The following is a 144,179-nucleotide window of genomic DNA, read 5'->3' as shown; positions in this document are numbered from 1 at the left end:
TTAGGTAAAGTCCCTCTTGCAATCATGTCTTGCCCCCATAAAGTATGACACACACCAAGGCCCCCCCCCACTTCCCTCCGTCCCTCTTTCTGCTTCCCCCCCCATAACCTTAACTGTCATTAATTGTCCTCATATCAAAATTGAGTACATAGGATTCATCCTTCTCCATTCTTGTGATGCTTTACTAAGAATAATGTCTTCCACTTCCATCCAGGTTAATACAAAGGATGTAAAGTCTCCATTTTTTTAATGGCTGAATAGTATTCCATGGTGTACATATACCACAGCTTGTAAATCCATTACTGGGTTGGTGGGCATTTAGGCTCTTTCCACATTTTGGCGATTGTAAATTGAGCTGCAATAAACAGTCTAGTACAAGTGTCCTTATGATAAAAGGATTTCTTTCCTTCTGGGTAGATGCCCAGTAATGGGATTGCAGGATCAAATGGGAGGTCTAGCTTGAGTGCTTTGAGGTTTCTCCATACTTCCTTCCAGAAAGGTTGTACTAGTTTGCAGTCCCACCAGCAGTGTAAAAGTGTTCCCTTCTCTCCACATCCACGCCAGCATCTGCAGTTTTGAGATTTTGTGATGTGGGCCATTCTCACTGGGGTTAGATGATATCTCAGGGTTGTTTTGATTTGCATTTCTCTAATATATAGAGATGATGAACATTTTTTCATGTGCTTGTTAGCCATTTGTCTGTCGTCTTTAGAGAAAGTTCTTTTCATGTCTCTTGCCCATTGATATATGTGATTGTTGGCTTTTTTCATGTGGATTAATTTGAGTTCTCTATAGATCCTAGTTATCAAGCTTTTGTCTGATTGAAAATATGCAAATATCCTTTCCCATTGTGTAGGTTGTCTCTTTGGTTATTGTCTCCTTAGCTGTACAGAAGCTTTTCAGTTTAATGAAGTCCCATTTGTTTATTTTTGTTGTTGTTGTAATTGCCATGGCAGTCTTCTTCATGAAGTCTTCCCCCAGGCCAATATCTTCCAGTGTTTTTCCTATGGTTTCTTTGAGGATTTTTATTGTTTCATGCCTTAAATGTAAGTCCTTTATCCATCTTGAATCAATTTTTGTGAGTGGGGAAAGGTGTGGGTCCAGTTTCAGTCTTCATCCAGTTCTCCCAACACCATTTATTGAATAGGGAGTCTTTCCCCCAAGGTAAGTTCTTGTTTGGTTTATCAAAGATTAGGTGGTTGTAAGATGTTAGTTTCATTTCTTGGTTTTCAATTTGATTCCAAGTGTCTATGTCTCTGTTTTTGTGCCAGTACCATGCTGTCTTGAGCACTATGGCTTTGTAGTACAGACTAAAATCTGGTATGCTGATGCCCCCAGCTTTATTTTTGTTACAAAGAACTGCCTTAGCTATATGGGGTTTTTTCCGGTTACATACAAAACGCAGAATCATTTTTTCCAAATCTTGAAAGTACGATGTTGGTATTTTGATAGGAATGGCATTGAATAGGTAGATTGCTTTGGGAAGTATAGACATTTTAACAATGTTGATTCTTCCCATCCATGAGCTTGGTATGTTCTTCCATTTGTTAATATCGTCTGCTATTTCCTTTCTGAGGATTTCATAGTTTTCTTTATAGAGGTCCTTCACCTCCTTCGTTAGATATATTCCTAGGTATTTCATTTTCTTTTAGACTATGGTGAAGGGAGTTGTGTCCTTAATTAGCTTCTCATCTTGACTGTTATTGGTGTGTACAAAGGCTACTGACTTGTGGACATTGATTTTATATCCTGAAACATTACTGTATTTTTTGATGACTTCTAGGAGTCTTGTGGTTGAGTCTTTGCGGTTCTCTAAATATAAGATCATATCATCAGCAAAGAGGGAGAGTTTGACCTCCTCTGCTCCCATTTGGATTCCCTTTATTTCCTTGTCTTGCCTAATTGTATTGGCTAGAACTTCCAGCACTACGTTGAATAGTAAAAGTGACAGAGGACAACCTTGTCTGGTTCCAGTTCTAAGAGGAAAAGCTTTGAGTTTTACTCCATTCAGTAAAATATTGGCTGTGGGTTTGTCATAGATAGCTTCAATCAGTTTTAGAAATGTGCCACCTATGCCTATACTCTTCAGTGTTCTAGTTAGAAAAGGATGCTGGATTTTATCAAATGCTTTTTCTGCATCTATTGAGAGGATCATGTGATCTTTATTTTTGCCTCTGTTAATATGGTGGAAAATGTTTATGGACTTGCGTATGTTAAACCAGCCTTGCATCCCTGGGATGAAGCCTACCTGATCATGATGAATGACTTTTTTGATGATAAGCTGTAATCTATTGGCTAGGATTTTGTTGAGGATTTTTCCATCTATATTCATGAGTGAGATTGGTCTGAAATTCTCCTTTTTTTTTTATTAAATAATAACTGTATACATTGATATGATCATGGGGTATCATACACTCGCTTCATAAACCATTTGACACATTTTTATCACAGTGGTTAACATAGCCTTTCTGGCGTTATCTCAGTTACTGTGCCAAAACATTTACATTCTACCTGTGGTGCATATTACAGGGGTATTTGCGAAACTTGGTAAAGGTAGAAATTCTCCTTTTTGTTTGGGTCTTTTCCTGGTTTTGGTATCAGGGTGATGTTTGCTTCATAGAATGTGTTGGGGAAGATTCCTTCTTCCTCAATTTTTTGGAATAATTTCTGCAGTACAGGAATAAGCTCTTCCTTGAAGGTTTGATAGAATTCTGGAGTGAAGCCATCTGGACCAGGGCATTTTTTGATTGGAAGCTTTTTTATTGTTTCTTTGATTTCAGTGCTTGCAATTGGTCTGTTCAGGAGCTCTATTTCTTCCTGGCTGAGTCTAGGGAGAGGGTGTGATTCCAAATATTGATCCATTTCTTTCACATTGTCAAATTTCTGGGCATAGAGTTTCTGGTAGTATTCAGAGATGATCTCTTGTATCTCTGTGGGATCAGTTGTTATTTCCCCTTTATCATTTCTGATTGAGGTTACTAGAGATTTTACTTTTCTATTCCTGGTTAGTCTGGCCAATGGTTTATCTATTTTATTTATTTTTTCAAAAAAACAACTCCTTGTTTCATTAATTTTCTGAATGATTCTTTTGTTTTCAATTTCATTGATCTCTGATTTGATTTTGGATATTTCTTTTCTTCTACTGAGTTTAGGCTTAGATTGTTCTTCTTTTTCCAATTCCATAAGATCTCTTGTGAGATTGTTGATGTGCTCTCTTTCTGTTTTTCGAATGTAGGCATCTAAAGCGATGAATTTTCCTCTCAAAACTGCTTTTGCAGTATCCCACAGATTTTGGTAGCTTGTGTCTTCATTGTTGTTATGCTCAAGGAAGTTAATGATTTCCTGTTTTATTTCTTCCTGCACCCATCTGTTATTCAACAGAAGATTGTTTAATTTCCATGCCTTTGGGTGGGGTCGAGCATTTTTGTTAGATTTGTGTTCCACCTTTAGTGCCTTATGGTCTGAGAACATACAAGGTAAAATTTCAATTCTTTTGATTCTGTTGATATTTGTTTTGTGTCCCAGGATATGATCAATTTTGGAGAATGTTCCATGGGGTGATGAGAAGAATGTATATTCTTTGTCTTTGGGATGGAGAGTTCTATATGCTTCTATCAAGCACAGTTGTTCTAGGGTCTCATTTAAATCTCTTATATCCTTGTTTAATTTCTGTTTAGAGGATCTGTCCAGCTCTGTAAGAGGTGTGTTAAAGTCCCCTGTTATGATGGTATTATCAGATATCATATTGCTCAGACTGAGTAAGGTCTGTTTCAAGAATCTGGGAGCATTTAAATTGGGTGTATAAATATTTAGAATTGAAATGTCTTCTTGTTGTATTTTTCCCTTGACCAATATAAAGTGACCATCTTTGTCTTTTTTGACTTCAGTTGCTTTAAATCCACGTGTATCTGAAAATAAGATTGCAACTCCTCTTTTCTTCTGAATTCCATTTGCCTGAAAAATTGTCTTCCAACCCTTGAGTCGGAGCTTTAATTTGTCTTTTGAAGCCAGGTGTGTTTCTTGCAGACAGCAAATGGATGGCTTGTGTTTTTTAATCCAGTCAACCAATCTATGTCTCTTCAGTGGGGAATTCAAGCCATTAACATTTATTGAGATAATTGATAAGTGTGGTAGTATTCTATTCCTCTCATTTTGTGAGAGTCCATTGCCTAGTTTTATCTTTTGCATCAGTGTGGAGGTTAGGTTCTGTCCTTTGATTTCTGAGGTCTTATTTTGCTGCTGATCCATTCTGCTGGTCAGTGTGCAGAACAGGTTGAAATATTTCCTGTAGAGCTGGTCTTGTTGTGGTGAATTTCCTCAATGTTTGTATACCCATAAATGATTTGATTTCTCCGTCAATTTTGAAGCTTAGCTTAGCAGGGTACAGAATTCTGGGCTGGAAATTGTTCTTTTTAAGTAGATTAAAGGTAGATGACCATTGTCTTCTTGCTTGGAAAGTTTCACTAGAGAAGTCCGTGGTCACTCTGATGGATTTGTCCCTGTAGGTCAATTGGCGCTTACTCCTGGCAGCTTGCAGAATCTTTTCTTTTGTCTTGACTTTGGACAGGTTCATCGCAATGTGTCTTGGAGAAGCTCGGTTAGAGTTAAGGTGACCTGGGGTCCGGTAGCCCTCTGAAAGCAGTGTGTCAGAATCTTTGTTGATATTTGGGAAATTTTTTTATAATATTCTCTAGTATGGCTTCCATTCCTCTGGGGCATTCTTCTTCCCCTTCTGGAATTCCTATAACTCGTATGTTGGAACGCTTCATAAAGTCCCATAATTCTGACAGTGAACGTTCTGCTTTCTCTCTCTTCTTTTCTCCCTCTTTTACTATCTGAGTTATCTCAAAAACTTTGTCTTCTGCCTCTGAAATTCTTTCTTCTGCATGGTCTAACCTGTTGCTGATACTTTCCATGGCATCTTTAAGTTCCCTAATTGACTGTTTCAGTTCCTTCAGCTCTGCTATATCCTTTTTATATTCTTCATATCGTTCATCTCTTATTTGATTCTGTTTTTGGATTTACTTTTGGTTATTTTCCACTTTATTAGCAGTTCCCAGTCATTGTTTTCAACATGTGTATTCTAAATTCCCTTTCTGTCATTCCTAACATTTCTTTATAGGTGGAATCCTCTGCAGTTGCTACCTCATGGTCCCTTGGTGGGGTTGTTCTGGACTGGTTCTTCATGTTGCCTGGAGGTTTCTGCTGATTCTTCCTCATGAGTGATTTCTTTTATCTGTTTCCTTGCCCTAATTTTCCTTTCACCTCCTCTTGCTCTTTAAGTTCTCGTGCCTGTGGAAGTTGCTGGCGGGTTTAGACGGATTGAACACACTTGCCAGTTTTCCACTGTTTTAGTCCTCCTCTTGGGGTCCAGAAGTCTCTCGCTGACTCCCTGTATCCTCTCAGGGGTGATGATAGGCAGTTCCCACCAGCCAGAGATGCCTGGAGTCCTATCTCCCCAGACTCACGGTGCCCAGATGCAGGGAAGCTGTTACTCGGCTGCCATCTTGCTCTGCCTCCCTATTGTTAAATTTTCAAAGATCTTTTTATTCATTGTGTCTTATGCCAAAACTTGTAGATGTCATTGCGTTAGTCAGGATTCTCCAGAGAAACAGAGCCAACAGTGGTGTGTGTGTTTCTGTGAGTCTGTGTATGTGTGTGTGTGTGTGTGTGTATGTGTGTGTGGAGAGAGAAGGAGAAAGATTTATTTTAAGGAATTGGTTCTCAGAACTGTGGGGGCTTGCAATCAGAAAATTTAGGATGTGTTGGCAGCTTAGAACCTCAGGGAGGAGTGGATGTTGTAGTATTGAGCCCCAAATCTGCAGGGCAGGCCAGGCAGACAGAAAAATCAGGTAGGGTTGGTATGTTGCAATCTTGAAACAGAATTTCTTCTATGGGAAACTTGACTTTGCTCTTAGACCTTCAGCTGGGTGGCTGAGGCTCACCCACACTGGGAAACCTGCTTAAAGTCTACTGTTTGTAAATGGTAATCACATCTAAACAATGCCTTCACAGGAACAGCCACACTAAGGTCTGACCAAACAACTGGGCACTATAGTATACTAAATTGTCACATAAAATTAACCATCACACTCATTATGGAAATTTTAGAAATAAAAGGAAACTAAAAGTGGATATTAAAAAAGCGCATGTAATCAAGCCCCTTCAAATAAACTCTTTTAATGTTTCAATGTATATTCCTGGAATATTCCTCTTATGTTTATAGTTTTTCTTTTTACAAAGTTGAAAATAAATGTATGAAAATAAAGATCTTCATAATATACACAGCTTCTCACTTCATTAAAGTTAATTCCTTTATAACTCATATTTCACAGCTGCAATGTAGCAGATTGAAAGGATTATTGTATTCTTATGCTTTTCATCTTATATGGACATTATATCTTTTCACGCTTATCTTTTGAATATATTACTACACATGCATTTGTTATTTAAAAATATATGTATTCATTTTAAAACTTTTACATGAATTATTTACTTGCTTTCCAGAATATACCAGTTTACATTCTCAATAGCAATATTCTAGACTGCTATTTTCTTTCCTTCCTCTAATATTAGGTGTTAAAAAAAAAATCCAATCTAACCTGGAGATTAAAAAAACCTTTTATTACTGTTTTAATTTGAACTTCTTTGATTTCTCTAATGAAATTGAATAAGTTTAAGTTTATTTATATAAGTAGTTCTTTGAGAATTGTCTAACTTTCACAATTTCTAAGTTGCTTGCTATTTTCTTACAAAAATGTATGCAATATACATGAATATGTGCAAAATTACTTTGTTTATATTATATTTTGCAACTATTTCTCCTAGTTCATTATTTGCCTTTCATTGAATTGATAAAAATACTAAAGTTTTTATCTTTATTTTTTATTACCAAACCCATCCATTTTTTAATAGTTATGTTATGCCTTGGGGGTTGTGCATTCCGACCTTTTCTATTCTAGAATTGAACACCTTATAATGCCATTATAGTTTATTTTCCTTTTTTAAACTCCAGGACTAATTTGATGTGTGGTGTGAGGTAGGGATTTTTTTTTCTTTTAATTTGCACTTTTGTTTGAAATGCAACTTTTCTATCTTTTCTATCTGAAGGAAATAGCATGCAAAAGACTAAAAAGGCTAGAGAGGAGCAACTGAGAAACTTCACATCTCATAGACCCAATGAAGATCACAGTGGTGCTATAGCATCATTTTTCTGTCTAAAAGTTGGATGAAATGTAGCAACAATCACCTGATGCTTCCATATGTATGAATGCGTATGTATGTACATAGGCTTGAAAGAGAGAATGACTGTAGAATGACAGTTAGAATTTTGGGAACCATATTCAACCTGGATCTATGATCTTATTAGCTACAATATTTTCAAAATTTGGGAATATTTCTTCATCAAAAATACCTGCATCTTTAATCAGTGATTGTTCTAGATAAAACAGTACTAGATTACAGTGTTTTAACTGCAGGGATATATGTTTATGTAACAGGACAGAATGTGTCCAGAGATAAGTGACTTCCTCTTGTCCATCGACATATTCTGCCGATGACCAAATCTTGTCATCAGTGACTAAGTTGAGTCTAAAGGTTGCGACACCACTTTGAGCATAGAGCTGTCTGTGGCCCTGTTGTAATTGTCATTGTATTTTTTATACCCCCATAGGAAATGTCTTCCATTTATTTTTTACAAAATGGCAAGTTGTTGGTTAAGCTGTACACAAGAAAGTGCAATAACTGAGAGAAATCTTACCCTATCTATTCTTCCTCTTTTTTTTGGAAGCTCTCATCACACTCATTATTGATTTTTCACCAGAAGATGTGGGGCAAGAAATGGTGACAAAAAATTTCAAGCAAGGCATATTAAGAGTTACAATTTTCGGTGGAGCAAGATGGCAGCCGAGTAACAGCTTCCTTGCATCTGGGCACCGTGAGTCTGGGGATATAGGACTCCAGGCATCTCTGGCTGGTGGGATCTGCCTATCATCACCCCTGAGAGGATACAGGGAGTCAGCGAGAGACTTCTGGACCCCAAGAGGAGGACTAAAACAGTGGAAAACCGGCAAGTGGTCGCGTGTGTTCAATCCGCCTAAACCCGCCCGCAACTGTAAGTTCAGTAGCAGCGAAACTGCAAACCAGAAAGGCCTTACCTGTGAACTGTTTTGGTGTCTTTGGACTTGGCACTCAGCTGAATTGCCTTGGGGAGAGCCTGAGCGGGAGTGCGGAGAACTTTGGCCTTTGTCTAGGGCCCCAGTCTGAGCCGCTGAGCCAGACGGAGCTAATAGAGTTTGGCTCTGGGTCACAGGCAGACATTGTGAGCGATCTGCCCTGGCAAGCTCCGCCCTCAGGGTCGCAGAGCTGGAATTGGGTGGGAGCTGGTAACCCAGCGACCAAGTAGCCTAAGGGCGGGGTCTGAGCCGCCTTGCAGCCCTAACCCTCGGGGGCAGAGGGAGACCAGTTTTGACACACAGAGTAAGTGGATGGCCACTTCAGCAGTGATTCCAGCAACAAGCACTTCCTGAGAAAGCTTCTGCTCAGTAAGTGAACAAGTTCAAAGTGCCTTTTAAGTGGGCTGAAGAGAGATTTAGGGTGTCTACCTGCTGGGGTTCGAGAAACTAGCAGCCTCCAGTCGTATCAGAACTGTGATTAACATCTCATACCCCAGAAGACCACGTGTTGCCCAGACAATATTCAATTCCATATACATACTGCTTTGTTTTTGGTTGCGTGTGTGTTTTTTTTTGTTTGTTTGTTTGGTTTTTTTTTTGGTTTGGTTGTTTTTTTTGTTTATTTTGACGTTCTAGATTGTTGTTTTGTTTTTTAAGTTCAACCTTTTCCATACACATCCTTTTTCTTTCTCAATTTTTCTAGTTTAATTATAATTTCCCATTGCTGCCTATTTCAATAATCAGAACTTCATTTTTGTTAGTGTTTCTACCACTATTATTTGGTTTTTCCAGCCAATTTTATCCCGTAAAGTTTTCTGTTTGCTTGTTTTGATTTGATTTATAGCATTTTTGTCTTTCCTCTCTACTTGGTGGAGGTGGGGTACTGTGTCTGATCAGGTTAGCAAAGAGCTGCTGACCTCAAGGGAACCACCCCACTGGGCACCCCCAGAAGGTGTTTTTTTTTTTAAGGTTGTATGAAAGTACCCTACTGTACACCTATATTGCTCTGTCTCCCTCTTTCTGTGCCTCTCTTCTTTTTGTCAATATTCCTTTCACCCAACCACTCTCCTTTTCTCTATTTTTCTTTTTTTTCATTTTTTTTTTCTTATCACTTGGTCCTCATTTCTTTCATCGCTTTTTTGCTCTTAAACCTTCTCACCCTTCTGGTCCTGTAACCCTTAGTCCACAGGCACAAGAACTTAAAGAGCAAGAGGAATTGAAAGGAAAATTAGGGCAAGTAAACAGATAAAAGAAATCACCCATGAGGAAGAATCAGCAGAAAACTCCAGGCAACATGAAGAAGCAGTCCAGAACTACCCCGCCAAGGGACCATGAGGTAGCTACTGCAGAGGATTCCACCTATACAGAAATGTTAGGAATGACAGGGAATTTAGAATACACATGTTGAAAACAATGAAGGAAATGATGGAAACAATGAAGGAAACTGTTAATAAAGTGGAAAATAACCAAAAGGAAATTCAAAAACAGAATCAAATAAGAGATGAACGATATGAAGAATATAAAAAGGATATAGCAGAGCTGAAGGAAATGAAACAGTCAATCAGGGAACTTAAAGATGCAATGGAAAGTATCAGCAACAGGTTAGACCATGCAGAAGAAAGAATTTCAGAGGTAGAAGACAAAGTTTTTGAGATAACTCAGATAGTAAAAGAGGCAGAAAAGAAGAGAGAGAAAGCAGAACGTTCACTGTCAGAATTATGGGACTTTATGAAGCGTTCCAACATACGAGTTATAGGAATTCCAGAAGGGGAAGAAGAATGCCCCAGAGGAATGGAAGCCATACTAGAGAATATTATAAAAGAAAATTTCCCAAATACCACCAAAGATTCTGACACACTGCTTTCAGAGGGATATCGGACCCCAGGTCACCTCAACTCTAACCGAGCTTCTCCAAGACACATTGTGATGAACCTGTCCAAAGTCAAGACCAAAGAAAAGATTCTGCAAGCTGCCAGGAGTAAGCGCCAGTTGACCTACAGGGGCAAATCCATCAGATTGACCGCAGACTTCTCTAATGAAACTTTCCAAGCAAGAAGACAATGGTCATCTACCTTTAATCTACTTAAACAGAACAATTTTCAGCCCAGAATTCTGTACCCTGCTAAGCTAAGCTTCAAAATTGATGGAGAAATCAAATCATTTACCGATATACAAACATTGAGGAAATTTGCCACAACAAGACCAGCTCTACAGGAAATACTTCAACCTGTTCTGCACACTGACCACCACAATGGATCAGCAGCAAAGTAAGAACTCAGAAATTAAAGGACAGAACCTAACCTCCACACTGATGCAAAAGATAAAACTAAGCAATGGACTCTCACAAAATAAGACGAATAGAATACTACCACACTTGTCAATTATCTCAATAAATGTTAATGGCTTGAATTCCCCACTGAAGAGACATAGATTGGTTGACTGGATTAAAAAACACAAACCATCCATTTGCTGTCTGCAAGAAACACACCTGGCTTCAAAAGACAAATTAAAGCTCCGAGTCAAGGGTTGGAAGACAATTTTTCAGGCAAATGGAATTCAGAAGAAAAGAGGAGTTGCAATCTTATTTTCAGATACATGTGGATTTAAAGCAACTAAAGTCAAAAAAGACAAAGATGGTCACTTTATATTGGTCAAGGGAAAAATACAACAAGAAGACATTTCAATTCTAAATATTTATGCACCCAATTTAAATGCTCCCAGATTCTTGAAGCAGACCTTACTCAGTCTGAGCAATATGATATCTGATAATACCATCATAACAGGGGACTTTAACACTCCTCTTACAGAGCTGGACAGATCCTCTAAACAGAAATTAAACAAGGATATAAGAGACTTAAATGAGACTCTAGAACAAATGTGCTTGATAGACGCATATAGAACACTCCATCCCAAAGATAAAGAATATACATTCTTCTCATCACCCCATGGAACATTCTCCAAAATTGATCATATCCTGGGACACAAACAAATATCAACAGAATCAAAAGAATTGAAATTTTACCTTTTATCTTCTCAGACCATAAGGCACTAAAGGTGGAACTCAACTCTAACAAAAATGCTCGAAAATTCATTGCTTTAGATGCCTACATTCGAAAAACTGAAAGAGAGCACATCAACAATCTCACAAGAGATCTTATGGAATTGGAAAAAGAAGAACAATCTAAGCCTAAACTCAGTAGAAGAAAAGAAATATCCAAAATCAAATCAGAGATCAATGAAATTGAAAACAAAAGAATCATTCAGAAAATTAATGAAACAAGGAGTTGGTTTTTTGAAAAAATAAATAAAATAGATAAACCATTGGCCAGACTAACCAGGAATAGAAAAGTAAAATCTCTAGTAACCTCAATCAGAAATGATAAAGGGGAAATAACAACTGATCCCACAGAGATACAAGAGATCATCTCTGAATACTACCAGAAACTCTATGCCCAGAAATTTGACAATGTGAAGGAAATGGATAAATATTTGGAATCACACCCTCTCGCTAGACTCAGCCAGGAAGAAATAGAGCTCCTGAACAGACCAATTTCAAGCACTGAGATCAAAGAAACAATAAAAAAGCTTCCAACCAAAAAATGCCCTGGTCCAGATGGCTTCACTCCAGAATTCTATCAAACCTTCAAGGAAGAGCTTATTCCTGTATTGCAGAAATTATTCCAAAAAATTGAGGAAGAAGGAATCTTCCCCAACACATTCTATGAAGCAAACATCACCCTGATACCAAAACCAGGAAAAGACCCAAACAAAAAGGAGAATTTCAGACCAATCTCACTCATGAACATAGACGCAAAAATTCTCAACAAAATCCTAGCCAATAGATTACAGCTTATCATCAAAAAAGTCATTCATCATGATCAAGTTGGCTTCATGCCAGGGATGCAAGGCTGGTTTAACATACGCAAGTCTATAAACGTTACCCACCATATTAACAGAGGCAAAAATAAAGATCACATGATCCTCTCAATAGATGCAGAAAAAGCATTTGATAAAATCCAGCATCCTTTTCTAATTAGAACTCTGAAGAGTATAGGCATAGGTGGCACATTTCTAAAACTGATTGAAGCTACCTATGACAAACCCACAGCCAATATTTTACTGAATGGAGTAAAACTGAAAGCTTTTCCTCTTAGAACTGGAACCAGACAAGGTTGTCCTCTGTCACCTTTACCATTCAACGTAGTGCTGGAAGTTCTAGACAATACAATTAGGCAAGACAAGGAAACTCTCCCTCTTTGCTGATGACATGATCTTATACTTAGAGAACCCCAAAGACTCAACCACAAGACTCCTAGAAGTCATCAAAAAATACAGTAATGTTTCAGCATATAAAATCAATGTCCACAAGTCAGTAGCCTTTGTGTACACCAATAACAGTCAAGATGAGAAGCTAATTAAGGACACAACTCCCTTCACCATAGTCTCAAAGAAAATGAAATACCTAGGAATATACCTAACGAAGGAGGTGAAGGACCTGTATAAAGAAAACTATGAAATCCTCAGAAAGGAAATAGCAGAGGATATTAACAAATGGAAGAACATACCATGCTCATGGATGGGAAGAATCAACATTGTTAAAATGTCCATACTTCCCAAAGCAATCTACATATTCAATGCCATTCCTATCAAAATACCAACATCATACTTTCAAGATTTAGAAAAAATGATTCTGCGTTTTGTATGGAACTGGAAAAAACCCCGTATAGCTAAGGCAGTTCTCTGTAATAAAAATAAAGCTGGGGGCATCAGCATACCAGATTTTAGTCTGTACTACAAAGCCATAGTGCTCAAGACAGCATGGTATTGGCACAAAAACAGAGACATAGACACTTGGAATCGAATGGAAAACCAAGAAATGAAACTAACATGTTACAACCACCTAATCTTTGATAAACCTAACAAGAACATACCTTGGGGGAAAGACTCCCTATTCAATAAATGGTGTTGGGAGAACTGGATGTCTACATGTAAAAGACTGAAACTGGACCCACACCTTTCCCCACTCACAAAAATTGATTCAAGATGGATAAAGGACTTAAATTTAATGCATGATACAATAAAAATCCTCTAAGAAAGCATAGGAAAAACACTGGAAGATATTGGCCTGGGGAAAGGCTTCATGAAGATGACTTCCATGGCAATTGCGACAACAACAAACATAAACAAATGGGACTTCATTAAACTGAAAAGCTTCTGTACAGCTAAGGAGACAATAACCAAAGCAAAGAGACAACCTACACAATGGGAAAGGATATTTGCATATTTTCAATCAGACAAAAGCTTGATAACTAGGATCTATAGAGAACTCAAATTAATCCACATGAAAAAAGCCAACAATCCCTTATATCAATGGGCAAGAGACATGAATAGAACTTTCTCTAAAGACGACAGACGAATGGCTAACAAACACATGAAAAAATGTTCATCATCTCTATATATTAGAGAAATGCAAATCAAAACAACCCTGAGATATCATCTATCCCCAGTGAGAATGGCCCACATCACAAAATCTCAAAACTGCAGATGCTGGCGTGGATGTGGAGAGAAGGGAACACTTTTACACTGCTGGTGGGACTGCAAACTAGTACAACCTTTCTGGAAGGAAGTATGGAGAATCCTCAAAGCACTCAAGCTAGACCTCCCATTTGATCCTGCAATCCCATTACTGGGCATCTACCCAGAAGGAAAGAAATCCTTTTATCATAAGGACACTTGTACTAGACTGTTTATTGCAGCTCAATTTACAGTCGCCAAAATGTGGAAACAGCCTAAATGCCCACCAACCCAGGAATGGATTAACAAGCTGTGGTATATGTACACCATGGAATACTATTCAGCCATTAAAAAAAATGGAGACTTTACATCCTTCATATTAACCTGGATGGACGTGGAAGATATTATTCTTAGTAAAGCATCACAAGAATGGAGAAGCATGAATCCTATGTACTCAATTTTGATATGAGGACAATTAATGACAATTATGGTTATGGGGGGGGAAACAAAGAGGGAAAGAGGGAGGTGGGTGGGGCCTTGGTGTGTCTCACACTTTATGGGGGCAAGACATGATTGCAAGAGGGACTTTACCTAACAATTGCAATCAGTGTAACCTGGCTTATTGTACCCTCAATGAATCCCCAACAATAAAAAAATAAAAAAAAAAAAAGAGTTACAATTTTCATAACTGCCAGAAGTAAGCAGGCTTAGTGATTTGTCAGTATGTTTTATGTATTCGCCAATTTATTTCAGATTAGTAGTTCTTTTTTTAAGATTACTTTTCCAAGGTTATTGTAAAGTTTATTTTTAATGTGTCAGAATTCCTTGTTAACATTTATTGATGTTTATGTGTAATATGTTGTTTTGAGGTTACAATTTCTAAGGGCTGGCAATCGGAATTTTGTATTTTATCAAGCTCCCCAGATGATTTACATAGCTACTATGTTTCAGAAAAATTAGACCACTGCATTTGGCTTTAGAGTTGATATATTTAGAAACATTTTCTTAGGAAATGTTGTGAAAATATAGGTAAGATTGCCTCACGTAGTTTTCTGGCCTAGGGTAGCCATAGAATAAATGTGCATTTGTTATTTTGTCTAGCTGTGATGAACAATTAATTAAATGATGGAGACTCGGTCTGTTTCACACTGTGGCTGTGTTAAAGGAAGTTTCCATTTAAATACATTTATTTTACACTGTATACTTTGTATTACTAATCTTTATGAGCTTAACATTTAGAGGACAGTGTTTATTGAGTTTTTAGTGTTAACAGCTCATCATTATATTAAAGATTTAATATTCTGAATGTACCAGGAGCCTAAATATCCACAAGTATTACTTGTATTAGCCAACAGAATTGCCATATATTTGCACAGCTGTTAAATGGTTGTCTTAAAATTAAAAAAAAAAATAGTTCAGGTGTATGGAATTATTCAAATTATGTAAATATTCAGAGGTTTATATTTATATCAAAATAAGAAGATGCCACCTTGTGGTACCAAAAAAAGATTCTTTAGTATATGTGTAATATATGGTTGTCAAATCTTTTAAATAATATGTGGTTGCCATATTAGAAATAAATAGTAAATAGAAAAAGCAACTAACATGCTCATGCTGATGGCCTAGTGTTTTAATTCAGTAACTATGTCACAAATGGAAAGATCACATGGGGAAACTTCTGTGGCAGTTGTTGTTTCATGAAAGCAGGGGTCTATTTAGCCTTACACAATAGCCATAGATATTAAACTGGACCATTTCAATGATGTTTAATAGAATATAATAAACTTGAATCATATATTGGAAAATATTAATAAGATTATGGTACATTTGCAAGAATGATGATTGAGTAAAATGTTATAATTTAATTTTAATGAGCTTAATTTTAAGATAATCTTTTATCTAAATAGCACTGATATGTATTAAAATGATGTTTTGTTAAAAAGATAAAGATTACTTGAAGTGAATAATGAACTACGTCATTTACCCAGATGATGAGTAGGCTCTTTACGTCAAATGATCCTGGAATTTCTGAGGATGAGTCTTGGAAATCAAGTATTTAATATTCTCTGCTTTATAGGTGTGTAAAGTGAGGCATAGTGTAGATGACTTTTCCAGAGACCCCACTTCCTCAGCAGTGGACTTGTGTTATCCTGTGTTCCTTCTACTTTATTGTATTTGAATTGGTCTCTTGTATTTAGAAGCTTGTATTCGGAAAACGAATAGACGAGAATACATTTCTCTCCTCTGAACCTTTCATTAAATGTTTATTCTGTTGCATTTCTCCACAAGCATTTTTATATTGCTATTTTCTCCTCTTATTAGAATACTTAATATAGTTCCAAATAGTACACAATTGAAAACAGTTTATCATATCCATTTTTATTTATTAGTATAATAGTATCTCTGGGATCTGGTGGCTGGCAGGAAAGTAGTGCACTATTTTATTATAATTTATCCCATTTTAAATGTTCGTTTGGGTCTATGAAATTGCATAATACTTTTTAGAAATACACTTTCAGAGTATGTGTTCGGAGAAAACCTTCCAATATCAGAATTAGCTTAGAAATTTGCAGAAATAATATTGTGGGATATTCTAAACACAAACTTACATGACTTAAACAGCCAATCATTTCAAAGAAATAAAAAAAGTGTTCATAGACATTTGTTCATGACAAATAACAAAGGAAGGTACTGACAATTTGTGTCATTGAAATTTTTGCACATCCTGAGTGGAAATATATCACAGATAAAATTATATTTAATTCTATCATATTCTGAGAAATAAGAATAATTTAGATAATTAGATGGTGCTGGGGGAAGGGTATTCTAGGCAGAATAAGTATGGCCCAAGTCTATTTTTCTCTGAGACGTGGTGATTAGAAATTTGTTTCAAAATACAAGGACTTACATCATATAAGATCATTGAGGACGTTGAACGATGAACTAAAAATGTTTAGCTTTTTTGCATATATAATGCTATGCCATGAGTGACTTTTGAGTAAGAAAGTGATATGAATGAACTGCCATTATAATTGAAGTTGTACAGAAAAGTATGTTTTGTTTTTGAAAATAACATAAAATGAAATGTATGTGTGCTGATTTCCCATCATCGAACAAATAATCTCTGTAGAATTAGGTTTATAGATGAAATTAAGGTTGTGAATCAGCTGACTTCAAAACAGAGAGATTATAGGCAGACCCCAGGTTGTGAAGGAGCGAGGCTCTGTAGGTTTGTTGTTAAATTGAACTCGTGTGTGAGTTGGATAAAGTACATTCATCTATTACCTATAATAACCCCTGTTTGTAAGTGTAAGTTGTACTAAGTCAGATGTTTGTATCTCAGGGACTGCCTGCATAGTAGAGCCTTGGGGCTAAACATGTTAGCTCTGGATTATCTGGGTGAGTTCAAGGTAATCACAAGGGACCTTAAAAGCAGAAGAGGAGGTTGGAATTTAAAAATGTGAGAACACAACTCACCATTGCTGGCTTTAAAGATGGAAAGGTAGTGTTTTGGGGGCATGAAACAAGGAATGTGGACAGCCTTTAAGAAGCTGAAAAAAATCAAGGACACAGATTCTCTCCTAGAATCTTCAGATTTTAACCTTGACTTAAACCCAGCGAGACCTGCATCGTAAGATAATGCATTTTTAATTATTGGAAACCACTAAGTTTCAAATGTGGTAATTTGTCATAGCAGCAATACAAAACAAATGCAGCCCTGACCCCAAAACAAACCAATAATCGTAATGATGAGAAATAGGATGACCCACCTCCTCTTCTTCCTCACTGTGGGGTTACTGTTTGTGGAGAGCTTACTATCTATCAGGTACAAAGCGAGCGCTGCATGTCATCTCATTAGTTCTTGACCATGCTGGTAGGTATTATTTCTAGTATTATTTCTGGTATTATTTCTAGTTTGGAGATGATAAACAATTTGAGGGCTTTCAGTAAAAATTCCCCAGAGCTTTGCAGTTTGCATGTGACAAAGATCATGTTTCAGTCATTTTATCTGAGGACCGTCTCATCCTCTTTACTGTAGGAATGGTTGGAAGGCTGTAGGCTAAGCCTTGCAATTAAGTATGTTGGCTCTGCAGTCAGGTTACCAGGTTTGAGTTCTGATTCCTTACCTTACTGGTTAGACTAGTAAAGTATGTCTGGGACATAATAAATCCTCAATCCATCTTGTTTATTATTATGATTAATTGTATTGTCATTATTACACCACATAGATGGCACCATAAGAGTAGTCACTATCGTAGGAAGGCATACATTTCTCAAACTTCATTTCATCCCTGAATTTTAGCTCTTGGAATTTGTTGAAATGCTTCTCTACCTCATTAAATGTGAACTTGAAACTCATTAATTCATACCCTTAGCTGGCATGGTCCTTATTTCTAAATGCTGAGAATAGCCTCTTTCAGTCTATCAACCCCTGCCCATTGCCAGAGAATATAATGAAATAATATTCTGTAACTCTTACTTTTTTGACTGGTCTTTTGTCAAGGAGTCATCAGCACAGGAATAACTAGCTGTTATCATGAAAGTCTGTAAAAGCATCCAAGAAGAAGAAGAGTAGACTACCCCAGAGAAAGGTACTTGGATTTAGGAAAGTCAGCATCCGACTGCGCAGACTACAGTCCCTTGGTATAAGTGATGATCCCTCTACCCTGACATTAGATGGCATTCTGATTTCATTGGACACTTCCCAGCTTTTAGCACGTTGTATCATTGCCTTACAGATGAGCCCCAAGCTCTGCCCAATCTTCAACCAGATCAGAAGTTTTTTTCAGAGCAGTATGAAGCCACTGGGTCTCCAGAGTACACTGTTGGTAATCAAAAAGGACAGACTTCCTGTTTACCCCAAGATTCTGATTCTAGTGGCTGGTACAAGACTGTCACTCATTTTCGGCTCCAGACCAGGGCTGAAGAAACTATATGCGGGAAAGCCAATTCCAGGATATATTGGAATCTGAGGTTAAGCAAAGCCCCAATACCTGGGACCATCAGATGTTAATCTCTTCCGAGGCAGCTTCCTGATCTTCTGTTTGTTCTTCAACTCTCTTGGCTTCTCCGATAATATTTTCTTCTTTCTTAACGTTCCTCTTTCAATTCTCATTCTTGATTCACTTCTTTAGTTCTGACTTTAAAAGATCATTTTATCCAGTTTTAAAACTTCCATCTTCTACTCTTCTTGTTCTGTTCTCTCCTCTTGGATGCTTTTACAGACTTTCATGCTAACAGCTAGTTCCTCCTGTGCTGATGACTCCTTGTCCTACCTCACTAACTCCAATGCTTCTCCCTGAGATTCAGACTTACAAATTTCATTCTTCATGAGGTGGAGAGGCATGTCAACAGATTCTAAAAACAAACAAACAACACATGAAAAAATTCTAAAAGCTAAAATTCAGGGATGAAATGAAGTTTGGGAAGTTTATAGTTAAGCTCAATAACATGGATGTGGGTAGTAGTCACTTTACCAAACACCTTCCTATGACAGTGATCACCCTTCGTTGTGGCACCATTATCCTCCCTCATTCAAATTACGATAAACTGTTTTTCCTATTTTCATGTCTTTTAAAGTGTTTGTTGAATCTGCTTTTTTCTCCATCTTTATTATCATTGTTCTGATTCAAGCCCTCATGTTTGTCATCTGAATATTAATTTTGTTTTGATCATTTCCATGTATTGTTATAAATTTTATCATTAAACATATCCATCAAGCTTTTTATTTTTTAATTTCCTCCAATTGCTTTAATGCTTAAGCAGTACTAATCTGCCGTGAAATAAGTTAAATGTTCAGATAGATTTCCCTCTAGATTATTATGGTTTCTTTGTCTTTATTAATTAATTAATAATGCTTTTATAATTTCGTTTCTTTTCAATGTTAAATGTTTTTTTCCATTATCGTGTTGCTTGTTTAAATTTTGGCTATTTGCATCTTCTTTCTTAATTGGGTTTCTTGAATATTTACCCTAATAATGTCTGCAAAAATCAGCTCTTGTAATTATTTTTTAATTTTAGTGGACATATATATTTTAAACATTTTTACTCATTTCTATTTTCATTGTTAACATTTTCTTCTCTCTGATGTTCCTAAGTTTGTTTTGCTAATAGCATTTAGGATTATGAAGCTGCCTCCAGGTTACAGCTTTTTAAGCAACACATGGGTTATAATATGGCGCACTTTAAGAAATATTTCTGTTTTATATATTCAGAATTTGGCACGTATGCATAGAAAGAGAATAGTTTAATTACCCCTAGGTACTTATCATCAACCTTCAACATTTATCAATCCTGATTTTCCCTGTGCGGCACCCCTACTCCATTTTTCTGTGGTACTTTAATGTAAATCCTAGGCCTTATGAAATATAGCAATATTTAAGTACATTTTAAATTTTGAGTATCTCATTATTCCAAAAAGTGTTTAGGATGTATGTGTGCAGGTATTTGTGTGTATGTGTTTATTTGTGTTTATGTGAGTGTGTGTATATATAAACAGTCTCATACACATGCACACGCATTTTCACGTAATTGGGTAATCTTTTAGCCTGGATTAAAATATTTGCAGTTGCAGGGTATATAGTAAGATTATTTGATCTGTATTACTTCTGCTTCTTATCATAAATTGAGCTTCTTCTCGTAGATTAATATCTTACCAGTTTTTAAAAATATCATACATGATTCTTCAAATGCAAAGAAAATGTGCTTTTAGAGTAGACAGCTTAATATATATTATTAACTATACTAGTTAAATTCTCATTTTACTGTTATTTTAATTATAATAACTCAACTCTCCATATATTCAAATTCTTCATAATCTAAGGCTGAGAAAGTTGTATTAAAATCTCTTATGACAACTTTGTTTCTATCCATTCTTCATTTTTATCTGCTTGCCAGTTTGAGCTTAATATATTTGAATGTTACATTTTTTAATTCATAAAGGTTCATGGCTGCTGTGTCTTCTTTATAACTTGTATCAATATCAAGCAACTTTCTTTTATTCCATTGTATGCTTTTTCTCTTAAAGCTACATTGTCCAAAGTTAACACTGCCACCTCTAATTTGTATTTGCTTGAGAAATCTCTATTCATTCTCTTATTTTTAACATTTACTTGCACCTGTAAATTAGAGATATCACAGTAGCAGCGCGTAGTTAGAATGCATCTTTTGACTCAATCTGATGGTCTGCCAGCTATTTGAATTATTAAAAACCAAATAAGTTGGTCTTTCTCTCTCTCTGTTATCTTCCTTGCAGTGTTTTCTTTCATTCCCTTTAATTTTTATATTTCTTTCCTTTTAATCTTTGTTTTGGTGGTAGTTGTTTTCATGGACTGTGCTTTCATCTTCTTTAGTGATTAGAAAAAAGCGGACATCTTGATATTTATTCTACTCACTTTCCAAAATATCCAACTTCTATTTTTTCTGCTATTACGGTCAAGAAGGAAACAGTAACTTTTAGTTATCCGCAAGGAATGTGTTCGCATTTCCTCCTCCCAACCCTCCCAACCTCACTGACTCATGTTGAAAGAGGTACTCGACTCAGACTCAGATTGATATTTCATAAATTATTGTTGCTTCAGATGAATCTTTTACAAAAATTATTTTTAACACTTGCATTTAGATTTTAAAATATATTTACAGTTGCTATTTAATTCTGCTGCTTCCATTTAATTAGTTCAGGGCTCATCACTAGGTTTTATATTTTAATTTTCCCATTTGTGATGTTTTTCTTTTTATTCGAGTTTTAGTAGTCTTTTCATCCGAACCCATTTTCCTTACACCTCAGATTGTTCTTTCTTTATAACATATTGAGGATGCCAAACAGTTTTATAAAAGATTTACTCGTTTCTATGAGAACAAGAAATATATAAACCTCTAAGTGATATTCCCTTTGCTTGTTTTACAATATTTAACCACAGATCTTTTATTTACATTTTCTCCAAGGAGAACTTTTTCCAGATTCATTGTTTCCCACTTTTCCTCTTTGCACCCTCCTCCATGTACCCTCTGGGAGGTTGATGTGTTCATTTTCCGTCCTAATTTCCAGTCACCAGGGGACGTTCATGTCGTATCATCTTGCTCTACTGAGGTGAAGTCTTCTGTCACTTCCACTATCCACCAGAAAGGATGGGACTGGTTGAAACTACAGCCATCCAAATGCCTTGAGAGCGAAACTCGTCCAGTTTTTTTCTTCCACACTGCATTTGTGGGTACAGCATCTCCCAGGATGATATGTGCTATAATTATTCTCCCACTGTTCTTTTCCTCAATTATTATTTTTTTGTCTGAATAGCATAGAAATATTAGTGGATTGGAAAGGGAATATAATATTCTGTCTGAAAATCAGCACCCACTTTGAACAGAAAATCTGCTCAGTTTCTTATTTACTAGAGCCTTCGAATCTCTGATCTGTGCAGCAGTTAATAGGAGAAGAAAAAATACCCACTGCTTTAGGGGGGTGGGGCCTTGGTGTGTGTCACACTTTTGGGGGGCAAGACATGATTGCAAGAGGGACTTTACATAACAATTGCAATCAGTGTAACCTGGCTTATTGTACCCTCAATGAATCCCCAACAATAAAATTAATAAATAAATAAATAAAAAGGAAAAAAAATACCCACTGCTTTTTCAAGGAGGTGGACTTTCGTGCTTTATGAGGTGATGCTTGGATAGGCTACTGGATGTTTTCTCACTCTTGACTCATCAGCCTTTTAATCAGTCTAAATGTTTCTCAGATTTCTGGCTCTGGGCTTCCTGTCACTTTTACTTTTCTGTATTAAAGTTTTCCATTTTCATATGTATGTTATTGGCAACTGGGAGAGGCGGTGCCAGGGGATGGTGGCCAGATGCCATTTTATATCAGAAGTCTTCCGTTATGTACATTCAATGGTTATAAATAATGAATGCATTTGTCGGGAATACTTCCACTTACTCTTTCCAACAAACTCGAAGATCAGTTTTCCTAGGGATCAATTAAATACAACCCCTACTATGTTCCAGAGACTTTTAAAAAATATTCTCAATACTTCTTAGAATAACAAATGGATTTGGCTCCTGAGTATTATAATTAGGACTATGGCAGAGTTAGGTTGAAAGGTCTGTGGTACTTGGAGTTGACTGCTTTTCTAATTGGGAAATTAGGAAGGGTATACAGAACATAAGAAACTTCAGTGAATCTTGGGGTATGAATAGGCGTTCCGTGGCTGGGTTGAGAGGTGGAGGTATCTTTGGCAGAAGGAAAAGCATAGTGATGTAAGAGAGTATAGCATGAGATCAGGAAGTGGTGGAGGGAGTAGGCAATTCAGCTGAAGAGGTTTCTGAGGCCCCCATTTGCATGCATGGTGAATGGACGGGGGAAAGATGGATGGAAGAAAGATTAGATACTAAAACAGTTAAAGTCATCTAGGTAGGAGAAGATGGGAGAATGAAGTAAAACAGCAGCAGCAGGGGTTTATAACTCTGAAGGATGAGGGAGAATAAACGCGTAGTTGGAAGACCGCTTTGTTCTTCTGATCTGCCAGTCATGTTCAGTTATCTGTGCAGTACAGTGGACAAAGTAATTGATATTTAAAAATAAACCATTTCTCTTTTCAGCATCTACAGTTACGCTTCTGCTTGTATTTGGTTACATTCACGTCTTGGTACCACACTCTATTTGCAGTGGTACTAGTATCTCTCTATCATGCCAAATAGTCTCATTTCTAGGGATAGGAAAACTGAAGCCCATCATATCATTGTATACAGTTATGATTTAATAATAAAAAAAAATAAAAAAAAAATCCTACACCTTGTTTTAAAATGGAATAAGGGAATTATCCCAGATTAGTAACAGCTAGGAGTGATTTTCTTCACTACATATTCCTGTATTTCTAAATGTTCTTTAGTGAGTAAATGTAACTTTTATATTAAAAGAGAGAAACATTAATAAAAAAAAAACTGAAGCGTAAATGGATTTAGCATAAATCTTGAGGAATCGTTGGTAGACCTAGTTGGATGACGACCCCACCTTTCCATTCACAGTGAAGCACTCTTTCCACTAGAATTATCTACTTTCTTGCTCAAGAGAAGTTATCTATCTGTATGAAAATGTGTGATCATTTACAAGTTAAAATGGAAACTATGTTTTACCTTTCTTACCTTGGTAGTAATTCTTAGCTCCAAATAATATTCTTTCTTTTATATATTTCATATAGATGTGATTAAAATAAATCATAGGAGAAACAAGAAGTATTTCCCTAAAGTTTTGGGGAAAGTAATATTCTATTCAGACAACCAAATGGTGTTATCCAAGTATAAGTATTATTTATCCCCCAAAGGAAATTCTACTTATTAGTTACAATTCAGTTAGATTTGCTTCTCATGTTTGAGTTTCTTCTCCAAAATCATTTATCTTTTATTCAACTGAAAAAATATATTCTTAAGCTGTATTATTGAGTTGTTGTTTTTTTTGTAGAGACAGAGTCTCACTTTATGGCCCTTGGTAGAGTGCCATGGCATCACACAGCTCACAGCAACCTCCAACTCCTGGGCTTAAGCGATTCTCTTGCCTCAGCCTCCCAAGTAGCTAGGACTACAGGTGCCCGCCACAACGCCCAGCTATTTTTTTTTTGGTTGCAGTTCAGCCGGGGCCGGGTTTGAACCCGCCACCCTCGGTATATGGGGCCGGTGCCCCACCAACTGAGCCACAGGCGCCGGTAAAACAAACAAACAAAAATCTAATACACACTAGAATTACTCCAAAAACTTAAAGTACACATCTTATAAATTCAAGACAAATTCAAAGGTTTTTAAAACTGGGGGAAAAATTATTTGCTCTAGTCAAATAATTTTTGGAGAGGTACTGGAAATTTAAACATACACACACACACACACACACACTGCACCACCACCACCACCCCCCCAGGCTTAATAGCTTGGTGGTGTGCATTATAAGAGATGACATTCTTTAGCCATACAGATTTTCCTAGCAATTCTCAGTACCAGCAGTAGAGATTTTTTTAGAAAATACTTAAGAGTGAATTGAGCTATTCACTTCAAAAATGAATGCTAAAATGTTTAGCGATGTACTTGTATTAATTTAAAAATATAACTGGGTAACCATTATATACTATTTGTTTCCAAACATTTAACAAACTTTAATAAAGATCCTAACACAATTGTAATCAGCTACAATCAATATGCAGAGGCTGGTTTTCATTTTCCACTTTGCATGGAGAGGCAGTTCTTCAAAGTACTGAAGACCAAGCTGCACTTGAAAATGGCTGAGATTTACTTGTGCTTAGATCTCTTCTATTCCTCCTTAACTTTCAAGACATGCTTTCCTTTGATAAGGGTGCTTTGGAATCTGAATTTTCACATGTAGCCGTGTGCATTTGGGCATGCAAATATACACACTGTATATTATTTTGCTTTTACTGTAATTATTTTCATTTATGAAATTCTAAATTCGATGTTAAATATTGAATATTTTGGTTAAGTGACAGCTTGTGCTAGCTTTAGGATATTCCTGATTGATAATTATTCATGAGAAGAACAGCTGAAAGCCAACTAGTTATACACCTTGGCAAATTACTGTGATTGTAATTCTGTGAAATTTCCCCATGGCCATGTGACTTTATTATAAGTACTCTAACAGTACAGATGTCCAGAATGTTGTCATTGTCACAAATATTATTCCTCTATTCAAAGTTTCTGAATTACTCTTTCCTGCTTCAGAGAAAATGTGACAAAGGGGATGAGACATGCAATATGTATGATAGAACATATGTAGCCCCCTCAGAGCCGGCCCTGCCTGGGATTGGGGTGGGCATGGTACTCACATCCTGCTTCCCTGTACAATTGTGAAATCTAGATATGATGAAAACATTTCCTATTAAATGTTAAGAAAAAAAGAAAAATAGCTCCAATTTATCATCCTTCAAAAAAAAAAAATCCGCTGAAAATCAAATGTTATTTCCCTACTCTCCTTCTCCCTTTCAATCCCTTCCCCATATGGTTCTTAAAATGTTCCTCCATTTAAATGGATTTTAAAGCTCATTCCTTATAGTTCCTAGAGCATTCACTGCTTTTGAGAAAAAAAAAAAAAAACATTTTAGCATGTGCTATTTTTGTTATTCTAATTAGCAAAAATAGCTGGTCCTGTGCGGCTCAGACTGTAGTCTTTTTCAACACATTGTTCAGAATTTTTTTTTTCTCTTCTTCTGTCAAGCGACAGGCTACCACCTCTCCTCTTCCCACACAAATCAACCCCCAAAACACCTGCACACACAACCTTAAATATCACCTACATCTTCCGTGAAAGGAAAAAGGAAAGAGCCTCTCCTTCCTGGTGGCTGGGAAGGGCACAGGCAGCGAATGATACGGAAGGTGGACAGAAGTCATCTTCAAGGTTTCCCATTCATCACGCACATTACTTTGTTGTCTCAAAATGTGCATCTATGTTACAGGGGATTTTTTTGTTTTGTTTTGTTTCTTTTATTTCCCCTCAACCCTATCTGGTAAATAGGAGTACCTCTTGTAGAATCAGGATAATCAAACCTTACTCACAATTTGGTATCTATCAAAGGCATATGACTGCCAATGATCATTGGAGCTGATCAAAGTCACACTCTGTTGCCATGGCAATGGATCCCCATCTTGTTTATATGGAGGGGTACACCACAGGAGAATAATGTTGAGATGAATTACATTTGTGTTGTTGGGAAATTAACATGTGGGATGTTTAGGAGTGAGTTGAATGGGTGTTTATCAGTGTAATTTTTTTTTTTAAAGGGAGGTGGTGGGGACAAAATATGATGTAAAGAGGGTAAAGAGTCCAGTAACACACTGAAATGTTTCAAAAGTGCATTACTCATATGGGGTCCAGATTTGAGGTAATAATCTTCATTTGGTTTGTGACATATTTTATGACTTACATCTTTCCAAGCTCTTCAGTTCTTATTCCCTTTTCAAAATTTTAAAGGGATTATAAAAGGGTGTGTCTTTCAAGTTTTATATTTGTTTGTGCATTAAGCTGGAAACAATTCTTAATCCAGTACCATTAATCTGCTGGGGAAAATGTAGTATGATTAATATATTTTAGTTTTCAGTGACTTGAAACCTCCCCTGGCCAAATTTTGGGGTTGTATGAAGCTCTTTACGTTTTTAGTTTATAGGATATTGTTTGGTCAGGAAAGTGATAAGTTACTAAATTTTTTCCACAGATTTTTAGACACTTCTTACTATTTTAAATTTTTCATAACAAATTCAAGTCTCTTCTGTGAAATAATCACACTAGAGATGGGGTATTTTAACTTTTTGTCACATTCAGGCACTAGCTTTCCTTGCTACCTCACTCATTCTTTCTCCAAGCATGGTTCTTCCACCATTTCCCTCGCTCAACCTTATACTCCAATCTGCCTCATTTTCAAATGTTTGCACTATAATCTCCATCTGCTGTAGCTTGGTTGCTTTGACTTCTCCAAAATTCTCCGTGGAATTTGATCCCCAATGTTGGAGGTGGGTCTTAGTGGGAGGTGTTTAGATCATAGAGTTAATCCCTCATGAAGGGTTTGATGCCATGGTTGTGGTAAGGAGTGAGTCCTTGCTCTGTCAGTTCCTGAGAGAGCTGATTGATTAAGAGAGCCTGGCACCACCCCCGTTCTCTCTCTTGCTTCTTCTCTGGCCTTGTGATCTCTGCACATGCTGGCTCCTCTTTGCTATTCACCATGATAATCTCACCAGAAGCAAATGTTGGGAGCATGCTTCTTGTAACCTAAAGAATGTTGAGCCAAAGAAGTCTCTTTTCTTTATAAATTATCCAGCCTCAGGTATTCCTTTATGGCAACACTCAGTGAACTAAGACACCACCCAGTGTGGAACCCTCACTTCTCTCTTCTCCAGCAGCTGCCAGGAATCCTTGACCCATAGTTTTCGAAATAGACAAGACTATCATATATCCAAATATTAGTTTGCATTGCACTTGTTATTTTGGCCTACTACCTTTTTATCCTTCTCTTTTTTTTTTTTTTTTTTTAATGGGGAAGAAACTGCTTTTTATTTTTGAGTGTGTTTTTTTTTTGTTGTTTTTTTTTAATTTTTTTATTAAATCATAACTGTATACAATGATATGATTATGGGGCATCATACACTCACTTCATAAACCATTTGACACATTTTTATCACAGTGGTTAACATAGCCTTTCCGGCGTTATCTCAGTTACTGTGCCAAAACATTTACATTCTACATTTACCAAGTTTCGCAAATACCCCTGTAATATGCACCACAGGTGTGATCCCACCGATTCCCCTCCCTCTACCCACCCCCCCCTTTCCCACTTCCCCCTATTGTTAAGTTGTAGCTGGGTTATAGCTTTCATGTGAGAGTCCCAAATTAGTTTCATAGTAGGGCTGTGTACATTGGGTATTTTTTCTTCCATTCTTGGGATACTTTACTAAGAAGAATATGTTCCAGCTCCATCCATGTAAACATGAAAGAGGTAAAGTCTCCATCTTTCTTTAAGGCTGCATAGTATTCGCGCACGGCCTTCAGACATATGAAAAAATGCTCATCATCTTTAATCATCAGAGAAATGCAAATCAAAACTACTTTGAGATATCATCTAACTCCAATGAGACTAGCCTATATCACAAAATCTCAAGACCGGAGATGTTGGCGTGGATGCGGAGAAAAGGGAACACTTCTGCACTGCTGGTGGGAATGCAAATTAATACATTCCTTTTGGAAAGATATATGGAGAACACTCAGAGATCTAAAAATAGATGTGCCATTCAATCCTGTAATTCCTCTGCTGGGCATATACCCAGAAGACCAAAAATCACAACATAACAAAGATATTTGTACCAGAATGTTTATTGCAGCCCAATTCATAATAGCTAAGACATGGAAAAAGCCCAAGTGCCCATCGATCCACGAATGGATTATCCTTCTCTTATTATTATTCAAAATACGAATCCCACAAATATTTGAAGTGAATGCCTCTTTCAAGACTGTGCTGGCATGTAAGATGTGATCCCAGTCTGGGAGTTTATAATCTTGTTATGAAACAGGGAGAGAAACCAACACTCCCTGACAGTCTTCTATGTGTCAGTGTCCCTGCTCAGCACACGATATATTTATACCTTGTTGAATCTTCGCACACACTAGAAGAGATTAGAAATACCTTCATAATTCAAGTGGGGAAGTCACAACATGGAGAGGCTAGGCAGCTTACTTAAAGACATGCACAGGCAGACCATCCCTAAGGTTTGGAGTGCTTTTTTTCCAAGAGCCATGTTTGTTTTTGTTTTTACCCTAGGTCACATTAGGTGATTAAAACAGATGCATGTACCTATATAAATACCATATAAGATGCAGTGAAGTGAGTGTCATGTATGTGGTATTGGCCATACCTACTCACAAGGGAAAGATATTCTAACCAGAATTGTCAGGAATAAGTCCAAGGAGAAGATAGTATTTGACAAGGGCCCTGTGAATTGCAGCCCTTATTAGGTGATGATGAACATAGAGCAGAAGCTGAACGACTTGACTTTTGTCACCTACGTGGACCACAGATGTTTACTGGTGCTTGTGGTGTTTAGGGAGCGTGCTCAAAACAGGGAAGAAATCTTCGTGGTTTTTTGTTTTTGTATTTCTCTCGGTTTTCACATGCAAATGTTCATTTGTATTTTTCAGGAGAGGGGTTACTGCTTTTATTTTCTAATACCTGAATTGCTTATGAATAATAGCTGGAAAAGGATATAGAAGATGATATTTTCTTGTTTTATTGGTCTGTAAGGCCCTTGGGACCCCCAACCTTTGTTAGTCAAATTAAATCAATGAAGAACTGGTGTGAGTAGCCTTATACAATTCCCTATTGTAAGTGCCAATCAAGGACACGGATAAATTCAGACAGAGCCCACTAGCCCCTGCCTTCCTCTGTACTTTAGCCCTTTTTCCTACCAACTGATGATGACCTGCTAACATGACAATGGACCATTTTTTTGATTGCTGGAGGTGTCATTAAAAATAAAGAAAGAGACAAGTCGGGAAATAGAAAATATCACAAATTATTTATCAAAGAGGATGGAGTCAAGGGATAATAGGTTTCTATACCAGCGGCTTAATTGTGTGTCTCTTACCCAGTAAGGACCTTGTACTGCCTTGGTTCCTCATCTCTATCCTGAGAGTGATAATACTGCTCTCATCACGAGGGCAAGCAGTGTTGAGTACTTTCTATGTTATTTTTAAATGAGTTTGTTGATGCCAATTCACTACAATAGCTTTATGAAGAAGGATATTTTCATAATAAAACTGTCTTGTCACCCCAAAGAGGTTTTCTCTGTGTTCTCATCCAGAGGGGAGCAGAAGGCTGCACACTGCCTGCTGCCCTCTCCACTCGGCAGTAAGACAGGTCCTTGGAGAGCTTTGTGATTGTGGCACCTCCCTGTCATCGTGGCGAGAACCTGTGAGCAGGGGAGTGCCTCCACACTGACCCTTTCTCCCATAGGAAGATTCTTTGATGCCCAAGATTTCAGGGAAAATACATTCAGAACATTTTTTTTCTTAAAATACATCCTTGGAGGCTGCTTTCACCCCTAAAGCCATTCCTCTGAGAATATAAGCCAAATGGCTAAATCTAGGGGATGGAATTTTTTAACAAAAAAATATTAAATATATTTGCCAGCTAAATATATTAAAACCACTTAACTCATTTCTTTGGTTAAGGGGAAGAGAAAATCTGGCCAATGCCTTGCAGGAAGTGACTTAATCAGCTGGCAAACAATGCCTGTGTTGTTATTATGGCTGACAGGTTATCGGACTGGTAAGAAAAGGTTTTCACACCACTTTCCAAACCACCATCTGAGTATTTTTAGGCTGTTTTGACCTTGTCTAAAGAAGCTGGAAGAATGTCTCCTGCTGTTTCAGTTTACAACTTGATGCACGCATTGGGGAATTTTGAAAACATTCCTATGAAAATCTACAAAAGGCTGCTGCCAGGGCAAGCTCTGCAGAGATGACAGCTGTCTGGTACCTGTTTAGCTCCTCCCCCACTCAATGTCTCATCCACTGCCCCGAAAGAAGTTTTGGATGGTCCTTTAGGCTGGAAAGCAGGTGAGGGGAATTCAGGGACAGACAGCACTAGATCTGCCTCCCTGAGTATTATTTGGGCCTATGGAGTATGCAGGGGGTTAACAGTAAAGTCGTGAACTTAGCATACGTCTTTGGCACTAAGTTCTTCCTTTCCTCAGTGGGTTGTCTAATTAACAAGGGCATCAGGCCCTCCTCTCGTCACACCAGGAGATCTGCAACACATTTCAGCTTAATCAACTTTCACTCACTTGGTGCTCATCCAAAGAGTATTGGGGCTTCAGTGATTGCTCAATTATTAAGGAATTGTTAAATAGGTTTTGTGTGAAAATGAAGTTTTCTGAAATACATTGGCATCATCAGAATCTAAGCTTCTGTTCTGGGCAATTCTGTCTTCTCTTAAGTTTCACCCAGTGCTATTTTTATCCAGCATAGAGGAACAAATTCATAAAAGAAATCTCAATTTGTTAAAGCCTGATATTATGCACGTAATGACTAGATTCTACAATGAACTGACTTTTGAATTTTAGTGAGTTGTAAATGAACGGATTGGAAACTGCTGCTTTTAGAAATGGGTTCCTTCTGTTGCTCTATTCTAAATTTCATACTAGAAGGAAAGTTATTTTGCAGGTATAGTCCTTTCGCCTGGAGGTTGATTTTAATTTACTTGAAATGGTGGTTTCTTTTCCTTCTTTCCATTAAGGCTTTCTTTCTATTCAAATCTAGAGCATTGAAAAGCTTAGCAAGTATTTAGATCTTTTGTGATTTACAGGTTTTTGTGTATATATTCAACCTGGAGTAAGCCAGCAAGTATTCCCCTTCCCAGGCAGGGAGAAATATTGTCTAAAAGTAAATGAAAATGTCAGTAAGGGCTTAATGACTTTCATAAAGCCCTGGGAAAACAAGAGAGCACAAATGACTTCATTCCTTTCCTTTCTCTCTTCTCTTCATCTTGTTTTGAATGCAAGAAACCAGATAAAATTTTGGACGTATCAGAGCCTAAATAGAAAATTCTGGTTTAATTAATCACAGTAACAAGGCAGACAAGCAAGATTGACACAGATAGACAGATGACATACAACAAAAGAATATTAAAAAAAAAAATACTCCACTCACTTTAATGCTGCTCCACAAACCATCTCGGGATGGCACCTGCTCCAGTGGTGCTGTGGAGGAGCTGGAAGCTGACAGGTGAGTTGACTTCTCCCAGCCTTTTTGTAGAGCTGGAGTGGCTTCCTGCTACAAATTTTTGGAAGTGAAGCAACATTCCATATACCTGGAGGAGAGGAAAAGTTCACATTGACCAATTTTATTTGATTTCTTATTAGAAAGATTAGAAAGTTCACACTCTTGCTTGCACAGAGTTATCACGCAGTCTCCCACCGAGGGGTAGTGTCACTTGCAGAAAGAACTTGCAAAGGCAGAAGGTGTCTTTGGGTTTTAGTCCTCTGCTCCAAGTAGCTGTGTGACCTGGTAAGATAAAGAATGTCTCTATCTTCACTTGTCTCCTGTGTGTAATGGGAAGGATATTGTGCGGACCTTCTAGTAGTCCACAGGAACTGGAAAAAGATAAAGCCTTAAATGTTCTTTCCAGCTGTGTGCAGTTTTCATCCTGGGTGTGCGGCACTAATGTTCTCAAATTTTTATCTAAGTATAATAAAATGATGCTTCATGTTAGGCAATGAAATAAGAAAAAAGTGGGAAGAGTCCTAATAGTTGCTCCAGTTTTTAGAAAAAAAAAAGTTTGAAACTGTCAGAAAGACACAAAATTGACTTTTTTGGATACTTGCTAAATTACTATCAGTAGTAACTCAATTCTGCATGTTGCTAGTTTACTGAGTGGGTTACTATTGTTCATTTGTCTCTTTATGGCTTTCTGTTAAATAGTTTGTACAGTAAGCCTCACTCATTTCTCCAGTCTTTACGGCTAAGGTTTTGACTATCCAAGGATGGAATTGCCACATTTTTTATGTACATATACTATCAATTGGACCAAAGGTTTAAAATAACTTATCAACTCCATTGTTGTTTCCTTTCATTTCCCCCAACTCATAAACAAGGGACCTATTACTGTCCCAGTTACTATGGCTGCGTTAAAAAACCATCCCCAGCTTCATGGGCAGAAAACGGTTGTGTATTAAGCTCATTGATTCTATGAGTCACAGCAGGGTGTGGGACAACGTACCTCAGACTCACTGTGTCTGGGGCCTCTCCTGGAAGACTAGAAACCTGGAGACTGGAGTCATTTGAAGTTTGCTCACTTACATCCTGGCAGCTGATACTGACTATATGCTGAGACTTACCCGGGACTATTGACCAAAACAACATCTGACCTCTCCTTGTGGTCTGGGCTTCCTCATAACCTGGGGAAAGAGAGCTGGGCAGAAGTCATGTCCTTTTGACTTGGCAGTCACATAACACACTTCTACCCACTTTATTGGCCTAAGCAATCATCAGCCTAACCAAGTTCAAGGGAAGGAGAAACAGTAGTAAGAAGATTCTGAAGCGGCATGTAGGATTTCAAATATGGCTGTCATCATTTGTGGAAAGTGCAACCTACTACAGTTATCTGCCACTGAACATTGAGAAGTTGTAAAATATATACAGCTAAGTAAATGCCCAAAGCAAAAAACCCTCCTATTAAGTAGATGCCCTGCTTCTATTTATGAGGGAGGCATATTTCTCTTGGGGAGAACAGGGAGTCATCTGTAACGACTTAACTAGATGGCTGTGAATTCTAAAATCATAAATCATACCCAAATAAAATACAAATACCAAGCTACATTAGAAAACTTAACCTTACATGTTTGCGGAGAGTTCTTCTGGATTATCTTGGATCTCAGCGTTACTTTGTTGGACTGGATATTCTAGTTTCTCTTTTCTCTTCTAGTTCTCTAGAATTAAAAATGGTAGTGCTAATGGTGTTTTTTCAAATGAAAGGATTGTGGTGCCCACGTATTATCTTTTAGTCAGGCTTCTAACCATCTACCAACACTTTAGAGTGTTCAGTGGGATCAGAAATAATCTTTGGGTCATTGACGTACCGTGCATTCTTTCATCTAGCACACATTTGTTCAATACCTACCTAAAAAGCATGATAATAGTTATTTTCTTTGTCAGACACAAAGATTAATAATAAGTAGTATTTACTTTGAATAGTAATATTAGTTACCATTTATTGAGTACTCAGGACGTGTCTGGCATGGTGTGAAGACTTCATATATAGTGTTATTCATCCTTATAGCTTGAATTAAGGCAGGCATTATTGTCATCCATTTTATAATTGCATAAACAATTTATGAAAGCCGATTACTTGTTTAAGTTTGTATAGTCACTTGGTAAAACATCTCAGTATCACACTTTTCTTTATTGAGCTGAAAAGCCTATGCTTTTCCTACAAAGCTATCCTGCTTCTTTTAAGAATTAGTCTTACTAGGGCCAGGGGAGAGATAGGTACATTTACAAATAATTGTCATACTACACAATACAGGTGAAATTTGGTAAGTATTAAAATTATAGGAGTTTAGAGAGCCTACTTTTTTGTGGAATAATTGAGGGAGACTATCATGGAAGCAGTGGCATTCGAATTAGGGTTTGAAGAACTAACAGAATTTTAATATTAATATATGGAGATAAGGATAAAGAAGATAATCTAGAGGTTAACAAAATGTAACTGGTGGAGTAGGAACAGCATGGGGACATTTGGGGAATAGCAAGTCATACACATGAGAGGAATCCATGTGGGGAGATTAATGGGTTAGACATCTGGTTGAGTCCTTATCTTGAAAGATCATATGTGGCAGCTGACGGGAAGTCCAAGTAGGAGTTTAGGATGTACTGGTGAGCAGGTGCAGGTGTTGGAGTAGGGGAGTGACACAGATAAAGTGGGATGACAGGCAGAGAAATCCAGCTGGGCTCCACAGGATGCATTGAAAGGGCTTGGAGGCAGGGAGTGAGGAGGTTTGCAGTAATCCGGAAGACGGTGATGAGGTAGAGATGGGATTGGTGATGAGAGCTATAAAGGGAGAGAGTGAAATGTGTTGACATTTTTATAAAAAGTAAACTGCAAGTCTGGAGCAAAGAGAAGAGCCATTTGTTATATCTATATCTATGTTTCCCACCAACTGACCAGTTGTTCAATTAAAGTACATTCGCCTCTTCCCTAAAATTGTCTTTTTTTTTTCACCCCCTTTATTAAGTCATATTCTCTGGGGGCCCTACTGAGCACCTGCATCTAATTTGGAACTGTGTTGTCATGGCTCCTCTTGGGACTGTTCTGCATTTGGAAGTTTATTTTTTATTCCGTTTATTTCTATTAAATGCTTTGTTATTAGACTTCTTGCAAGTCATATCTCCAGAATATGAAGTTAGAGAATAACATGAGCAGCCCCGAAAGTGCTGAATTGCTGATCAGTGTTGTTAGGAGCAAGAGGCGTAAAAGGGTAACAAGCGATTTTGTAAAAGAGGTTTATTCATTTTTTGCCCCTGAAATAGTGCAGACTTTGTAAAAAAGAAATGATGTGCCTGGTTCATTCTGTTAACATTTTCCTGTCCCTGTGCCCCTCAAGGTAGGTCTGTGCACATGGAGAGGTTAATATCAATAGTGCCTTTTTACAGCTAAATTATCTGGCTCTAGAGCCATTCACAGATTCTATTAAAGACCCCTATGGAGGATTGCTTCTTCAAATAGGCATTTTAAAATTCACCCGGGTACAATAAGGTGTTACCTTCCTTTCATTAATAAAATGGGAACTCATAAAGAAAACCAGATTATCTTGAATTTATGATCAAGTAATTTTGTTTCTCTTAGCCTGGATAATAATTGTGAAACATCGTTTTCCCCCTTCTTTCCTTTTCCCTTCATATACTTCGACATTCTTAGTTTCTCATGTTTATTTGATTGGAACCCCTGGCTAACAACTTTGATAACTAGTTTGGCCAGCTCTCTAATCCTCCTTATGCTGGGTTTGACTCAGACATAAGACCAGTGGGGACTGTAATGTCCTAACTCCATTTTGCTTTTGGTAAGGGCTTTTAACAGTCCCCCCTTTAAGCTCAGCTGAAAGTTGCAGAGTTTAGCAAAAACTGCAAAATCCTATGAAAGCACAGCTGTCCCTTGTAAGCACTCCCCTTACCCTATAGATCTAACCTTGCAGGTGTTGGCTTTTATGAAACTTGGCTTGCGTTAAGGACTCCCCCGCCCCTACTGTAAGCATCTGATAAAGCGTTTGTGCCCCTGCTTCTGGCGGTTGAAAGACTTTGAGGGTGAGCTCACTCTTGATCGCTGGCCAATAGAGGACCCCTGCTTAATTTGGACTCAGTGTGCAGGTGTTTCTCTATTCCACTGGCTTCAGGTATAGCAGGGAGAGCTCTTCTGTGGTTCATGGACAAACCTTGTCCTAAGTACCTTAGGGTTTGTTAGGAAATCATGTATTTTAGGGTTTTTAGTTGGTTGTTGCTGTGAACGGCAGCTCGAATCCCTTATCAAAATCTTTAATAACAAATCTGCCCCCCCCCTTTCTCCCTCTCTCTGCACAAAATTTTCTGGAAATGTTGCATTTCTGCCCTGGTATAGTTATGTGTGTCTATCTCACATTTGTGCTGGATAAATTTTGGCATGTCTGGTGTTGACTGGAATAATTGGGAAGAAGGAAGATGCCTCTGAACCTTATCTCATCTCATAAGTCACTACTCTCTGCTCGAGGCTGTCCCAGACAACCTTTGAGAGGTCCGGGTCAATGTCCACCAAAGCAAGGAGGTGCTTTGGGGTGGTGCTCAGACCAGGGGGAGATTGCAAAATAAGAGCCTTGGTGTGCCGGTAGGCCGCAGTGTTTAGGAGGGAGGGCCCAGGTGTTTTACAAGCACCAAAAATGTCCACCTCCCCCCACCCCCAGACACTTGGATGGAACTGGCATGACATGGCTGGGATTATGACACTTTCTCAACAGTCTTTTTGCAACCCTTCCCCATGGGTGAGACCCTTGGTATCTCTGAGGGTCATGGGATGAAAAGCAGCAGCAAAGGAGGGGTCAACAGAGAAGGCATCTGCCTGTGAGATACTCTAGTGAGGCACCATGATCAGGTTATTGCCTGACCAAAGAGTCTGTCTGCCTATCACTCAAGCCAATCCATGGAGAAGCAGATGGGAGATCAACAGTTTCACTTTTATTTACAGAAAAGCCAGCAATTCTGGAGAACAGCAGGGATATTTCCTCAAAGAACTCCTCTTTCCCTTTGTTACCTTTTCTCTCAGTGCAAGTAAACATCAGCAATGTTTACTTACTCATTATATTATCAGTTAAACAGATTCCTCTTCATAGGTTACGAAGCAACACAATATCTTCTTATCTTAAAGTGGTGATATCTTCAAAGCATTTTTACTCTAAATTTATAGTTAGTCAACACTTCACTGGGTTCACAGAGTACCCTGGGTTCTTGACCAGGACCATGGATTCCAGTTTCCCAACTTATCTATGGCAGTAGGCCTTGGAAGTGAATAAACAATCTCCAGATATCAGCACATATACTCACCCAGCCTTGTTAGGGCATGAGCAGCAGCCCTAACAAGGCTCTGTGAAGTGGATGTTCAGGTTAGCAGTGGCTGGTAATAAGGTAAAGTTACCTACAGCCTGGGTTAGGGTGGGCAATTTGACCCTGACTCTACTTACTGAGCCCAGTGTCACACTGCTTTCTTTGAGTATCGCTGGGAGGAATCACTGCTCCTGTGGAGCCTGCTGGCCTGAGTCTCTATCACTGATAAAATGGAGGTAGAGATCCACCGTCCTGCCCTGCTGACTGGCTGGACATGAGGACTTGGCAATGTATATCCAACAGAAGGAAAGAGAAGGGCTGTGTACTACTAAGACCACATGTCTCTAGAACGGTACCCCTGGATCAAGGAGCATTACACCCTCAAGTAGTGGACTGCTGCTTAAGGACCGATTCCAGGAAAAGCATCTGCTGTTGTACTTTGAATCACCCCCTCCTAATACTGGGACCTGCTCCCTGCAGCTGTAGTGAACTTCTAAGGCTTTGAGCACTCACTATCTATAGCCACCACATTTTCAGGAGCATTCCCAAGGCGACACCCAACGAGAGCAGTGCACACTGACACAAATCTGTATTATCAAATGCTGGCAGGCAGTCCTTCCAGACCACATGGGGCATCTGATACAGAAAGGCCAGGAAGTGTGTCCCCCCCACCCCCCATGAGCAGACATTGGAGTCATGTCCAAGCTGAGGCTATGATTCTGCCAACTACATTGATTACTTTGGACAAATCTCTTTTAATTTATTTATTAAGTGGTAGCTACTGTCACCAGCAGCAGCAGGGGACCTACCTGCATGGGTCCCTGTAAGGCAGCCTCACCATCAGATTGTGGGCACAGCTTCAGTGACACAACCATAATGTGAAACTGAGACTTTTTACTACTTACAGGATCCCAAGCTAGGCAGGGCAGCCAGAGAGGGAAAGGCAGCAGTCCTCTGTCCCAGATCTTATATGGCAGCAGTAACTAACCATGCATATCCAGGAGATGACCTCTCATATCTAAGGGTCACTGGGATGGAGTGTCCTAATTATAAGGAATTACTTTCTATGGGGCATCAAGGGGTGGTTGAGTAGTTGGCTGCAAAGCTGGTGTAGATTCTGGGCTTCAGGAAGAGACTTCTTATCTATCTTGATTAGCCCGGGCCAGGCCTAGGCAGCAATCAACTATTTTTTTCTTCATTATTCCCAAAGCAATAACCTAGAGAACATGGCTAAATTCCTGTGCTCATACAAGTTACTACAATTGAATCAAGAAGAAACACAAACCCTGAATAGACCAGTATGAATAAGAAGATGTAATCACTAATAAAAGTCTACCAAATGATAAAAGCCTGGGACCAGAGGGCCTTACTTGTGAATTCAGCCTAACATTAAAAAAAATAGTTAATGCCAGTTTTTCACAGACTCTTTCAAAAAAAAAAGAACATCAAAGAGGAAAGAAGGAGAGAACACGTCCAAATGAATTTTATGGGGGTGCCATGACCTTGATTGCAAACCCAAAGGTACAATAAGAGAAGAAAACTACAGACCAACATCACTGAATAACATAGATGCAAAAATACTCTACAAAATGTGAGCAAACTGTATTTATAGCACATCCAAAGGATCATACACCATGATCAAATGGAATTTATCTCTGGGATGCAAGGATGGTTCAACACAGGCAAATCGGTAATTCTGATATACCGCATTAACAGAATGAAGGACAAATTAATATAATCATCTTAGTAAATGCAGAAAAATCATTTGACAAAATTCAACATACTTTCATGATATAAACTTTCAACAGACTAGATATAGAAAAGTATGCATCTCAAAACAACAAAGGATTTATATAACACGCCCTCAGTTAACATCAGACTTCATGGTAAAAAACTGAAAATTTTTCCTCTAAGATAAGGAACAAGACAAAAATGCCCACTTCCTTTTCTCCTATTCAACATGGTACTCAAAGTCCTGGATATAACTTCTGTTTGCATATATAGACAACTCTAGAGATTTGACGGGGAAAAACTATTAAAACTGATAAACTGAATGAAGTTACAGAATACAAAATCAACATGCAAAGATCAGTTTCATTTTTTGTACACTAACAATGAACTATGTGAAACAAAAATTTTAAAAATCTCATTTACAATAACATAAAAATGATTAAATAGTAGGAGTCCTGATGAAATTCAGCTAATGAAGTCAAAGACTGTACAAAAAGTTTAAAATATTACTAAAAGAAATTAAGGAAGACACAGATAGATGGAAAAACTTGTTTGTGGGTCGGAAGATGTAATATTGTAAAATACTGTGGAAACATACTATGCAAGGCAGTCTATAAATTCCATGCTAGCTCAATAACTTTTTTTTTTTTACAAAAACTATAGAAAATAACCTTAACAGTGCTAGAACCACAAAAGAACTCACATAACCAAAACAATTCTGAGAAAGAACAATACTGTGGGCATCACATTTCCTGATTTCAAAATACATTACACAGCTACAGTAATAAAATTTGTATGTGCTGACATAAAAATACACGTAACAACCAGTGGAACAGAACAGAGACATCAGATTCATATACAGCAAATATTTCGTTTTACGTTAAAATATTAAGGGGGGGCAGGCATGGTGGCTCACACCTATGATCCTAGCATTATGGGAGGCCAATGTAGGAGGATTCTTTAGCTCAGGAGTTTGAGACTAGCCTGAGTAAAAGTGAAACCCTGTCTCTACTAAAATTAAAAAAGTTACCTGTGTGTGGTTGTCACAGCTTCTCTGGAGTCTGAGGCAGGCGGAGGGCCTAAACCCAGGAGGAGTTTGAGGTTGCTGTGAGCTAGGCTAAGGTCATGGCACTCTAGCTAGAGCACCAGAGTGAGACTCTGTCTCAAAAAACTATATATGTATATTACAGGGGTACGAAGGTTTTAGATTACATGGATTATAAATCCTGTAGAACCTCTGTAAGTTGACCACCCAAGGGACTGTAACAAGCTATTCAACATACAGAGGTGGTCAACATAAGGAGTTAGGCCTATTGTACTGATACATACACACTGTACTTTCTTATACACCTTTTATTAGAGAATATCATATGAAATGATACATAATCAATATGGTATCATGTGAAATCAATACATTTACTGTTTTCTTATGGTTTAATCATTCCTTCTGAAAAAATAGTCTTAGTCTTTTTCTTCTTCATATTACAAACATAAGTGGAGAAACCACTCTCAGTGCTGGCTATCCCACTCAGCATACCTGGGCGTTTTTCCACCGCAAATGGCTTCAATTGCATTGGAGTCTCTGCAATTTCTGTGTCATCCTCACTTGCTTCTTCCACTTCAAAAGCTGCTTCATACGCTCTTATGCTGGTCTGTACTTTTGTCAGTATTGCTTGGAAAATTGCTTCTGGGTCAGGATCATTACAGGTTGCCACCTCTTCATCCATTGCAACAAAATCTTCAGAACCTCCTCCTTTAGACTCTGCCAGAGCAGATGGACTCACTCATTTGGCCAAAACATCGCGCTCTTGGGTTGTGACAAATCCAACTTTCTTGAAAGACTTCTCTATTATATCTGGCTGAACTTTATTCCAAGCAAAGGACAGCATTTAGAGCATTAACTGATAGCAGAAAGTGAAGTTACTTTCACAGGCAGACCACAGGTTTGTGTTTTAGTAATGACCCACTGCAGAAGCTGGGCTCAGTAGTGCATTTTAAATGTTCTGATGATGGCTCGGTCAAGAGGTTGGATTTGTGAGGCAGAAATTTCAGTGTCACGTTTCTGAGATGATTCACTGTGAGTGGCCAGGACAGTTGTCACTGTCAGTAGAATAGACCATTTCTTCTTCGTTTCTAGGTTGATACCCCATACCCACTCCTCAAATAGGGCACCAGCTGACCATGTGAATTTGTTTGATCTCCAAGTGATGAGGAGAACCCACTGAGCCCTCTGAACCGCCCACTGCCTTTTCCTTCATTTGGCAGACAGACCGGAGGCTGGGTGGAGCCCCTCCCTCCCATCATGTTATGCTCTGAGCAAGCGGCTTCACCCCTCTGAGCTTCAGTCTCCTGGTGTGTAAAATGGAAGTGACAATGGTACTTCCACAGTGTTTTCAGAACTTACTGAAAAAACAAGTGCTCAGCACCCAGGAGGCCCTCAGCAATGGGGGGTATTCTTTTAAAGTGCATCTAACTCTGCCCATCCCACCCTGTCAGCCCAGGTGAGACCCCTGCCTGGTTTACACAGAAGCCCAGCCCTGCCAGCTGTTCGGGGGCTTAGCCGACAGAATGGCTAAGGCCACAGCCAAAACCAGCAAGATACAAGCGCTGCTATCTTGGATAAGTCACTGTCCCTTTCTGGGCCTCAGTTTCTCCATCTGGGGAAGATGGGTGCCATTCTGCAACAGCTCCAAGGGGCAGCAATGACCAGTACATTTATGGAGCACTTGCTGTGTGCTCTGTGCTTTGCCTACTTCCCAACCACCCCATGGGGCCACCAGCGTTATCAACAGCCCCATCGTATAGGGAGTAAGGCTCAGAGAGGGGGAGCCATGTCCACAGTCACACAGCTAAAAGCAGTGTTGTCAGGCTGTCCTGTCTGAGCAGCTTGGTTCCCTCGTGGCACTGGGCTAACTTTGGAGGGGCTTCCATTCTCCCAGCCTTCCTCCGCCTTTCCACCATCCATGGGGGGCTCCCCTGGAGGAACAGTTGCTGCTGGCCCCCACCAGGCTCGGTGCAGAAGGCCATGAAAGGGTTGCTTCTCTGCCTGCACCTCATCAGGTGAGATGGACAAGCACAGGGGAGGAGTCAGTCTGCGTGGGCAGGGCATTCCAGGAGCCTGTGCTGGCTCTCCAGGCCTGTGGCCGACAGCCACAGGAAGGGAGACAGCTCTTTCAGCAATCTTTACCCCTACTGTGTGCCTAATTCTGAGGGAGGCCTTAGGATTGGGGTGGAAGAAATGGGGCACATTGCTATGCACAGTGATTATGAATGGCATTTTATACCTCAGAGAGTGCAAGAGGGGTATGTCCAGATTTAGCTTTGCTGAATTCTGCCTTACTGAAGTCCCCCAATGCCTGTCCATTTCACAGACCCTGGTGGCCACCTCAAGCAAGCATGCCTGAATCGCCACTCATTGATTCCAGTCACCTTATGAACTTTCTAATGGCCATTGGCACGTCCCCCACTTTAATGCAATCCTTACATTAGTGAATTCCCCAGGGCCATGTCCTACTTGGGCAACCTGCTAATAAGCCAAATTTCCGGTGCCCTTTTGCCTGACCACACAGCTGGAACATTGGCCACAACTCATGACTCAGTAAAAACTCAACCATAGGGGCAAACGTCATGAAATTGAGCCCACCGAATGGGTTACTTCTGCTTTCTTTGGTCAGAGAGTGGCAGTCTTCCAAACAGGAAACTTCACATTCACCTTGCAACTGATGTGCAAAAGCCAAGCAGCTCTTTTTTGTTTATAAGGCCCTGTCCAAGTGGTAATAAAATCAAGCAGCTTCTAAGGTGGGTTCAGTCAGCTCCAGGGAGAAGAATCTTGCTGCTTATGAACTTGCTGAGAAACTCTTTTCTCGTTTAGTGTGTTCCTGTTCCCATTTTATTGTGAAACTCAATAAAATTATGAGCCTTGCTCTCCATATTAAAGAGTTTATCTGACATTGTCTAAGATGTCATGGGAACCTACTTCAGGCTTCAAGATTATGTCCTTTAGTCATAGGGACAGTTTCAATTGATGTCGATAAAAAGTTAGTAATTGCCCTTCCAAAGGACATTTTCTACTCCATGGTCCCAGAAATTGTCACTGGAAGGGGCCCATAGGATCTGTGCCTGTGTTCCAGGCTACATTCCATGTAGGGCTGTAATGCAGAGAATTTGCTTATACCAACAGCATTCAAGCTTCTATTCTATATCTTGTGGGCTCAGGCATTCTGTCCCCCCGGGAATAGCCTGCTTTGTATTTGCATTATCACTGGGATTGTTCCACAGTGAGATGTGGGTCTTGAATAAGACCAAACATTTTTCTACTTTAAGACATTCAAGCCTACCCGCTCCTCTTTCCCCTTCTTCTTGGACTATAGTTGGATTATAGCTTTCATATGAAAGCTATAAATTGGTTTCATAGTAGGGCTGTGTACATTGGATACTTTTTCTTCCATTCTTGAGATACTGTGTGGGGGAAGGATGGGTGGAGGAAGGGGAATCAGTGGGAACACAACTACGGTGCATTTCACAAGGGTACATGTTAAATTTACTAAGTGTAGAGTATAAATATCTTAACACAATAAGTAAGAAAAAGTGGTGAAGGCTATGTTAATCAGTTTGATGAAAATATTTCAAATAGTATATAAAACCAGCATGTTGTACCCCATAATAGCATTAATGTATACAGCTATGATTCAATAAAAAAAAAAAAAAAAGACATTCAAGCCCAGAGCGACTGGCCCTAAATTAATCTTACCATCCGTTTCCATAAGAACTCTTTAGGAAGATGGCAATTCTGATTCACAACGTGAGACAATTATTTTGCCCTGTACTCCCTCAATAGTCTCTTGGCTTTTCTCCCCCTAACCCCACAAAGACTCCTTTCTTTGTGACCAAGGATCTTAGAGGTACTATCTATTGTCCCAACATAATTTTTCCTTTGGGAAAAATTGAAGCATCTTTGAAGCTAGTGGCCATAGCTCAGGTGGACCAAAATATGAGCTTTGCCTGGCCATCAAGATCTGACCTCACACTCTCTTTTAAAATTATATTTTAGTTATTACAGGTAGCAGTAATGGAAGGATTCTGTGTTTTACTTTTACGTATTATTTTATATCTCCCTATGCATCTAGTGAACAAATTTTCTGGAAGTTAAATCTATCATCTCTAAATTCCATTGGTAACTTTTTTTTTTAAATTAAAACATTTTAAGGATGTATAAATGTTTTAGGTTACATAAATCCCTTTTTTAATATTTGAGTCACAGTTAAAGGTATGCCCATCACTCAGAGGGTTCATAATACCCATTAGGCAGGTTTTTTACCTGCCCTCCTTCCCACTTCCCTCGTTGATTTCCACTGAATTTTACTCTCCTTTATGTGTGTGCCCATTGGTTAGTTCCAATTTAATAGTGAAGACATGTGGTATTTCTTTTTTCATTCTTGAGATGCTTCACTTGGAGAATGGTCTCCAGTTGCACTCAGATTATTGTAAAAGGTATGAATTAATATTTTTTTATTGCTGAGTAGTATTCTATGGTATACATATACCACATTTTATTAATATACTCAGACTGATGGACACTTGAGTTGATTCTACATCTTTGCAATTGTGAATTGTGCTGCAATAAACATTTGAGTGAGATGTCTTTTGGCGAAAAGTCTTCTTTTCCTTTGAGTAAATACCCAATAGCATGATTGCTGGATTGAATGGTAGGTCTATTTCTAGTTGTTTGAGGAATCGCCATACAGTTTTCCATTAGAGGATGTGCTAATTTGCAGTCCCACCTACAATGTGTATGTGTTCCTTTCTCTCTGCATCCACGTCAGCATCTACTGGTTTTGGACTTTTTAATAAAAGCCATTCTCATCAGGATAAGCTGAAATCTCATTGTGATTCTAATTTCATTTCCTTGATGATTAGTGATGTTGAGCATTTTTTTCTTTTTTGTTTTTTGCCATTTGTCTTTCTTCTTTTGAGAAGCTTCTATTCATGTCTTTGCCCTCTTTTTGATAGGGTTGTTTGTTTTTTCTTGCTGACTTGCTTGAGTTCTTTGTAAATTTTTGTTTATGAACACTTTATTGGCTCATGTAGCTTCTTCCATTCTGTAGGTTGTCTATTTGCTCTGTTGATTGTTTCCTTAGCTGTGCAGAAGCATTTTAGTTTAATCAAATTCCATTTATTAATTTTAATTGTTGCCAAGATTGCTATTGGTATATTTTTCATAAATTCTTTGCCTAGGCTGATATTGAAAAGAGTTTTCTCTACCTTGTCCTCTAGAATTCTTACAGTTTCTTTCCTTAAATGATCTGACTCTTTTAGCCATCCTGAATTAATTTTTGTGAGTAGTGAGAGATGGGCTTCCTATTTCATTCTTTTGCATGTGGCTATCCAGTTTTCCTAGCAGCATTTATTGAATAGGCCTTCTTTCCCCCATCGTATGCTGTTGTCTGCTTGGTAAAAGACCAGTTAGTTTATTGTAAGTAGATAACTGGTAACTTTTAGCTTTGGAATTGGTTGCAACATAGCTGCTGTTCTATACCATGCATGACCTTGTGGCCACCCAGGAATCAAAGAATGCTCATTCCACAGCCTTTCATCCTTTCTATTCCTAAACCATGTGTTTCAATGAGTCAAAGTTGTTCCAGAAAATCCCACGTCTGTGACACGAAGTCATTTATCCCCCCTCCCAGCTGGATGCTATTACAGCACATTATGACATTTTTGCTACCAGCCACCCAGAGTTAGCATTAGATACCACAAGATAAGGGCAATGTTATCCACACTGATCTTAAATCAGACACCAGATGCAATTCGGGGTCCCTTAGGCAGCCCAAATGTCAAAAAGAGTGACCCTGTATTTGGGGGTTCCCATACCCCTCAGTTTCAGTAGTTTGCTAGATATAATTCATAGAACCGAGGAAAATTATAATTCATAAAATTACAATTTTACCACAATCTCACACATAGGTGAGATCTGGTAGGGTCCTGAACTCAGAGCTTTCATGCCCTAACCTTGTCGAGTCATAGGATAGATAATTCCTTCACAGCCATCAGTTATTCACAAACCTGGGAGTTCCACTGAGCTTTGGGTTCAGAGTTTTTATTGGAGTTTCATCATGTAGGCATGACTAATTCAAACATTGTCCACATGACTGAAGCCAGTCTCTTGCCCCTCCCTCTTCTTGGAGGTCAGTGTGGCCCAAAGTTACCATCCTCTTTTCATGTGGTTGGTCTTTTATTGTTACCCAGAAAGTATCTAGGGGATCACATTGAATTTCCTTGTTAATATAAAAAGAAATGCTATTATACAGGAAATTAAAGGATTTTTGAATCTCCGTGATAACAGCTGGAGACAGAGACCAAATATACCCTTACTTATGCCACAGTAAGTATATCAAAATAGATCAAATTGTATACTTTAAATATGTGCAGTTTGTTGTATGCCAAGAATTTTTTTTATAAACAAGAAAGAAATAGTTTTGCCATATAGAAAAATGCTCCTGAGGTTCTAAATGGACAAATTGTGTCTTGGGATTCCTTTTACGAGTCAAATAATTTAATAATAAATCTCAATTATGAGGGGCTTTTATGTTCCCGTCTCAGAATTTTGATTGATCAAATAAAAGAATCCTTAATCCTTAAATGAATCCAGATAATCTTTATTTGAATTATGAAAAAAGAGGGCTTGAGAATGTGTATGAATTACACAGAGTTGCACACCCAGTGAGTGGTGAAGCAGGCACCACAGATTAACCTCATCGATTCCTCATTGGCAGGAATCTGGTGTCCCTTTTCATTACATGTACCCAGAGCTTTTTTCATTACATGAAACCTCAGATTTAGTCTTCACCTATCTCAAAAGCAAGGAGTGCTGGGCAGGGATCCTTCCTTCTGAAGTGAGCCCCCAGTGGAGCCATATGCCACACTCAGTTCTAGTCAGTAGATAAGGAAGAAGGAACCTCCTGGCAGAGTTGGGGCAATTTCAGACCAACTGTCCCAATTGATGCCCAATATTCCATTTCAGACAGTGTTGCTGAAAATAGGAAATTACATTTCCACATGGAAAATATGTCTCCCATGCCTTTACCAACTCTGGTTGCTGTGTACTGGGGCCATCACTTTGCAAAGAAATGAGAGGGCTTCTTCTGGGTCTGAGTGTCAGGGTGAACACGTGGCTCCCTTCCTAAAAGGTGGGCATGGTTCATTGTGTACTGCACGTAAAGATAAATTCACCCATGGGTGACAGAAAAGCCCCCAATCAAGTCCCCGTTGAACCTGCCAGTTAATGTAGGTTTTTGGTTCCTCAGAACACCTTTGCAAACTAAAGTATTTGTTCAAGAAAACATACATATAAAGTGAGGAAAATTATGGCTTGAGGACCCCTTTGAACCTTGAATAGCTGTGTGAAATACTTTGTATTTCCATAGAATTTGATTACCCTGGAGTTGTGAATTTTTTCCCTCAACAAAACAAAAAGGACAGCTCTGTTGAAAAGTGTCATCCATCTCTCACCACCATAAACGTGCTTCTCATCAATAGACTGTCCTAGAAGTCCTTAATCACTAGACAGCAGTTTACCAGTGGTACTTGAGGGGGAGCCAGATGTCAGTGACTAAATATTAAAATTGGTGAGATGAAGACAAAGGGCTCTAGGAATCCAGAAACAGCCGCCTAGTGGATTCCATGGGAGGAAGCAGGCTCAGGACCATGAGCTGGACCTTAAAAGGAAAAGACAAAGATGGACAGAAGGAAGTCACAGGAGCACCCAGGCCACGTGAGGATGACATGGACTTGGGAGGAAGACGATTTCAGGGTTGTAAGTTCAAGCGAAGCTGTGTGGCCTCATCACCTGAGTCCAGCCGCAGCCCAGTCCTCCTGGTGTGAGTTTTTTGCTCCTTCCATGTGAGGATGATTAGGTGCCATGGCCAGAATGAGCACCTCACGGACATCTCTGAGATGTCTCAGGGGCTTCTTTCTTGTCTTGTCATCTCCATCTACTATGACACACCAGGCCCTTTCTGTAGTGGAAGGTGTTGAGAGGCAGAGAATAGGAGTCAGGCTCCAGTCCTCTGACCCAAACTGGAAAGACATGGGTCAGCATGGATGGACTGAGGGTCAGGCCAGATGCAGTGAGTTCCCCAGATGCCTGTTGTCCCAGGGGCTGGGACAAAAGAGGCCAATTTGTATTATTTATCTGCTTCTAGAAGCTGCTTTACAACCAGTCCTTGGGTAGACACTATTATCCAAGGATTATCTGGCCCAGAAACGCCTTCCAAATGAAGGCAGAGTGTCACCACCCAGCCACAGCAGCTGCCACAAAGGTGGTATGAGGATGGAAGAGCAGGGCAAGCCCCTTGAGGGCCTGGTGGAGGAGCCTTTATTGACCGGTCAGTAACTGTCACCACACAGGTCAGATGAGGAGGTCCCATCTATTGTGAAGGTAATATCTTCTTTCTTCCAGTAGTAAGTAGTCTTTTTTTTTTTTTTTTGTAAGTAGTCCTTCTTAAAAAGGAATTTTGTATTCGCCAATGAAAATAGACTTCAGAAATCTTTCATGAAAATATCCTGTCTTTACATAAGCATCCTCTATGCTTTATATTTTGGGGCCATTGCCTCCGCCACTATTTTCTAACATCACCGAGGGAAGAAAGACCCCTGATCCCCTAAGTCTTCTTTCTCTAATTTCAGGTGGACCCAAGAACAAAGGAAAACTATGTGTTTTCTGGGATTGCTCCCTCGCTGAGGAAAAATCTAAGTGAGGAGAAAGTGAGACACTCTTGGTTGCTTCTGTCTGGACAGCCACCCTGGTTCCAGCTTCCTGCTGGAGACAAGGACTGGGGGTGTGGTGCAAGAAACAGATGGTCTACTGAATAACTGAATGTCAGGTAAAGTCTCTGGAAGCAACTGTGCCATTTGGATGGCCTGGGTTTGTTTGCATGAGGGTTGGAAGTTATCCAGGAGTAAGTCTATGTGTACTGATTATGGGTGTATCTGTGAGTGTATATATTTCCTCAGGAGAATTGTACTTATTTGCACAGCACAGTCCAAGTGTCACTTTTCTAAAAACTAAATCCCAGTACCACTGTGTGCTTTACATAAAACAACTTCACGCATTCCCCTCTCCCCCAGCACAGATACAAGAGAAGGTTTGAATAATACCTGCACTCTTGAGATAGAGACGGTGTAGAGATGACTGGCCCAAGCTGTCACCCTAAGAAGTGGCAAATAAACGCAAATTCAGGCCTAGATTCCAATGTTGATGCTCTGGGACACTGACTGAATTCATCACAATCATCCACAGGGTACCCTGTCCACATGCCATGGAATTCCATGTGCGAACCTAGAATTACTACAGCCAACAGAGATCCCTAACACCGTCCATCATTATAAGGTGGCCTCAGAAGTCACAGGATAGCTACAGGTACATTTTACAGCAAACTTCACCACAGTCGTTAATGTGAAACACACATAGAAAGGTCTCAGGATTCTAGTCAGCTCACAGATTCTGAGAGGTGGGAGGCTCCACACAGGATGGTGAAGGTCAACATCTGTCAGTGCTGAGGTCAATTCCTCAAGACTTGACCTAAAGCACAGAAGGGGAGGGAGGTATGTGTGATAACCACAAGCCCTAGAGGGCACCGGTCCATTAGTACACATGCCTACAAGGGACAGTGCCAAATAAGAACTCAAAGGCCAACTCACTTGTTAGCGGGGAGTCCTGATATCACCCTAGAGGGAAATGTCCCAGAGAGCTGGGTTAGAGAGAGTCAGCACTCATCACATGCTGAACCCCACACCACACTGTCCTTCTGTCAGAGGCTTGTAGGAGTGTGAGCGGAAGCTGATCCATGGAAGGGAAGACTGGGAGGAGAAATACCACAGGACCGCTATGATATTGATCTGCAAATGGTAGGTAGAAGAAGTCAGCATTTTCAACTATTTTTTTGTTTAATTATCTTTACAACAGAGGTTTGCCAGGTAAATATCATTAAAAATTTTGCCTGGATGTTTACATGGATGGAGTTGGGACATATTCTTCTTAGTAGAGTATCTCAAGAATGGAAGAAAAAGTATCCAATGTACTCAGCCCTACTATGAAAGCTATAACCCAGTTACAACCTAAGAATAGGGGGAAGGGGGAAAGGGAGGGGAGGGAGGGAGGGAGTAGGTGGGCAGAGGGAGGGGGATTGGTGGGATTACACCTGCGGTGCACCTTGCAAGGGCATATGTGAAACTTAGTAGATGTGGAATGTAAATGTCTTAGCACAGTAACGGAGAGGGTGCCTGGAAGGCTATGTTAACCAGTGTGATGAAAATGTGTCGAACGGTCTATGAAACCAGTGTATGGTGCCCCACGATTACATTAATGTGCACAACTATGATTTAGTTGTTTAAAAAAAAAAAAATTTTTTTTGCCTGGAATTGAATTCAGTCTCCCAATACATGTTTCTCGGTTAAAGTAAAAAGTCTTCTTAGAAAGGATGATCAGTGAATATATTGTAGCTGAGAAAGAAATGATCTTGGAAGGTATCAGTAAAGTAGTGGCAATTCACTTTGGCCTCCTGGTGGGCAGGAGGAGTTCCGAGACTCTGCCATTGAATCACAGGATGCATGGTAGTGTTTACTTTCTTTGTGGTTTTCCCATCAGGTAGGTGGTCTGCAGCTAGACAGACAAAGGCTCTGTTTCTCATGTCTTGCTTGTTCCTCCCGTGTGCCTTTCCCCTTATCCCATGTCTACATCAAGCAATGCCTCCGAATAGCTCATGACCAACACCTGCAAGGTACTGACAGTCACTCTGTGCCACCTAGCTCCAACTGGGGACACGTAGGCAAGCTTGCTGATACCAGAGCAGAAGGGGACATGCCATCACATAGCAAAGTGAAACCACCTGTCTGTTGGAACTGGAATTTTGCTGTTTTGACTTTATTTTCACAGGTGAAATTAAATGCAAAAATCTCAACATGGATATTACAGCTGTCTTATACATCTTCCTTGGTGGGGGAAATTTCTACTGAGAGTATATTACCAGCTGAGACCTGATTCCAGACATCATTTGAAAAGAAAAATAATAGCATCAGTTACAGTGCTGCAGGTTTTTTTGTTTTGTTTTGTTTTGTTTTGTTTTTTTCCCCTCAGCAGATTTTTTTTCCTTCTGTTTTAGAAAAAAGTTTTTGTCATTTCCAACCAAAGTGGGACCCAAGATTTACAGCCTCTGGGAGAAACTGCGGCCTTTTGGCCTGAGTAGCTTTGCTTTGTTCTTGCTTTGGGTTTCCTTCCCTTGCCCACTATTTCCCTATTCCCCATCAATATTCTAATGTCACCAAGTGAAAAAAAAAAAAAAAAAAAGCCTCGTGTAAACAGAACAGAGCATGGCCCAATGCCCATGGTAATTTTTTTTTCTGTAATTATGAGTGGTCTCATGAATCAGGGAAAATGGAATGTATTCTGGAATCACTCCCTTGCTGATGAATAATCTAGATGATAAGAAAGCTGGCGCTATCTTGATGGCTTTCCTGTGGAAAGGAATGGGGATTACAGTTTCTTGCTCTGAAGGAGGATTGGGGGTTGGATGATAGAAACTGACTTTGCAGATAAAGGACTGTAGCTGTATTCAGTAGTCCCTGGAGTCAACTCTGTTCTCTATAGGGGATGTGGGGTTGTGTGGATAGGGTGCATGGAGTATGTCTGTGTGTGAATCCACGGGGCATGATTTAGCATGCGTGCTTGTGTGTGTGTGTGTGTGTGTGTGTGTTTTGGTATGTTTATGCGTTTCCTTAGACATATGTTCCCCCAGTTATCAGTGTCTACATTCTCAGTTTAAAATTCCAGTCATCACTCTAGTATCATAGGAGGTTTTACAGAATTGGAAGTTTTTCGTGTCTGTGCTTCACTGCACCCTGCGTGTATCTCAGCTAACCTGTGGGGAAAACAAAACCTAATTTACACCTAGGAAAATGTTCCTGGGGTCCTAAAAACATCAGATTGTGTTTCAGAATCCTTGGTAATGAAGGTGTCAGCCACAGCTTCATTTAGAGATAAATCTCACTTCTTTATACACCTTGCTATTTCCATGATCATGCTATTTGAGCGGCCATGGTGTGTCACTCTGGACACCTCCCTTTTTCATAAGCCTTTTTAGGAGAGGCTTCAGGCTTAGTTTGCTGCATCCTATCTGCAGCCTGGAGAATGGGACAGCTCTATTCTTTGCATTTAGACCCCAGTATAGCCTCTTGCTGTTCCCAGTTCTTTTAGGAAAAATGAAAAGGAGACGCTTAAGGCAGAGTTGGCAGCGGGAAAATCATCCCAACTTTCTCCACTGAGGTCTGATATTTATCTTCAGTTAATGTGGCCCCAAACAGGAAATACCATGCTTTTGTCTCCCAGCATGGAGCCTAGTCTAGTCATGGTATCTCTAGGAGGGTGAAGGGTGGGCCGTACATTCTAGGGTGGGGAAAGGGGAACTTAGTGTGGGGCAGGACAACCTCCAGAATGTTCTTGTTGTACCTACCAATTGAAATAGGTTCAGGTTTGCTTTTGAAGGTTTTTGCAAAAAAGAAAAAAAAAAAAAGTCAAAACTTTTAGTCACTATGAACATACAATGAACCAAATTAAGGCTTGCGTTTCTTTTTGGAGAGTCCATTCTGTAGAAATACATTATATTTTTATAGGATTAGATTGCCCTGAGGATGTCTATCTTTTTTTCCCCACAAAACAGCACGAACAGAGAAAGCTTGATTTTTAAATGTCCAAATCCTAATGTGATTCCTTTTGAGAAGCCTGTTGTCTGGCTGCTCCTCCTCACCCTACATGGCCAGCAGGAATCCCGGAGGACACGTGTGAAGGGGCTGTTGGCAAAGCTGCTCACAGTGGCTCTCACAGTCCCACTTGCCTCATCTCCTGAAATGAATCAGGCCCAGGATAGATCCCCTGAGCAGCAGGGACAGAGGTCACTGCTATTCTCGGACCAGCACTGCTCTGGTCCCCTCCCTCTGAGCAGGCCCTAGGCCGTTCCCTGTACTCAGGCCTGCCAGGTCCCCTGGCCTCCAAGTCCTCTGACTCAGTGCAAACTGACAGGTTCCCTTTATTTGTGTGGCAACAACTGCTTACCTTACTTGCAAACTAAGGGAATTTAGATACCTCACTTTTTGTAAAAGTGGGTTCGTCCTCATTTATTAGAGAAGTTATGGGTTTGTTGTGATGGTCAAATATTTCCTCACTCTGCCTCACCCCAAAGTTCAGGACAGGAAAGCCTCCTTGACATAGCACCTCCTTAAGTTGTAGGTCCCAAAACAAATGTGGGCCCATGACAGGTGCGCCCTGCGTTTTGACTGATAAGTGAATTGATCAATGGATTGATTGGGGTGAGTGGCAGTATATCCTGGCACTTGCAGCCAATGTTCCCACCCTACAGAAAAAACAATGGTGGAGAGACATAGAAAAGGGCGGGCAATGCCAGGCACAGGGGGCCATGAAGACAGTGGCTACCTCTGGAAGGACCAGGGTGACACAAGTGTCCCTTCCTGGCTATAGTTAAAGAATGAAGCTGGATAAGGGGCCCTGGAGATCCACAACCCATTACTCACTGCAGAGGTGAAGTAATGAGGTTCTGAGACAGAACTACAGAGATGAGGAAGACTTGGGTTGTGTCATTGGGGTATAAGATGCCAGGAGTAGTAGGGCCCAAGTTTACTTTCTTTTCCCAAGGCCACCTAGTAACCGTCACTGCTCTGGTACATGCGGAGGCAGGCTTTTTACATGAGGAGTAGGACATCAATCGGTACACAATTTGTTTCCCATTTTCATCTCTTCCTATTCTATTTCCTATGCATCAACTCCTCTTGGAGGCTCTTCGCCATTCCCTCTTTCCCTCTTTTCATGACTCTTCATCCTAAAGGATCTGGTCTCATCAGGCAGTTGATGTACTTGCATCTTTAATACCTATAATATCTTCCTGCATCCTGAGGAGCCCGCTGAGTCCCACACTTTCCACCTCCCCAAAGGCCCCTACCGATCCCCCCTCTCTGGGCCACCCAGGGGTCCCTGGCCCGTCCGTGCTGCACACTCCAGGTGAACCGACACCTGGCAAGGCCGTGATGTGCAGGGCTCAGCCTGGGCCTCAGCGGAGCTGCAGCTGACAAAGGGTTGGGAAGCTTGAATTAGACACACGGCCCCTGGCCAGGGACCAGCCCACCACTTGTCCTCCCCAAGTCACCTAATGCTGCTCCAGCTATTTTGTCTGTGAATTGTATGTATTTGGAATCATTTTTAGAGAAACTCTGCATTTAATCCTGAACTTTGTCCCCTCAAATGATATCTATTCCAGTAGTCCTTAAAAATATTTTTTTAAAATATAAAGTAAAATGCATTTGCAGAATAGCACAAAAACATCTTAATAAGTTATGATGAGATAATCACTCTAGTGACCATCCCCCGGGTCACACCCTCTCATATTTCCCTCAGTTAGTCTTAGTTGTACAAGTGACTACAAATTTAGGACCCATGATATGTCATACATCATTGTCTTTCTAGGTACCTTCTTATCTGAAGTTTATTTCTCTGCAAGAGATTCACACCTCTCCCATGTCCAAAATCTTGGAAATAGGAATAAAACCCTAACTTGATTCCATTTAAGAGCTCCACGTCCAGATGCACCTGGTCACCCTCTAAGGCCAACAGGAACTCCGAGGCTGTGTGTGAAGGGCTGCTGGGCGGGCTGCTGGGCTTGCTGCCCTCATTGGCTCTCACAGTCCCACTGGCCTCATTGCCTGGAATCAACCAGACCCCAGGAATGTTCCCTTGGGCAACAGCAACAGATGACCCGGCTCCTTTCAGAGGCACTGCTCCAGCCAGACAGCGCTGCCCTGCTCCCCCACCCTCTAGTCAGGCCCCAGCCTCTTCCCTGTGCTCAGGCCTCCCAGGCCCCCTGCCTTCCCAACCCTTTGCAGTCCTCTATGGCTCCAGGCAAACTTTGGAAGGTCCCTTTATGTGTGTGCCCCAAATCCACCTGCTGTGGAATCCCCGTTGCCTCACTTGCAGTGAATTTGGACAAGTTGCTTTACCTCTCCTTTTATATCCATCCTCTCTAAGAGGCTAGAAAAATTAATGGGGTTGTTGTGAGGATTAAATATTTCCCGAGTCCCTAAGAACATCCCAGGCACATGACAGTAACTGGACACGTGGATTTGGCTGTCTTTCTCTTCTACAGAACTCAACACAACCCCAGCACCATGCAGGGTGCTTGCCTGTTTGCATGGAGTAGATAATTCATCCATGGACTGATTGGACAGGGTGGCCTTATATCCAGAGTCATTTTTCCAATATCCCCGTGTTGGAGAACAGTAGCATTGGTGACTGACAAGGAGAAAGGAAATGAATAGGAACTAGGAGACAGAAATGAGAAGTCAATAGTGAGAGGAGAAGAAAAGATGGGGCATCCATGTCTTGCACAGGGAGACGAGGGGACGGTGGCTGCCTCTAGGAGGAACAAGACAAGGCAGCCACTCCTGCCTCATCTCAGTTGCAGCATTTGCGGGTGGGAAGGGGCCCGTGCAGATCCCAGATCCATCTGCTCATTGCAGAGGGGAGGCTTTGGAGGCCCTGGGAAAGAAGTGTGCAGATGAGGGCAGAATGGGGCCCAAGGTGAGGTGTTCTCCTGCCAGAAAATGGGGCCCCAAGTTCTCACCCCATCCCTCCATCTCTCCCTTCTCCTTTCCCAAGGCCACCCTGTCACACCTTTGCAATTGTACATGCAGAAGGTTACTTTGCAGATTCTGAGGACACTGACAGAGAAACAGCATTCTGCCTGTAACTTATCACCTCTTTTGTGTCTTTTCCTACTTCCTGATTCTTAATCATAAGCCCCTCTGTGTAGGCCCTCCCCAGTCCCTCTTTCCCTCCTTTCGTGATCGTCATCCTGAAGGTCAGGTCTTATCCAGGCAGTGGATCCTTGGGCCTTCACTCTCTCTAAGTCTCTCTCCAGGCTCCTTCCCTCTTTCTTGGCATCACCCTGGTTTCTACTCCACAGGCTGCAGCTGTGACCCTTGGCCAGCAGCCCTGGATGTTCCAGGCAGGGAGCTGGGCTGGGGAGGGGATCTGGGCCCTCCCTGCTGGAGGGGCCTCTGGCAAGTCTGTGTCTGCTCTGGGCCCTCCCCTGACAGGGCTGTCCCTGCACGGGGGCCCTCTGGGCAGGTGCAATTATTCCTTTTCCTCCAGATGCCAAGATATTCTTTAGTCCTATATCCAGGAGGAGAAATGGAGGACAGAAAATGGAGCAGAAGAGAGCGAGAAACCTGAGTGTGGAGCAGGCACCAGGAGGAGGGGAAGGAAGACAAGTGCACATGTCAGCAATGAGTCTGATTCTGTTGTTGGCCCAGCAGGAAAACCAGCATGTCTGAGGATAGCACTGGAGGGGCTGGTCTGGTGTGACTTTGCATATTTATGAAAGGGAGCTAAGACCCAGGCAGGCAAATGAAGGCTACCCTGAGGACATCCTACAAGAGAATGGACACTCACAGCTTAGAAGTCCCTAAGTCTGCTTGGCTAAGCCCCCAGCAGGCTGCTTTAATCAAGGGAGTGGCTATGGGTGCCGGTAGGAACACCTTGTCTAAGACTTCCTGGGGGGGGGTCTCATCGCCTTCCTGTGGACAGAACCACTGGAGTTCGTCAACGTCTGCCTGTGCAGGATCCAGCCCTGCCTTCCCAACACTCTAAAGGCATTAGAAACCCCCACCCCCCGTTAATTGTGAGGAGACATTGGGGCTGACCCTGACCTCCCCCTGTTTTGAGGCACCCAGGGCCCTTGTCATATAAGCAAGCAGCCCACCCAGCCCAACTGTGCCTGCCTGTGGAGGTTCTGGCACCAAGTGGGGGACACCCCAGTGTCCAAGACCATCTGGGATATGCCCAAGCCCTTAGGGGGTCCCCAGCCTCTGTGGAGCACCATGTTTCAAGATGAGCTTCTATATATTTTTCACATATACATAAAAATCAAAGAAAATATACACATACACACACACAAAATGATTTCATCAATGCTTTCTTGAGATATGTTAAGTTGATAGAATTTCACGTTACTTGTGTTTATTTTAGAACTCAAATTTATCAATAAAGGTAATTGCTTTAAAATAGCAATGTTTTCTGTGTCCTTCCCATAAAATTTACTTTTTATTAGCATTCTTTTAATTGAAAGACATAGGGGAGGTGTGGCAGTGGCGTTAGAGGGAATAACGATAATTAGCAACAGAAGCAAAGAGCTCCGGGAAGCAGTTCTTATTTCCCCTGCAAGTCTCCTAATTGTGCAGGCTGAATCGTGTTGAGGGTCTGGATGTACTCTCGCACCGCTGTGTCATCAGACCTCCTGCTCCTCACAGGGCCAGGTGGAGGGGACTCTGCCTTTTCATCCTGGGATCCTACAGAGCTCCCCTTTCCTTTGCATCTGTTTCACCATCCAGAGGACCTGTCACCTGATGACTTCCCAAGTCACTGCCTGGGCTAATTTTCTCCAATAGGATGTTTATAGACACTCTGTTGACACACAGCACCCTCATCAGAGAGCAGAAAACAGACCTCAGTACCCCATGGACTAGACTCCCTATCACCTCTTCATCCTGCACACCCACCCACCCCAAGGAGCTTCTCCTCCCTCTCTGCCTCCCCAGTGATCCCTGTGCCTGTGTCTGTGTTGTACATTCCCACAACGGGACACAGGAAGGTGACGACATATAGATCCCATCCTGGCCCAGTGGGGACCCAGAGTCACAAATTTGGGGAAGATTAAATCAGAAAGGAGTCTGCTGCCTTCCCCCGGCAGGAGCTAGTTTAGTGACAGGACCTGAGCCCAGTCCAGAAGGCACCCGGCCCTTGCTCTTGGCCACTGTGCTCTGTGTCTTTCTGTATTATGTCCTCTTGAGAGTAATTTCCCCACACAATCAGTCCCTTAAATACATTAAAGTGCACACCATGCCGCAGGGTTCCTCTTTCGACTCCTGTGGCAAGTGATGAACAGAAGAGTGACCTGGGGAAAGATTATTAACACCTTCCCATGGTCTTCTGCCAACAAGATGTCAACAGGCATCTCTATTTTGAATGTATTGGGCAGGATCTTGCCTCAAAGTTATGATTAAAAAAAAAAATCACGAAGGATTTGAATACAGAAAAGTGTTTGTATTCAATGGAATCCACTGTCCTTTCCCAGAAGTGGATCAGCAGCATTGAAATCCCCATCTGGCCACACAACAGGGTAAGATCACAAACATCATCCCCTGCCAACTGGTCCCTGAAAGGTGCTGTGGAAATGAAACCCTTCAATAGATTCCAGAGTCAGGATTATAGTTTATATAACAGGCACTGAGGATGTGAACAGGAAGGTGACTCTCAGAGCTGGTGTAGCCACTGCCCCTCTCACTGAGGCCTGAGTCCAGGCTGCTCAGACAGTTGGTAGAACTTAAGTAAGAGAGACAGACTCTGGGAGCTCGGAGCCTTTGTGCATTGAATGACTTAAGCACTGGCCCAATGGGCCAAAGTAATCTTAACTGCTTATCTTCCCAGTTTGGTCAGTTGAACATACTGCTTAGGTTCTGTGCAACTGTCATGTGGGCAGTTGGTTTGGAATGTCCTGGGTTCTGAGTCAGTTGGGAGTCAAGGAGTTGAGGAGGTCACCTGACCACAGGGAAATCTCACCACAAGGCAGTTGACAGAGTCAAATGTCAAAATTGGCAAAATTGGTCCTGGTCCTTCGGCAGGGCTGCAGTTGAGGTAAAGACACTGCATTTGGGGTCAGGGATTGCAATGTCAATCCAGGAGTTGAGTCAGTATTTGGGCCACTCTCTGGGGCCAGCCACCTTCTGCAGAGCATCACCTATTTCCCAGCATCATCCTTGGGGGGAGGAGGATTTGGGGAAGGGAGTGAGCAGAGTCCTAGGTTTTGTGTCCAGGGAGTGTCCTAGTGGTCTCAGGTGTTCAGGGATCTCCAGGGTACCAAGCATATCCTCTGTCTCAGACCTATTATCAGTGTTGTGACTCTGGGACAGTCAGTCTCTTGTAAATTTCAGTGCTCTGAACCATAAAATGGAAGTCACAGCCCTTATTCTGCTCACCCTACATCATACAAGCTGGATTCTTTTCCATGAGCTGTAAAGTGTCCTAGCCTGTCCACGTGGCAAAGTAAGTCTCCATGCTCCCCCGTCCTGTCACTTTCCATGTCCCACCTCTGGAGTTCACCACTGCTGTGTCTAGCTTATTCATCTATAAATTGAACAATTAGTAAGTAGTACTTATAAAGCAGATGCCATTTTCTTGAAGCTTCATCTGCTCTATTGGAACAGAGATTTTTTTTTTGGAGGTCTTTATCCTGACATGTCTGCTAAAGTCAGTTGTTAAATTATGTTCTCTGGAATATCCTCTTGACAATTTTAGGAATTCTGTAATAGTTGCAATGCAGTGTAAATTGTATCTGAGATGAAAATTTCTCAAGTAGAATGCATATTATTAGGTGAAATAGATAAAATTAAATTTAAATACAGGGTGTCCATAAAGTTCATGTGGAATTTAAAATAGTTGTCTGATGGGAGAGGGGAGGATGGAGAGTTACTCTGCCACATGGAAAGGGCTAGGATGCTTTACACTCACGGAAAAATAGTTTAAAATTGTTGTCTATTTTGAATTGCACATGAACTTTATGGACACCTATAGGAGAGGGTCTCATTTTAAGAGGATTTTCTTAAATGATATTTTAAGGAATACTGAATAAAATGACCTGGTATATGTGGCATTACAGAAGTTTTGAGACACACAAAAATCAAGAAACATGTAATCTGCTCAGACTGAAACAAATGAAGCCCTCCCAGTGATACCAATAAGCCCAGAAAATTGAAACTTGCCCGGGTGAATCAGAAAAGACACTGTTGACTGTGTTTCTTGGCAGTGAAATAATGGACCATAACATGTCTGTCTCAAAACTTTTGTAGTGACCATGTCCTTGTGGTTAATATTGGAAATATCTTAGAGTTAAATTGTTAGCTCATTTTTTTCTCCCCTTCCGATAAAAGAAAATAATTTATTCTACATAAAATTTTACAGCAGTTGGCTTAGATATTTAATTTATATATACTTATATAGAGAGAGTAATACTAATGAAGTTAAATATACACAATGGATTTCTTCTAAAAGCCAAGAGAAAATTTATAAATATTGACCAGAAGCAATGTTCACGAGATTTATAATTATAGCTGATCCTTGAATAATGTGGGAATAGGAGCACCTACCCCATGTGTGGTCAAGCCTGAGTGATAATATGATCAGTCCATTAACACATGTTTTGTATGTTATATGCATTATATACAGTATTCTTACAATAAAGTAATCTGGAGAAGAAAGATGATATTTAAAAATCAAAAGGAATGTTACAGAAAGTCTGGCCCTTGTCCCTAAGACCACATCAGAAGAAAGAGCATAGTTTGAGGAGAAAAGAGAATTTTATTAATTTGCTGGCAAATGAGGAAATTGTCAGACTCCTGACTTCAAAATACCAATGTCTCGCTGCTGGGCAGAAACAGGAGGTTTGACAGGGAATAGTTTGATTAATTCCTTTGTCAGCTAAGATAATCTCATAACCTCCCCTGAGCCATCTCTGAGATTACAAGAACAAGGACACTCTCCTGACCCTCCTGACCACTTGTCTGATGTAGGGATGCAGCTTTTAATTCCCAAAAACAGTGGGGGAGGTTTTAGAGAGACAAAACATTTTTACCCATTTTCAGGCCATTATTCCTGTTGTAGAGAGAGAAAATATATTTACTATTTCTTAAGTGGAAGTGGATCATCATACAAAGTCCTTATCTTTATCATCTTTAAGTTGAGTAGGCTGAGGAGGAGGAATAGGAGGGCTTGGTCTTGCTGTCTCATAGGTAGCAGAGGGGAGAAAAACCTACACATCATGGACCCTGCCACTCAAACTCACAGTATTTCAAGGGTATGCAACCAGAAATTTCGAAAACGCAATTCATTTTGAAAGTTTGGTTCAATGTTGAGTTAAAACATTTGACTCAAGGTTTATAGTAACCTCTGTATCATTAGTAAGAATCTTGTTTCTGCAGAAATTTAACCAAACTATAACCAGATTAAAGAGATGAAGCCAGGTGTGAACAGGGTGGGCGAAGACTCCTTCTACATAAAAACCCCATGTAGATCAATCTCACTTTAGAATTGAGCCACCTTTGGGAGGTGAGTCCAATCTTATTTTGTTTTTACTTCTTATATTTTTACAAAAATTCAATGTAGGAGGGCAAGGTCTCAGGAAGTGAATACATTATTAATGCAGCAGGAGCCGTCTGAGGCCAACTCAGTGCCAAGCACAGCAGGTGCACTTAGGGCCACTGGGTCCTCTGCTCCAGGACCTACAGGCAGGGTAGATTCCCCAACCCAGGCTAGAGATGTGACATGTTCTTTCTTTTCTCAATCAATTCACAGCTTGGGCTACTGTAGGCTATGATGAATTGAATTTTCCCCGATGACTTCATTCAACCTGGCAGCTGCTGCTGTAGGTTTGTGCCTCCAGCCAGGTTGGACCAGCGGTGGAGCTGAAGGAGCCCTGAGCCTAGATCAGTGATGTCCTGTAGAAATATAATGTGACCCACCTATATAATTATACATTTTCTAGTTGCCATAATAAATAAAGTAGAAAGAACCAAATTAAAATGATTTTAATGAAGGGCTGGGCACCATGGCTCGTGCCTGTACTCCTAGCATTCTGCGAGGCTGAGGCAGGTGGATCACCTGAGGTTAAGAGTTCAAGACTGGCCTGAATTAGAGTGAGACCCCATCTCTAAAAGTAGCCGGGTGTTGTGGAGGGCACCTATAGTCTCAGCTACTCAGGAAGCTGAGGCAAGAGAATCACTTGAGCCCAAGAGTCTGAGGTTGCTATTAGCTATGACACCACAGCACTCTATTGGGGGCAATAAAGTAAGACTCTGTCTAAAACAAAAATGATTTTAATTGGTAAAATATTTTTTATCATTTGAACATGGATTTACATTGATGACACAAATATTCTTGTTTGTTTGTTTTTTTGTAGAGACAGTTTCACTTTTATCACCCACGGTAGAGTGCCATGGCGTCACACAGCTCACAGCAACCTCCAACTACTGGGCTTAGGCGATTCCCTTGCCTCAGCCTCCCGAGTAGCTGGGACTACAGATGCCCGCCACAATGCCTGGCTATTTTTTTGTTGTTGAAGTTTGGCCGGGCTGGGTGCTGTGTGCTGTGTGCTGTGAAAAGGTTGAAAAACACTGCTCTAGAGGCTAAGACAAGAGGATCAGCTGAGCCCAGGAATTTGATGTTGCAGTGAGCTATATTGATGCCACTGTACTCTAGCCAGGGCAACGGAGTGAGACTGTCTCAGAAAAATAATTTATGTCTTCAGAAAATATATCTTTTAGCCAGACATGATGGTGCATACCTGTAGTTCTAGCTACTAAAGATGCTGAGGCAGGAGGCTTACTTGAGCCCAAGAATTTGAGGCTACAGTGAGCTATGATCATACCGCTATACTCTACCCCAGGTGACAGATTGAAACCCTATCTCTAATAAAAAATTATAGATAGCTGGCTCAGCACCTGTAGCTCAAGCAGCTAGGACACCAGCCACATACAGGAGAGCTGGGGGGTGGCGGTGGAGGTGGGTGGGAGGGGGTTCGAATCCAGGACAGGCTCGCCAAGCAACAATGACAACTATAACCAAAAGATAGCCAGGCATTGTGGTGGGCACCTGTAGTCCCAGCTACTTGGGAGGCTGAGGCAAGAGTTTGAGGTTGCCACAAAACTTAAGCCAAAGAGTTTGAGGATGCTGTGAGCTGTGATGCCACAGTACTCTACCCAGGGTGACACCCTTTGTTTTGTCTGAAAAAAAAAAGAAAAGAAAAGAAAAGAAAAGATAGATAAATAGAAGTTATCTCACTGGGTAGGTAAGACTTAACAGGAATGAATAAAGATTTGGAGATACTGGTCATTATGATGGATAATCATGATTGTTTTCTTCCAAAACAGATTTATTCTCATAGACGAGCAGCAAGGACAGATGTAGAATCAGGCTCAGTCCCAAGGAGGTAAATACTGGTCTGGCGATTTAAATTAGAATTTTAGAACTAGAGAACTTAGAACTCATCTATTTCAATCCTTTCATTTTATTTTTTTTTATTTTATTTTTTTATTAAATCATAACTGTATACAATGATATGATTATGGGGCATCATACACTCACTTCATAAACCATTTGACACATTTTTATCACAGTGGTTAACATAGCCTTTCCGGCGTTATCTCAGTTACTGTGCCAAAACATTTATATTCTACATTTACCAAGTTTCACAAATACCCCTGTAATATGCACCACAGGTGTGATCCCACCGATTCCCCTCCCTCTACCCACCCCCCCTTTCCCACTTCCCCCTATTGTTAAGTTGTAGCTGGGTTATAGCTTTCATGTGAGAGTCCCAAATTAGTTTCATAGTAGGGCTGTGTACATTGGGTATTTTTTCTTCCATTCTTGGGATACTTTACTAAGAAGGATATGTTCCAGCTCCATCCATGTAAACATGAAAGAGGTAAAGTCTCCATCTTTCTTTAAGGCTGCATAGTATTCCATGGTATACATATACCACAGTTTATTAATCCATTCGTGGATCGATGGGCACTTGGGCTTTTTCCATGACTTAGCTATTATGAATTGGGCTGCAATAAACATTCTGGTACAAATATCTTTGTTATGTTGTGATTTTTGGTCTTCTGGGTATATGCCCAGCAGAGGAATTACAGGATTGAATGGCAGATCTATTTTTAGATCTGTGAGTGTTCTCCATATATCTTTCCAAAAGGAATGTATTAATTTGCATTCCCACCAGCAGTGCATCCACGCCAACATCTCTGGTTTTGAGATTTTGTGATATAGGCTAGTCTCATTGGAGTTAGATGATATCTCAAAGTAGTTTTGATTTGCATTTCTCTGATGATTAAAAATGATGAGCATTTTTTCATATGTCTGAAGGCCGTGCGCCTGTCTTCTTCAGAGAAGTTTCTCTTCAAATCCCTTGCCCAGCCTGCGATGGGATCCCTTGTTTTTTTCTTGCTGATGCGTTTGAGTTCTCTGTGGATTCTGGTTATTAAACCTTTGTCAGAGTTATACCCTGCAAATATCTTCTCCCATTCTGAGGGCTGTCTGCTTGCTCTGCTTACTGTGTTCTTAGCTGTGCAGAAGCTTTTTAGTTTGATCAAGTCCCAGTAGTGTATTTTTGAAGCTGCTTCAATTGCCCGGGGGGTTCTCCTCATGAAATACTCACCCAGACCAATTTCTTCAAGGGTTTTCCCTGCATTCTCCTCTAGTATTTTTATAGTTTCATGTCTTAAGTTTAAATCTTTAATCCAATGAGAGTCTATCTTAGTTAATGGTGAAAGGTGTGGGTCCAATTTCAGTCTTCTGCAGGTTGCCAGCCAGTTCACCCAGCACCATTTGTTAAATAGGGAATCTTTTCCCCACTGAATGTTTTTAATTGGCTTGTCAAAAATCAAATAGCGGTAAGTAGCTGGATTCATCTCTTGGTTCTCTATTCTATTCCAGATATCTACTTCTCTGTTTTTGTGCCAATACCATGCTGTTTTGATCACTATCGATTTGTAGTAAAGTCTGAGGTCTGGTAGTGTGATTCCTCCTGTTTTGTTTTTATTTCTGAGTAATGTCTTGGCTATTCGAGGTTTTTTCTGATTCCATATAAAACGAAGTAATGTTTTTTCAAGATCTTTAAAATATGACAGTGGAGCTTTAATAGGGAGTGCGTTGAAATTATATATTGCTTTGGGTAGTATGGACATTTTGATAATGTTGATTCTTCCTAGCCATGAGCATGGTATGTTTTTCCATTTGTTAACATTTTCAGCTATTTCTTTTCTTAGAGTTTCATAGTTCTCTTTATAGAGATCTTTCACGTCTTTTGTTAGGTAAATTCCCAAATATTTCATCTTCTTTGGCACTACTGTGAATGGGATAGAGTCCTTAACTGCTTTTTCAATTTGACTGTTGTTGGTGTATATAAAGGCTACCGATTTACGAATGTTGATTTTGTAACCTGAGACGCTGCTGTATTCCTTGATCACTTCTAGGAGTTTTGTAGTAGAGTCCCCAGTGTTTTCCAGATACACAATCATATCATCTGCGAAGAGCGAGAGTTTGATCTCTTCTGACCCTATATGGATACCCTTGATCGCCTTTTCTTCCCTAATTGCGGTGGCTAAAACTTCCATTACAATGTTGAAAAGCAATGGAGACAATGGGCAGCCTTGTCTGGTTCCTGATCTGAGTGGAAATGATTCCAATTTAACTCCATTCAATATGATATTGGCTGTGGGTTTGCTGTAGATAGCCTCTATCAGTTTAAGAAAAGTCCCTTCTAGACCAATTTTCTTGAGTGTTCTGATCATGAAGGGATGCTGGATATTATCAAAAGCTTTTTCTGCATCAATTGAGAGAATCATATGGTCTTTGTTTTTTAATTTGTTTATGTGCTGAATTACATTTATAGATTTACGTATATTGAACCAGCCTTGAGACCCTGGGATAAAACCAACTTGGTCATGATGTATAATTTGTTTGATGTGTTGCTGGATTCTGTTTGTTAGGATCTTGTTGAATATTTTTGCATCTATATTCATTAGTGATATTGGTCTATAATTTTCTTTTCTTGTTGGGTCTTTTCCTGGTTTGGGGATCAGGGTGATATTTGCTTCATAGAACGTGTTGGGTAGTCTTCCTTCTTTTTCTGCCTTTTGGAACAGGTTGAGTAATATAGGTACTAATTCCTCTTTAAAGGTTTGGTAGAATTCTGACGTGAAACCATCTGGTCCCGGGCTTTTCTTTTTAGGGAGGTTTTGTATAGTTGATGCTATTTCTGAACTTGATATGGGTCTGTTCAACATTTCCACTTGATTCTGGTTAAGTCTTGGAAGGTGGCGTGCTTCCAAGTATCGGTCTATTTCCTTCAGATTTTCATATTTCTGAGAATAAAGTTTCTTGTAATATTCATTAAGGATTTTTTGGATTTCTGATGAGTCTGTGGTTATTTCGTCTTTGTTGTTTCTGATTGATGATATTAGAGATTTTACTCTTTTTTTCCTGATTAGGTTGGCCAGAGGTTTATCTATTTTATTGACCTTTTCAAAAAACCAGCTTTTTGATTTATTGATCTGTTGTATTATTCTTTTGTTTTCAATTTCATTTAATTCTGCTCTAATTTTGGTTATTTCTTTTCTTCTACTGGGTTTGGGGTTGGAATGTTCTTCCTTTTCCAGTTGCGTGAGATGTCCCATTAAGTTGTTAACTTCCTCTCTTTCCGTTCTCTTGAGGAAGGCTTGCAGTGCTATAAATTTCCCTCTTAGAACTGCCTTTGCAGTGTCCCAGAGGTTCTGATAGCTTGTGTCTTCATTGTCATTTTGTTCCAAAAAATTGGTGATTTCTTTCTTAATCTCATCTCTGACCCAGCTATCATTCAGCATAAGGTTATTTAACTTCCATGTTTTTGTATGGGTATGCAGATTCCTGTTGTTACTCAATTCAAGTTTTATTCCATGATGGTCCGAGAAGATGCATGGAATAATTTCTATTCCTTTAAATTTACTGAGGTTAGACTTGTGACCTAAAATGTGATCAATTTTGGAGTAAGTTCCGTGGGCTGATGAGAAGTATGTGTATTCAGTTTTGTTGGGATGAAATGTTCTGTAGATGTCTGCTAAATCTAAATATTGGATGGTTAGGTTTAAATCTAAGATTTCTTTGCTCAGCTTCTTTCTGGAGGATCGATCCAACACTGCCAAGGGAGTGTTGAAATCTCCAACGATTATGGAGCTGGAGGAAATCAAGTTACTCATGTCTGTTAGAGTTTCTCTTATAAATTGAGGTGCATTCTGGTTGGGTGCATAGATATTAATAATTGAGATCTCGTCATATTGAGTATTACCCTTAACAAATATGAAGTGACCATTCTTGTCCTTCCTTACTTTCGATGGTTTAAAGCCTACTGTATCTGCAAATAAAATTGCAACACCTGCTTTTTTCTGATTACCATTTGCCTGAAATATGGATGACCATCCTTTCACCCTGAGTCTGTATTTGTCTTTTAAGTTGAGATGTGACTCTTGTATGCAACAAATATCTGGCTTAAGTTTTTGTATCCAGTCAGCTAACCTATGCCTCTTTAGAGGACAGTTTAAGCCATTCACATTGATGGAGAGTAAGGATAAGTCTGGTGGAATTTTGGGTATCGAGTTTTTCAAAGGTCCAGTGGACATTTTTAATCCTTTCGCCAGTGTGGAAGTTGGAGTTTGATCCGAAGTTTCTGATTGAGTTTACTTTTGTGGTATAGGATTGGGTTGGTCATTGTGGAGTGCAACGGACCGCCCTGTCGGTGGTCTTCAGTCCGAGGGAGTGCAGGGAGAAGGAACGAGGAAAGTTGAGAGGTCGGTGCAGGAAAAATGACAGACTGTCACACAGCATGTGATGAAGGAAGCAGCTGTAAATTTATTGGGTACACATGTTGGTATTTATATATTTTTACAGAGCTTACATAATGTAATTTTTCCGCTTACGTGCGCGGGTTATCTTTGTGTTTACAAGTGTGATTTATCATGCATTGTTATGTTTTAACGTTTCGCTTCCGGAGGGTGGCAGTTATTAGTCAACTCTGCCCGCTTCCTCCTATCTCAGTTTCTTATTATCTTTTTAGAACAGCTTGACATCTTCTTTACGTTAATGCTTGACTAATTCTACATTTACTATTTGATCTTATTGTTATTGATAATTATAATTTTGATTTAGAGTAAATTCCTTGACAAGTATTATTTTTTCTATTGATTTTTATTATGTGTGACAGTTGGTGAAACAAGATGTTCTGAACAGGACTTTATGGTGGGTGGATGTGTTTTAGTGACTTTGTAACTTATGTAGATAATTTGTATTTCATGTCCTTGGGCTTATCGTCTTAGTTCACTGGTGGGAAAACATTTTTATGTGCTCATTGTTGGTGTCACTGAGTCTAGCAGCTCACAAGGCTGTGCTCTATCTGGATTAGTAGTGCATTGTGCTCATTCTTAGGAAAGTACATATTGACAATTTATCAGAACAAACAGACTTCTGGTACAGGATGACAAACACATGAGTAGACGCCACAATCTTTAAACTTAAGCGGGTAACTGAGCATGCTAGGCAACATTTCTGATGCTGTGCATACTGGGGGCGCTGGGGGCAAAGCTCCGGGGAGCACAAACCACCTTCCCGTCGTTCTGTAACGCGGACAGCACTGCCTCACTACGGCTATATGCCGTGGGTGCGGCAGTGGAGGATAGGTCTGAGAACATCCTGAAGAGCTGGTTTACTTATGGCAAATTTTTTCAACATATGAATGTCATTGAAGTATTTAATTTCTCCATCATAGATGAAACTCAGTTTAGCTGGATACAAGATCCTGGGTTGAAAGTTTTTTTGCTTTAGGAGATTAAAAGTTGATGACCAGCCTCTTCTTGCTTGAAAAGTTTCAGCAGAGAGATCTGCAGTTATTCTAATATTCTTACCTTTGTACGTTATAGTTTTCTTTCACCGGGCTGCTTTGAGAATCTTCTCTTTCATGTTAACTTTAGTGAAGCTAATTATGATATGTCTGGGAGATGGCTTATTGGGGTTGAATCGTGCTGGGGTTCTGAAGCTGTCTGCTATCTGAATTTCAGATTCTCTAGGCATGTCTGGAAAATTTTCTTTCATAATTTCATGTAGAAGGGCCTCTGTGCCCTTGGCTGCCACTTCATCAGTCTCCGAAATTCCTATAACTCTTATGTTATTTTTTTTCGAATTATCTGAGAGCTCTCTGAGTGAGTGATCCGTTTTTGCTCTCCATTTCTCTTCCTCTTTGAGAGATTGGGAGCGTTCGAAGACTTTATCTTCAATGTCAGAAATCCTTTCTTCTGCTTGCTCCATTCTTTTACTGAGGGATTCTACTGTATTTTTCATATCTTTGAGGGCTGTAAGTTCTTGTTTCAGTGTGTCTAAGTCTTTGGTGGTTTTGTCTTTAAATTCGTTAAATTCTTGAGACAGTTTTTGAATTTCTCCTCGAATTCCTAATTCCATTTTATTAATCTTGTCTGCAAACCAAATTCTGAATTCGACTTCTGACATCTCAGCCAGTTGTTTATGAATGGGATCTTCAATCACATCTGCCGTATCTTTTCTTGGGGGGGTTGATCTATTCTGGTTATTCATGTTACCAGAGTTTTTCCGCTGATTCCGCCCCATGGTTTACTCCCTTTGGTTTTTCCCCTGGGGTTTTATCGAGGGCCCGTACAGTGTTGTGGCCTGAGAAACTGGGGCCCTGTCTGGTGTGGTGGAGCAATGTGGTTCTGTCTTGTTTTCAGCTGGTTTCTGTTCGATCCTATTGCAACTTCTACTCTGGCTTGAAGTCTCAGCTGTGTGGAAAAATCAGCAATTAAGTCACCCCGCCTGCCCACCTCTGGCCCCAGTTGGAAAAGGAGAATCAAACCTTCCTACAATCGCACACCCAGGGCACCACCTGAAAAGTCCTCAGTCTATTAGCCCAGTTCAAAAGGTCCGAATCAACTGTCTCAATCGGCACTTGTCTCGGGTGGAAGGGTTCAAGAGGTCTCTGGGAACTGGATCACAGGGGCCTGGTGACTCCTCTGAGACAGCTCACCCCAATGCAGCGTGGAGTCAGGAGGAGCCACCCTGCAAACAGAGCAGTCTGGGAAGGTTGACGTCTCCTTCCCCACTTTGCCCCTCCGTCGGACCCAGTCACTGGTATCTCTGCAGATGGCTAACCCAGTTGCCTGCAGTGAACAGACACTCCAGGGGTTTGCACCTGCCTGAATCGCGAGGAAGTCTGCCAGGCCCCCGCAGACTGCCGCTATCTAGCAGGAGGAGATGGGGCCTGACATCTTTGAGTGTTTGATGCAGGTGATGGGAAGGAGGTGTTCACTCAGGCTTAGCCCCGTCCCTGATGGATGCTGCTAACAGAACAGAACAGAACAGACAACTTTGTGAGGTTCTGTCTCTGTTCCTGTCGTCGCCAACAGGAGACGGGCTGTTTTGAGTTCAAACGTCTTTGCTGCTGGAGAATTGCGTCTGAACACCTCTCTGGGTCGGCCCCGCCCTGGAGGCTTCCGGGTTTGTGAGCCGTGTCACCGGTGGCCTCCTCTGGTTGCCCAGGGAGACAGGGGCTGTGGCCTCAGAATATCCAGAAGTGAGCGTTCTGCCGTTAAAGAGAAAAACGGCTGTTGATCTACCTCCAGGGAACTGCTGCTCTGGTGTGGGCACTCAGGCGACCCTTTTCTCCTCTGTCCCGCGCCCCAGAGTCAGCATTGAGCGGCCGCAGTTTGTGCTGGGTCCACACCCCTTAAGAGATCCCCCAAGAATCAGAACTCTTGGGGGATGGGCCCCCAGACCCGGATTGGGAGTGGGGCGGGGGGAAGCTAGAGTTTCATTCAGTTTCACGCAATACTACGGTCCGGGGAGGGCTCCTGCACTGCACCGCAGGGAAGTGCCGCCAAGGCTTGATTTCCCCTCAGCGGAGTGCCCTCTCCTCGCTCACGTATCCCAGAGTCAGCGCTGACCTGACGCAGCTCAGGCACTGTGCACTCCCCTCGAGAAATCACCCAAGGAGCCGAACTCCTGGGGGATAGGCCCTCAGACCCCGAGTGAGAGTAGGGGTTCTCAGCTCTCAGCGGGGAGGCCAGAGTCTGATTCAGTCTTGGGCCCCCTATGCCCGGGGAGGGTTGGTGCACTGCACCGCAGGGAAGTGCTGCGAGGCGTGACTCCCCCTCAGCCCGGTGCCCTCTCCTCACTCGCGCGCCTCAGAGTCAATGCTGACCAGTCGCAACTCGGGGACTGTCCACTCCCCTTGAGAAATCACCCAAGGATCTGAAGTCCTGGGGGACAGGCCTCCAGACCTCAGTGGGCGGGAGGGGAGCGCCGGGGATTCAGGGTTGCCGGCAAAGGATTCCCAAAGTTTTATTCAGCCCTATGTCCGGCAGGAGAACGCCACGGCACCCCAGTAGGGGAGGTAGGTCCAGTTTTTAGAAGGTCTCTCCCGTGGAGTGTAGTGGGAGGGGCTTTAATTTCTGCCCGCTTGTTCAATTGTGGGGCTCCAGAGCCGGTCTCATGGGGGAGGGGGACTCCCGTCCGCTTGGTGGTGGATTTTGTACCTTTTGTTTGCGTCCTTGTGATCACAACTTGCCTCAGCGGTGTTGATGTGCGTTCTTCAGCCTTCTCTCTTGGTGAGGCTCAAGTCCACCTTTAGTAAGGCTCAAGTCCTTACTAAATTCCTGTCCCTTAACTCTCCTTCTGGACGGGAGCCTTCGTTGAAAGCTGGCTTCAGTCCGCCATCTTGTCTCCCCTCCCATAAATTTTTTAAGAAAATTCAAGTTTGGTTGATAGTGGGGCCCAGAGGATGTTTGCAGAGCTCAGTGGAGCAGAGCAGCTGAGGAGGGAAGCTTGGTTTCATTGTCAGTTATTGCATCACTGCTGTGATGTCACACTGTCACGAAATGACATTGCTACAATTTAATTACAAATCATTGGCATTTTTTAAACCATTATTCTGGTTCAGGCTAATATAACGCTTTTGTGTAGAATTCAACTTAGGGGGACTTTATATATCCCGCCCCCAACCAGCACCTGAAAGCCTTAAAAAAAAAGCTCTATTTGTATTTCTGTGTATAAAAGGTACTGAATATACACCTTTTAGCAAAATATGTGCTCCCTTTCCTCTCCCCACCCCAGAACTATGACCATTTTTGTACAAAATCCTGTTGAAGAATTATATCAAAGATGAGAAACAGTGAGTTCAAAGGTAAACATTTGGTGAAGTGTGTGTAGAAAATTCCATGAGCCTCCTGTACTGACCCTACAGAAGTCCTGGCTTTTGGTGAATCTGGCCCAGATGTCCAGAGAAGTCACCAGTGTGTGTGTGTCTGTGTGTGCACACGCGTGTGTCTGTGTGTGTCTGTGCGTGTGTTGGCCTTTGGGCATGGTAGTGCTGCTCCTCACCCAGGGAGCACACCATGGTGAGGTGGCGCTGGTGGCCTTGTGGGGTGACTGTACCCAGATAAGGGAACAGGCTGAAGGGAATACCAAGCCCTTTTCTATGGGCTTTTCCACTCTGACTCAGTTGGTATAAAAGATGCTTTAGCATTTGGAAGAAGGGAAAAATCTTCCTGGGGACAGGAACTTGTAGCCGTTTCCAGAGGGAAGTCTCAAAGGACGTGCAGGGGCCCCGGCAGGAGGGCCGGTGGGCAGCGGCAGCGTGCTCAGTGTGGTGGTCTCAGTGTGCCAGTGTCCATTGGGACGGGCTTTTTGTGGTGCTTCCTCAGGTTGCTGCAGAGACAACTCCTTCAGTTCAAGCTTATCAACTCCTTCCTCCTTCTTGGCGTGCCGTGGTGACAAATTTAACAGACTGAGGACATCTCTTTTGGAAGTCATCGTTCCAGGGGTCCCACGGAAGATTTTCACTGGTCCTGGAGAATGTTGGGGTGTGTTTTGCCAAAACATCTTCAGGTTATGGACAGCCTGCACCTTTTCATCAATGGCTGCCATTTTCAGTTTGTCTATGTCAGGAGCATCAGCTGGACTGGAACGAGCAGAACCAGCTGAGGAGTAGGAGAGAGCTGGGGACGGAGCACTGCCAGCAGGAGACTGATGGCCTGAGCTTGGGGACATATTCCTTGGTGATTTGGAAATGTGAGCGCTGTAAGGAGAGCTGGGATACTTCAGTTTGAAGAGGGGCTGGTCCATCAGTGAAGTCTGGGAGTCAGAGCCAGGTGATGGCCGGCCACTGAGCTGGCTCAGGCTGTCTCTGATAGACGTCTCAGAGGTGGTGGGGCTGCTGTATCCGGAGCTCACCTTGGGCAGGGATGAGCTCCTGGCTGGGGGCTTTGGTTTAACACTGACTGGTGACAGTTGACTCTTCTGATGGGAGAGGAGAGGCTTACTGAACGCACTTGTCTCTGATGCTCTAAAGACGGCAGCACTATTTGGCACCGAGATGCTGTCTTCTGGATTGTGACTCTTGTTCACCTGACTGCCACTCCTCTGAAGACATTCCACTGCAATGAGATGACTCTGTGTCTCCTCTAGAATCTTCTGGGCCAACTCTTGTGGATCCAGCTTTGGGTTGCTTTCTTCTTGAGATTTCACGGTACTGTTTCTGTGCTAGACTGGTCCGATTCTCCTGTATCTGAACTTGCTAGTTTTCCAACCTTTTGGAAGGGTGAGTTTGGGCTGGGAATCAGAGTCATTTTAACTGGAGAACTGGGAGTGCTTATGCTCCCTTTGGAGCTTACCGAAACTTTCACAGCTCCAGCTGTCCTGACTCTAGATTGCTTGTGATCTGATGAGAAGCGAGTTGTCCTGTTTTCTTGGTAGGCTGCCAAAGGCTCAGTACTGATGATGGAAAACCCTTCGTATTCTTCTTCCTCTTTGTTGCCTGCAGCGCGGGTCTGGGGAGACATCTGGCTCCGAGGCAGGGTGGATCGCTGTGGGTAAGCACCCTTGGACCAGTCATGGTCCTGCCGTCCTCTGGGGCCTCCGCCCTCTGACCCCACCTCAGGTTTGGAGACAAAGCTCATGGAGGAGGTGATAGAGCTCAGACTGTATACAGAAATGGCATCTGAGGTGATGCTGTCCGCACCGGTGGGAGAGAAGGGAGGGTGCTGGTAGCCCAAGGGCAGGGCATTGGAAACAGACTGAGCTGAAGCCAGAGACTCCAGGGAGGAGGAGCTGTCGAGGCTGAGGTGCTTGTGTAGCTCCATAGAATCTAAGCACAAAACAGAGTGGGACAGTTAGAATTCAATCTGGTTTTAATTTTTCTTTAAAAAATCACAAACATCCTTATAGGCACAGATGCTACTCCACTCAGGCTTTGTCCCCATCCATTCTTATAAAGGTCCCCAGTGAGGCCCTGCTACCAAATGCAGTGTCCACTGCTCGGTTCTGCCTGCATCGACCACTCCTTCTCAGACCCCTTCTCATTATCGTAACCTTTGAACCACGGAATGCCCTCAGGACATAGTCCTCTTCCCCTCTGACCTGCACGCACTCCTGGATGGTTCTGTGCATGTTTCTCCCTCCGCCTCCCCTGAACTCCAAACCATACAACCAGCTGCCTGTGAATGTGTCAAGTAGATATTTCAATGGTAACCATGTCTGAGGGGGACTCAAACCCACTTCTTCTGCCACTACCCTGACTTCAGCCAAAGGCACTCTCACTCTGGCAATTGTTCCAAAAATCGGTATCCCTTTGAGCCTTTCAGTCGTGACACACATCCTTCAGTAAATCCTGTTGGTTCTACCTGCAAACCATGGTCCCCATTGGAGCCAACATTTACCCTTCGCAAAGCAGCCAGCTCTTCCCTTGAGAACATCAGTCAAGCTGGGTGTGCCCCCAAGTCCTGAAGCCTCCCCCAAGGCCTGTGTGACCTGGGCACCTGCTTCTGTCAGGCCCTGCGGAGGGACAGGCACACAGTGACCATGTCCTGTCTGCTCTGCTACAACCCCCTCACTTTCTAGTGCCTTACCCTGCTTTAGTTTTCTTCATAGGAACCGCCAATCCCCCCGCACATACCATACACGTTTTGACTGTCTGTCTCCCCTATTGATTTTAAGTTCCAAAAGAGTTTTTGTTTACTACTCTTGAACAGTACCTAACACATACACACAAAAATGTTTACTCCAGTCTCTTCCCCTTTCCTGGAGGGGTCAGAGGCTGGCGCTAAGGGCGGCCTTACCGAAGAGAGACAGCAAGGACTGCAGAGCGAAGTGCACGGTCCGGTGGTTGGCTTGCTTCCCGGTTTTTAGGATTACTTCCTCCTGACCAACTTCACAGAGATCAAAACCTGGAGGAGCGAAAAATATAAACATCTGCTTCCTTACGGAAGATTCCACATCCTGAACGTGACCCGAGCTGCAGCTTGTACAGTGTCATGGGAACACCCGCAAGGCCATCAGTAAGCCCCCAGTCTGGGGCTTCTCCCTGTTTCCATGTGTCAGTCACGTGCATGCAGAAGGCCAGGTTACCTCGCCCCCAACAACCATTCAGCACAGCCCCTGGGTGCTGTGTGCAGACCCCCCCGCCTGGCTCTGCTTGTCCCTTCAAGGAGCACTCTGGGCTATATTCTTGAGAGCTGGGAACCAGAACGCAGGCTTACTAATACTTTTTTTTCCCCCATTCTTTCACAAAGGAACAGTTTACTTAAAGACTGTCCAAGACAAAATAACTGGCCACTTCATTCAGCATTAGGACCTTAAAGCCGGTGCATGGGAAGGTGGAAAGTATTAAGGGCAAGGACAATGTCTTCGTCTGTGTTCAGTGTCTGTCACCGTGGGGTTTGAAGGGAGCTCTGACCATGGAGAATCTCTGTTCTTGGATGAACCACTGTTCAGGGACTCTGCTCTGCCTCTGCCAAAGCCCAGGGGTGCCTCTCCCTGATTCTAATGAGACTCAGAGGGGGTATGACAAAGAGCATGGAGCTTTCTGAGTAGAAAGCCAGCTAATGAGCTGTTGACACAGCACTTAGACTTATTAAGAGACATCATAGAGGCACCCACAAGTGCGTCTCGCTGGGGAGAAGCCAGACCCAGACTCCATGCCCAGTGACAGGCCCGGGTCCAGAAAAGGGCCACCACCCTAGGGAGGCTCAGGCCCTGTGTGAGGAAGGGAGCCCTTCATTTATAAAGAAAGGTCTCAGCTTTATCTTCTTGTTGACTTACCTGTGTCCCTGGCCTCAAGAAGCCTGTCACAGAAGGGAAGATAGAACCTGGCCTTTCTCACGCTTGCCTCCATTTGCTACTGGCCACAATTATTTAGGTATAAATTTACTATGTTTATACCATAAAGATTATGCTTTCAATCCATAGGGAGAAAAGCAAAAAGCAAATAGTACAACTTGTAAATGATGTGAAGTATCTAACTGAGGGGGATGCAGACTCCCTTGGGGCTTTGTGGGCTCTCCCTTTACCTTCAAAAGATACAAGGTGTCTGAAAACAAAGGGAGCCCAGCCCAAAGCTGAAGGGGGCTGGGAAAGGTCACATGGCCAGGTCAGACAAGACGGCCCAACACTGAATACTGAGGCTTTACAAGTGGGAAGAAAAATTCCTTCTTAAGGACTTACTGCCTTGCCATGTCTGATGGCTCCTCCCTGTAACAGTGAAGTCAGACTGTGCCCTATTCCCATGGCTGTCCACTTCAAGTTAAACTCCAGAGGCCTTCCTCCGGCTTCAGCCCACAGGATCTGCCCTCTGCTTCCTCTCCCTACCACCAGGCCCAGTCCCCTGGCTCCACACATGGCTACTTCCTCCCATTGGCCCTTCCTGTAAATACCTGCAGTGCCCCCAAGGCCTGCCCTGGCTCCCTTCCACCCCAGTTTCTGCCTGTCTCAGGCTCCTTCATACCAGGGTGCTCCCCTGGGGACTGGAGGTATTGAGTTTGTTCACATTCTCCCATTGGAATGCAAACTCTAGGAGGGCAGGGCTTTTTATCTTTTGCTCACTGTTGCATCTCTGGTGCCTAGAACTTGCCTGATATATAACAGTGTTCTAAAGAAAGCAAGTCACCAGGCACATAAGTGGAAAGAAGAGAGGCTCACAGACAGCCTCTTGTGTTCTATCAGCAAACGTACCTCCTGGCAGTGATATGTTTGACACTGTGACAGCATGTCACAAATGATGAAAAAGGGCAAGTGAGTGTCCTGGACTGGCCCAGGACCCTGCTGTGTGCATTTCTAGGTGCCTGTGGTCAATCAGAGGTAGTTTCCATACTATTGTTTTCTTCCAGTTTCCTGCAGCCAATGATGGAAACTGATATTTAAAATATTATTTTATTTTTATTTTTAGTTTTCTTTAGTTTCTAATGATTCTTGACTGCCAACAAAGCTGGAATTTAGCAGACTGATATTAGGGCATTGTGTGTAAATGAAAGAGATGACATCCTTGGGGGGGGAAGAGGGGGAGGGTGGGAGGAGGGAGGAAATGAGACAAAGCTGGAGGGCCATTTGAGAATCATGCAAAAGCACTAGAATCTTTGAGTTTACTAGAGTAGAACCTCCTTAGTTGACCAGCTCCTTAAGTTGACCTAATTTTCATGGAGCAGACATGGCCCCCATGTACGAGTCAGTACAGCAGGCCTAGTTCTTGATGCTGACCACCTCTGTATTGACCAGCTCGTTACAATCCCTTGGGTGGTTGACTTACAGAGGTTCTATTGTCTTTTATTTTATTTATTTATTTATTTATTTATTTATTTATTTATTTATTTGAGACAGAGCCTCAAGCTGTCGCCCTAGGTAGAGTACCGTGAAATCACAGCTCACAGTAACCTCAAACTCCTGGGCTCAAGCGATTCTCCTGCCTCCGCCTCTCAAGCAGCTGGGACCACAGGTGCCCACCATAAGGCAGGGCTATTTTTTGGTTGCAGCCATCATTGTTGTTTGGTGGGCCCAGGCTGGATTCAAACCTGCCAGCTCAGGTGTGAAGCAGCTTGAGCCACAGGCACCGAGCCTCTACTGTATTTTAAAATAATAAAATATCTAATAAAACATTGAGATAAGTCCCCTAAGGGTCTATCAACTTCACCCAAAAGAAACCAGAGGAAAACAAGATTTTAGAAAACCAGAATTAAATAAACTCATTAAATCCAAGATGCTCTGTCCTACCTAGAGCTGCCAAGAGTTCGTGACATCCCGGGAGCCGCCATAGCTGGATGCTGATGGAGACCTGAATGGGGGCTGAGGCAGAGTCCTGCTCCTTCTCGCCGGCCTGGAGCTGAACCAGCACCTGGTGGAGCTGAGGAAGGAGGGCAGACATCAGCACGGTCCGCCCGTGTCTCCTTCCCTCTAGCCCACCTCAGGACTCGACCCCAAGTCATTCCTATGTTGCTCATCGTTGTCATCACTAACAACCCTTTGACATGTATGGGATTTGAGATTCTTTTGAAGGTGCTTTCATGCCCAGTGTCCTGCTGGCCTCTCTGTGGGAAGCTCACAGGGCAGTGGGACCAGAGGCTGTGCAGGGTGGGAGAGGCTATGTGGCCTCCGGGGCTGGAATGTCACAGTCAAGGGTTCTGCTTCCAGCCTCACATCAGGGGTTGTGGAGTAGAAAGGGGTATGTTCGGGGACTGGTCACCTCCCTCGATTTTACTTAGTTGTTTAAGTCATCTTTAGGATCTTGAAATAAATGATGAAGAGGAACCCTCAGTGCCTCAGTGCTCAAGGAAGATCCCATGTGGCCCATGTAGGGGTCTGTGGTGTTTCACACTTCCTGGTCCCTAACCTCTACTCAGGGGTCTGGTGTAGGTTCCCAGGGTGTTGCTCATTTAAAGTTGGTTCTGCCCCTGTCATGCCGGTGGCACTTAAAAGGTCAAATCAAGAATGCAAGAAGGTGGAGCAGGATGGGGAGCCAGAGCAGAGGGAGGGGACTGGGCCCCTCCTGGAGCTTCGCAGCCCCTGTGGCTCCCTTAGAGCTTCGCACACCAAGCTCAGAGTGCGCAGCAGGCCTCGGGGCGTGGGCGGGTTGAGAGGCTCACCTGACAACAGTTGCTACTTAAAGTAGTACTCACCATTCCAACCCTATTTTTAACAGCCTTCGGCCAGCAGATTATAAGAAAAAGAAAGAAAAAGAGAGAGAAAGAAGAGAGTTTAGAACTCAAGCACAGGCTGTTATGCAACGCAAGCTGATCACTGCTTCAGAAAGTGCCGCACCAGGCCTGAGGCTCTGACCGGGAGGGGAGAGTAGCAAGAGGCAGCAGGGGACACAGGAGAATGAACAGCCACACCCAGGCCAGCTGTGCATGGGGCCACACGAGGGGCTCAGGGTTGGGTAAGCCAGGCTCTGCCCTTTTTTGCCAGCAGAGGCTCAAACAGGAAGGGGCACAGGGTGGTGGTTTATAGGCCACTCTGTAAACCAAAGACCCTGGTTGAGAGGGATCCGTGAAAGGGCCCACCAGCTGCTCAGACTGGAGGCAGCCTCAGCACCCTTCCGGGGCCCTGTGTCAGACAGAAAGTCCCTGTGCTCTACCAAAAGCAAGAAATTAAGTGACTGGGTTTTCAACCTAGCTCTACAAATATAATGCTTGCTTTCTCTTTTTGTAGAACATGGTCCTATTGACTTCTGCGGTTCAGGGTGTTTTCAAAAGGAGATGGTTCTGGAAGTGTCTTCCTGAAGCTATGCAACAAGAGGTATAACACACTTATTACAAAATGAGCAGGAACTCAACGAAAGGGGCAGGTCACTGAGTGGGGTTCTAGGTTATAAATCCAGGCAGAAACAGCTCCAGGTCAGAGTAGGCTCCAGGCACCACTCAGAATTGCAGAGGTTAATCCAGGATGGAGCAGCTCTATTTCCACATAGAAATAAATGTCTGCTTAAAATGAAATCTGCTGAAAAATATCTCTAATAACAATGCCTATTGCTTTTTCAAATTATTGGAGTCTAACATGAATCGTGAAATTTCTCTGTGCTCTTTAAGGCACAGAAGCACCCCTGTTGAGGCTGTCCCCAGGGCTTATTCCAGACCCTCATTAGTCAGCATAGAGTTACCAAGGAGTATGCGAAGCGCCTACATGATGCTAAGCATTAGACTTTTCCCAATTCCAGAACTAGACCTACATTTCCCTAAGGGAAAGCACATCTTTAAAACACTGCTGAACAGTATATTGCACTACAGATGACTTTGTGTACACTGCTGAGCCTCAGTGACTATTTTGTTTCCAGCATGGTACAAGCTTTGATAAGACAGTGAGTATTGGGCACCTGCAGCCAACCTGGTGGGCCTTGCACCTGCTGGCTTGGGGCAGGTGGCTGTAATGCTTGCCAGTCAGCTGAAAAAGTGGGAGTGGGGATGACAAGGTACAGGAGACCACTGAATGGAGAGATCAGAAAAATACCCTGACACTACAGGTGACAGGGAACCCAGGAGCATCCTCTGAAGGCCCTCAGTGCTCTGGGGCTTGGCACTCAGAACCACTGGGAGAACTTGGTTCTCTGTGCCTGCCTGCCAGGGAGGGCTGTTCTCTCATTCCCAGCCCTCGCTTTTTCCTTCTAATCACAAAGGCAGTGTGACTGCATTTACTTGCAGGCTTCTATTTAAGGCCAAGCCATTCTGCTTTTCTGGCCCTCAGGCCTGGGTTCAGCTGTCCAGGTTCGACTTACCTGGCTAATGAGCTGCTCGCCTGTCTCCAAGGCAGTGATGAGTTTGCAGAGGGCTTGGAGGGCAGGATTGGGTAGACCTAAGTCAAGGAGAGGGAAGTGGAAGTTATTCAGGGGTCTCTGCACCCACAATCCTGCCACTATCCCAGGGGAAGAGCCCCAAATGCTCAGCATTGGTAAATTTTTTCAAAAGTTCAGCACAGCCAGACATACGGATTCATGTAAGATTTGGAAAAGAATAGTGCAGTCTCGGAGGAAGGCAGGTAGCAGGACAGGTAAGTCCTGATCCCGCCACAGTCCTCTCTGGTCATATTCCCAGGACCCTGCCTCAGAGCTCAGGTAGCACAGCTCTCTCTGAGTCGAGCACCTTGATTCCCTCTGGGTTGTTGGCCACATGGCTTTGTCAGAGCCACAGCTGCTGGTGGCAGTATCAACTGCAGCCAATGCAGCCACATGTCTTTGAGAAAGGGCTGAGCTTGAGCAGATGACTGGCCAGAAAGATCAGGTGCACTTGTTTCCTCTAGATCAGAAGCCTGTGCCCAGGACTCCTCTCCTAGCAGTGAGTTGCAGTGTCCTCAAGAATGCAGGGACCACAGCTGCTTGTCAGCCTGGCTGCAGAGGCCCCCCCAACCCTGCCCCCCGCAGCCCTGCTGCCCCGCTCACCCAGCAGGGATTGGATGGTGCTGCTGCACTGCTGCAGCCAGTCACCTGGGTCAGAGGTTGGGAAGAAGACAGCCGCCGGCAGGCCGCTGGCCGGGGGATCCAGTCGGAAGCCCACGGCGGTGAGGAGAGCCTGCCAGTCAGGGATGCCACTCACTTTGTTCGCCACGCTCTGCTGGGATGTGTACATGGCATTGTGTTGCCCATTCTGGATGCACTGCAAGGACTTCTCCACCTGGTGGGGCAATGGGACATTGACTGGGCTGGCCCTGGTTTCTCCCTGTGTGGCCTTGAGTTCACACAGAGCCCCAGGGGTGAAGCAGCTGACTGTTGCTACCCCCAGGCAGCCCACATGCCCACATGCCCACATGCCCACATGCCTACATGCCCAGGCCTGGGACATAGCACTGGGGCCTCTCACAAAGGGGTGTGCAGACGGGACAGATTGTATAATCCAAACCAGCGAGGGCTGATGTGACTAAAGGATGCTGGACCTGCCCTAAGCCATGGCCCTCACTCTAGGCTCTTCACTCCAGACACTGAAGGGATTCGTCTACAAACAAATCTCAGGTCAGGTGCCTGCCTCAAACCACATAATGGTTCCCACTCACGAAGATGAACCCCAGGCTTTTCAAGACATGGCCACCAAACATGCCCATGCCAGGGCCTCAGCTGGCAATGTCTTTCTTCCCCCAGCCCCTGACTCCCCCTCTGGAGTCTACACCTCCTCCCCCTCCACCATAAAGTGTCCGCCCCCTAGTCTCCAATCCCCATCTTCTGTCTGGCACTTGTGGGCTGAATTAACTCAACTACTACATTAACTCCACCCGAGGGAGCACTTCAACAGTGCTGCACACAGCTGTCACGGGGCCTCCCCACAGGCCTCTCTGTAGGGGAAACTCTGTCCATCCTGAGCCACTGAATGGCCTGTGGCATGTGCTCTCCCTGGAGGGGAATGAGAGTTGTCTAAATGTCACCCCAGGCTTTCCTTACAGTGAAACACAGGGATAGTGGGGCCAGGTGTCCAGGCAGGAGGAAGTGTGCACTCATACTAGCCAAGAGGAAAGAGCCTTCCTGGGCATGACAAGTGACCAGCCCCCTGGGCTGTCCCTCAGGCAAGAATGGCCTTGGAGACACGCTGCGCAGCACAGCCAAGGAGACCCAGGAGTAGTTAAAAGAAAGTAGGTGCTGGTGAACTTGACCCACCCACTCTAGAAGACAAAGCTAAGGAAGAAGAGAATAGCCCTGAGACATGCCTGAGTGCTGGGTCGGGGCAGCTGAACCTGGACTGGGGAAAGGAAGCCTAATGAGTAGAGGACGCCCAAGGAAAGCAGTCTGAGAAGGAGCCTAGTCCTGAGCAATTAAAGGCTCTGTGCAGTTTGCAAACACAGAGTAACGTCAGTGAGGTCAGCTTAACACTGTCCACGAGCGTGACCTCAAGCCTGGCTTGAGAGCTGTGGGAGGGATGCAGGTCAGGATGTTCTTTTGTGTTCACCTGTTGATTTCTTCAGCCCGGAGGAAATCTCCTTCAGGCAGAACCTGGGCTTCAGACACGTGCATGACTCGTCTGTCACTGGAAGTGCATTGGGAGCTACCACCCAGGCCTGGGCACGAGAGGTCTAGAAGGCCTTGCATGGGCCTTCCCCATGAGGCAAGAAATTTGCAAGGCTAAGGGAAATGTCCACCTGGAACCCAGGCCCTAGCCCACTTCCAGGCTCTGTGTGGGACCCTGCCCTGGGTCCTCTACATGTGTCTTGAGCAGGGATGGAGCCAGGATGTGTACAGCAACCAGTCAGATTTGGACAGAGCTTGGATGTACTGTGGCCGGCTGAGGGCTGGGCTCTCTGGCACAGAAGTCTAAGTTATTTGAAACTGCTCTCCAGGTTGTTATCAAGATGGAAAGACAGAGTGAGTTTTAGGTTACTGTTTCTTGGCTCAATTTATAACTTTTCAATGTATAGATGAGGTGTGTGTCACACTTTATGGGGGCAAGACATGATTGCAAGAGGGACTTTACCTAACAATTGCAATCAGTGTAACTGGCTTATTGTACCCTCAATGAATCCCCAACAATAAAAAAAAAATAAAAAATAAAAATAAATAAATAAATAAATGTATAGATGAGGACTTGGGGCCTCCAACTGCCTGCTGCCTGGGCTCCACAGTCCTGGAGCGAGGCTGGCCAAGGCATGTTCAGACTTGGACTCTTCTTCCAATTGAGTTTAGGGGAGGACTGGTGTCATCTGATTATAAAATAATAACATGTCTCAGCTAATGGGACTCTACTGTGTGCCAGGTACTTATATTTTCTCAAGTCCTCACAATGACCTTGAAATGTTAATAAACATTTTATTGTCTCCATTCCAGATGAGGAAACTAAAGCTTGGAGAACCAAAGTGACTTGCTCAAAGCCACATGGCCTGTGGCAGCTAGGGTGTGGGTTCCAGTGAGGACTGCTGCTGCCACCTGTATGACACTGTACATAGAGTGCCCAATCCTCAAACCAGGGGATGTCTGCGGAAGCCAGTCAGCAATGGGCTAGAGACAGTCGCAGTTGGGGTGTCCTCCACCTGCTCACGGCCCAGTGCCAGAGGAACCCCCAGCGCGCTCCTCTCACGGGTCACTCCAGGTGTGGCCTGCTGGCCCCTTACCAGGTGCAATAGCACTCGCAAGGCGTCATGCGCGCGCTCTGGGTGCTGCAAGATCTCTGTGAGGGCCTGGCCAATGAACGACGAGGGACTGTTCAGCTTAACATCATTCCCAATGAGCAGGAACCCTGCGGAGAGCATGGGAGGGCACCTCAGCGGGGCAGCCGGAGACCCCCGGCCCTGCCCAGTTTCTACAGCTCATGCCTTAGGGTTAACCAGGCAGGAAAGCCGCTCAGGGACCAGAAGGGGGCATCTGACTCACTAGATGGTGATGAGGCTCCTTTTAAACCCTTTCAAGAATGGATATTGTTCAGTTGTGCAGGTGAGCCCAATATGCTTTTATGCAGAGAATAGCTTCCTTCCTTCCAGCCACTGTGAGTTATGGTGGGAAGAGGTCCCAAATCCCTGGCTCAGCCCACTATCCCAAAGAATGACCTGCCTTGTCTTCCCTGAAGTCTGTGTCTGTCTGTCCCTAGGTCTTATAGGAGAGACCACGGGGTGTGTGCTCATCTCCTCCATAGGACGAACGGAGGAGGAAGGCAGGGAGGAGGTAGCTTCCTTCCAGTTCTAAGCAGCAAACAGAGTCCTGGAGTCTCCTGCATTAAGTCCCCCATGGGGACTTCATGAAAGCAGGGTGTCGCAGAGAGCTGAGAGGCAGCTCTGAACACGGGCTGGGTGCCTGCCTTCTCTGATCTCCTGGGATCAGTTGTCATAGAAACATGTCCCTTCATTTCCTAGACCTTTGAGCCCTCTGCAGGAAGGCCCACTAACAGCATGCGCTATTGGTCTTCAGTATTGGTACTGTTAATACTGCTATTGGCCAATAGCAGTATTAACAGTACCAACATCATCATCTCTCTGCTACTGCTCAGGACACGGCAGTTCAGAGAGGGTAAGTAACTTATCTCAGGCCACACAGCCAAGACATGGAGCTAGATCAATCCTAAGTCTTCTGATGACCAAGTCTAGTCTTTCTACCACACACCTCTGTTCTACAGCTGGAGTTTAAATGAGGGTGTCATGTCGGGAGGAGTTTTACATTGACTCATGGTGAATAGTTCCGCTACTCCTTGGTCTAAAACATGACCTTAATACCACAGTAGGGAAAAACTCGTTTGAGGGAAGGTAAGAGACTCAGAACCCAGGGCTCTCTCCCTGAATCTCCTGTGGCTGTCCCTGCTATGCCCTCCCCAACCCCACCTGTGGAATAACGTCTGGGGGCTGTGAGGCTGTAAGGATGCTGGCAGCCATCCACCTACCTGCCCAGTTGGAGGGGTGTGAGAAGGCTTTGCTGCTCTGCACCAACTTCATGGCCTCCCCCAGGGTGGCACTGGTTTTCAGGCCATTCAGCAGGGATCAGTAGAAGGCATGGATAAACATCTTGGAGGCAGCCACCGGCACAGGCCACAGAGACACCAGGACACACTGTGCGCCAGCGGCTAGGAAGGCCCGTGTAAGTGCGATAACGCCGTCAGCTGTGACTTTGCTGTTGGACTCCTGAGAGGAGCCAAGCACCACCAGCCTCACGGGCAGCCACAGGTCTAAGACATCGGCAGCCATGAGTAGCAGCTCCTGCAGGGGTGGGCAGTCCGAGATGCTTTCCCCGTCGCTGGCATCGTCCTGCACCCGCAGGGACTCAGGGATGGTGTAAGGGTGGCCAAATGAACTCTTGCTGCTGGCAGGGTTGCCATCCACATTGGGTGTAAGGACCAGGGCTGACAGCTTCCAAGAGATGTGGGTAGCGAAGTGGACGCACTCCGCCTGGATCAGGGCACTCATGACCCTCTCCTTGGTGGCCACACTGCCCACCAGGGGCTGGCAGCCCAGCAGCTTGGGTACCATGTAGGCTTCCTCCTCAGCTGATGGCATTGGCCCCCACAGCCACCTGTCCATCACTGCTGATGGGAGTTTGGGGTTGCCAATGATAGCTGCCATGGACGTGGAGCTGGAGTAGGTGAGTGGGTTCTTTCTCAGGTGGGACTAGGAAGGGACAACAAGCAAGCACCCATCAGATAGAACAGCCAGGCTGCCCAAGCACAGGGCCACCAGCTCGCTGCTATTTCCCAGGTCTTGCTCAGCCTTACCTGCCTCCCTGTAACTTCACTCACTCGAATTGCTCTGCATCTTTTTGACACAGGAGCCTGACTTACTGAGACTCACACTTGCTACTACAAGCTGTTTTTGAAAACAATCAGGGAGGACAACAGGAGGGACACTTCTGTTGTCAAGTCCTAGGAGAGCTGGAGGAGGAGGCCCTGTGGTGACAGAACATGCAGAAGCTGTGGATGGCCAGCCTGCCCTGCAACTGCATTGCCCCCAAGAAAGAGAAAAAAACCACTCCTGATAAGTCAGGGGCTTTAAGAAGTGACTTTGTTTATTTATTTATTTACTTTTTGTGAGACAAGATTCTCACTCTGTCACCCTGGATAGAGTGCCGTGGAGTCATCATAGCTCACAGCAAACTTCGTTTAAATTGTGCAAAAAAGCAAGTCACTCTCAGAGGAGACAGGGACAAAGTCAGTCTTTTGGAAGCCTATGTACTAAAAAGATGATTGTTTACACTTCATGTGCTGCAAAATACAAAATATCCCTGAATTATAAGATCAGCATAAAGAAGCAATAAGGTTCCGATTTTCCCCCATGATGAATTTTCATACATTTTGAGAAATGTCAAGTATCAAGTTATTTCAAAGTAAGGTTTTGATGCCCCTGCTCAGTGACACCTTAAACTCTGGGTAAGAGAAATACTAGGTGCCTGTCAGCAGACAGATGATACTCTCCAAACCCCTGACTGAGTCGGCAAATAGCTAATTTACAGTGGGCATCCAAACAGAAGCCTTCTGAAGGCTGGCAATATATGATGTCCAGAGTGCTAGGGAGCTTCTGGGTGGCAGCAGGGTCTAGAACAGCGGTTCTCAACCAGTGGGTCGCAACCCCTTTGGGGGTCAACGACCCTTTCACAGGGGTTCCCTAAGACCATTGGAAAACACATATTTTTGAAAAACACATATTTTTGCACACATGAAGTAGCAACAAAAATAATTTTATGCTTGGGGGTCACCACAACATAAGGAACTGTATAAAAGGGTTGTGGCATTAGGAAGGTTGAGAACCGCTGGTCTAGAAGGTCAGCTTGCTACACTCTGGGATTCATGGAGTCAGGCATGGAAACTAGAGAAACTCAGAGAAAATAATTTCTTTCATTTGGAACCAACTCTCTCTCATGAGAAAAGTACTATGAAGCAACAAAAGTGCTCAAAATCAAAACCTCCAAAAACCTGTGGGGCAGAAACTGATCCCAGTTAGACCATGACAGTGACCATGGTAAACAAAGAGGCAAGACAGGTGCCACAGGGCTGCCCTTGCCTGTGGCCCTGGACCTTGCTTCCTAACTTGGCCTGTGAGAGTTTGAAGAAGTGAAGAGGATTCAGGGGTGGTTTACAAGACTCCCTAATCAGATGGAAAGGGCCACAGATGCCGCGAGGAGAGCACATGACTTTATGAGTGATGGACTGCTGCCCTCCTGATTTGCACTCTCTTTCCACACTGACTTTATGGGTGATGGACTGCTGCCCTCCTGATTTGCACGCTCTTTCCACACTGACGTTATGGGAGATAGACTGTTGCCCTTCCGATTTGCACTCTTTACACACTGACTTTATGGGTGATGGACTGTTGCCCTTCCGATTTGCACTCTTTACACACTGACATTATGGGTAATGGACTGCTGCCGTTCTGATTTGCACTCTCTTTACACACTGACTTTATTGGTGATGGACTGTTGCCCTTTTGATTTGCACTCTTTACACACTGACTTTATGGGTGATGGACTGTTGTCCTTCTGATTTGCAGTCTTTCACTGATGTTATGGGTGATGGACTGCTGCCCTCCTGAATTGCACTCTCTTTACACAGTGACTTTATGGGTGATTGACTGCTGCCTTCCTGATTTGCACTCTCTTTCCACACTGACTTTATGGGTGATGGACTGCTGCCCTCCTGATTTGCACTCTCCCCACACTGACTTTATGGGTGATGGACGGATTTGCACTCTCTTTCCACATTGACTTTATGGGTGATGGACTGCTGCCCTCCTGATTTGCACTCTCCCCACACTGACTTTATGGGTGATGGACGGATTTGCACTCTCTTTCCACACTGACTTTATGGGTGATGGACTGCTGCCCTCCTGATTTGCACTCTCCCCACACTGACTTTACGGGTGATGGACTGATTTGCACTCTCTTTCCACATTGACTTTGTGGGTGATGGACTTCTGCCCTCCTGGTTTTCACTCTCTTTCCACACTGACTTTATGGGTGACGGACTGCCCGTCCATCAGCAGTCCATCACCCCATCAGGAGAAGCTTAGAGGAAAGTTTCTCAAAGTCTGTGCATGATTTGGAGCTGGGTGGGAGAATGGAGTCACTGGTCACAAAGGCAGATGACCTATAAAGCCACAGGCAGACCTCCTGATTTGCACTCTCTTTCCACACCGACGTTATGGGTGATGGACTGCTGCTCTCCTGATTTGCACTCTTTCCACACTGACTCTTCTTGCTGAATGAGACTGAGGCCCTGCATGGCACACTGGGCTCTTTTCCACATGACACCACTCTCCTCTGTCTCCCACCTCTGACTGTGGGCAGTACCTGGTACCTAGCAGTGGTCAGCTGGAGGATTGGGGTAAGCAGTGTGGCATCTGCCATGCCTCACTGGGCATCATGAGTGAGCAGTGGGTGATCAGTTCCCTCCGTCAGTCCGGCCCCAGGCCTGGCTTTATGCCTCTAAGCAGCTCATGACTCTGATGTCACAGCAAAGAAACTTAGAGAAAAGTATCCAAAATCATGGCTTCCTGAAGTAGCTAAGACTGCCGGGGGTCATGAGGACTATCCCCTGCCTTTGGACAGATCTACTCTAAAGTCACCCTACCTTGAAGAAAACATGAAATCCACACTTTTGAGGAGATCACACCTATGCCTAGTAATGCAGCCCAGTCTGGCCAGAGTATGTCCCAAGAACCCGAAAGCATGGCACCCCCAAATGTGCGTGAGCGTTACCTTGGACTGCGGACTGAGGGAGCGGATGGAGGGGACAGCGAGAAGGCCGAAGCGCTCATAGAGGTACTCGTTGGAGGAGCTTCCCTTCAGGAGGGCAAAGGGGATGAGGTAGAGCTCCCCCTCCAGGACCAAGGTCAGTTGCCGGTGCCGGCCGACAGGGCCACTGGCGTGCATCAGGCCCTGTAGAGGAACATGGAGAGGTTGACACAGGCCAGGGCAAAGGCTTCTGCCAGGACATCTTGAGAAACAGAGAGAAAGACATGAAAATGAGTGGGCAAGGCCTGAGGTCACACAGGGAACATGGAGCATGGGGCAGGGGTCCCCCAGGAGAAGCTTAGAGGAAAGTTCCTCAAAGTCTGTGCGTGATTTGGAGCTGGGTGGGAGAACGGAGTCACTGGTCACAAAGGTGGATGGCCTGTAAAGCCACAGGCAGACCCAGTTGGGTCTAATGTCTGTATAGGAGGCAGGGAATGTATGCAAAGAGCAGCAGTCCCAGAAAGAGCTCTGCAGCTGTGGTGTGCCCTGAGGCGTCGGTGCAGGCTCTGGGCGTAGGGTGGGAGCAAGCCTTCTCACAACAGGCAACAATGGACCAGAGACTAGATAAACAGAGTAAGGATGGCAGGCTTGGAGAAGTTAGGGAGGGGCTGGGCTCTAGAACCTTTTGTGACCTTGGTGCTTCTCCTCTGAGGACAGTGGCTCCTTAGCCCTGGGCCTGCAGCTGCCGTCCCTACTTGCTCCCTCTGGAGATGTTAGGGGGTCCAATGCAACACTTAGCCCTCCTGAGAGGTGCGGTACGAGGCCAGGAGGGAGGGGTACACGCAGAGCCACACACACAGACATACACTCATTCTCATTTCTTTCTAAAAGCACTGCCGAGGGAGCCTGAGGCCACGTGCATCTCAGCAAGCTCAGCACCAACAGCTGTAACACGGGTCTGAGCATGCGCTGAGCAGGAGCGACAAAGAGATGAAGCAGAAGCTGCTGTTGCAGCCCAGAGCCTGCAGGGGAAGAAGGTCAGGTCCCAGAACCTGCGTGTACTGGATGCCACAGGGCAGGGCCTAGTCCCTGTCTGCTGAGGGGTGGCGACAAGCGAGATACCCACCAGGGCACTGCTGTGCCAGGGGAAGAAAATGTGCTCGCCTGACACATTTGACAAGCTGCCGCAGGCACCTGGCTGAGGGTGGCAGAGGCACTCGGCTAACCCAAAGTGACACATGCCTTGCAGGATGTTCAGTCTCTACAGCCCCTTATGTTTTTTTTTTTTTCTTCTTCTTTATTTAAAAAATTCTAGCTGCATTTGAATAAAGCACAAATAAAAATCATCAGCCCAATTTGTTTCTCATTTGCTTTAAGAGTTACAGTATTTCCCAAGAAGGGATAAATGAACTAGCATACAGTCTAGGAAGGAAGAAATGGGTGTCACAGGCCCCCTCCCACCATGCTGTCTGTGGATGATTCTTGGTTAGTACAGGGAGGTGAGGAGAGCTGCAGGCCCAGGTGCCTGCATCCCCCTCCTTGGGCCATCTGATTACCTGTGGGTAGAGATGGCTCTGGGGGGCTGCTCTGGAGGAAGTGCCACCACCCACTGGAGTGTGCCAGGGAAGTGAAACCAGCCCAGTGGCAGAGCTGATGACATCCTGACCTCAATGATAGGGTCAAGGGCTGTGACAGTGATGATCCCCCACTGCTCAGTGAGAGCTGTGCTGCCTGAGATGTGGGTAACATAGGGCTTGAGACACATGCCATGTAAAAAACTTGACCCACCCTCAATGGTTCTGGAGTCACCAGGCCTTGTTGTGGCAAAATGCCAGCTCTGTAGGTCCTCCAGGGCTCCTGCCACCCAGGTCTCTGTCAGATGTCATCCCACAGGCCACTGCCTTCACTGGGACACCTGCCTCTGTAGACAAGACTGGTCATGGAAGCACCTAAATGTGGGAACCAAGGGGAAGCTGGGCAAGAAAAGGGAACTAAACAGGCTGGAGCCAGCTTAGAGACGGCATTGGCAGTGTGTCCTTACGGGAACTCCACTAACTACCCACAAAACCTTCCCATCTGAGGCACAAGCCTAAAGACCAGTGACCATACGTCCCGGAAGGCAGCTTGTGTGTTTGCTCTGACACTCCATGAAGGGCAGTGGGGGTCATCTCATGTGGCCCTGCTGCTGGAAGTCACTCTCACAACCAGGCCTTGGTTTTCCCACTAGCCACTGGTGCCCACAGTAGACTATAGGAAGTAATGTAAGTTTAGGACAGTCTCTGTGCTTAAAGAAATAAAATATACATAGGAAGCCGTTACTGAGTGACAATCAATAATGTTGGATATTAACAGCACCGCAGCAGGGGGAATTTCAGCCCTGAGGGTGGAAGTGCCTACCTGAGCTCATGGCTCTGCCCTTCCCAAGAGGCTGCCCTGGTTGGGGAAGGCCCAGCCCGAGAATGCTGGGAAAGACACAGGAGCTAGACCATAGAGGGCCTGAAAGTCAGGCCAGAAAGTGTCCTCCCAGGCTGCAGGGACCTGCCAGGCCTTCTCCAGCTGAGCCCCATGACGCACTGGGAGACAGCCTGCACTGTAGGAGGCTGTGCTGAGTAACTCAGACCAAGGCAATGCATGCTGTGAGAGGACAAGGAGACTTGCTAGCGACCTTGGTGGGTAAGGAGAGGACATAGTCTAAAGCCAAAGCCTGGGAGATTGGGAGGCTGCTCTCTGAAACTCATATCCCAATTTCTAGGACTGGGATAGTGCCCACTGGCTGGTACCAAGCCTGGCACATGCATACAAACCTGGGTGAGGACCCCCAAATGGGACTCCTGTCCAGGCAGTGTGAAAAGAGGTAGGTGAAAGCCACAGCTGCTCTCTCAAAGATGCGGGCTTGTGGCGAGATGGGTCAGATGGCAGACTGATAGCTCTGGTTAAAAGGCAGTGGGCAGACTGACTGGACATGCTGGAGAAGACGCCTGCACGCTGACTTCTGAGTTCTGCCCCTGGAGGAGCGCTGCCCTTGCACAGCAAGATTAGCTGTTATCCAATGTGAACTTGAAAAGGGAAAAGAAAATGATGTCCCTATCCACATTACATATTGTCGGTTAGATGACAAAGGAGGGATGTTCAAGGAAACGCTGCTCTGGGCCTGGGGCTGTCAGCCCAGAAGACAGTATCTTCTGGTTCTTAAGTCTTGGGTTTTGAAAGATAAAATGGCTCAGGCATTGGCCTTACAGCAACAACTGTAACAGAGTCCAATAAATTGTATCAAAGGCTCAGGTTTTTTGACCTCCAAAGTTTCTAGAAATTGGATCTTTTGAAGCAGAATAAGATGAAGGGGCCAGGTATACTAGGACCTATACAATCCTCAAGGGCACCACCCCTCACTCTCACCTATGGGGCACAACCCTGACTGTGGTGTTGGGTCCAGGCAGCAAATATTACTTGAGAACTTACTGTGTGCCAAGCTGGGTGAGAGAAGCAGGAAAGACAAAGTTCTCCAGCAGGGAGGCCACCATCCACAGTGCTGCAGGGCTGCCCCGTGGCCCAGGAATGATAAGGGTACCTTTAAGGTGCAACCTTTGCCCTGGGGGAGGGTTGTTCCTTTTGATGGGTGAGTAGTGAGCACACTGGAAGTGACTTTGTGGGGCTGCCATCAGTCTGTCACCTCTTAGCTCCAGGGGCCCCATCATAATCCCCCTGCAACAGGTGGCATTCCTTCAGCCATTTCTCCCAGTGAGTGGGCACAGTGCTGAGCTTTGTCAGGACAGGGCACTGAGGATGAAGGGGCTCTGCTTCTAGCCGGGGGTCAGCACTGGGTGTGAGGACATCAGTGGATCTGTCCAAACATGGGCTCAGAACGCTGTCCCTCCAGCACCTTGCAGTCTTGGCCCAGCAATCACCTCCCACAGCCTTGCCTATGTGGAAACCCCATGCTCCAGAGGCCTCCTGCTTCTGCAGGCACCCCCACTCCCATGGGTGTAGCATGCCCTTGCCAACTGCTGCATTCCCATCTGCATCAGATAGGGGCCCGCTGCCTGCCCAGCAATCCAGACTGCCTCTGGCCGGGCCAGGCAGTGAACGTGTCTCTGTCTGTGGGCTGAGCCCCACATCCTCCAGTATTCATCCTCACCTGAGCACACTCCCTCAGCCCTAGAGAACCATATAGTTCCTTGTATCTTATAGGTTCTCTCTCTTCTCATAGGTGATGATTCTATATATTGAACTTCCCTGGTTAGCCTACTGGGTGGTTCCTGTCTCCTGATGGTCCTAGAAGATTGGAAGACCTTGTCCAGCAGGCAAGGAAGGGAAGGCATATTCTGGAGGAAAGGGACAGGGATTCTGAGGAGAGGCCTGTGCTATGAAGTCTGGGTGAGTCTGCTGTGCCAGGGTGCTCCCAGTGATGTGGAGTTGGTAGGTTGGTGGCGTGTGGTGACAAAGAAGGAAGGCTAAGCTGGCATGGGGGCAGGGCCTCTGAGCACTTCCACAAGACATTTGCTTCCTTGCACCTCAGTTTCCAAACCCATAGGACAGTGCTAATGCCCACTCCTTCCAGGCCTGTGACACAGTGGGAGCTGTGGCAGCATGTCGAACACCTCTTACCGCACCTGATGCCCAGTTGGCACTCTAGACATAAGGGTCAAATATGAACTTACAGCTGTCTCAGGTGGCTGGAATAAGTTGACATAGCCTTCATTATTTTCTAGCACAACTCATTCCCTTTGGTTTTACAAATGTATGGCTAAAACACCCGCCCCCACCCTCCCCCCCCCACACACAAAATGCCTCTCTGGAGCATCCAGGTGTGAATTGTAACCCAGGGATTAAGAAAGACAGATGTCACCACATCCCCCTTACCTCATCCTCATTTCACCTTCACTGCCATCCACAGCCGCTTACTGAGCCACCACCCTGAAGTCAAATTTGTAAGCCTGTACTTCTCCCAGCAACCCCCATGGATCCTGAAGGTTTCGACTCAATGACCATTTTGGTCAGTAGGACTCTTCCATATGCATCCCTGGTTACCAGAGGTGTCGTGCTATCCAGAAAGCACCGATATCACATGTTATATTGCACAGGTCCTGATCTTCAGCTTAAAAACTATGTATTCTGGCCAGGCATGGTGATTCATGACAGTAATCCTAGCACTCTGGGAGGCCGAGGCTGGCGGATTGCTTCAGCTCAGGAGTTTGACACCAGCCTACTAAAAATAGAAAAACTAGCTGGCATGGTGGTGGGTATCTATAGTCCTGGCTTCTTGGGAGGCTGAGGCAAGAGGATCACTAGAACCCAGGAGTTTGAGGATGCTGTGAGCTATGATGCCAGGGCACTCTACCCAGAGCAATTAGAGTGAGACTGTGTCTAAAAAAAAAAGAAAGAAAAGGAAATATGTGTTCCATGTGCATCGCCAAGGTTCATAGGATCAATAAGCAGCCTCCACAATACACTGAATGAAAAGTGTCCTTTGTCGGGAAGACACAACAGGCCTCTCAGGGCTTCACAGCTTCATAAGCCAGAGGAATGGAAATCCCTGATCATCAAGGAAGAAGGAAAGAAAAATCCTGGGTCCACAAGATTTGGGGCTGATTAGATTTGGGGTGAACTGGACTTTACTGTATATAATAAGGATTCTAGCAGCATAGAACTTCTGGGAATCGGAACACCCCATAACTGTGTATGTTCAGGGCTTTGGAGTTTTTGCTGACTCATATTTTTGATTGAGTGAATTGATCAAAAAGAACCGTTTAAGGCAGAGGAGGAACATTTTCTGTGATACTTCCAAGAAACTTTGTTGTCATGGGTGGATATATACAGTTTTAACAAATATCACATTACCTACTGGAAATAACCCTCAGGCCATGACTGAAACCTACTAAGATCATAGACATTGCATTCCAACTAAAAATTAGGAAGTAAAAATTCAACATATTCAACTGGTCAACTAAATAACAGCCCATTGGTTTGTCTAAAGAACCCAGGAAGGGAAGGGTGGGATGTGGGTGTTGGAGAAGCATGACCAACAATGGCCAGCAAAAGCCAGAGGGGACTACTGATACCCAGGGTCCGACCTTAGCCAAATTCAGCTCAGAGGGACTGCTAGAGCCACAGGACCCTCTGTAGTGTGGGAACCTCTCTCTATCTTGGCTGACCTGGTAAAACCGAGACCTCCACCCTCAGTGGCAGAAATACCTGGGCCTGCCCAGAACCTGCCATGGTGAGGCTGAGATGGCTGCTTGCTGAACCATCAGCTAGGATAGAGCCAGCACTCAGATGACACTGGCCTAACAGCAGGACCCACTGAGGACACCATTTACCTGCCAGAACCCACCAATTATTCAAGGTGTTCTCACCATCAGTTTCAGTCATAAAGATAGCTTGCCAGTAATTGCCTCCATTTTTCCTCCTCCTAATCAGTTGTAGAAATGCCTGTTGTCCTTGGGTGACATCTGTCCTCATTTCAATATTACTATAGCTGTCTCAATCAGAAATCAATTAGACAGCCTGGCAGTGGGGCTGCCAGTCTCAAGGGCCCCATCCTCCACCCCACATTCTAGAACCTAGCTCTGACTTTTTCTATAGCAAATAGAAATCTATTTGTGCCCTGAAAATGTCCTGCATTTGCCCTGCAATCTCCAAGACCAGCAATTTGTTTAGAAAATAGAAAACATGCATGGGCTGTGCCTGTGGCTCAAAGAGTAGGGCGCTGACCCCATATACTAGAGGTAGCGGGTTCAAACCCAGCCCCAGCCAAAAACTGCAACCCCTCCAAAAAACCAAAAAAAAACAGCACCAAATTGGTCAGTCTCATTCCTATTGCATTTGTCATAGGATAAGTTGACAGTAATATAATGTTACTTGATTTTGCAAGGGACATTTTACAAAGCACCAAGAGAGTCCTTTTTCCCAGGGCAGTAATCACAGTCACAATCAGGCTAAAGCTAAGCTCTCCTCATGGTTGAGCCCTCGGCAGAGTTAGTCTCCATTTCCACCTTAGATGAGAAGCCTTAGGTGAATTCCCCTGCTCCAGTGTTGAAGAAGGCAGTTCACCAAACTGCCATGGATATCAAGTATTGAGTAAGCTTCTAGCATCTTAAACAGATTACTCCACAGCTGGATTAATCATGAGTAGAGGTGAATGAGTAATGCTTTTCTTTCTGATCAAATAATTCACTCTTGCTACCTGTCCTATAATTTTGGTTTTTAATACTTTAACAAGATGAAATAGGGAATTTAAATAAAGGAAAATAAGAAAGATAAGGATGGCAGAGACTCTGTAAGCAGAATAAGTCTAGACTCCCAGGATCCCAAAAGGTCTCCAAGTCTGGAATTTTGAAGAGTGATTTGACCAAACCTAGGGAATTTCCTACTGCAAAGCTGATTCCTTAATTATGGCAGCTTCTGCCTTTGGACAAAGGTCCCACCTGCAAGCTGACAGGTACACAAGGAGCTTTGCCTATAGCAGCCCCACAGGCCTTGCTACGTGCATGTGGCTGAGGGAGAGGGCCCTGATGCAGACTCTCAGGTTGTGGGGCCAGGATTGGTCCACAATCTGTCCTTTCAACAATCAGGGAGATCCCAGGTCAGAGGCACAGATTACCACCCTTTGTTCTAATTAGATTAAAACTAATGCCACAGATGCAAACACATTCTAGTCCCTTTCACACTAAACATTTGCAACTTTTCTTTGGTGACATTTTCTCCTTTAGGTATCAGATAGGATTTGACCTAATGTTTGATGATGGCTCATGTGCAGATGTAACTAGGCTCTCTTCAAAGATAAGTGGACGTGCTTGCCCCCATCCTGACAGCAAAGGACAGCATGATTCCTCGAAAAAGCCACGACAGTGCTCCCCTTAAGCCAAATTAAATCAAACACTGGTGCAAGGCCTACGGTAAAATATTATTCTGTTCTACTTTTCATACTGTCTGACCTAGTCCCTTAGCAACAGGACTGCGGCTAAACGAAGGCAGTTGCTTAAATAATTACATGCCCCATGTGAAGAGGCTAATCGTTTTAGTCTTGAAGTGTCAGTGATTCATAATCGTGGACCTTCGGTTTTGATTTGTATTCTTACTGAAAACGTGGAGACAACTGGCAACTGACAGGGGCAGGGTCTGGGGGCTGTTTGATGGTGTCATGTCGCCCCCTACTGGGTGCGGCTGCTTGCAGTGAAAAGGAAGGCAATAATCCAGGCCTCCTTCTCCACTTGGGTGGCCTGCTGAGGAGGGGTGACCAAGGCATCTACCCAGGCTGACCTGTCACAACCCTGTGCAGCCTACCAGCCTCTGGTGCTGGCCTGCTCACCCCCAATTAGCACAGCTGGTGAGTGATCAGACAGAAGACAGGGGGCCCCTGGTCCAGCTTCCGGGCTGTCTCCTCTTGTGTTGAGGATAGTTGTATGCCTGGCACATGTCAGTAAGTATTTGTTGAATAAATGGATAAAAATAGGGATGGACAGGACTCTTAAATTAGGTTCCAACTTTTCAGTTAAGTGTTTCTAATGAAACACAATAGATCATTTCAGTTTGCCAAAGAATAGCTCTTGCTGTGATAATTTACTTCGGTGGCTTTAAAAAGGTTTCCCCTATGTCTCGTGTGAAGCAGCCAAACTTCCTCACTATGTTCAGACACCTAATTCATGAGAGAATATTTCTGGCTATCAGGTAATAAGGACGAACTTTCTAACTGAAGGCCTTGTTTCCGGGTAAGACTGAGCCCCGATAGCAGGTGCCTGGCCAGCACCTGAGCCCACACAGCCAGTTCCTGAAGGAGTGGACGCAGAGGGTGCTACCGGCGGCCGTTAAGAAGCTGTCACACATCTGGTGGCAGGGCTTTTTCCTTTTCCTAGTTTATAAAGACATGATTCTGATCGTTGTTCTAACCTGTTTGAGGCTCAAGTCCATAAACCTTCCCACTTCCTGGAACCACTGAGGGAAAATCAGGTTGTCCAGATGCCAGCTACCACCAATGCCGATGGCATATTTTTATTCTTTGAGTCATAGGGGAAAGTCCTCAGGGAGAAAAACTGTCTAAAAAACATGGTGCAGATTTTATAAATTCAGAGGATCCCCTGCCAGATGACCTGTGGCACTGCAGCAGTTCTCTCCTAGGTGGAAGCCCCAGGGTGGATCAGGGCAGGGCCGCCTCCAGCCCTCAGCCCTTGGCTTCCTCTTGGTGGTGTCCACCAAGTGGACTTCTGCCTCAAGCACAGAGCCCAAGTCGCTCCCTTCACCTGACATGGACCCATATCAACGGGGCTATGACCCCACCCTGAAATAACCCTGCTGGCTGATGGGCACTGGGGTCGGGGGTAGAGACAGTTCACTAGATCTAAAGCTCTTCAAGGGCAGGCCCGGCCCCTTCTTTCTGGTTCTCCTTGCTGAAAGTGCCCAGGCTCCACCCAAAAGGGACCACAAAAAGCTTGTTAGCTGATTTCTTTCTTGGGGCTTCTGCTTTCTATGCCAAACTAGACCCAAAATGCAAAAGCAGCTTTGGACCACATACCCTTCTATAAACCTTACTGAGTGCTAAGGGGTACCTGGCTCCATACCAGCTGCTGGGGGCACAGAGATGAGTGTCAGTCCTTGCCTCAGAAGTGTGGCATGGGAGGCAAGGTAGAGGATGAGAGGCGTGTTCTGCGTCCAGTCAAATGCAGTTGCCCTCAGTATCGGATGGGGATTGGTTCCAGAACCTCCACAGATACCAAAATCCTCGAATGCTCAAGTCTCTGATATAAAATGGCACGGTGTTTAAATATAACCTTCGCATGCCCTCCTGCACACTTTAAATCTCTAGATTTCTTGTAATATTTAATGCAATGCCTGCACAGTACTGCACTCCTGTGGATTCGATGTAGTACTCAGAATGTGGCAAATTCAAGTTTTGCTTTTTGGAACTTTGTGGTATTTTTTTTCCTGAATATTCTCAATCCATTGTTGGCTGACTCCATGGATGAGGTGTACACGGCAGAACTGACTCTATCGGGTACTGTAAAAGACATCTGGTAGGTAAGGGGTCCGGCGGTGCAGAGAGAGATGAAGGGTTCAGGAAGGCTCCAAGAGGAGGCAACATGAGCTGGGCAGGAGGGGCAGGTCCGGATGGCCTGAGGCTTACCAGGGCTGGAGGTGACAGACATAGCCAGTCTCCCGGCTAGGCCCCCACCTGACAATTCAACATTGACAGAGCGAGTAATCTGGAGACCTGAATGCAAAAGGAGAAACACACAGGGACTCGGAAGACCCAATGGGTGAAGAATGGAGGGCCCAACTAACCTTCAGCGGCATGGCATCCGTGGGAAATGCAGACCTCAGGGTGAGGAGGAGGGAAGGCTGGAAGTAAGTCACCAAAATGGTCTGCATGACAGTCAGTGGCAGTAAAGGAAACATGAAAAAAGCAGCCTCAGGGTCTAGGTATGTATTTCTTCCTCCAAGGTATGGCACATAAATCAGGGTAAGTTATCAGGGCAGCTGAGAAGCTCTGAGGTGGAGAGCTTGCTGCAGTTTTGGTCACCTCATTAAAAGGACACAGGAGAGGATAATAATCCTAAGAAGGGAAGGCTGGTGAATCTAAGGACTGGCATTGCAGGAGAGGGGAGGACTGGGCCAGGCCTCTGTGTATGATGTGATCAGATCCAGGAGGCCCTGGAGTGCAGGGAAGGCTCAGAGGGGCAGTGGCAGTGACTCCACACTTAGAGGAGGTGTCTGGGGACAGCAGCCGCAGCTTGCCAGGTGTACGTTTACTGCTGCTACCTCAGGTGCTTTCCACTTTTATCTCATCCTTGCCTACTTTACTCTGACACACATGAAGGGATTATCCTCATTTTCCAATGAGGAAACAGATACTCCAGGTGGGGAGGCAGCTTCACTAGGGTCCCCCTCTGCCAGCTCCCTGAAGCTTTGCACTTTATACAACACCCATCTCCCGGAGCCAGGGGAAGTCCAGAGCACTGTCAGGCAGCGCAGCCTCCTTACGGAGACCAGGCAAGCAGCGACACACCCCTGGAAGGCCAGGCAAGGAAAGGTAGGGTGGCTGGAGTGGAAGAGCCACTCAGGGGTCACCCCAACACCAGTGAGATCAATTGCAGAGGAAGGGCCACACTCCAGCTGAGATGTGAGCTGCCCCCATGCCTGCTTCAGGCCTGCTGGGAGTTCTTGACAGTGCATGGGTACGTGATGGGCTCCCCATTGGGATTCATAAAGATCCTGAGCCCTTCAGCATTTCCCACATAGTTAGCGAATTAAAAAGCGATGTGCAAAGACCAGAGCAGGTGAAATACAACAGAAAATCTGTGTGAGGCAGCTCATGCAAGGCTGCCTTTAGCACTGGACTCAAAAGATGACGTCAGTGATTCCTGATATCGTCTGAGGCCAAGAGAAAGAGGAAGGTAGAATGAGAGAAGGAGAAGCACTGAGACCCAGAAGGGTGTGGATGCAAGAGGGGGAAGACGCCCTCTGGAAACAGCAGGGCCACGGCCATGTTCCCCGTGACATCTGCTGGGTGGGCAGGGCAGCCTTGGCCTCGGGCACGAGGGGCCCATGCTTGGTCCTGCTGGTGACTGCACCTCCCTGAGCCTCTAGATCACTGCACTGAACAGGCACGAAGGGAGCACCCTTTCATTTTGTACATGACATAACTGAAGCCAAATTTACCTGTCTTGTAAGGAGCAGAGCTAGGACTTGAACCCAGGTTCGCCAATTGGAAGCTCAAGGCCTCGTTCACTAACCAGCAGCCAGCCAAGAACATGCATCCACTTTAGCTTTCAAATGCTGAAAAGCTAGACGGAGAAGTCATGTGTTCTGGAAAACCTCCAGTTGTCCTGGGAGCCCAGCTGTGTATCTAAGGGGGTACACAGGGGCACTGCCTGGTAAATGACGTGTTCTGACGCCTCATGCCCCTGGGAGGCACTTACCCCTTCCATGGGCTCTATGAGCAGGTCATACAGGGCATGGAGAGGGGGCTTAGTGAACGAGCTCTGCCTCCTAGGAAGAGAGGAGGTCCCATCCTGGGTCGGCGACACGGCATGACTGCACAGGCTTGTCATGCTCTGGCAGCTCCTGGGGAGAGAAGGGCAGAGGGATCGAGAAGGGCCTGTGTGGGCAGGAGGCAGGGGTGGGGGAAGGGCTCACCACCATTGTTCTCAGCTGTGCTGCCCCACGGACGGTGGGGTATGAGGCTCCGCAGCAGTGCTGCCGCCGGCCTCCCCGCTCTTCCCTTCAAGGTAATTTTAGTAGCAGTGAGCACCATCAGAAAACACAGAGTAAACCAGCTGCACATAACAGCTTACATTTCTATGGAGTTTTTGTACATAATCAAATGTCCCAGAGTGCTTTTCAAAGGATTTAATTATGTCCTGTGTGGAGTGATTGTGTGCAGGCAAACATGAGAACCATTAGGAATCAGTGCAGCCACCATGCTGGTGAGGACGGTGCCCCAGTGCCAACTAATTTATGGCAGAGGAGCCTCAGACAAGACAAAGAGTGTGTTGGCCCCAGCCTGGGCTCAGAGCAGCTGATGGGCATCCACCTGAGCCCTAGCACAGCAAAGCCTTGGAGGCCCCTGGCCCCACAGCTTGCCAGGTGGGGGTGCTGGGAGCTGCTGGCTGGGCAGTCCCTGCTGTGTCGCAGAAGGTTCAACCTCCTCAGGGTGCTCTAGATTTTGAGCTGGGCCTTCTTGTTGGGTTGGGGACAGTCCAACCTCCTCAAAAGGTGAGACCTCTTGTTGGGTTGAGGAAAGTTCCACCTCTTCCGGGCGCTCTGGAGGCTGAGCTGGGGCCTGCTGCTGGCTTAAAGTAGGTTCAATGTTGTTACTTGGCTCTGAAGTTAGTGTAAGCTCCAGATCTACAGGTTTAACTGTGACTTTGGGCAAGACTGAATGATAAATTTCAGCCCGAGTTGGAGATGGAACATTTACCTCATGATGTATCACTGGCTGAGACACAGCCTCTTCAGTATTAGTTGGCTGCTGAGCTGAGGCCTCCTGCTCTGTTAAAGAAGGTTCTACCTGCTCAAAAGTCTGTGGAGCCTGAGCTGGGGCCTGCTGCTCAGTTAAAGGTTCTACTTCCTCAGGGTACTCTTCTAGGGTTTCTTGATGGAGTAAAGAGGATGGGATCTCCTCAGGGGTCTCTGGATTTCGACTTTCATCTTTTACATTGAACTGCGAAAGTTCACCTTGTGCAGGGGCCTCTTGAGCCACCTCTGGGTTTCTCGCAAATCCCAGAGGTATGCTGCCAGGGTAAAGTAAATCCATACTTTGATCTGTACAATCGTCATTCTGCAGAATTTGTTTGTAAGACCGAGATTTTAATTCAAATTGGTCTAGAGCTCCAACAACTTTAGTGAGCTGTGGATGTTGAGCTAGATCTTCCTTCAGGTTCTTTGGTGAAACAATGAATGTTGTTGGTTTTGAACTGTGACTATCTAGAGGTGGAACAAGTACTTCAAATGCCTGGTGACCTGAAACCTCATCTGGACTTACAGTTTGAATCTTCCTTATGAGTTGAGGACGCAGAGTTAGGACTCGATTCTGATCCCAACCGGGCGTTGGAACCACCTCTGGAAGGCTTCGTCGTCTCCTTAGCTTATTCCTCAGAAGCCGACGACGTAGAATAGTAAGACTATCTGGCCCTTGAGGTAGCTCTTGAGCTGAATCCGTGTCCGGGAATGGAGCTAAATTCTCAGGCAACTCCTGAGGTGAAGCTAACAAGTGGGAAGGAGCAGAAGACCCCAGGTAATCAAAGTCCCCAGGATCTGCTGGGGGTGTAGGCATATGAGGGGATTCGGGTGAGAGATCGGAAGAGAGGGAAGACCAGGGCTCTTTCGGCCCTGGGGATTCGGAGGTAGGCTGGACCCTGTCCCGGGGCCACCTCCAAACAGGAGCTGCCTGTATCAGCAGCCACAACAATTGCCCCGTGAGAAGGACCCGTGGGGTCCACAGTCGCAGTAGGGGCATAATGTCCAGAGGCTCCGGCGCCAATGAGAGCCGGAACTCTTATGGCAGCTCCGCAGCGCGAGCACCCACGGCAACTGCGTGCCCCGCCCCCACCCTTTATCTACGACAACCTTTGTTTACGCAGCAACCTTTATTAAGCTCGGGCTGGCTCCATGCCACCAGAGTGAGCTAACAAAAAAAATAGCCGGGCATTGTGGTGGGCGCCTATAGTCCCAGCTACTTGGGAGGCTGAGGCAAGAGAATCACATAAGCCCAAGAGCTGGAGGTTGCTGTGAGCTCTGTGACACCACGGCACTCTACCAGGGTGATAAAGTGAGACTCTGTCTCTACCAAAAAAAAAAAAAAAGATTCAGTCAACTTGATTCGACCTGCCCTTTTCCACTCATGATTATAAAACCAGTTTTTATAGAAAAAGTATATAAGGAAATACTGTCATACAAAGCTAACCAAAATATTTTTCTTCCAGCCAATAGTACCTTTGCAGAAAAGGGAAGGGATAACATCAAGTGGTAGAACAGGATATACTACTTTTATATCACACACATCTATTAAGTTATTACCCATTACCAATTATATGGGCAAATCAAGGAAAACCGTTATGCATTCTCTATGCCTTACAGTAAAGAGAGGTACAAATTTCAATAGAATTTTGCTCTTCTGTGACATATAATTAGCAAGATTTCTCCCATTTTAATCACAAATATATATGGGTGTTTAGTACATATATGCACATTAAATGTCCCCAGTTTTTATTTGCTGCAAGTCTTTTGAAACATAAAGGGAAATTCATGGTTCAAACACAAGTTTAATGACAAATTATCCATTTAATGAAACAAATGGATATCCTAAGCAGTTACACGATTATTTCAGGTATTCTTCATTAAGCAATGCACATAATAAATCATGACTGCCTAAGCTAGCTTCTGGCCTTTATGTATAAAATCACAACTGGTAACTTATACTTACTCAGGGACATTCAATACATGGAATGGCTCCTAGTTGTAAAGTAACAGAATGAAGCAGCCATAAGCACTGTGCAGTTATCACATGCGGAGCACTCGCAAGATTTTATTTTAGTTCACAACTCCCCTTTTGGCCAAGATCCGCCAGAGGCAGCATCGATGGTCAAACTCTTACTTTGTTCTATTCGTTGCTAGTGAAAGGTGTAAGCGGAGATGAGATGACACCACAGCACTCTACCAAGGGGCGACAAAGTAAGATTCTGTCTCAAAAAAAAAAAAAATAACTAAAAATAAAATCTTAAGGCTCCCCCCTCCAGCTGACTAATTGGACCCCCCTCTTGGCCAAAGGGCTGAGTTGCTGGCCCTAAGAGCGGAAGTCAGAAATGCCTCATCAAGCCCCCTCCCTTCTGGGAGACTCATTAACAGGCCTGAGGCTATAGAAGACAAACCTGTAGGTCCTCTGCTTACTTAACAATTCACTTGAGTCTAGGTATTTGTCAGATGTGTTGTCTCTAATTAACAGATGTCCTTAAATTAAAGGATCCCAAGCCTTTAGACCCGGGGCCCTCAAACTGCGGCCCGCGGGCCACATGAGGCCATGTGATTGTATTTGTTCCTGTTTTGTATTTTTACTTCAAAATAAAATTTGTGCAGTGTGCATAGGAATTTGTTCAGTTTTTTTTTTTTGAACTACGGTCTGGCCCTCCAACGGTCTGAGGGACAGTGAATTGGCCTCTTGTTTAAAAAGTTTGAGGACGCCTGCTTCAGACAAAGCTTCATTTCTTCAACCAATTACAAATCAAAGAGTTTTAAAACCCACCTATAACCTGTAAACCTCCATTTTGAGATGTCCCACCTTTTTAGGCCAACCAACTTACACCCTGCCTTGTATTGATTTATGACTTTACATGCAATTCCTGTCTCCCTGAATTGAATAGAACCAAACTAATCCAGTCACAGTGAGTCCACTTGCTCAAGGTTTCTTGGGCATGGGTCCAGGCCATGGTCCTCAAATTCAGTTCTTAGAATAGACCTCTTCAAATTATTTTACAGAGTTTGCCTTCTCTTCTGTTGACAATGTTCAGTGAAGGTGGTGAGTTCAAGACATTTGTACTGATGCCATCTAAATCTCTTGGTGGAGGGATCTAATGAATCTGGTTCTTTGGTGTGAGGGCAAAAGAAAAACAGACCCTTGTGTTCTTCCTCTATGCAAGGCATCAGTAAATTAACAAGGGAAGAGAAGAGGTCCCTATAAGACCAGCCTCTGTAGAAACTGTTAATCAGTTCCACACACACCCTAAACCCCTCCCTCTAACCCAAAATGAATGGTGTGAAATTAGACTACCAAACCTCAAGACAGGTGGACAGTCTTTTCCAAAGTCAAGTTTAGAAGAGGATCTTTACCTTGAGTCTAAAATTTCCTTCAGGCCATAGATCATATATACCTACCATGATCTGCTTGTGTCACAGAGAAATTATTGAATTTTGAGCTGAAAGAAAATAAAACCTACATAGCTTTTTTTGTTTTTTGAGACAAAGTCTTGCTTTGTTGCCCTTTGTAGAGTGCCATAGCAATACAGCTCATAACAACCTCAAATACTTGGTCTCAAGTGATCCTCTTTCCTCAGCCTCCCAAGTACCTGGGACTACAGGCGTCCACCATAACACCTGGCTATTTTTTTCTTTTTTAGAGACAGGGTCTCATTCTTGCTCAAGCTAGTCTCGGACTCCTGAGCTCAAGAAATCCACCTGCCTCAGCCTCCTACAGTGCTAGGACTACAGGTGTGAGTTACAGTGCCTGGCCCCTCTACATTACTTGTTGAAGGGTAGTCAGGAAAGCAAGTATAAGGAATTAGGCTAAAGTAATGTATTTTCTTTCTGAACATTTTTTGCACTATAGCTTAACATGAACACCATTTTCCCCCACAGTGCAAAGATGCCCACAGATCATTCTTCATAGGTATATATTTTTTTTAAAAAATAAGGTTTGGAGTGACAGGGAGAGAAGTGCGCTATGGCAGATTTTCTGGAATTCTTTCTGCTTTACCATTTATTTATTATTATTTTTGGCAGGGTTTTTTGGCCGGGGGCTGGGTTTGAACCCGCCACCTCTGGTATATGGGGCCGGCGCCCTACTCCTTTGAGCCACAGGCACCACCCTGGTTTGCCATTTAAAAGAAACTGACTCTGGGTGGCACCAGTGGCTCAGTGCGTAGGGCACCGGCCCCATATACCAAGGGTGGCGAGTTCAAACCCAGCCCCCGCCAAACTGCAACAAAAATAAAGAGTCAGGCCTTGTGGCGTGCGCCTGTCGTCTCAGCTACTTGGGAGGCTGAGGCAAGAAAATCGCCTAAACTCAGAAGTTGGAGGTTGCTGTGAGCAGTGTGACGCCACAGCACTCTACCGAGGGCAATAAAGTAAGACTCTGTCTCTACCAAATAAATAAATAAATTAATAAAAAACTAAAAGAAACTGACTCCGAGAAAACATCCTTTCCCTTTTGCACCCTGGAGGACTTTGTGTTACGCTTCCTTCTTTGTGGCTATATGCTGTATACATTTCAGCGGTTAGAAACTCTGTACATGAGTAGGAATCAATGTTATATTCGAACGTAGGATTTCAAGGACAATTCACATATCAAAGCAGCATTGTTAGGGCTCCCAAGACAATGCTAATTTGAGCATTACTTGCTTGACATCTTTTATCACCCATTCCAAAGATCATTTCTAGGGAAAGCAGAGCATGTCATATGGAAGTTACACACGTCTCCTGGCCTCTTTGTACCTTAGTTTCCTCACCTGAAAAAAATGGATGGATCCTTTCTGTGAAATATAAATATAACTTTAAAAAAAAGTAAAAAAGAAAAATTGGATAGATCTTAAGATATGCTATTCAGAGTTCATAATGAGCTTATACCTAGTTAACTGATAACTGAATGATGCTTTTACACATAGCTTTTTATGTGTTCATCTATTTAACTTACACCTTGTGTAAAAATTGCATTCCATGCCACGCCTGAAACGTTCCGAAGCTCAGTTCAGTGATTAAATTGCAACCAAGATTTCTACAAAAAACAGCAAAAAAAAGGAAAGACATAAGCCAATAAAGAAGAAGAAAAGATATTCTTTCAGAGCATTTATCATTTGGCAGTGATTCTAACTTATATATGACAAAACATAACCTCAGTACTTTCTCCGTACAAGAAGGAAATTTCGCTGTAGAAGATATGATTTATACTTTATTGCATTTACTATACATGCAATGTGTAGATACAAAACAGTGAATGCTCAGCCAATACTTGTGTTAAGAGATCTTTATTTCTCTACGACAGAGTTTTGCAACTTCAGCGCTATTGACATATTAGCTGTATAATTCTTTGGGGGATTTGTCCTGTACATTGTAGGTCAACAACATTCCTGGCTTTTGCCCACCAGGTAGGTGTCAGTAACATACCCACAGTTGTGACAACTGAAAATGTCTCCAGGCATTGCCAAATGTCGTCTGGGTACAAAATCCCACTAGTTGAGACCATTGTTCTATTATGATCCCCTCTGATCTGTGTAATAATTCTGTGTGTAATAATTCTCACACTAATCTTTGCTAGAGATTAAATGAATTTGCTATAAATTTTAGTAACTTTCTACTAGTAAAATTTTAATCATATTTCAAAATGAATAGTAGAGGGTTTATGAGTTTAATAAAAGTTCCAAATGTAATGAAGTTCTATTTGTAACTTACACATACTGCAGAAATGGTAGTGATTCAAAGGTACGTCTTTCAATAAATTGGATTTTATTGCAGGATAAATCTCTAGAAAAAGTAAAAGGAAGACACTGCCTTGATTAGATACCAAATTAGTAGGAACAACTAGTAGAGTTTAGAATGATAATAATGAATATGTAGCTTTTGTCTACATTCTAAACTTTTGGACTTGTATTTGAACTTTCCATAGCCCCCTAATGCTCCCTGTATTTCATGATTTTCACCAATAAAATATGCAACTGTAGATCTTAAAAGATTTTGGATGTAATCTTCCCCTGGGCAGCAGGAGACTTGATTAAACAACCTTTTGTAGCCTAATCAAATTCTAGATTAGAAGCTTCAAGTTTTTATTTTTCTATATAATTTCTAATATGAAAAGGAATAACCTCACATTTTACACCTTTCTGGTTTAATTCTGTTTTTCTAAGCTAGTTCAATACCAAAAGAGATAAGTTACCCTTCTAATTAATATATAACTTTGAGGGAGGCGGAGCAAGATGGCAGCCGAGTAACAGCTTCCTTGCATCTGGGCACCGTGAGTCTGGGGAGATAGGACTCCAGGCGTCTCTGGCTGGTGGGAACTGCCTATCATCACTCCTATGAGGATACAGGGAGTCAGGGAGAGACTTCTGGACCCCAAGAGGAGGACTAAAACAGTGGAAAACCGGCAAGTGGTTGCGTGTGTTCAATCCGTCTAAACCCGCCCACAACTGTAAGTTCAGTAGTAGCGAGACTGCAAACCAGAAAGGCCTTACCTGTGAACTGTTTTGATGTCCTTGGACTTGGCACTGAGTTGAACTGCCTTGGGGAAGGCCTGAGCGGGAGTGCGAGAACTTTGGCCGTTGTCTAGGGCCCCAGTCTGAGCCGCTGAGCCAGACGGAGCTAATAGTGTTTGGCGGTGGGTCACACGGATCCATTGTCAGCGATCTGCCCCGGCAAGCTCCGCCCTCAGGGTCGCAGAGCTAGAAACGGGTGGGAGCTGGTAACCCAGCAACCAAGTAGCCTAAGGGTGGGGTCTGAGCCGCCTTGCAGCCCTAACCCTCAGGGGCAGAGTGAGACCGGTTTTGGCACACTGAGTAAGTGGATAGCCACTTCAGCAGCGATTCTGGCAAGAAAGCAGGGAAAGCTTCTGCTCAACAAGTTTACAAGTTCGAAGTGCCTTTTAAGTAGGCTGAAGAGAGATTCAGGGTGTCTACCTGCTGGGGTTTGAGTAATCAGCAGCCTCCAGTCGTATCTGAACTGTGACTAACATCTCATACCCCAGAAGACCACGTGTTGCCCAGACAATATTCAATAACATATACAAACTGCTTTGTTTTTGGTTGTGTATTTTTTTCTTTCTTTTTTTGCTTGGTTGTTTTTTTTGTTTGTTTATTTTGACGTTGCTGATATTCTTTTGTTTTTTTAATTTCAATCTTTTCCACACAGATCCCTTTTTCTTTCTCAATTTTCCTAGTTTAATTATAATTTCCCATTGCTGCTTTTTTTAATAACTTCAACTTCATTTTTGCTAGTGTTTCTACCGATATAATTTGGTTTTTCACCCAATTTTATCCCTGTAAAGTTTTCTGTTTGCTTCTTTTGGTTTGATTTATAGCATTTTTGTCTTTCCTCTCTACTTGGTGGAGGTGGGGTACTGTGTCTGATCAGGTTAGCAAAGAGCTGCTGACCTCAAGGGAACCACGCAACTGGGCACCCCCAGAAGGTGGGGTTTTTTAAGGTTGTGTCAAAGTACCCTACTGTACACCTATATTGCCCTGTCTCCCTCTTTCTGTGCCTCTCTTCTTTTTGTCAATATTCCTTATACCCACCCCCTCTCCTTTCTCTATCTTTCTTTTTTTCTTAGTACTCGGTCCTCCTTTCTTTCATCCCCTTTTTTTTTTGCTCTTCAACCTTCTCACCCTTCTGGTCCTGTAACCTTTAGTCCACAGGCACAAGAACTTAAAGAGCAAGAGGAAGTGAAAGGAAAATTAGGGCAAGCAAACAGATAAAAGAAATCACTCATGAGGAAGAATCAGCAGAAAACTCCAGGCAACATGAAGAACCAGTCTAGAACAACCCCACCAAAGGACCATGAGGTAGCTACTGCAGATGATTCCACCAGTATAGAAATGTTAGGAATGACAGAAAGGGAATTTAGAATACACATGTTGAAAACAATGAAAGAAATGATGGAAACAATGAAGGAAATTGCTAATAAAGTGGAAAATAACCAAAAGGAAATCCAAAAACAGAATCAAATAAGAGATGAACGATATGAAGAATATAAAAAGGATATAGCAGAGCTGAAGGAACTGAAACAGTCAATTAGGGAACTTAAAGATGCAATGGAAAGTATCAGCAACAGGTTAGACCATGCAGAAGAAAGAATTTCAGAGGTAGAAGACAAAGTTCTTGAGATAACTCAGACAGTAAAAGCGGCAGAAAAGAAGAGAGAGAAAGCAGAACGTTCACTGTCAGAATTATGGGACTTTATGAAGCGTTCCAACATACGAGTTATAGGAATTCCAGAAGGGGAAGAAGAATGCCCCAGAGGAATGGAAGCCATACTAGAGAATATTATAAAAGAAAATTTCCCAAACATCACCAAAGATTCTGACACACTGCTTTCAGAGGGATATAGGACCCCGGGTCGCCTCAACTCTAACCGAGCTTCTCCAAGACACATTGTGATGAACCTGTCCAAAGTCAAGACAAAAGAAAAGATTCTGCAAGCTGCCAGGAGTAAGCGCCAGTTGACCTACAGGGGCAAATCCATCAGAGTTACCACAGACTTCTCTAATGAAACTTTCCAAGCAAGAAGACAATGGTCATCTACCTTTAATCTACTTAAACAGAACAATTTCCAGCCCAGAATTCTGTACCCTGCTAAGCTAAGCTTCAAAATTGACGGAGAAATCAAATCATTTACGGATATACAAACATTGAGGAAATTCGCCACAACAAGACCAGCTCTACAGGAAATACTTCAACCTGTTCTGCACACTGACCACCACAATGGATCAGCAGCAAAGTAAGAACTCAGAAACCAAAGGACAGAACCTAACCTCCACACTGATGCAAAAGATAAAACTAAGCAATGGACTCTCACAAAATAAGACGAATAGAATACTACCACACTTATCCATTATCTCAATAAATGTTAATGGCTTGAATTCCCCACTGAAGAGACATAGATTGGCTGACTGGATTAAAAAACACAAGCCATCCATTTGCTGTCTGCAAGAAACACACCTGGCTTCAAAAGACAAATTAAAGCTCCGAGTCAAGGGTTGGAAGACAATTTTTCAGGCAAATGGAATTCAGAAGAAAAGAGGAGTTGCAATCTTATTTTCAGATACATGTGGATTTAAAGCAACTAAAGTCAAAAAAGACAAAGATGGTCACTTTATATTGGTCAAGGGAAAACTACAAGAAGAAGACATTTCCATTCTAAATATTTATGCACCCAATTTAAATGCTCCCAGATTCTTGAAGCAGACCTTACTCAGTCTGAGCAATATGATATCTGATAATACCATCATAACAGGGGACTTTAACACACCTCTTACAGAGCTGGACAGATCCTCTAAACAGAAATTAAACAAAGATGTAAGAGATTTAAATGAGACCCTAGACCAACTATGCTTGATAGACGTATATAGAACACTCCACCCCAAAGATAAAGAATATACATTCTTCTCATCACCCCATGGAACATTCTCCAAAATTGATCATATCCTGGGACACAAAACAAATATCAACAGAATCAAAAGAATTGAAATTTTACCTTGTATCTTTTCAGACCATAAGGCACTAAAGATGGAACTCAACTCTAACAAAAATGCTCAACCCCACCCAAAGGCATGGAAATTAAACAATCTTCTGTTGAATAACAGATGGGTGAAGGAAGAAATAAAACAGGAAATCATTAACTTCCTTGAGCATAACAACAATGAAGACACAAGCTACCAAAACCTGTGGGATACTGCAAAAGCAGTTTTGAGAGGAAAATTCATCGCTTTAGATGCCTACATTTGAAAAACAGAAAGAGAGCACATCAACAATCTCACAAGAGATCTTATGGAATTGGAAAAAGAAGAACAATCTAAGCCTAAACCCAGTAGAAGAAAAGAAATATCCAAAATCAAATCAGACATCAATGAAATTGAAAACAAAAGAATCATTCAGAAAATTAATGAAACAAGGAGTTGGTTTTTTGAAAAAATAAATAAAATAGATAAACCATTGGCCAGACTAACTAGAAATAGAAAAGTAAAATCTCTAATAACCTCAATCAGAAATGATAAAGGGGAAATAACAACTGATCCCACAGAGATACAAGAGATCATCTGTGAATACTACCAGAAACTCTATTCCCAGAAATTTGACAATGTGAAGGAAATGGATCAATATTTGGAATCACACCCTCTCCCTAGACTTAGCCAGGAAGAAATAGACCTCCTGAACAGACCAATTTCAAGCACTGAGATCAAAGAAACAATAAAAAAGCTTCCAACTAAAAAATGCCCTGGTCCAGATGGCTTCACTCCAGAATTCTATCAAACCTTCAAGGAAGAGCTTATTCCTGTACTGCAGAAATTATTCCAAAAAATTGAGGAAGAAGGAATCTTCCCCAACACATTCTATGAAGCAAACATCACCCTGATACCAAAACCAGGAAAAGTCCCAAGCAAAAAGGAGAACTTCAGACCAATCTCACTCATGAATATAGATGGAAAAATTCTCAACAAAATCCTAGCCAATAGATTACAGCTTATCATCAAAAAAGTCATTCATCATGATCAAGTAGGCTTCATCCCAGGGATGCAAGGCTGGTTTAACATACGCAAGTCCATAAACGTTATCCACCATATTAACAGAGGCAAAAATAAAGATCACATGATCCTCTCAATAGATGCAGAAAAAGCATTTGATAAAATCCAGCATCCTTTTCTAATTAGAACACTGAAGAGTATAGGCATAGGTGGCACATTTCTAAAACTGATTGAAGCTATCTATGACAAACCCACAGCCAATATTTTACTGAATGGAGTAAAACTGAAAGCTTTTCCTCTTAGAACTGGAACCAGACAAGGTTGTCCTCTGTCACCTTTACTATTTAACATAGTGCTGGAAGTTCTAGCCAATACAATTAGGCAAGACAAGGAAATCAAGGGAATCCAAATGGGAGCAGAGGAGGTCAAACTCTCCCTCTTTGCTGACGACATGATCTTATACTTAGAGAACCCCAAAGAGTCAACCACAAGACTCCTAGAAGTCATCAGAAAATACAGTAATGTTTCAGGATATAAAATCAATGTCCACAAGTCAGTAGCCTTTGTATACACCAATAACAGTCAAGATGAGAAGCTAATTAAGGACACAACTCCCTTCACCATAGTTTCAAGGAAAATGAAATACCTAGGAATATACCTAACGAAGGAGGTGAAGGACCTCTATAAAGAAAACTATGAAATCCTCAGAAAGGAAATAGCAGAGGATATTAACAAATGGAAGAACATACCATGCTCATGGATGGGAAGAATCAACATTGTTAAAATGTCTATACTTCCCAAAGCAATCTACCTATTCAATGCCATTCCTATCAAAGTACCTACATCGTACTTTCAAGATTTGGAAAAAATGATTCTGCGTTTTGTATGGAACCGGAAAAAACCCCGTATAGCTAAGGCAGTTCTTAGTAACAAAAATAAAGCTGGGGGCATCAGCATACCAGATTTTAGTCTGTACTACAAAGCCATAGTGCTCAAGACAGCATGGTACTGGCACAAAAACAGAGACATAGACACTTGGAATCGAATTGAACACCAAGAAATGAAACTAACATCTTACAACCACCTAATCTTTGATAAACCAAACAAGAACTTACCTTGGGGGAAAGACTCCCTATTCAATAAATGGTGTTGGGAGAACTGGATGTCTACATGTAAAAGACTGAAACTGGACCCACACCTTTCCCCACTCACAAAAATTGATTCAAGATGGATAAAGGACTTAAATTTAAGGCATGAAACAATAAAAATCCTCAAAGAAAGCATAGGAAAAACACTGGAAGATATTGGCCTGGGGGAAGACTTCATGAAGAAGACTGCCATGACAATGGCAACAACAACAAAAATAAACAAATGGGACTTCATTAAACTGAAAAGCTTCTGTACAGCTAAGGAGACAATAACCAAAGCAAAGAGACAACCTACACAATGGGAAAGGATATTTGCATATTTTCAATCAGACAAAAGCTTGATAACCAGGATCTATAGAGAACTCAAATTAATCCACATGAAAAAAGCCAACAATCCCTTATATCAATGGGCAAGAGACATGAATAGAACTTTCTCTAAAGACGACAGACGAATGGCTAACAAACACATGAAAAAATGTTCATCATCTCTATATATTAGAGAAATGCAAATCAAAACAACCCTGAGATATCATCTAACCCCAGTGAGAATGGCCCACATCACAAAATCTCAAAACTGCAGATGCTGGCGTGGATGTGGAGAGAAGGGAACACTTTTACACTGCTGGTGGGACTGCAAACTAGTACAACCTTTCTGGAAGGAAGTATGGAGAAACCTCAAAGCACTCAACCTAGACCTCCCATTCGATCCTGCAATCCCATTACTGGGCATCTACCCAGAAGGAAAAAAATCCTTTTATCATAAGGACACTTGTACTAGACTGTTTATTGCAGCTCAATTTACCATTGCCAAAATGTGGAAACAGCCTAAATGCCCACCAACCCAGGAATGGATTAACAAGCTGTGGTATATGTATACCATGGAATACTATTCAGCCATTAAAAAAAATGGAGACTTTACATCCTTCGTATTAACCTGGATGGAAGTGGAAGACATTATTCTTAGTAAAGCATCACAAAAATGGAGAAGCATGAATCCTATGTACTCAATCTTGATATGAGGACAATTAATGACAATTAAGGTTATGGGGGGGGAAGCAGAAAGAGGGATGGAGGGAGGAGGGTGGGGCCTTAGTGTGTGTCACATTTTATGGGGGCAAGACATGATTGCAAGAGGGACTTTACCTAACAATTGCAATCAGTGTAACTGGCTTATTGTACCCTCAATGAATCCCCAACTATAAAAAAAAAAAAAAAAAAAAATATATGTATATATAACTTTGAACTAATTCAGAATTATACCATATTAATAGAAATTCATTTTGGTTTTATATTGCCTTAATATTCCATGAAAGCAATTTTTTCGGTGGTACAGTGATGGGATGTACCAAAAGGCAACACGGAACTGGATTGTTATTTGAAAACACCCCTTAACTATAGTTGACTATTTCTCTTGACTCCAGTTTATCCCTCGCTCTTCACCTGGCTGTTGTCACTCTGTTCTGACTGGTATCTCTTCCTTCTAAACCAGTGGTTTTCAACCTGTAGGTCACAACCCACAGGAACTGTGTATTAAAGGGCCGCAGCATGAGGAAGGTTGAGAACCATTGTTCTAAACTATCCTGCACACAACTGACCAGATGAACTCTCCAGAAGTGATTCTCAAAGACCAGCATATGGGAATTTATGAAAGATGCAAATCCTTGGCCTTACTCTAAACTGACTGAATCAGTAGCTGTGGAGTTGTAGTCCAGAACCAAGGCCTAACAAGACCTCCAAGTGCTTGTGGTGCAGACTTCAGATGGGCATAAAGCATGGTGGTATAGCACGGTTCCCTGCGATGGCTTTTGCTTGGCATTCAAAGCCCTAGAAAGTCTGGCTCCAGTCTCCTACTCTCTCTCCTTGCACTCTACAGGTACTCAAAGCATTCCTCAAATACTTTGCTGTATTTTGCCTTTCTCCCATTTACCTTTTCCAAGTTTAGACTATTTCCCCCCAAATCTGTCTAAGGATATCTGATGGCCTTCTGATAGATCCTGTTCTAGCAGCATTGCTCTAGGAACATCTTCTCTGATCCAAACTCAAGTCTTTTCTCAAAATCTGTCTAAGGAAATCTGTCTAAGGATATCTGATGGCCTTCTGATAGATCCTGTTTTAGCAGCATTGCTCTAGGAACATTTCTCTGATCCAAACTCAAGTCTTTTCTCCTTCTTCTGTGCTCCAGAAGCAGTTTGTCCCTCTTAGTGCCCATAGCTATGTCTTCTTTTCAATGTAGTTATTTTTGCTCCCATTTCTTTTAAGTATAAACTCCTTGAAAGCAGGGATTAGGTCTTGCTCATCTGCAAGCCCACTGTGTTTAAAATTGACACATGAGAATACAGTAGAACCTCTCTAAGCTGATCACTTACTGGACTATAACAAACCAGGCAACATACAGTGGTGGTCGGCATAAGGAACTTCCACTGAGCACATGTGGCGCATGTCTGGTCTGTGAAAATGAGGCAAAATTATGGAGGTGGTCAACCATGGGGGTTCTACTGTATTTATAAAATGAGTGAAAAGCTGAGAACGAGTAGAAGAAGAAAAAAAACTATTTTAACATAAATGCAATTTTATTACTTTGTATCCTTCTTCTGGGCCTTTGCAATCAGCCCTTTGTCATCCTCTTAGTGCTTGTGGCGTTATGGTTGATGCTTACATGTTTGTTTCCCCTGTGAAATGTTAAGTTCTTAGAAGGGTAGGAATCCTGTCTTACTCATCTCTCTGACTCTAATATTAGCAAAGTGGTTGGCATATTCTCTTTGTTTTTGTAATTGGTTGGCATTTTTTCAATGAATGAGACTATATCCTAACATGAAAGATTAGCTTACAAAATATGCGTATTTCATTGTGGAAGTAAGGAAGGGCCTACTCCATTGAGCAATTACGTCATTTACTTTTTTTCCCAAATGTGGCAGAGGTGCCTAAGAAGACCAGTACAAAAGTGGTCATGCCTTTAAGGCCTAGAAGGTTAGATCATTCAAAGGACTATTTTTAGTGTCATGTACCTACTTCCCTTAAGTCTTCTACATTTGAAAGAAGACTCTATTTGCTAAAGAGCAACATTAGTGAGCTTAATAAAGATTAATGATGTACACACTTCTTGACCACACTTCTTTGCCGTGGGCAAAGGATAAAACTCAGACTTTCATAGCAAGGGATATAGTATCTTCTTATCTTTAAAAAGATAGAAATAAATACTATGCAAGTATTCCCTCCTTGGCAATAAGGCAGGAGAAATTTTCATTTTGTAATTTGGGAAGAATTAGGAGCATTGGTAATATGCTTATTCATTGTAAACATTTCTAGCTATACCATTTAACCATAATTTAAACAACTTTTTTTTTCTTTTTGAGGCAAAGTCTCATTCTGTTGCATCGGGCCAGAGTGCCATGGTGTCAGCCTAGCTCACAGCAACCTCAGACACCTGAGCTCCAAGCTATCCTCCTACCTCAGCCTCCCGAATAGCTGGGACTATAAGCACCCACCATAATGTTTGGATAATTTTTCTATTTTTTAGTAGATACAGGGTCTCACTCTCAATTAGGCTGCACTCGAACACATGAGCTCAAGGGATCTTCCTACCCTGGACTCCCAGAGTGCTAGGATTACAGGTGTGAGCCACTGCACCTGTCCTTAAACAACTATTTTCAATAAGAGTATAGTAATTTCTGCTATGAAATCCTCACTGCCAGCCTATTCTCATAAATATATATATTTAATGTATGATTAAATTAAATCATATCTATATGATTTTAATATAATGTTCTTATATTAAATATTTAATATTCTTTAATATTTTATATTCTTAAATATGTTTATTCTTTATAATTCATCTGCTTATTTAATAGTTAAATGTTAATTTAATTCAGATTAAATTATCAAAAAATTCTGGATTAATGGCATTCAAACTAGTGTAGATGGTCTATATTTTCCTTTCCTTTCCTTTGAGCAACAACTTAAAGTTTAATTCTTCTCATGCTACTAAACCAACTTTTTCAAATCTTTTTTCTTTCTTTCTTTCTTTTTTTTTTTTTTGCATTTTTTTCGCCGGGGCTGGTTTGAACCCACCACCTCCGGCACCTAGGGCTGGCACTCTACTCCTTCGAGCCACAGGCATCACCCAAATTTAGCTTTTTCTGAAGGCTAAATAGTAATATTTTAGGCTTTGTAGGTCACATATGGTCTCTGTTGCATACTCTTGTCTTTCTTTTTCTTTTGAAAATGTAAAAACTATTCTTAACTTACAGGCTGTAAATAAAAACAGACTGTGTATTAGATTTGCTCTACGGGTTGTAGACTAAATATAAATATAAGCAGATGATATATAAAACTTATAAAACAAGGTTCAATGGGTGTCAATAATTGCTCAGATGTTATTACCACTTTTTCCTTATAAGCAAAATTTTTTTCTATCCGTATCTTAGCTATATGATTTTAAAAACTAAAAATGCACAGAGATGGGCTAGAGACGGGCTAAAACTCTACACGGATTTAGAGAACTGCAGCATTTTATGGCTGAAAGAAGTTTTAGAGATTATCTAATTTGAACCCCTTATTCACTTTACAGATAATATCACTAAAAGCTCATAAATAAATATGATTAACTAACTAACTTACAAATACTGGAGGGATAGCAGGCCTTCAAATGAATCTTTACGTAATTCGGTCAAATGATTTTCACTGAGAATTCTGAAAAAGGATAAGGTTATTTGTTATTTCTTTTTTAAGATTTTATTATTGTTTCGGGTTAATCTGAGGGCACAAAGAAATAGGTTACAATGTTCGCATTAGTTAGGTAGAGTTCCTCTTATAATTGGGTACTGCCCCCAAGAGTGCTGTGGCGTCACAGCTCACAGCAACCTCCAACTCCAGGGCTTAAGAGATTCTCTTGCCTCAATCTCCCAAGTAGCTGGGACTACAGGTGCCCGCCACAACACCCAGTTATTTTTTGGTTGTAGTTGTCATTGTTGTTTGGCAGGCCCAGGTGGGATTTGAACCTGCCAGCTCTGGTGTATGTGTCTGGCACCTTAGCCGCTTGAGCTACAGGCACTGAGCCCCAAATGTTATTATTAAAGCCCCACATGGACCTATGTCAGGCTACAAGTGAAGTCAGTAGGCTTTTTCCCCCATTTAAAAAGTGGTTTTTTTTTTTTTTTTGAGAAATACAATGTGCATAAAATGCATATAACTTAAATGTTCAGTTTAAATAATTGTAAAGCAGGTACCCATGTAATATCATCATGTCAAGAAAGAGTACCATGAGCATCCAAAAGCTCGTGTGGCCCTTTCCAATCACAACCCTCTCTCTGACCTCAGCAGATAACCACTCTCTTAACTTTTATAGTAATTTCCTTGTTTTCAAAATATAGTTTTACCTGTTATATGTCAGTCACACAACATACTTTAGTTTGCCTCTTCCTGAACTTTATATAAATGGAATCATATTACAAGGGGACAAATTTTAATGGAAAATAAAATGACATCTCTATTTTCAAAAATGAAAACTCAGAGATCACCTATACAAGTTGAACTGATGACACACAAACTACTGTATTTTTCCAAAATAACTTATGTATCTAAATTGACTGCTTTAATAAATTAATAAGAAAATGATAAAAACAATTCAAAAGGAAAATGGATAAAGGACAGAAAACTCAGAAGAAATACAAATGTTCACCAACTTTTAATAAATAAAGGTATTTAAATTCAAGAGTAATCAGAAAAATTCAAATTCAGACCCATCATATCAGCAAAGAGTTGGAGAATACTTAGTGGTAAAATGCTGTCATATTCTGTTGAGTATAGTATAAGTTGGCACAACTTTTTTGAGGACAATTAAAATTTAATACCTACATTGTCCTCATATCAACCATTCCATTTCTAGATGTCTGTTCTACAGAAATATTTGCCCAAGTTTACAAAGAAGCAGCAATGCACCTAACAAGAAAACTGGACATAGGAGGGTGTCGCCTGTGGCTCAGTGAGTAGGGTGCCGGCCCCATATACCGAGGGCGACAGGTTCGAGCCTGGCCCCCACCAAACTGCACCAAACTGCAACAAAAAAATAGCCGGGCATTGTGGCGGGCGCCTATAGTCCCAGCTACTCGGGAGGCTGAGGCAAGAGAATCACCTAAGCCCAGGAGTTGGAGGTTGCTGTGAGCTGTGATTTCAGGGCACTCTACCAAGGGTGAAACAGTGAGACTCTGTCTCTAAAAAAAAAAAGAAAGAAAAGAAAACTGGACATAATCTAAACATCCATTCATAGGGGAATTATTAAATAATTCATGCCACATCCATAGTATGGAATCCATAATATGGAATGATGCAAGAGTTTAAATGAATAGGGTAACCCTCTAAGTGCTGTGAAAGAAAAATCTAACATGTATCATGAAGTGAAAGAATCAAGTTGTAAGATGTTACCATTTCTATAAAACAAAAAAACGTAAGGCCACACAAAAAATTTATTTTGCTATGTGTAAATATGTATGTAGGCAAATACTTGGGAAAAGGTCTGGAAGGATATACACCAAACTTAGGAGTAGTGGTTACCTCAGGGACCAGGCATCAGGGCACAAGGAGGGTTTCCATTATACCTGTTATATTGTTTTTATATATTAAGAGTATAACGTGTATTACTTACATAATAAAAAATACATTTAAATTGCCTCTTTCTTTTAAAGAGAGCCCACCAAATTTAATTTTAAAATAATCATAGAATTACAATCAACAGACATTGATTTGAGATGTGGAGGAAGAAATACCTTTCCTTAAAAGCGTTGACCACAAAATTCTGGACCAGGAAGGATCTTACAATGCAGCTAATTTTTTGAACTCATATTTGGAGAGAATATACTCACAGTTTCTCAGTCCAACGGTATGATTTCCATACATTCTCATCAATGTAAGAAATAGCATTTCCTTGGAAATTTCTGTGAAGAAACACAGGAGATATTCAAATATAGAAAATACTTCCAGTTTTCTAATTTCCAGAGCTCTGAGCTTCCTAGTTTGCACAATTAATCAAGAAATAATGTGGGGATTCCTGGAGATTCCAGGTGTCTCTGCAGCAGCCTCTGTCACCCTGTGACCTGCAAGTACTGGGACATCTCGGGAGCTGGGAAATGATGCACAGCCAGAAAGAAGAAGGCGGCACCGAGGATTCTGAGCAGCGTTTGTCTCTGGAGTTGGGCTCTGAGCTACGGCCTCCTCTTCAGCTGTTCCCTTTCCTGGGGATCCTAAGTGTCTCTGCAGCAGCCTCTGTCACTCTGATTCTGCAGAGAATTGACCTGCAGGACACCGGGACATCCCGGAAGCTGGGAAATGCCCAGAGCTGTCTGAGCAGCTGTCTGCCTGCAGCGCCCAGCATCCCTCCCTCGTGGTGACATTCAAAAGGTCCTCAGGGAAGACTCCAAAGGAGTGTCGACATTCAAGGACATGTCTGTTGAATTCTCTATGGAAGAGTGGGCCTGCTTGGACCCTGCTCAGCAGCATTTGTATGGGGAAGTCATGTTAGAGACCTACAGAAACCTGTTCTTACTGTCTCTAAGCCAGAACTCATCACCTGTCTGGAGCAAAGCAAAGAACCCTGGAAGGCGAAGGAAGACACACCAGACACTAGTCAAGCACCCAGCTCTATATACTCATTATACTGAAGACCGTTTTCAAGAGTGGGGCACAAATATTTTATTTCCAGAGATGATCCTGACCAGATATCAAAGCTATGGTTCCGAGAATTTAAATTTAACAAAAGATTGGGAAAGTGTGTATAAGTGTGATGATCAGAAAGTATGTTACAGTGGACTTCACCAATGATTAACAGCTACCTATGGCAAAGTATTCCAATGTAGTAACTCTTTGAACACCTTCAGACAATTGTTAAATCTCAATGGACAAATAATGATATATACCTTAGAGAAAACTTTTAATTGTAAAAGCTATAGGAAAGCCTCTAACTTCTGGTCACATGTTACAGAACATAAGATCACTCATATTGGAAAAAACAGTCCAAATGCAAAGAAGGTAGCCAAGTTTTTCAGTCTTGCTCAAGATTCGATACTGGAGAGAAACTGGACACGTGTGAAAATGATGGCAAATGTCTTAGCCACAGTTCAAAATATCGTAACCATGAGAATTTTGATACTGGAGGAAAAACCTGCAACTATAAGGAATGTGACAAACTTACCAAGCAACACTCACACGTTTCTGGACAAAAAAAAAGAATTGATTCTGCAGAGAAACCTTTCAAATGTGAAGAATGTGGCATAACCTTTAACCAGCACTCTCTCCTCTTTAGACATCAAAGAATTCATTCTGGAGATAAACGCTACAAATGTCAGGAATGTGGCAAAGCCTTTAACAAGTACTGAAACCTTTCTGTACATCAAAGAATTCATTCTGAAGAGAAACCCTATGGATGTGAAGAATGTGGCAAAGCCTTTAAACACCACTCACACCTTTCTAGACATCAAAGAATTCACTCTGGAGAGAAACCCTACAAAGGTCAAGAATGTGGAAAATCCTTTAAGTACTACACAAGCTTTTCTAGACATCAAAGAATTCACTCTGGAGGGAAACCCTACAAATGTCAAGAGTGTGGCAAAGCCTTTAACTGTGACTCAAACCTTTCTGTACTTCAAAGAATTTACTTTGGACATAAAACTTACAAATTTAGAGAATGCAGTAAAGCCTTTTTCCTTAGTTAAACTCAGAGTGAACATAACAGAATTTCTTGTGGAGAGAAACTCCACAAATGTGAAGAAGGGGGCAAGGCATTTACACTGTACTCAACCCTTTCTGTTCATCAAAGTAGTCATTCTTGAAAGAAACTACAGTGGTCAAAATGTGGCATAGACTTTCATTAGTTTGTGAACATTTCTAGACATTTAAGAATTTATTCTGGAGAAAAACCTTTTAAATATGGACAGTGTGGCAAACTCTAACTCAAATTCAATCCTCACTGTACATAGAGGAAATCACACAGAGAGAAACCCTCCATTTGAAGATTGCGGCAGTGCCTTGACCTGGTGTTGATAGCATGCTACGCATAAAAGAATTGAAACTGGAGAGTAATCCTACGAATGTGAACAGTGTGGCAATGACCTTAACCAGAGCTCAAACCTTAACATAGGAACATTCATATTGGAGAGAAATCTTCCAAATATCGATAATGTGGGAAAGGTTTTCAGTGGTCCTCAGTCTTATTAAACATAAGAGAAACCATAGGAGGAAAAATGGAAACGAGGTGAAGATGTGGCAGAGATTCATGCCAGTATGCACTGTTTTCTGTACACAATAGAATTCATGTGGAAGAGAAAGTCTAAAAAAAAAAAGAAAGAAAGAAAGAAAGAATGTGGGGCTATGGGCACAAATATTAAGGCATCTCCTCAGAAGCTTAACTTCCTGTCTGTCCAATCTCTTGGAAGATAATATCAGTTATGAATGAATAAATGGATAAAATCACTTATGTGTCTAAATTATCATATATCAACTTTTGCTCTTCGCAGATGATATGATTGTGTATCTGGAAAACACCAGGGATTCTACTACAAAACTCTTAGAAGTGATCAAGGAATACAGCAGTGTCTCAGGTTACAAAATCAATATTCATAAATCGGTAGCCTTTATATATATCAACAATAGTCAAGCTGAAAAAACAGTTAAGGCCTATATTCCATTCACAGTACTGCCAAAGAAGATGAAATATTTGGGAGTTTATCTAACAAAGGATGTGAAAGATCTCTACAAAGAGAACTATGAAACTCTAAGAAAATAAATAGCTGGAAATGCTAACAAATGGAAAAACATACCATGCTCATGGCTGGGAAGAATCAACATTGTTAAAATGTCCATACTACCCGAAGCAAAATACAATTTTAATGCAATCCCTATTAAAGCTCCACTGTCATACTTTAAAGATCTTGAAAAAATAATACTTCATTTTATATGGGATCAGAAAAAAACTCGAATAGTCAAGACATTACTCCGAAATAAAAACACAGCAGGAGGAATCACTCTACCAGACCTGAGACTTTACTATAAATCGATAGTGATCAGAACAGCATGGTACTGGCACAAAAGCAGAGAAGTAGATGTCTGGAACAGAATAGAGAACCAAGAGATGAATCCAGCTACTTACCATTATTTGATGTTTGACAAGCCAATTAAAAACATTCAGTGGGGAAAAGATTCCCTATTTAACAAATGGCGTTGGGTGAACTTGATGGCAACCTGTAGAATACTGAAACTGGACCCACACCTTTCTCCATTAACTAAGATAAACTCTCACTGGATTAAAGATTTAAACTTAAGACATGAAACTATAAAAATACTAGAAGAGAGTGCAGGGAAAACCCATGAAGAAATAAAAAATAATAAATTATCATATATCATATATATACATACACACATATACGTATACACATATATACATACATGTACTTCCATGACTTTTTTTGAAAAAGTGTAAATATATCCATGAATGACATGTTTGAAAGCAAACTTTTAAATGCCTTACAATCAGTATCAGCTCTGTGGATAACTTTAAATCTTTACCTTTAACACTGTTCCCCATTCCTCAGCAACAAATTTTTTTTTTGAGGCAGTATCTCACTGTGTTGCCCTGGGTAGAGTGCTGTGGCATCACAGCTCACAGCAACGTCAAACTCTTGGGTTTAAGCAATTCTCTTGCCTTAGCCTCCCGTGTAGCTGTGGCTACAGGCACCCATAACAACGCCTGGCTATTTTTTGGTTGTAGTTATCATTGTTGTTTAGCTGGCCCGGGTCGGAATCGAACCTGCCAGCCTGGGTGTATGTGACCAGGGCCCTACTCACTGAGCTACAGGCGCCGCCCCTCAGCAATAATTTTACCTATTTACTTTATAGCTGTATTTTTCCCAGTTGGGGGCAGGGGTAGAAATAAGACAGTCGTCTGCCTAATTCACATTTCCATTTAACCAGAAGCTTTCTGGTTGTTTAATGCTCAGAAATTAATGCCCAAACTGATCTTCTCTCCCTCAAATTGGCTCTGACTGCTGCACTTGTTATATACCACCATCATTATCTTTTTTTAATTATTAAATCATAACTGTGTACATTAATGCGATCATAGGGCACCATACACTGGTTTTATAGATCGTTTGACACATTTTCACCACATTGGTGAACATAGCCTTCCTGGCATTTTCTTAGTTATTGTGTTAAGACATTTACATTCTACATTTACTAAGTTTCACATATACCCTTGTAAGATGCACCGCAGGTGTAATCCCAACAATCACCCTCCCTCTGCCCAAGTCCCCCCTCCTTTCGCTCCCTTTCCCCCTTCCCTCTATTCTTGGGTTATAGCTCTCACGTGAAAGCCATAAATTAGTTTCATAGTAGGGCTGAGTACATTGGATACTTTTTCTTCCATTCTTGAGATACTTTACTAAGAAGAATATTTTCCAGCTCCATCATGTAAACATGAAAGAGGTAAAGTCTCCATCTTTCTTTAAGGCTGCATAGTATTCCACCCCCATCATTATCTTCATCATGCAGGACAGAAACCATGGAGTCACATTTGATTTCTCCCTTCCCTATACACATCCTCTCCCAACTCATTAGTTGGTCACTAAATCCTGTCCTTCCTTTGTAGTATCCCCAGGACTTTATTCCCACTTCTATCACAAGCACTCAGCTTTAGTCCTTTCTCACTTTACTTCTAAATTTTGCTAAACAAGCTTTCCATTTGCTCTCCCTAAGTTAAGCTCCCCCCTCTAGAGCATGCTATGTATGGATTCTAAAATAATCCTTTTGTCTTTTTTTTTTTTTTTTGTAGAGACAGAGTCTCACTTTATGGCCCTCGGTAGAGTGCCGTGGCCTCACACAGCTCACAGCAACCTCCAACTCCTGGGCTTAAGCGATTCACTTGCCTCAGCCTCCCATGTAGCTGGGACTACAGGCGCCCACCACAATGCCCGGCTATTTTTTGGTTGTAGTTTGGCCGGGGCCGGGTTTGAACCCGCCACCCTCGGTATATGGGGCCGGCACCTTACCGACTGAGGCACAGGTGCTTAATCATTTTTTTCTCTTGCTTAAAAACTTTCCATGGCTCTCCATACCTCATTGCATATAACTTTCAAACTCCCATATCTGATGTTCAAGGTTTTTCATAATCACGTTTTCCATTGCTTCCTAACCCAATTCTTGAAAGCAAGACTGGTCTTCTAAATCCCCATCATTCCTGCAGCCATGCCGTTGCCTAGGCTTTACTCCCAATGTTTCTCTTTAACAGATTATAGATGCTTTTTAAGCCCCAGGCAAAGTTTCAGCTTATCCAGGGAGCTTTCCCTGACCTCCACACCTCAATGATTATAGACCATAGCATCTATGGTCTCTATATCTCTTTAGTACTTAATTATAAACCACCTCCCTTTTGATGCCTATTTCTTTTCTTCCTACCTATCATTTTCATATTCTAGAGATAATGTCATACTCTGCCCTGAATTGGGCACAAAATGGGCACTACATACAGGAAACCAGGTACAAAGATGAGGCCTGGACATAATTAAGGGACTGAATAATGATAATAATAGTTAACATTCATATATATGCTAGGCACTGATACACATGTAAGTATTACATGTACTCCCACCCCTAAATCTCACAACGATCCTGTGAAATGGTAAGTATCACAATCCCCATTTTAAAGATGAGGAAATTGAGCCACAGAGTGGAATGACTTGCCCAAGGTCACAAAACTAATAAATGGCAGACCTGGGTTGTTGTTTTTTTGCCTGGGGCTGGCTTTGAACTTGCCACCCTTGGTATATGAGGCTGGCACCCTGCTCCTTGAGCCACAGGTGCCACCCAGAGGAATATGCTTCTGTGAAGAGAGTGACGCAAACTCAGAAGAGTAGAGGGTAAGCAATGATATGATGGGACTAAAGAGAAATGGATAAAGAAAAAAGAGTAGTCACAGGTAAAAGTTTGGAGAAGGGGCACAATAGTACAAAGGAGAATGAGGATAAGGAAAATCTGACAAGTAAAAGGTAAAAGCAGAAAGTCAACCAATGAAGAAAGCCCACAAGTGTCTCAAGGAAAAGGCTGCCATGTGAGGCAGGATGCAGAGAACAAATGAGGATAAGTGACTTACAAGACGGTGAAGGTGCCATTATAGGCTTCAGGCTCCTGCACAGGCACTCGGTGGAGTCTCTTCTCTGGGCTGAGACCAACACACGACAGTGTCTCATCTCTGCAGGTACAGAGCTCACATATGCTGGTGTTCATGTCTGTGTTGATATTGGCAATCTCTTGTTCCATGTTGTAATTTGGCAACGAATTTTGAGTTACGGTAATGTCCGAGTCAGATACTTGAATTGTAACTTCAGTCGGGATTGGAGGCTGAGTCTGAATCTGGTCTGGATGGGGAGCTGCCATCCTCTCCAGAGCCACAGGATGTTCAACCTCTGATGTAGTTGCTGAAGTTACAACAAATTCCAGGCTCAAAGGTAAAACTGTGATTGTGACACCAGGGGATGTTGTATGCTGGGCTTGATCCTGACCCGGTCTTGGAACTGTTATTTCATAATAGGCTGGAGCTACTACATCCCTTGGTACCTCTAGAGATTGAGTTGGAGTCTCTTGCATGGTTGGAGAAGGTTTAACCTCTCTAGTTTGTTCTGAAGTCATGGTAAGTTCCTGGTCCAAAAGCTTAACTGTGACCTCAGCTGGGTTTGTCTGCTGAGTCTCCATCTGGTCTAGATGTGGAAGTGTCACCTCAGGATGCTCTGAAGAAGAAGCTGTGCTTGTGAGGACTGTAGAAGGTTCAGCCTCTGTAGTGGACACTGGAGTTATGGAAAGCCCCGTAACTATGGGCGATGTTGAATGCTGAGCTTCATCCTGACCTGGTGTTGAAAGTGTCACCTCTTGATATACTGGGGGTCGAATTACAACTTCCTTAGGTGGCTCTGGAGGCTGAGTTGGGGTCTCTGGCATGTTTGGAGGTTTAACCTCCATGGTGTGTTCTGGAGTTACAGTAGATTCCTGGTCCAAAGGTTTAGCTGTGACCTTGGTCAGGTTTGGCTGCCAAGTCTGAATTATAAAGCTTTTTTTCAAATTTTGGAATATTTGTATTATACTTAACCAGCTGAGCATCCCTAATCTGAACATCTAAAATCCAAAATGCTCCAGTGAGCATTTCCTTTGAGTGTCATGGTGGTGCTCAGAAAGTTTCAGATCTTGGAGCATTTTGGATTTCAGGTTTTCAGATTAGGGATAATCAACCTGTTAATACAGGGACTTTGGCATCCTTGGATTTGGGTATGTTAGGCTGAGGGGAGTGGATCCTGGAATGAGTTGCCTGCAGATACCAAGGAAAGAGCCAAAGAATCATTAAACAGGATAGAATTTCTGTCTTCAGACCAGGTGCGATGGCTCATGCTTATACTCCTAAGGATTATAAGGGAGGATTATAATTGCTTGAGCTCAGGAGTTGGAGACTAGCCTGAGTGAAAGCGAGATCTCGTCTCTACTAAAAGAAAAATTAGCCAGGTGTCATGGTGTGCACCTCAAGTTCCAGGTATTCTAGAGCAATGATTTTCAACACGTGTGTCATGGCAGGATCTTAGGTATGCCGTGAAAAACTTTTTAAAGGTCGTTATTAAATTATGTTCAAAAGAAGCTCAAAGCACAGTAAGTATATTCTCTTTTTGCTCTTTTATTTGATCAACATAATTTAAGTGTGCTGCCAAAGTTTAACTGTAGGTTCGAGTGTGCTGTGAAAAGGTTGAAAAACACTGCTCTAGAGGCTAAGACAAGAGGATCAGTTGAGCCCAGGAATTTGATGTTGCAATGAGTTATATTGATGCCACTGTACTCTAGCCAGGGCAACAGAGTGAGACTGTCTCAGAAAAATAATTTATGTCTTCAGAAAATATATCTTTTAGCCAGACATTGTGGTGCATACCTATAGTTCCAGCTACTAAAGATGCTGAGGCAGGAGGCTTACTTGAGCCCAAGAATTTGAGGCTACAGTGAGCTATGATCATACCACTATACTCTACCCCAGGTGACAGAGTGCAACCCAATCTCTAATAAAAAATTATAGATAGCTGGCTCGGCACCTGTAGCTCAAGCAGCTAGGGCATCAGCCACATACAGGAGAGCTGCGGGGTGGGGTTGGCTGGGAGGGGGTTCGAATCCAGCCCAGGCTCACCAAGCAACAATGACAACTATAACCAAAAAATAGCCAGGCATTGTGGTGGGCACCTGTAGTCCCAGCTACTTGGGAGGCTGAGGCAAGAGTTTGAGGTTGCCACAAAACTTAAGCCGAAGAGTTTGAGGATGCTGTGACGCAGTACTCTACCCAGGGTGACACCTTTTGTTTTGTCTGAAAAAAAAAGAAAAGAAAAAATAGATAAATAGAAGTTATCTCACTGGGTAGGTAAGACTTAAAAGGAATGAATAAAGATTTGGAGATACTGGTCATTATGATGGATAATCATGATTGTTTTCTTCCAAAACAGATTTATTCTCATAGAAGAGCAGCAAGGACAGATGTAGAATCAGGCTCAGTCCCAAGGAGGTAAATATTGGTCTGGCGATTTAAATTAGAATTTTAGAACTAGAGAACTTAGAACTCATCTATTTCAATCCTTTCATTTTATAGCGAGGAAACTGCCAGAGGCAGGAAGAATACTTACCTGCCTTAGTGCTTTGCCTGGATCCAGCAAAATTAGCTCCCCAGACAAAGCTGAGTTGGACAGGTGTGGCAAGGACGAATCTGCTGCCACCAGTCCTTCAAGGGAAGGCAGGGGCGGGGGTTGGAGTTGTGCCTGTTCCTTCCGGTGGTGGGCATCGGGCCAGGCCGGAGGCCTTTTTGGAGGCTCTGGGGAAGGGGCAAGGGAGCTAGTCTCCTTCAAGGCTCCTTCAAGAATATATGAATCCTTCCTCCAGAGTGGCAGGAAAACCTACCTTCTCATTCTACTTGATTTGGGGTCTCCATTCTCTATTTATCCAAATGTCAGAGAATTTTAACTAGAAGAGACCTTAAATAATACTTTGCCTCTTCCTTTTATAATAAGAAAACGGAGACAGAGAAAAGGAAATTACCTTGCTCCATGGTCCCAGTGCTAATGTCAGAAAGAGGGTGGTCCCTTTCCAGCTGGGGACTTCTCCATTGATTATTCTCTACTTGGGCTGTGAGTCACATTTTATATCACAATTCAACACGCACATGCTGTGTAGACATAAGTAGATGTGGAAACAGTGCACTCTGATTTTTTTTCTATTCTGCTCATATTCAAAAAGGATATTTTTCCTTTAAACTGATTTTACAACTACTCAGTGACAGCCTGAAGTATGAAAATAATTTTTTTAGCTGGACCCAGGTATTTGCTTGATGGGACTCGCCTGATAGGATAAAGCTTCTAGGAGAATAGAAGCACTTTATCCTTCACCCACCAGCAAACGCTATATGTGGTAGTAGGTTTGAAAGGGACTGATGTAAAATGCTTTTGGAGAGTGAGGTACTTCTTGCCTGTGTGTTTGTACAGTTTGTTCACTGTACAAGGGAACTTGGCCAATGGGGTAAGTGGGGCTGAAAATCCTCCCTGTACCTCCCACCAAGCCATGGGCAAAGGTCCCTCCAGTGACATTACGGGGCCCTCTTAAACAGACGTGGAGAGCTTCTGGAAGTCTCTCCATGAAATGATTTTCAGGATTCCAGGTCCATAATGATGTTGCCCACTGTGATTATGGACCGATCCACAGATTTAGTCCCAATAAAACGAGAGGTGTACATCATGGGAGACCTGGGAAATGGCAGGAATCACTAATTGTCTTGTGTGTGTGTTTTTTCCCAAGGGGCTTTTTTGAATTTCTGCATAGGAGATGCTCATCGCAGAGTGAAAGCCAGGTAAATTTGAGGAAGATTCAGTGCTGTGGCCAGAGAAAACAGGAGAAATGCAGAATTAATACCTGTCTTTCTCTTTTCTAGGAGGGCTTTTACTGGTTAAGGCATCCACTTTGGCTTAGGGATATGTACAGACCTCTCAATGCCACACGCAAGAAAAACATGGCCCAGAAGCTTCACGACAAGGAGTCTTCTGATGAGGAAGAGATTTACAAGAAGGATGCAGGGTAAATGACTGGGAACAATTTAAAATCTCATCTACAGTGGCCGGGCACGGTGGCTCACTCCTGTAATCCTAGCACTCTGGGAAGTTGAGGCAGGACGATTGCTTGAGCTCGGAGTTCAAAGCCATCCTGAGCTCTACGAAAAATAGAAAAATTAACCGAATGTTGTGGCAGGTGCCTGTAGTCCAAGCTACTTGGGAGGCTCAGGCAGAAGAATCATTTGGACCCCTTAGTTTGAGGTTACTATGAGCTGCTCACAACATCTAGCCAGGCCAGACTCCATCTCAACAAAACATCTTATCTAAAATGAGGGGATAATGAGAAGTTTAATTGCTCCTTTTAAGGACAGGACAGCAATTAAACAGAGTCCTCTAAAGAGGCATGGGTTGGCGGACTGGATACAAAAACTCAAGCCAGATATCTGCTGCATACAAGAATCTAATGTTACATTAAAAGATTCAAGGTGAAGGGATGGTCATCTATACTTCAGGCAAATGGAAGCAGAAAAAAACAGTCATTGCAATCCTATTCGCAGATGTAATAGGCTTTAAACCAACCGAAATAAGGAAGGATAAGGATGGACACTTCATATTTCTTAAAGGTAATACTCAATATGATGAGATTTCAATTATTAATATTTATGCACCCACCAGAATGCACCTCAATTTATAAGAGAAACTCTAACAGACATGAGCAACTTGATTTCCTCCAGTTCCATAGTAGTTGGAGATTTTAACACCCCTTTAGCAGTGCTGGATAGATCCTCCAAAAAGAAGCTAAGCAAAGAAATTTTAGATTTAAACTTAACCATTCAACATCTGGACTTAACAGACATCTACAGAACATTTCATCCCAACAAAACTGAATACACATTCTTCTCATCAGCCCACGGAACATACTCCAAAATCGACCACATCCTAGGCCACAAATCTAACCTCAGCAAATTAAAAAAAAAAACAAAAAACAAATTATTCCTTGCATCGTCTCAGACCATCATGGAATAAAAGTTGAACTCAATAACAATAGGAATCTGCATACACATACGAAAACATGGAAGCTAAACAACCTTATGCTGAAGGATACATGGGTTATAGACCAGATTATAAAGGAAATTACCAAATTTTTGGAACAAAACAACAATCAAGACACGAATTATCAGAACCTCTGGGATACTGCAAAGGCAGTCCTATGAGGGAAATTTATAGCACTGCAAGCTTTCCTCAAGAAAATGGAAAGAGAGGAAGTTAATAACTTAATGGGACATATCAAGCAACTGGAGAAGGAAGAACATTCCAACCCCAAACCCAGCAGAAGAAAAGAAATAACCAAAATCAGAGCAGAATTAAATGAAATTGAAAACAAAAGAATTATACAACAGATCAATAAATCCAAAAGTTGGTTTTTTGAAAAGATCAATAAAATAGATAAACCTTTGGCCAACCTAACCAGGAAAAAAAGAGTAAAATCCCTAATTTCATCATTCAGAAATGGTAACAATGAAATAACAACAGACCCCTCAGAAAATAAAAAAAAAATCCTTAATGTATACTACAAGAAACTCTACTCTCAGAAATATGAAAATCTGAAAGAAATCGACCAATACCTGGAAGTACACCACCTACCACGACTTAGCCAGAACAAAGTGGAAATGTTGAACAGGCCTATATCAAGTTCTGAAATAGCATCAACTATACAAAATCTCCCTAAAAAGAAAAGCCCAGGACTAGATGACTTTACGTCAGGATTCTACCAAACCTTTAGAGAAGAACTAGTGCCTATATTACTAAACCTCTTCCAAAATATAGAAAAAGAAGGAATATTACCCAACACATTCTACGAAGCAAACATCAGCTTGATCCCCAAACCAGGGAAAGACCCAACAAGAAAAGAAAATTATAGACCAATATCACTAATGAATATTGATGCTAAAATACTCAATAAGATCCTAACAAACAGAATCCAACAACACATCAAAAAAATTATACACCATGACCAAGTCGGATTTATCCCAGGTTCTCAAGGCTGGTTCAATATACGTAGATCTATAAATGTAATTCAGCACATAAACAAACAAAAAAATAAGGACCATATGATTCTTTCATTTGATGCAGAAAAAGCTATTGATAATATCCAGCATCCTCTCATGATCAGAACACTTAAGAAAATTGGTATAGAAGGACATTTCTTAAACTAATAGAGGTCATCTACAGCAAACCCACAGCCAATATTGTACTACATGGAGTTAAATTGCAATCATTTCCACTTAGATCAGGAACCAGGCAAGGTTGCCCATTGTCTCCATTCCTCTTAACATTTTAATGGAAGTTTTAGCCACCGCAATTAGTGAAGAAAAGGCGATCAAGGGTATCCACATAGGGTCAGAAGAGATCAAATGTTCACTCTGCAGATGATACGATCGTATATCTGGAAAACACTAGGGATTCTACTACAAAACTTTTAGAAGTGATCAAGGAATACAGCAATGTCTCAGGCTACAAAATCAACACCCATAAATCTGTAGCCTGTATTATATAGCAAAAATAATCAAGCCGAAAAAAGAGTCAAGGACTGTATTCCTTTCATGGTAGTGCCAAAGAAGATGAAATATTTGGGAGTATACCTAACAAAGGACGTGAAAGATCTCTACAAAGAGAACTATGAAACTTTAAGAAAAGAAATAGCTGTTTCCACATTTTGGCAATTGTAAATTGAGCTGCAATAAACAGTCTAGTACAAGTGTCCTATGATAAGAGGATTTTTTTTCCTTCTGAGTAGATGCCCAGTAATGGGATTGCTGGATAAAATGGGAGGTCTAGCTTGAGTGCCTTGAGGTTTCTCCATACTTCCTTCCAGAAAGGTTGTACTAGTTTGCAGTCCCACCAGCAGTGTAAAAGTGTTTCCCTTCACTCCACATCCACGCCAGCATCTGCAGTTTTGAGATTTTGTGATGTGGGCCATTCTCGCTGGAGTTAGATGATATCTCAGGGTGGTTTTGATTTACATATTTCTCACCAAAATGTGGAAACCACCTAAATGCCCACAAACCCAGGAATGGATTAATAAACTGTGGTATATGTATATCATGGAATACTATTCAGCTATTAAAAAAAAATGGAGACTTTACATCCTTCATATTAACCTGGATGGAAGTGGAAGACATTATTCTTAGTAAAGCATCACAAAAATGGAGAAGCGTCATGAATCCTAGGTACTCAATTTTGATATGAGGACAATTAATGACAATTAAGATTATGGAGGGGGGAGGGAAAGCAGAGAGAAGGAAGGAGGGAGGGGGCGGGGCCTTGGTGCGTGCCACGCCTTCTGGGGGAAGACATGATCGCAAGAGGGACTTTACCTAACAAATGCAATCAGTACCCTGGCTTATTGTACCCTCAATGAATCCCCAACAATAAAATAATAATAATAAGAAGAAGAAGAAGAAAAGAAAAAAAATAGCTGAAGATGTTAACAAATGGAAACTCATACCATGCTCATGGCTGGGAAGAATCAACATCGTTAAAATGTCTATACTACCCAAAGCAATATATAATTTTAATGCAATTCCTATCAAAGCTCCATTGTCATATTTTAAAGATCTTGAAAAAATAATACTTCGTTTTATATGGAATCAGAAAAAACCTCGAATAGCAAAAACATCACTCAGAAATAAAAACAAAGTGGGAGGAATCATGCTACCAGACCTGAGACTGTACTATAAATCAATAGTGATCAAAACAGCATGGAACTGGCACAAAAACAGGGAAGTAGATGTCTGGAACAGAGTAAAGAACCAAGAGATGAATCCAGCTACTTACCGTTATTTGATCTTTGACAAGCCAATTAAAAACATTCAGTGGGGAAAAGATTCCCATTTAACAAATGGTGCTGGGTAAACTGGCTGGCGATCTGTAAAAGACTGAAACTGGACCCACACCTTTCACCATTAACTAAGATAGACTCTCACTGGATAAAGGATTTAAACTTAAAGCATGAAACTATAAAAATACTTGAAGAAAGTGCAGGGATAACTCTTGAAGGAATCGGCGTGGGTGAATATTTTATGAGGAGGACTCCCCAAGCAATCGAAGCAGTATCAAAAATACATTACTGGGACCTGATCAAAATAAAAATGTTCTGCACAGCCAAGAACATAGTAAGTAAAGCAAGCAGACAGCCCTCAAAATGGGAGAAAATATTTGCAGGTTATACCTCCGATAAAGGTTTAATAACCAGAATCCAACCAGAACTCAAATGTATTAGCAAGAAAAGAACAAGTGATCCCATCACAGGGTGGGCAAGGGACTTGAAGAGAAACTTCTCTAAAGAAGACAGATGCATGGTCTACAAACAGATCATCCTTAATCATCAGAGAAATGCAAATCAAAACTACTTTGAGATATCACCTAACCCCAGTAAGAGTAGCCCACATAACAAAATCCCAAAACCAGAGATGTTGGCGTGGATGTGGAGGAAAGGGCACACTTCTACACTGCTGGTGGGAATGCACACTAATACATTCCTTCTGGAAGGATGTTTGGAGAATACTTAGGTTCCTAAAAATTTGATCCTATAATTTCAATTATAGGTTCCTGCCATTCGATCCTATAATTCCTTTGCTAGGTTTATACCCAGAAGACCAAAAGTCAAAATATAACAAAGACATTTGTACCAGAATGTTTATTGCAGCCCAATTCATAATCACTAAGTCATGGAAGAAGCCCAAGTGCCCATCGACCCACGAATGGACTAGCAAATTGTGGTACATGTTTACCATGGAATACTATGCAGCCTTAAAGAAAGATGGACAATTTACCTCTTTCATGTTTACATGGATGGAGCTGGAACATATTCTTCTTAGCAAAGTATCTCAGGAATGGAAGAAAAAGTATCCAATGTACTCAGCCCTACTATGAAGCTAATTTATAACTTTCACATGAAGACTATAACCCAACTATAGTGCAAGACTATGGGGAAAGGGCCAAGGAAGGGGAAGGGAGGGGGGAGGTTAGGGTGGAGGAAAGGTAATGCATGGGGCCACACCTACGGTGGCATCTTAGAATGGGTACAGGTGAAACTTACTAAATGCAGAATATAAATGTCTACATACAATTACTAAGAAAATGCCATGAAGGCTACGTTGAACAGTTAAAAAAATAATAATTAAATTAAATTAAATTAAATTGAAAAAAGGAAAAATAGTTCGATAGATATGTGACAAAGCAATTTCATTAAAATATTAATTATAGAGTCAAGGCAGTATATATACAGACATTCACCATAAAATTCTTTAAATTTTTCAATATGTTTGATTTGTCATAATAAATTTTAGGAAAATATATAAAGCAGCATGGACAGATTGATCTTAAAAATATAGAGTGGAATGGAAAAATAAGAAAGAAAGAACCATATAAAACAATAGCAGATACATGATTAGAATACCTCTATACAGATTTGGGGAGAGAAATTCAGTCAAAATGATACACAGTGGACACATGAGAATGGTTGCCAATGGGGGAAGGAATGTGAGTAGGGCCGGAGGATGAGTGACGGACGGGTGTTTGGACAGATAGGCCTTGCATGGACTAACAAGTGCAGTGGGTGGAAAGAGAGAGATGTGGGTGGGCATATAGAGAAACATTAAACTTAGAGGCAAACCCTGGCCTCACAAATCACTACCTGTATTATTTGGGGCAAGTTGTTTAATAGTCTTTAGACTCACATTTCTCATCTATAAAATGGGTATTATGATCTTTACTTCATAGAACTGTGAGTCTTAAAACTAAATAATGTCCTGGAAGTTCCTAGCATAGCCTTTAATCTATGGTATACATGAAGCAAAATTCTATTCTCCTTTTCTTTCTATTCTTGTAAATCCTCAGTGTCCTTCACTGGGCTTGCCTGCCTTCTCTAATTCCAGAACACCATACCTGTCTTTCTTGTTTTTCAAACACCCTTAGCACCGTAGCCAATGCCATTCTATCCCATTTTTGTCTTCACACATACATAAAGTTTCTTTAGAGGTGTTGTTCTGGGTACATCTTGCTCTTTTCACTAACCATTCCACTTATTCTTGAGGGTTCAAAGTGTAGCTTTGAGTGTCCCTCTTTCCACTTGTTACCCAGTTTTGTTCTTGACTGTTGCTTCAGGAGAACAGAGTCTATGTCTGTGCTACTTCCTATTTTTTCTCCACATGGAAGAGGCTTGACAAATATTTGATGAATTAGTGAAGGAATAGACATACCTGTTTTTCACTGCTCTTTTCACTCTGCACTATTTAATAAACACTGATTTATTATTGCTTTTACCTCTCCCATGTATTGCCAGTCTTGCTGAACGTAATGAAATAGATGTGATGGTATGAGTCCAAACCAGACCCGCTGCAGGATGTAGCTCCAGAAACACATTAGACTCAAAGACAGGGACCCTCTCCTGTCTTTACTGTGGGTGCTCATTCAGCTGTTCTGCTAAATTACGGGTGACATTTTAGAGCTGAAAATGATCATAGAATTTATATAATCAAATCTCTAAATGCTAAAAGTTAGATGAAAGGATCTGTATGTTCAAAGCCAATTGGGTTTAGTGAGAGAGATTGCCTTCATGGAGGAGGTAAGCATTAAGCAGAGTTTATTGATGGGGAGAGATGTGGGCTGTCTAAAGAGAGGGTGGAACATTCCAAGGGTGTAGAGTGACAGGAGCCCAGGATTAGCGATGGCAGCAGATATGTGCTGCAGAGGAGCCCACAGAGGATTGCTGGCTGTACATCAGGATTATCACATTACGTAAAGGTGACAAGATGGCGGGTGGATGAGTTGGAAGGCAGCACCCTTCTCTTTCCATACAGTACTTTGCAACACCCCTGTCCTATCCTTGATATGCTCCTGACCTCCTTATCCTTTTATCTGGGCCAGAGACAGGGCTCAAAGAGGCAGGAGCAATTAAACAGAGGACAGGGCTCAAGAATCAACATTGTTAAAATGTCTGTACTACCCAAAGCAATATATAATTTTAATGCAATTCCTATTAAAGCTCCATTGTCATACTTTAAAGATGTTGAAAAAATAATACTTTGTTGTATATGGAATCAGAAAAAAATTCAAATAGCCAAAACATTACTCAGCAATAAAAACAAAGCAGGAGGAATCATGCTACCAGACCTGAGACTATACTATAAATTGATAGTGATCAAAAGAGCATGGTACTGGCACAAAAACAGAGAAGTAGATGTCTGGAACAGAATAGGGAACCAAGAGATGAATCCAGCTGCTTAGCGTTATTTGATCTTTGACAAGCCAATTAAAAACGTTCAGTGGGGAAAAGATTCCCTATTTAACAAATGGTTCTGGGTGAACTGGCTAGCAACCTGTAAAGGATTAAAACTAGACCGACACCTTTCACCGTTAACTAAGATAGACTCTCACTGGGTAAAAGATTTAAACTTAAGATATGAAACTATAAAAATACTTGAAGAATGTGCAGGGAAAACTCTTGAAGGATTTGGCCTGGGTGAATATTTCATGAGGAGGACTCCCTAGGCAATTGAAGCAGTGTCAAAAATACACTACTGGGCCCTGATCAAACGAAAAAGCTTCTGCACAGCCAAGAACACAGTAAGTAAAGCAAGCAGACAGCCATCAGAATGGGAAAAAATATTTGCAGGTTATACCTCCGATAAAGGTCTAATAACCAGAATCCACAGAGAACTCAAGCATACTAGCAAGAAAAGAACAAGTGATCCCATCTCAGGGTGGGCAAGGGACTTGAAGAGAAACTTCTCTAAAGAAGATAGTCACACAATCTACAAACACATGAAAAAGAGCTCATCATTCTTAATCATCAGAGAAATGCAAATCAAAACTACTTTGAGACATCACCTAACCCCAGTAAGAGTAGCCCACATCACAAAATTCCAAAACCAGAGATGTTGGTGTGGATGTGGAAAAAAGGGCACACTTCTACCCTGCTGGTGGGAATGCACACTGATACATTCCTTCTGGAAGGATGTTTGGAGAATACTTAGAGACCTAAAAATAGACCTGCCATTTGATCCTATAATTCCTTTACTAGGTTTATAACCAGAAGACCAAAAATCACAACATAACAAAGACATCTGTACCAGAATGTTTATTGCAGCCCAATTGCCCATCGACCCATAAATGGACTAGCAAATTGTGGTACATGTATACCATGGAATATTATGCAGCCTTAAAGAAAGATGGAGACTTTTCCTCTTTCATGTTTACATGGATGGAGCTGGAACATAGTCTTCTTAGCAGAGTATCTCAGGAATGGAAGAAAAAGTATGCAATGTACTCAGCCCTACTATGAAGCTAATTTATAGCTTTCACATGAAGGCTACAACCCAACTATAGCACAAGACTATGGGGAAAGGGCCAAGGAAGGGGAAGGGAGGGGGGAGGTTAGGGTGGAGGGAGGATAATGGGTCGGGCCACACCTACAGTGCATCTTAGAATGGGTACAGGCAAAACTTACTAAATGCAGAATACAAATGTCTACATACAATAACTAGGAAAATGCCATGAAGGCTATGTTGAACATTTTGATGAGAATATTTCAGATTGTATATGAAACCAGCACATTGTACCTCTTGATTGCACTAATGTACACAGCTATGATTTAACAATAAAAATAAATAAATAAAATGAAAAAATGAAAAGTTGAACTCATGTAACAAATCACAGGGTAACTTATTATAGTGCCCCAAATTATTCAAAACATAAATGAATACTTTTGATTCCAGTTCAACATATTAATAATATACAATTACAAAATATTTGAATATTTCATATTTGCAACAACTGTGGTTGTTCAAGAATAGATCAAGGGTGATACATCAAGGCACTCTTGTATATGTATCTATTACATGTGTAAAATGATTAAATCAATAATAAAGATTAATAATTGATAAAAAAAATCTCTAACATCTTTGTTTAATTTCTGTTAAGAGGATATGTCCCTCTCTGCGAGAGGTGTATTAAAGTCCCCTGTTACTACGATGTTAGAGGATATCATATTGCTCAAACTAAGCAAGGTCTGTTTCAAGAATCTGGAAGCATTTAAATTGGGTGCATAAATATTTAGAATTGAAATATCTTCTTGTTGTGTTTTTCCCCTGACCAATATAAAGTGACCATCATTGCCTTTTTTGACTTTAGTTGCTTTCAATACATATGTATCTTAAAAGAAGATTGCAACCCCTCTTTTCTTCTGAATTCCATTTGCCTGAAAAATTGACCTACAACCTTTAACTCTGAGTTCTAATTTGTCTTTTGATGTGAGGTGTGTTTCCTGTAGATGGCAAGGAGACGGCTTGTGTTTTTTAATCCAATCAGCTGATCTATGCCTCGTCAGTGGGGAATTCTAGCCATTGACATTTATTGAGATAATTGATAAGTGTGGTAGCATTCTATTCATCTTGTTTTGTGAAAGTCCATTGCTTAGTTTTGTCTTTTGCATCATTGTGGAAACTAGGTTCTGTCCTTTAATTTCTGGGTGTTTACTTTTCTGAAGGTCCATTGTGATAGTCAGTGTGTAGAAAAGGTTGAAATATTTCTTGTAAGACTGGTCTTGTTGTGGCAAACTTCCTCAATGTTTGCATATCAATAGAAGATTTGATTTCTCCATCAATTTTAAAGCTTAGCTTAGCGGGATATAAAATTCTGGGGGCTGGAAGTTGTTCTATTTAAGTACATTAAAGACGGATGACCATTGTCTTCTGGCCTGAAAGTTTCATTAGAGAAGTCTGCGGTTACCCTGATGGGTTTTCCCCTTGCAAATTCTTTAATTTTGTCTTGACTTTAGATAGATTCATCACAATGTGGATAAGCTTTATTTGAATTGAGGTGACCAGGGGATCGATATCCCTCTGAAAGGAGTATGTCAGAACATTTGATGATATTAGGGAAATTTTCATTTATAATATTCTCTAGAATGGCTTCCATTCCACTGGGGCATTCATCTTCCCCTCCTGGGATACCTATAACTCGTATGTTTGAACGCTTCATAGAGTCCCATAATTCCGTCCGTGAATGTTCTGCTTTCTCTCTCTTCTTTTCTGCCTCTTTAACTATCTGAGTTATCTCAAGAGCTTTACCCTCTACCTCTGAGATTCTTTCTTCTGCATGATCTAATCTGTTGTTGATACTTTCTACTGCATCCTTAAGTTCCCTAATTGACTGCTTCAGTTCCTTCAGCTCTGCTATATCCTTTTTATGTTCTTCATATCTTTCATCTCTTATTTGATTGTTTTTGGATTTCCTTTTGGTTATTTTCAACTTTCTCAGCAATTTCCTTCATTGTTTTCATCATCTGTATTTTAAATTTCCCTTCTGTCATTTCTAACATTTCTTTGTAGGAGGAGTCCTCTGCTGTAGCTACCTCACGATCCCTAGAAGGGGTTACTCTGAACTGACATTTCATGTTACCGGGATTTTTCTACTGATTCTTCTTCATGAGTGCTTTTTTGTATCTGTTTCCTTCCCCTAATTATTCTTTCACTTCTTGCTCTTTAAAGTTTTTTTTTATTATTATTAAATCATAGCTGTGTACATTAATGCAATCATGGGGCAACATACACTGATTTTATATACCATTTGACATATTTTCATCACACTGGTTAACATAGCCTTCCTGGCATTTTCTTCATTATTGTGTTAAGACATTTATATTCTACATTTTGTAAGTTTCACATGTATCCTTGTAAGATGCACCGTATGTGTGGTCCCAACAATCACCCTCCCTCTGCCCATCCTCCCCCCTCCCCTTCTTTCCCTCTCCCCATCCCCCATATTCTTAGGTTGTAACTGGGTTATAGCTTTCATATGAAAGCCATAAATTAGTTTCATGGTAGGGCTGAGTACATTGGATTCTTTTTCTTCCATTCTTGAGATACTTTACTAAGAAGAATATGTTCCAGCTCCATCCATGTAAACATGAAAGAGGTAAAGTCTCCATCTTTCTTTAAGGCTGCATAATATTCCATGGTGCACATATACCACAATTTATTAATCTATTCATGGATCCATGGACACTTGGGCTTTTTCCATGAGTTAGCAATTATGAATTGGGCTGCAATAAACATTCTGGTACAAATATCTTTGTTATGGAGTAACATAACAGCATCTTTGTTGCTGGAGTTCGGAAACTGCTATCTGAACTTCAGAATCTCTTGGCATGTCTGGAAAGTTCTCCTTCATAATCTCATGGAGAAGAGACTCTGTGACTTGTGAAGTCATTTTGTCACTTTTGGGGATCCCTATAAGACAAATATTGATTTTCTTCGAATAGTCCCAGAGCTCTCTGAGAGAGTGATCTGTTTTTGCTTTCCATTTCTCTTCCTCTTTGAGAGTCTGGGAGCATTTGAAAGCTTTGTCTTCAACGCCAGAAGTCGTTTCTTCTGCTTGCTCCATTCTGTTGCTGAGGGATTTTACTGTGTTTCTCAGATCTTTGAGGGCTGCAACTTCTTGTCTCAATGTGTCAGTATCTTTGGTCTTTGAATTGGTTGAATTCTTGAGATATCTTTTGGGTTACTGCTTGGAATTCTAATTTGATCTTATTTGCTATCCAGATTTTGAATTCGATTTCTGACATCTCAGATATTTGTTTGTGCATGGGATCTTGTGCTGTGTCTGCCACATTGATCCTTGGGGGAGTTGATCTACTCGGATTATTCATATTGCCAGAGTTTTTCTGTTGATTTTACCTCATGATTGTTTTTCACCGTTGCCTCTGGCCTTCCTCAGAGTTGGGGAGGTGTCTCTCCCAGATTAGACCCCAGCAGGATCACTCTATTGTTGCTGGATCTTTGTAGGGAGTGACCATGTGTAGTTCCTCTGCAGTTGCCCCAGCTAGGGAGTTTTGGTTGTGGAAGCAGCTCCAGAGTGTGACACACCCATATCCAGCAACAGGGCGGGAGGTGGTGCACACGGTTCTGGGAGTGCCTGGCACCCAGTGAGTTTGGCACAGAGATCCCAAGGCTCTAGCAGTCTCTGGCCAGGAGAAGGGCTCTGCACAGAGACAGGGAGGGCTCCGGAGGGCACGTGGCTACCAGTGTCCCTGGCCAGATGAGCGAGCCGGTGTGGAGACAGGAAGGATACAGGATGGAGGAGGCGGGGTTGTGCAGTTCCCGCAGTTCCTGATCAGGGCATGCAGAGGCCCAGCTGGCGCAGCTCTAATGGAGGTCTGGGTGGTGCCAAGTCTAGAACTTTGATGTTGCTATGAGCTGTGATGCCACAGCCCTCTACCCAGGGCAACTGCCTGAGGCTCCAGTGTGCCAAAACCGGTCTCACTCTGCCTCTGAGGATTAAGGCTGTAAGGCAGCTCAGTCCCCGTCTTTAGGCTACTCAGTCACTAGGTTACTAGCTTCCGCCCAATACTTGCTCTGCAACCCTGAGGGCTGCGCTTGCCAGGGCAGTTCTCTCACAATGGCTCCCTGTGGCCCACAGCCAAATACTATTAGCTCTGTCCAGCTTAGCAGCTCAGTCTGGGGCCCTAGACAATGCCCAAAGTTCTCCGCACTCCTGCTCAAGCTCTCCCCAAGGCAGTTCAACTGAGTGCCATGTCCAAAAACACCGAAACAGTTCACAGGTAAGGCCTTTCCAGTTTGCAGTCTCACTGCTGCTTGTACTTACGGTTGCTGGCGGGAGTAGGTCAATCGAACACACGCAACCGCTTGCCAGTTTTCCACTGTTTTGGTCCTCCTCTTGGGTTCCAGAAGTCACTTGCTGACTCCCTGTATCCTCAAAGGGATGATTATAGGCAGATCCCACCAGCCAGAGATGCCTGGAGTCTTATCTCCCCAGACTCACCATGCCCAGTTGCAGGGAAGCTGTTACTCAGCCGCCATCTTCAATGTTAGAGATTTAAATGAGACCCTAGAACAACTGTGCTTGGTGCTTGAGAGATGTATATAGAACACTCCATCCCAAAGATAAAGAATATACATTCTTCTCATCATCCCATGGAACATTCTCCAAAATTGATCATATCCTAGGTCACAAAACAAACCTCAACAGAATCGAAAGAGTTGAAATTCTACCTTGCATCTTCTCAGACCACAAGGCACTAAAAATGGAACTCAACTCCAAAAAAAATGCACAACCTCACACAAAGTCATGGAAGTTAAACAAACTTATGCTGAATGACAGTTGGGTGTGGGAAGAAATAACAAAGGAAATCATTAACTTCCTCGAGTATAACAACAATGAAGACACAAGTTACCAAAACCTATGGGATTCAGCAAAAGCAGTCCTGAGAGGAAAATTTATCTCTTTAGAAGCCTACATTTGAAAAACAGAAAGAGAACGCATCAACAAACTCACAAGCCATCTGATGGAATTGGAAAAAGAAGAACAATCTAAGCGTAAACCCAGAATTAGAAAAGAATATCCAAAATTAAATCAGAGATGAATGAAATTGAAAACAAAAGAACCATTCAGAAAATTAATGAAACAAAGAGTTGGTTTTTTGAACAAATAAATAAAATAGATAAACCTTTGGTTAGACTAACTAGAAATAAAAAAGTAAAATCTCTAGTAACCTCAATCAGAAATGATAAAGGGGAAATAACAACTGATGCCACAGAGATACAAGAGATCATCTCTGAATACTACCAGAAAATTTATGCCCAGAAATTTGACAATGTGAAGGAAATGGATCAATATTTGAAATCACACTCTCTCCCTAGACTTACCCCAGATGAAATAGATCTCCTGAACAGACCAATTTTAATCACTGAGATCAAAGAAACAATAAAAAATCTTCCAGCAAAAAAATGCCCTGCTCCAGATGGCTTTACACCAGAATTTTATCAAACCTTCGAAGAAGAGTTTATTCCTATATTGCAGAAATTATTCCAAAAAATTGAGAAGGAAGGA

The 144,179-nt window shown here is 42.4% G+C and overlaps 3 protein-coding genes and 1 long non-coding RNA gene across 4 annotated transcripts; 1 reads left to right on the top strand and 3 right to left on the bottom strand.

The window, feature by feature from the left end:
* Positions 1-71,457: 71,457 nt before the first annotated feature.
* LOC128584406 (tetratricopeptide repeat protein 28-like) lies at positions 71,458-102,543 on the bottom strand. The gene is given in 12 exon segments (XM_053589379.1): positions 71,458-73,251; positions 73,254-73,865; positions 74,836-74,943; positions 77,759-77,888; positions 78,661-78,684; positions 80,253-80,329; positions 80,913-81,144; positions 83,561-83,685; positions 84,817-85,537; positions 88,617-88,796; positions 100,505-100,649; positions 101,162-102,543. Coding segments are annotated over 12 exon segments (4,749 nt in total). The 3' UTR covers positions 71,458-72,238.
* A 3,667-nt stretch (positions 102,544-106,210) lies between these two features.
* Positions 106,211-120,096, bottom strand: LOC128583888 (uncharacterized). Its single transcript, XR_008379576.1, has 3 exons — positions 120,030-120,096; positions 107,244-107,315; positions 106,211-106,569 (listed from the first exon to the last, which is right to left on the bottom strand). It is a non-coding gene; the product is annotated as an uncharacterized LOC128583888 (long non-coding RNA).
* Positions 120,097-126,300: 6,204 nt separating this feature from the next.
* Positions 126,301-127,765, bottom strand: LOC128584405 (leucine-rich repeat-containing protein 37B-like). Its single transcript, XM_053589378.1, has 3 exons — positions 127,718-127,765; positions 126,770-127,242; positions 126,301-126,652 (listed from the first exon to the last, which is right to left on the bottom strand). The coding sequence occupies exons 1-3, from the start codon at positions 127,763-127,765 to the stop codon at positions 126,301-126,303; spliced, it is 873 nt and encodes a 290-aa protein (XP_053445353.1).
* Positions 127,244-130,324, top strand: LOC128583887 (leucine-rich repeat-containing protein 37A2-like). The gene is made up of 3 exons (XM_053588532.1): positions 127,244-128,734; positions 130,015-130,066; positions 130,148-130,324. Exons 1-3 carry the CDS (start codon positions 128,610-128,612, stop codon positions 130,292-130,294), a joined length of 324 nt encoding a protein of 107 aa, XP_053444507.1. The 5' UTR covers positions 127,244-128,609; the 3' UTR covers positions 130,295-130,324.
* The last annotated feature ends 13,855 nt before the right edge of the window (positions 130,325-144,179 follow it).

This window comes from Nycticebus coucang, chromosome 4 (assembly GCF_027406575.1).
Source record: "Nycticebus coucang isolate mNycCou1 chromosome 4, mNycCou1.pri, whole genome shotgun sequence".
Taxonomy (NCBI): domain Eukaryota; kingdom Metazoa; phylum Chordata; class Mammalia; order Primates; family Lorisidae; genus Nycticebus; species Nycticebus coucang.
Note: the sequence above shows the minus strand (reverse complement) of the source record. Positions and strands in the feature narration are given on the sequence as shown.

Coding starts and splice junctions, on each gene's coding strand:
- LOC128584405 (XM_053589378.1), bottom strand. CDS start 127,765: ATGACACACGTGTTGAAAATCATTGCTCTAGAATACCTGGAACTTGAG. Junction 127,243..127,717: donor TAGAATACCTGGAACTTGAG/GTGCACACCATG, acceptor TTTATAATTCAG/ACTTGGCAGCCAAACCTGAC. Junction 126,653..126,769: donor ACTCCAACTCAATCTCTAGA/GGTACCAAGGGA, acceptor TTTACCTTTGAG/CCTGGAATTTGTTGTAACTT.
- LOC128583887 (XM_053588532.1), top strand. CDS start 128,610: ATGAATAAAGATTTGGAGATACTGGTCATTATGATGGATAATCATGAT. Junction 128,735..130,014: donor TCAGGCTCAGTCCCAAGGAG/GTAAATATTGGT, acceptor TTTTTTCCCAAG/GGGCTTTTTTGAATTTCTGC. Junction 130,067..130,147: donor CATCGCAGAGTGAAAGCCAG/GTAAATTTGAGG, acceptor TCTCTTTTCTAG/GAGGGCTTTTACTGGTTAAG.